Source organism: Jaculus jaculus, chromosome 3 (assembly GCF_020740685.1).
Source record: "Jaculus jaculus isolate mJacJac1 chromosome 3, mJacJac1.mat.Y.cur, whole genome shotgun sequence".
NCBI lineage: Eukaryota > Metazoa > Chordata > Mammalia > Rodentia > Dipodidae > Jaculus > Jaculus jaculus.
The window spans coordinates 132420534-132538728 of record NC_059104.1 but is presented as its reverse complement, the minus strand read 5'-3'; the positions used below and the strand labels follow the sequence as shown (position 1 = coordinate 132538728).

The 118195-nt window shown below is 40.6% G+C and overlaps 2 protein-coding genes and 1 pseudogene across 6 annotated transcripts; 1 reads left to right on the top strand and 2 right to left on the bottom strand.

Moving 5' to 3' along the window:
• The first annotated feature begins 4911 nt into the window (after window positions 1–4911).
• On the top strand, window positions 4912–45050 carry Fan1 (FANCD2 and FANCI associated nuclease 1). Of its 3 annotated transcripts, XM_004658064.2 has the most exons (13): window positions 4912–6739; window positions 12777–12917; window positions 15511–15712; window positions 17558–17791; window positions 21710–21841; window positions 25582–25690; window positions 27719–27838; window positions 34082–34246; window positions 34764–34914; window positions 40524–40627; window positions 41406–41600; window positions 42491–42619; window positions 44616–45050. In XM_004658064.2, exons 1-13 carry the CDS (start codon window positions 5500–5502, stop codon window positions 44751–44753), a joined length of 3060 nt encoding a protein of 1019 aa, XP_004658121.2. In that variant the 5' UTR covers window positions 4912–5499; the 3' UTR covers window positions 44754–45050. The 3 variants fall into 3 exon arrangements, 2 of the variants coding, with proteins under 2 accessions (XP_004658121.2, XP_045002084.1); XM_045146149.1 differs by lacking the exon at window positions 42491–42619; XR_006636295.1 differs by lacking the exons at window positions 27719–27838; window positions 34082–34246; window positions 34764–34914; ... (2 more) ...; window positions 42491–42619; window positions 44616–45050 and having other exon boundaries at window positions 21710–21949; window positions 25582–25657.
• Window positions 45051–50504: 5454 nt separating this feature from the next.
• On the bottom strand, window positions 50505–117416 carry Mtmr10 (myotubularin related protein 10). 3 transcript variants are annotated; one of them, XM_004658134.2, is made up of 16 exons: window positions 117274–117416; window positions 116643–116703; window positions 106427–106563; window positions 104807–104879; window positions 103350–103492; window positions 95744–95834; window positions 88437–88620; window positions 83883–83970; window positions 83712–83800; window positions 82113–82243; window positions 80100–80169; window positions 79420–79490; window positions 69398–69567; window positions 57182–57352; window positions 55041–55223; window positions 50505–53832 (listed from the first exon to the last, which is right to left on the bottom strand). In XM_004658134.2, exons 1-16 carry the CDS (start codon window positions 117331–117333, stop codon window positions 53236–53238), a joined length of 2319 nt encoding a protein of 772 aa, XP_004658191.2. In that variant the 5' UTR covers window positions 117334–117416; the 3' UTR covers window positions 50505–53235. The 3 variants fall into 3 exon arrangements, with proteins under 3 accessions (XP_004658191.2, XP_045001329.1, XP_045001330.1); XM_045145394.1 differs by having other exon boundaries at window positions 55041–55142; XM_045145395.1 differs by lacking the exon at window positions 116643–116703 and having other exon boundaries at window positions 117274–117383.
• Window positions 72725–74327, bottom strand: LOC105943983 (annotated as a pseudogene).
• Window positions 117417–118195: the final 779 nt, after the last annotated feature.

The following is a 118195-nucleotide window of genomic DNA, read 5'->3' as shown; positions in this document are numbered from 1 at the left end:
TTTAACAACTGAGCTATCTCCCCAGCCATTATCTCTTTCTTTTTCTCTGATGCTGGGAATTGAACATGGGGCCTTAAACATGGTAGGCAAACACTCTATAATGGGATACATCCTCAATGTACCCACATATCATTTTTAATGCTTTAAAATTTTATTTATTATTTATAATTTATTTGGATTGGTTTTTTGAGGAAGGGTCTCACTCTAGTCCAGGCTGATGTGGAATTAACTCTAGTCTCAGGGTGGCCTTGAACTCATGGTGATTCTCCTGTCTCTGCCTCCCAAGTGCTGGGATTAAAGCTTTGCACCACTGTGCCTGGCTAAATTTTATTTATTTATTTACTTACATGTGTGTGCATGGGCGTGTGTGTGTGTGTTGGTGAACTAGGCGTCTTGCCACTGCAAACAAATGCCAGGTGGTTGAGCTACTTTTTGCATCTGACTTTATATAGGTGCTGGGGAGTTGAACCTGGTCCAGCAGGCCTTGCAAACAAGCACCTTTAACAATGGAGCCATCTCCTCAAGCACTTTTTAAATTTTAAAATTATAGAAAATTGTCAATAAATGTGTCTGTATTTGCTTTAGTCTTTCTTTTTTATGAGCAAGTGGGAAATTTGGAGACATTGTGGCCCTTATTCAATGCTTAAGTATGTGATTCATAAGAATGAAAACATTCACTTACATATCATTACAATGAAATCAAAGTCAGGAAATGTAGCAAGGACATGGTGTTATTATCTAATCAACAGTCAATGTACAAATTCTGTCTACTTTCCCAATAGTTGCCTTTATAGATTTTTCCCCTCTTGCTCCAGTATCATTCCAAGATTACATATCCATCTTCTTATCTCTGTAAAAGCTCCTGAGCCTTTGTCTTTCATGATTAACATTTTTGAAATTGGCAGGCTGATTATTTTGTAGATTATACCTCAAATTTGGTACCATGTTTTCTCATGACAATACATGCAGGTAGGTTACAGCAGGAAAGCACAGTGGTGCTATATGTTCTGTGCCTTGCATAAAGAGGTTCCCTGAACCATATTGTTTCTGCTAAGCTTGTGATAATGATCAAGGAGATGACCAGGTTTTCCCACTAGAAAGCTATTATTTTTCCTTTTCCATTACTAATTAGTGAGGGAGGTATTTTGAGATCACAAATATCTGTTCCTCACATACCTTTGATCACCAATTACAGCATTCCTATTGACTTATTTCTTCCAAACTTAGTAGTTGGCATTTCACTGTAGGGAGGACCTTTACCTTCTTATTTCTTTTTCTTAGCATGGACTTACTGTTTATATTACTCAATGATTTTTAATCCTTCATTTTCTTTGATATCCAATCACCCCTGACTTGAACAGTGGGAGATCTTTGGAGTTTATTCCTGAATCTTTAAAAAAATTTTTTTTTGGTAGTTATGTATTTACATGAAAGAGAGACAGAGAAAAGAGAAATGGGGGTGGAGTGGGGAGAATGGGTATGCCAGGGTCTCCAGCTGCTGCAGGTGAACTCCAGATGCATGTGCTACCTTGTGCATCTGGCTTTACATGTGTACTGGGGAATTGAACCCATGTGGTTAGGCTTTGCACCTTAAACACTGACCCATCTCTCCAGCCCCCTGAATCCTTTTTCTATGTCCCCATTACTCTTTGAGTGTGTCCCTATTTTCTATTCCTATGACATCATTAATTCTTACCCTTTACTGTTCCTAGAACTTGTCATTTCCCTTAAGCAATGCCAGTTCCTCTTAGTAGAGAATGGTATTGAGGAAACAATTTCTAGATGCTGGGTATGCTCCTTGCTATGGCTCATAGCACAGAGGTAGAAAATTATGGTTGTGTGTATGTAGGGGTCATATGTAATTCCATCCATGAGTTCATACTAATATTTACAATTCTAACCCAACCCCACCATAAGTTATGTTATACTTTTCCCATATTTTATTTTTATTAATGCATGTGTATGTGCATATGGTATGTTTGCATGTATGTGTGTTGGGGCATACTTCTGCTTGCAAGGCAAGCACTTAACTGAGTGAACTACCTCCTCATCACTTCTTTCCATATTTGTAACAACACCCTTTTCAACAGTAAGAAACTGTTCTTTTTGTCTTCAATGTATTTATTGATTTACATATGCATATATAGGAAGTAATTTCAGAATTATTAGACCTGCAAAAGAATTAACCTGCACCACTGGGAAAAGGAAGGAATGTGAATTTTACTGTTGTTAAGTATAGCATTTTATATTTCAGTTTGCCCAAAGCTTTAATAGTTTTACTAGGATAGTCTATATAGTCTATATATATATTGATTTGATAGCTTCTTATACACCGTTTCAGTTAGGGACAAAAGTCCAAATGAGAGAACCAGAAGGTGCCACTTTGCCCTGGTAGGAATGAAACTCTTGGCAGAAATTGAACTCCTGCCTGATCTAGATTCATCTACAACAGCTACAGTGGCCCCTGCTGCTCACAGGCTAGCATGCTACCTAGACAGGTGGCCTTCACTACCCAGGTGGGCTGGCTCTGGAGTCTGTCCTTCAAATCTATAAACCGGTCCGGTCTTCCCCTTTACATACCTGAATCTGATGAAAGAATACACTATAAAGGCTCTTTCTAGCCCTCTTTGCCCCTCTCTCTGCCTCTCCTCATTCCTCATTCCCAGTGGACATTCATGAGTCTGGCTTCCTCCACCCAACCAGAATACTGTTTTTTGGCCTGGGTAGTTTTTCTACTTGCCTCTGTTTTGTGTTTTGGGGTAACTTCTTTCTTTAATTACATGTATGATTTTCCTCTGGTCTTTGAATCTACCATATGCACAATTCTCTTACACTCTAGATCTACCATATGGGTGCTTTCTCTAAACTTTAGGCTTGCTACCTATGTAATTTATCTAAACTTGGGTAACCATGGGTATTGACTCTCTTTACTACTCATTTCTCATCTGAATTTCTTGGTCTGTGCTTTGATATTTGGCCCCTACTACTCTTCCTTAAGCCAGCACCATTTGCCCTCTTAACTGTTTTCCATGGAGAAGTTCAGGGTGGGTGCTGTGTGTATCTCTTCTAAATCTTCCTACATAAGCACCTAGCTTCTTTCTTTCATGTGTCTATGGCTCTGCTCCAGCCATTTCTCTTAAGTTAATCTCATGGGCTGTGCTGTTTTTCCACAGGACTGTGTGTTTCCTACTTTCCATGTGCTTATGGTTCTGCTCTAGCCTTCTTTCTAGATCACACTTTCCCTTAAATAAACCCCACAATTTGTGAGTTCCCCTTAAATAAACTCAATAGTTCATAATTTATCCTTCTTGAGTCCATTTTTATCAATTATTTGTTAAAAATAGGACAGGACCTAACATCAGGACTCATAAACTTGGAGGAATCTCTCCAGAATCCCCAAGTCATGCAACACACACACACACACACACACACACACACACGCACGCACGCACGCACGCAATACAGGGCTAGAGATATGGATTAGTTGGTAAAGCATGAGGACCTGATTGTGCCCCATGTAAATGCCAGGTATGGTGGAACATTATGTGCCTGTAATCCCAGCATTGCTGAACCAGAGACAGGAAGAGCTCTCTGGTCACCCATTCTAGCGTAATTGGTGATTTTAGGCCAATGAAAAATGGCCTCAAAAACAAAGTCCCTGAGGATGATGCTTAAGGTTGTCCACTGGCCTCCACACACATGTGCACAGAGACACATTTAAATATGTCAATCTTGCCAGGTGTGGTGGCTTAGGCCTTTAATCCCAGCACTCGGGAGGCAGAGATTGGAGGATCGCTGAGGGTTCAAGGCCAACCTGTGTCTACATAGTTAATTCCAGGTCAGCCTGAGCTAGAGCGAGACCCTACCCTAAAAAACAAACAGACAAACAAAAAGTTAATCTTGGGCAGAAGAGATGCTCATTGGTTAAAAGCACTTGCTTGCAAAGCCTGCTGGCTTGGGTCAGTTCCCACGTAAAGCCAGATGACAAAGTGGTGCGTGAGTTGGGGAGTTTGAAGTTCATTTGCGGTGGCCAGAGGCTCTGGCACACCCATTCTCTAAAGTCTCTCCTTCTCTTAAATAAATAAATAAAAATTTAAAATCTTGATTAAAATATGTTTATTTGTTCATGTAAAAAGAGAGAGACAGAGAGATAGAGAGAGAGAGAAAGAAAGAGGGAGAGGCAATGGGCATGCCTGGACCTCTAGTAGCTGCAGACTAATTCATATGCAATTGTCACTTTGTGCATCTGGCTTTACTTAGGTCCTGGGGAATTGAACCTGGATTGTTAGGCTTTGCAGGCAAGCGTCTTAGCCACTGAGCCATGTCTGTAGCACAAATCTTGATTTTTTAATTCTACATTCATTTATTAGCTTTGTCTTACTTTTTCAGTTGCTTTAGGAATTTAGATACACGTTCCTATTGCTATTTAGTGTTGTACCACGATATAAAACGTGAGATTCTTGCAGGAGTGCAGTTAAATTGCTGCTCTTAACCTTCTTGATATTGTTGATGTTGATACATATACCACATACATATACAAACTTATTTATGAATAAAATATAAATATGCCATATATGTTTTATTTATATGTAACTTTGTATTTCATCTACCTAGCAGCAGAGATGACCTGCAAGAAGCAGTCTGCCTCCTTCGGTTGTGAAAGGAAAGACTAACCATGGTTAGTTTTGCAGGTTCAATCAGCCTTAGCCAGTAGCCTGGGAAGGAATCATGAAGGTAGGACACAGTGGGATCGATCAACTCTAGCCTCCACTTGCCGCGCCTGTGGAATCGAGCCGCCAGGATCGGCTGGGAATGCCTGGAGCGCCGGCGCGGCGCGCGGGCGGGCGGGAGGCGTGTGTGCGCGCCGCTCGCCCGGAGGTCGCGCCGCGGGTTCTGGCCTCGTGGCCTCCCCGCGTCCCGTCCAGGTACGCTCGTCTGGGCCCTGCGCTTTCGACCAAAGCCGAGGCGGCGGCAGCCAGGTGCGATCACTGATGCCCGCGACGTGGGCGCCCGTCTGTGCCAGCGTGTGGCAGGAGCCGCCCAGGTAGCGCTTGGCTGGACCCCGTGTCACCCCGAAAAAGTTATTGATGCAAGGACTTCAGGAGAATCGCGGATAGTAAAAATTTCCTCCTTTCAGACGGGCAATTTTAGATCTTCAAAAGGTCTTGGAAATAAGCTCAGCTCCATCATTTTTGATGAGGGTCACATGGTTTGCAGAGCGGGAGACCTCGATTTTTTTCTCGAGTTCAGGGTTGCCCCTTCATTCCAGAAAATCCTTTCACTCCATAGTTTAGAGTTGTCCCTCGCCCCTGATTTTACATAATTTTTTTTAAACCTACGTGTGTTACATGTTTGTAGGAAGAAGAAATTGGCTGAACAAAACCTGAGATCAAATAGCATGCACCCTTTTTTTAAGTCAAGAGAGTAAAAGTAAACCATTGCTATCTTTCACTTGACAGTTTGCATTTTACTATTTGGGTCCCACTTTCTCTAATAGCCATGATGTCAGAAGGCAAATCACCTGACAACAAAAGACCTCGTAGAAACTTAGCTACCACCAAAACTACAACAAAAGTGTCTCATTCTATTATTTCATATTTTAACAATGCACCACCTGCTAAACTTGCCTGCCCAATTTGTAGTAAAATGGTGCCCAGATATGACTTAAACCGTCACCTTGATGAAGTGTGTGCTACCAAAGGTGATATTCAGCATGATCCTGTGCAGGTTGACTTAGTGAATCCTAGTGCACCAGCATCAGATTTGACCAATATTGCTTTAAACAATGTAATGCCTCAGAAGTCACCACCGAGGACAAGTTTAGCCCCTGACCAAAGTGGTTCAACAAAAACAGGCACAAAACAGAAGACTAGTCCCTATTTTAAAGATGCCTCGGGATGCAAAAATGAAGATGAGCTGAGAAATCATAGAGTGAAAATCATTTCTTTGGGAAGCCTATCATCTAAATTGTCCAGAAAATGCACAAAAGCAAAAAAGTCACTGGATAAGAATGAGGAATTTGCCAGCCATGGCCCACAGACTTCCATACCCACAGCTGAGAGGAGCCTGGTAGGTAACTGTTCAGAAATGGAGGACAAGGATCAAAGTTTGGAGAACAGTTCTCAAAAGGAAAATATTTTTATATGTGATTCTCTAAAGGAAGAAAATACTCCAGAACATGAGGTAAAAAACAGTAAAATAATGGAAGATGAAAACCGAAAAGCTTCCCAGGAATGTGGGAAGTCAGCCCTCGCCCTTGGGTTCTCAGATAATGCTTCTGAATCATGTTCACATGATGTAACTTTTGGGAAGAATGAAAAGTCTACTTCAGAATTCAGTCTTGTAAAACAAGAGAGTGCCAAAGTAGCCCATGGCAATACTGAAAAACATGAGGCATGTGGTTGTGAAGAAGAAATGACGGTTGACTCAGAGGTTAATATGCAGATTTTAGGTTCAGAGGTTCAACTTCACAGTCCTTCTAATGATGTTTCTACATGGAGTAACATCCAGGAGCTTCTTCTGCAAGGTGACAGTCGTCTAGATAGTGAAATCGGTTGTAGCCCTCTGGAGCAGGGATCACGTTGTGATGTTCCTGGTACAACTCAAACACTGCTGGGTCATCCTTACTACCTCAGGAGCTTTCTCATGGTGCTGCAAGCTGTGCTTGAGAATGAAGATGATAGAATGCTCTTTGATGAACAGGAGAAGGGAATTATAGCCAAGTTTTACCAGTTATCAGGTATCTGCATCCCACTTGCTTTCAATTTTTTTTGTTGTCTTGATTTGAGTGTGATGTGAGGGCCAGTAGTCTGAGGCCTACATGGAGTCACTGTGATATTGTAAGTACTCTGGGGGTGTTCCTACAGCTTTCTATAAGTTTTTATCAAGAGCAACGTGCATGTAGAGACAAGTTCTTATGCCTGGTAATGTGAAAGCAGTACTTTAAGTGGAAATAGGCATTTTAAAAGTTTATTTTGGGGCTGGAGAGATGGCTAAGTGGTTAAGGTGGTTGCCTGTGAAGCCTAAGGACCCATACTCAACTCTCTGGCTCCCATGTAGGCCAGATGAGCAAGGTCCCACATGCACACAAGTTGGCACATGTGTCTGGAGTTTGATTACAGTGGCTGGAGGTCCTAGTGTGCCAATTCTGTCTTTAAAAAAAAAAGAAAAAAAAAGGGCATTCTGTTGGGCTTGCTTCAAAAAAAGTTTGTTTTGATGGTAAGGCAACATTGTATTAAAAAAAACACCCACATGGAAGTGTATAACTTGTATTTTGAGTATGTAATCAAGTTTTGTGCTTAGGGTATTTTATCACTTTCACATTCTGTTTTCTCAAGAAGGAACAAAAAATACAGGGGAAAAAAAGAAAAAGAAAAACCAACCAATCTGAGGCATATCTTCTTCCACCCAACAAAATTTTGATTCATGGACTCTACCTTTTAAAGTCAGAGTGTGGAGGAAATGGAAACTTGAAAGCTTAATATGGTATACTTAAAAATAGTAGTCTAGGGCTGGAGAGATGGCTTAGTGATTAAGGCATTTGCCTGCAAAGCCAAAGGATCCTTGTTTGATTCTCCAGAACCCACGTAAGCCAGATGCACAGGGGGAACATGTGTCTGGAGTTCACTTGCAGTGGCTGGAGGCCCTGGTGTGCCCATTCTCTCCCTTTTTCTCAAGGTCAAATAAATAAATAAATAAAAATATTTGTGCTGGAGGAATGGCTTGGTGGTTAAGGCATGTGCCTGCAAAACCAAAGGACCCAGGTTTGATTCCCCAGGACCCATGTAAGCCAGATGCATATAGTGGTACATGGGTCTGGAGTTCATTTGTAGTGGCTGTAAGTCCTAGAGCAACCATTCTTTCTAATCTGTCTGTCTGTCTGTCTATCTATCTATCGATCTACCTACCTACCTACCTACCTACTTCTCTCTGTCTCAAATAAATAAAAATATATCAAAAAATAAAAAAAATTATGGAAGTTGTCATTAAAAATTTTTTTTAAATATTTTAAAAATATAAGTCTACCCTGGACATGGTGGTGCCTGCCTTTAATCCCAGCACTTGGAAAGCAGAGGTAGGAGGATCGCCATGAGTTTGAGGCCACCCTGAAACTATATATAGACTATATAAGTTAGCCTGGGCTAGAGTGAGGCCCTACCTTGGAAGACCAAAATAAATAAATAAACAAAAAAATAAAAATATTAGTCTATTGCTCAGATCCTTGGCAGCCAGTGGTGGCTCTTAGAGCAAAAGCCACTCTTGTGGGACTGCCACTCTTACTTTAAGGGAGCTCATTCCCTTCAAGATAAGAGCTTCTGTGGTGGCCACACTGCCTTCTAATAAAATGTGGCTAAGTCAGCACATTAAAATCAAAAGAGAAAAGTCATGACAATTATTTTTAATTATGTTTCTAGTTTTTCACATGCAAACAGTACCCTGAGCACAGTTTAATATTGGCATACTTTAGTCTCTGCTGTGCTTTTCTTACCAGAAGGCAGATACAAAGACATAGTGGTATACACTGACCCTTTTATCTATAATGGTCACAGTTCCTTGGTTGGGTGTTGACTGCATGACTACTTGAGTACTTGGTTGTGTCTGTAAAATTGAGAACTGTGAACAGTTTCCTTAAGTTCAAGCTCAACATCTTGTCTATCACTCTCTGTGGAGAATCATACAATGGCTTTTTCTGTTTTTGCTTGATTTTGTTTTTGTGGCAGTCTTCTATAGTTCAGACTAGCCTGGAACTCTCCTCCTGACTCCGTATCTGATGTAGTCAGATTACAGGTGTGTGCCTTCATGCATGGACATATATGGTATGTTTTATATGAAAATAAATTGATTTGCTTCATTTTATTTTATTTTATTGTTTTAGATAGGGTCTTGCTCTAGCTCAAGCTAACCTGGAATTCACTATGTAGTCTAAGGGTGGCCTTGAACTCATGGCAATCCTCCTACCTTTGTCTCTTGAGTGCTCATATTAAAAGGCCTGTGTCACCACGCCCAGCTAAATTTCATTTTTAATTTATTTTATTCAAGAGAGAGAGAGAGAGAATGGGCATACCAGAGCCTCTAGCCACTGCACATAAACTCCAGATGCATGCACTACCTTGTGCATATTGCTTACGTGGGTTCTGGGGAATTGAACCTGTGTCCTTTGACTTTGCAGGCAAATGCCTTAGCCACTAAGCCATCTCTCCATCCCTGATTTACTTCTTTAGAGGAAAATAAATGTTGAAAATTTAAGAAATAGAATGATGCCATTTTATAGTTAGCAGACCCTAAAAGATAACTTGGACTGGAGAGATGGCTTAGTGGTTAAGGTATTTGCCTGTGAAGCCTAAGGACCCATATTCTACTCTCTAGATCCCACACTAGCCAGATGCACAAAGGTGAGACAAGCACAAGGTCACACATGCCCACTAGGTGGCAGAAGCATCTGGAGTTTGATTGCAGTGGCTGAGGCCCTGTTGCGCCAATTCTCTCTCTCTCTCTCTCTCTCTCTCTCCCTCTCTCTCTCTCTCTCTCTCTCTCTCTCTTTCTTGCTCTCGCTCTCTTTCTCTCTCATAAAAAAAAAATATAACTCAGGTGATAGGAAACAGACCAAACAAGGTAATTAAGTGGGTTTGCATAGATCACTGAGTCAGGGAAATTACCCTACCAAAACTAGACATTTTGAGGGCAAATTTTTTTAGATTACTTTAAAAAATATTTGTATTTATTTGTTTGAAGCAGAGAGGGAGAGAAAGAGACATAAAAAATGAGCATGTCAGCGATCGCTGCTGCTTGGAGGCTGTCCACATCCCTTCGTAATGGAGAGACAGCAAGTTACAGAATTTCCTTAACAGCTGTTCTTACTCTTCCCAAAGCAGGAAGGCGATGGTACCGTACTCACCTGGAGTTGGTAGTGTAGCAGGTAGCCTTGGTTAATGTTTACCTACACTAAGTAAACAATGAAAATAAGTTTGACCTTTTAAAGTATTTAGCAGTAGCCATTTACGTGTAGAAAAGGAACAGCTACTCTACATAGGATTGCTTGTAGACAAACCTTACCAGTTGTAGTATGCATATAAAAGTATTTAGCTGCATTTAATTAAAAGTACCTAATCGGTACCTAAGTGATCATGCAAAAGTCGACATTTAATCATGTCAGTTATTACTTATGTAGTCTAATATGATGGGCTTTTAAGTTGTGCTGGGCCAGTGTGTCATTTTTTTAGCCAGCGTGACGGATAGTAGTGCATAGTTCTCATTCCTTCTGCATAGAAAAGAACTTAACCCTCAGCGTCTTCTACATTAAGCTTTCAGCCATATATAATAATGAATTTAATAATGTGCAATTTTATCTTTGCATCATAGTTGTGATCATTTTCTATTTGCAATGCCATTTGTAGTCAGAAAGTACGTGCTTTAAGTCCTCCATTCTAGATCCAAAACTTGGGGAACTTTATCGCTCAGTCAGTTGATTGTGATGGCCTTGTGTTCTTTTACATTGGACAATGAGGAGATTTCCTTTGTCTAAACAAGGCCTGTTGTATGGGTGTAGGGCTTCTGGGGCGGGGGAGGGGAACCTTAATCACACGTACTGATACACAGGAGGTCAAAGCCATAAGAATCAAGGTTCCTAGAAATAAAATCAGTGAAAAGGCATATTTTCTTAAAATATTTATCTTTAAAATGTGTGTTTCCCACTAAAGTATAACAGCAATTCCTAACCTGTTTCTTAGTTATTGCATCATAGGAAAGTACTATCACGTTGATGTCTAGTTTGTGACATCACTGGTCTTTATAGTTTAGAATAGATCGAAAGGAGAATCTCCAGTATCATCATGTGCAAATGCCTCCATTCTCTTTGTGTTTTTGGTGCATATCTGCTAAGAAATAAATTTTTTAAAATTCACTAACAAATGTTACCAATTTTCACAAGGTAATCATCATTTGGGTGCTGCTAAACTTTTACCTAGTATGTCAGGCTTATTAATTGGTGTAAGAGAATGCATTCAGTCAAGTATCTATTAAAACCTAGAAATATAAGTAATACAATGTAGTAGTTTAATGAAGATTGTTTACATAACTGCTATACCAGAAAGCCATGGTGGAAACCCATCTGCATCCACAGGAACATACTTTGTTCTTCTGGCTGTAAATAAGTTGGATCAAACTGTCTTATTCACAGTTCCAGCTAGGGGAAGGAACTAGTATTGAAAGGCATAATGGCCAATTCTGTCTATAACTGATGTTTAGGAAAAAGCACTTTTCACTGTTTTAAATGGTCAAACACTGATTTGTGAGAGACAATATTAACCTAAGCAGTCACTTTACAAGTCATGTTGAGACTTGGGTTGAGGTGTTATATTCTGAGCACATGTTATATTCATGAAAAACAAAAATATGGGCGAGCCTTATGAAAGAACCAGTATTTTAACTGTATAGTGTTGGGGACTTCAAAGTAGCAACAAAGGATGCTGAATATGTGTTACTTTTACTTTGGTCAATATTTTTATGATACAATTTCTTAAAATTTTGTATTTTCAGTCTTGGAATTAGGAATATCTGTATGGATATATACATAATTACAAGTGTAATCCTGAAATATTCAATAACTAAATTTGTTTTCTGGAAAACATCTAGTTTATTATATCCAATTTACATATTACATTAATCTGGAAAATGTCCTAAAAACAGTGTTTAAGCTATTTTAGCTTCTTTCCCTCTCCCTCAGGACATAAAAAAAGTGATCTTATATTAACCATATATAACCTCCTGTGAATTTTGCCTTATTAAACATTGTGCCTTATTTTATTAAATTGTTATATTGGAATCCAATTCTGTATTTTGAAAGTAGCATTTTATTTCTAAGCAAGCATTTTTTTTTTTTAAAAAGTCTAAAATCTTTACAATGCCTGTAATTGTTATATCATTGTTTATCTGTTGAATTTATATAATATACAAATCTATAAATTAAAAAAAAAAGAATGAGCATGTCAGGACCTTTGCCACTGCAAAGAGAACTTCAGGTGCCTGCATCACTTTCTGCATCTAGCTTTATGTGGGTACTGGGGAGTTGAACCCTAGCTGGCAGGCTTTGCAAGGCATTATCTTTAACAGCTGAACCATCTTCTCAGCCCTCAGATTATTATTATTATTCTTTTTTAACCAAAAATAGAATAATGCATAGTAAACTAAAATCAGAAAACAGAATAACTTGAATAGGTAGAGCTTCTCTGAGGGAGTAGAAATGTTGCCTTAAAAACAGGGGAACTTGGGCTGGAAAGATGGCTTAGCGATTTAGGTGTTTGCCTGCAGATTCTAACTCATGCTTGAATCCCCATCTAAGCCAGAGGCAGTGATGCAAGCACTCCATGTCACACATACACACAAGGGGGCACACACGTTTGGAGTTTATTTGCAGCGGCCGAAGCCTCTGGCATGTCCAGTCTCAATCACTACCTCTTTCTTGCTCTCAAAAGTGAGGGTGGGGGGGAGAGAACTTGATTTTAGAAGTTTTAATATGACCACTATTAAATGCCAAGTGGGAATTTTTACTGGGACAATATCATCATACATAAGGTAAAATATGTATATTGTGGGGTTTGACCCATCCTCTCTTCTCATGGGCAGAAACTCTTAATACTATCTCTTCTTTCTTTCTCTTAAGCTAGTAAAGTCTCTCTAAACTTTATCTAACAATATATATTCATGTTCACAAGTAAATGGTGTCTGTATGTTTTTGAGGGAAAGCACATTTTTCACCATTTTTCTTAACTTTGTTTCAGCTAGTGGTCAGAAGTTGTATGTAAGGCTCTTTCAACGTAAATTTAACTGGATTAAGTCGAGTAAATTGGAATATGAAGAAATTGCCCAAGACTTAACGCCTGTGATTGAAGAATTAAAGCAATCAGGTTTTCTGCAGACAGGTATGATTAATAGAAGGAATTGTAAATCAAAGTGTGACCTGAAGTTTGTTTTCTTTGGAAAGATATAATGTTAGTTTGGCGCCATCTCCTGCTAATGTCTGGTAAATAATCATTGCTTTAACATAATTTTTTTTTTCTGATAACTTCATACATGTATGTAATGTATTTTGAACATATTTACTCCCCATTACTTTCTCTTATCCCACTTCTGCGCCTGCTGAATTCCTTCTTCCAAGCTAATCCTCCCACTTTAAACAATATTTTTATTTATTTATTTGAGAGAGAGATAAAGAGAGAGTATGGGCATGTCAGGATCTCTTGTTGCTGCAAACTCCACATGTATGTATCATGTTGTACATCTGCCTTTGTATGGGTACTGGGGAATTAAACCCAGGCTGTCAAGCTTTGCAAGGAAGGCCCTTTAACTGATGTTAATTGGATAATATCATCATACGTCATATGTCATATTCCCAGCCTCTCTTCCCACTTTAAAAAAAAAAAATCAAACGAGCTGGGCGTGGTGGAACATGCCTTTAATCTTAGGACTTGGGAGGCAGAGGTAGGAGAATTGTCATGAGTTCAAGGCTACCCTGAGACTACAGAGTGAATTCCAGGTCAGCCTGGACTAGTGCAAGACCCTACTTCACACAGCCACACACACACACAAACACAAATCTAGTGGTTTATTTTGGGAGGGGGGGAAGTGAGGTAGGATCTCACTCTAACCCAGGCTGACCTGGAACTCATTCTGTAGCCCCAGGCTGGTCTCCAACTCAAAGAATCGTGCTACCTTAATCTCCTCAGTGCTGGGATTAAAGATGTGAGCCACCATACCCATCTTATAAATGAAATTTTTACTCATAGGGCAATAGATTATTTGTATAATGCTAAAGACACTGTTTTTTTGGGGGGGGGGCTAAGACCACTAGGTTGATGTGCTATTAATTTTCTGACCTGCAAATTTAGGGACTATAACATTACTAGAGATAAATTGTACCACAGATGCAAAACATTCCTTTTCTATTCTTGCTTTCCAACAAGAACTTAGCTTGCCTTACTCAGATGCCTCACCCCTATAAAGCATAAAGCTGGCTTGTTTGAAATTAGTGTTCCTCTAAAAAGACCCATTGCCACATGTTTACACGTACTAGAATTGTTTCATTAGTCCAAAGCTCTTTGAACACTAAAAGAGAATCTGTCTTCTCTAGGGGTACTCTGGGTTGTCTTCTCAGTAGTTTTCTCAAGGACCTCTCTGCATAATGGGGTGTGGAGATAGGCATAGGGAGAATACAGTTTGTGTACCTTTAACTGATGTTAATAAGATAATATCATCATGCAAGTGAAATAAGCAGGTCTGGCCAGATGGCTTCTTTGAGGCAGGGCTTGTAGTGAGGGCAGTAGGTGGAGATGAAATTGAGGTGACTCTGAGAGTGAAGCTGGATAGGGTAGAGATGGGGGTGAGTGGGTGAAAGCATGGAGAGTCAGTAAAGCAGCTTGGGTATGAGTGACTAGGCTGGGTATGCCCTCTACAAAGCAGTGTTTTCCACATGTTAGTGCCCTTATGGTCACTTGAAGCTGGATTTCTAGTCTCTACCCAACTTGGAAGTTCTGACGTACATACTGTTCATTAACATGCTTGACAGGCCTATGGTTGCTGTGGGGGACTTACCTTTAACTTTACCCAGCAATACCAGAACCCTGATGGCTCACTGGTGCACAAGCCCATGCCTTGCCCATGATGCACACTTCATGGCTGTTTCTTGGACTGCATCTTCCAGGCTGTCCCTCATGCTCCTGCTGCAGCCACACGGCTCTCCACTGTGGTCGTTATGCTGAGCACTCTTGTTTCAGAGCCTTGGGCTTCATGTTCTGCCAGCCACCCCCCCGACCATGTACACATAAGTCAGTTTCTACCCCATGTCCTCATCTGCCGACCTACTTGACAGGCCTGTTGGAGTCACCCAACTTTGTTTTATCTACAACCTGGCATGTAGAATAATTTACTCTGCTGGGAGGGTAGCTTGTGAAGGATCTGGTCCACTGCAGTATGCTCAGTGTCATAGAATATGACCAGACATGCACTGAACACCCAGGAAATACTTGCTGCCTGGAGAAAGAAGACATTGGCCTGAACTGAAAACCCTGATGACAGAGATAGCTGAGTCTCATTCATCCAATGACTGGGGCCTGGTATGGTATCTAGGGAGCATAGTAGTAGGGTGTTGGAGGAGTGAGGCTATGAAAAGGCTGCTAGCCTGAGTGCATGGGCAAGGAGAGGGCTAAGGGGAGGAGAGAACTAATGTTCACCTTACCCTTATCTGGTTTGGACAAGTCCTGTAGAGGGTTTATGATAAGAAAGACATCCTTATGTCCCTGTAATATTTTTCTGTAGCCTAATTTCCATAGTCTTTAATGGAAAGAGTTTGGGAAACACTTGGCAAACTAGTTTTTGTTTTGACAAGCTAATTATAACTTCTATAAGATTTAACTTTATTTACATCTAGCTAAGTTTTCTTCCTCCCCAAGTAAATAAAGTTACATAATAGTAAAAATTTTCAATCTGTTTTAAACTTTTCTTTGGTAACCATTTCAGAATCTGAGTTGGAAGAACTCTCTGATGTACTTGAGCTCCTTTCTGCCCCAGAACTGAAAGCCCTGGCCAAGACTTTCCACCTGGTGAACCCCAGTGGGCAGAAGCAGCAGCTGGTCGATGCCTTTCTCAAACTGGCTAAGCAGCGCTCAGTGTTCACTTGGGGTCAGAGTCAGCCTGGAATCAGATCAGTGATTTTAAAGAGGTTTGTTGGCTGTTGTATCAGTGAAAATATTTACAATGTTGATAACACCCAATGCTTTATAGATCATGCATGTTTTCGAATTGCTACTGCTCATTCAGTTGACTGCGATTGAAAAGGCTGGAAAGCCTTGATTATACTGGCTAGAGTTCTTTCTTGGCTGCTTTCCCAAAATTCTTCCTGAAAGACCAGACTGATTTCTAGAACCAAGAAAAATCCATAGGCAGTAAAGCACATTCTACTATTTTATCATCTAAGAGAATAGTTGTAGTTGGTGTTCTTTGAGATTTAGGGTAAGCTATTCAGTTACATTTTTATTCTAGTAAACATTATGTATCACATCTGTTTTGATTTACAAATAAGAGACATTTCTTTTGTCTTTAGGAAGCCCTGGACCAATTTAAAATATTTCATTTATTTATTTATTTGAGACAGAGAGAAAGAGGCAGATGGGGGTGGGAAGAGAATGGGCACACCAGGGCCTCCATCCTCTGCAAATGAACTCCAGACACATGTGCCACCTTGTGCATCTGGCTTATGTGGGTTCTGGAGAATTGAACCTGGGTCCTTTGACTTTGCATGCAAATACCTTAACTGCTAAGCCATCTCTCCAACTCTTTTTGGGGGGTTTTCAAAGTAGGATTTTCTTGCTCTAGCCCAGGCTGACTTGGAATTCACTCTGTAGTCTCAGCATGGCCTCAAACTCATCACAGTCCTCCTACCTCTGCCTCATGAGTGCTGGGATTAAAGGCATGCACCACCATGGCCGGCTCTCTAGCACTTAAAAAAAATATTTTTATTTATTTATTTATTTGAGAGAGAGAGGGAAGGAGAGAGTAATGGACACACCAAGGCCTCCAGCTACTGCAAACGAACTCCAGATGCATGTGTCCCCTTGGTATCTGGCTTATATGGGTCTTGGGGAATTGAACCAGGGTCCTTAGGCTTTGCAGGCAGACACCTTAACCACTAAGCCATTTCCCCAGCCCCCTATTTGTATTTTTAAATGAATGTTAACCTTATATGTAGCATCTTATAGATAAACATTAAATTAGCAATTTTCTCTCAGTATAAGCACTTAGCATATGAACAGATATAGTAAAACAAATAAGATGACCACTTCTTAAATTTAACTTTGACAGCTTGTAGGTAGAAGCAAAGGATGCTGTGGAACATCCTGAAATGCCCTGGACAGCAACAAGAAATTATCCAGCCTAGCTCCAACAGTTCTGAGGCTGAGGAACCCTGTCTCACATGGAGTTAATGCAGACAGAGCTTCAAACTCACCCTGCAGACATCTATACCTGAGCGGAATTTACTCTGAGATGGCCTTGGAAGGGAAATGTTTCTGGAGTATTATATAAACTGGAGAGCAGCACCAAACTTTGGTGGCATTTGTACTATTTTCTTTCCCAAAAGATGTGACCTTACCAAGAGCTGTTGCTAATCCCATGTTCACCTAGACTGACCTGAAATTCACTCTGTATGCCCAGGCTGGCCTCAAACTCATGAGCAAACCTCCTACCTCAGCCTCCCAAGAGCTGGGGTTAAAGGCATAATGCCACCCTGTCTGGTTCCTTGCTATTTTAAATGTTCATGAACTTACATAGTCTGAGGCTAGGGAGGAAAACACTTTTACTAAGCAAAACCAGGTGAGAAATCTTGTTTTTCCTTGCCTTTGAGTGGAGTTCCAGAGACTTTAGGTAACACTGCATTTTCACACCATTGCTAGTGCTAAATTTGCTGTGAGTTAGAAGAATTAATGCCATTTATCCTTATCTTAGCAGAGAATCACTTGTAAAATCTCTTTCAAATGTAGGAAGGCAATTTCTGTCTGTACTCTTTTAGAGCTAAAGACCTGGCTGGACAGTCTGTGCGAGTCTGTAAAGCCCCCAGGGCTGTGTTCTCCCGGATCCTGCTGCTGTTCTCCTTGACTGATTCCGTGGAAGATGAAGAATCTGCTTGTGGGGGTCAAGGTCAGCTTTCTACTGTGTTGTTGGTCAACCTGGGCCGAATGGAATTTCCTAGTTACACCATTAATCGGAAAACCCCAATCTTCCAAGACAGAGAAGATCTTATCAGGTAGGAGCATGCTAGTTTACTCTAATATCTGTATGTATTATAATAAGAAATTTTATTGCTTTTTCTTTTCTTTTTTTTTTTGTTATTTTAAAGTAGAGTTTTACTCTAGTCCTATTACTTTTTGCTTGCCAACCAAAGTAGAAGCATTATCTGTAGCCATTTTTTGAAGTTTTAGGTTTTTATTATCTTTTACTTGTCTGAATTTCTGTATCTATAGAGATAATATAGAAATGTGAGTAGATTAAGATACCAAAACTTGCTGGGTGTTGTGGCACACACCTTTAATCCCAGCACTTGGGAGGCAGCGGTAGGAGGATTGCCATGAGTTCAAGGCCACCCTGAGACTACATAGTAAATTACAGGTCAGCCTGAGCTAGAGTAAGTCTCTGTCAGGAACTGCCAGGTACAGGCTGGAGCCTTCAGTAGACAGGCCTGAGCTGCCAGGCATTGCTAAGGACCACCCCCCACCACCACTACAGGAGGCCACTCCTTCTCCAAGCCTGGCACACCTGAATGTAGGCTTTGCCCAGTGACCTCTGGCCAGTTGCCTAGGAAACTCCTTTTATGGTATAGTATCAGCCAGCAACCTTTACACAGACCATCCCCCTGTACCATATTGCTTCCCTTTACCATTGCCTATGTGCTGGAATGTAAGTCTCCATATGCTAATTAGGCATCAGCAAGCATCCTTGTACATCCAATCCCCTTAGGACCCTCAACTACTTATAAACCCATTTCTCTATTGATTAAATTGAGCTGTTCACAGAGACTGTCTCCCGAAAGCGATCCATTCATGTGCTCACCACCAAGGTTGCTTGTGCACCTTCAGGGGAACCACAGCTGGCCCAGAGGACCCAGGGGCCCACAAGACCCTTGAAAAATAAAACAAATAAACAAAAGATGCCATACCAATAAGTTTAGAGTTAAGGCAGTTTTCACTGGTTTATGTTCCCGAGTAGCTTTGGCAGGGAGTACTTTTGTCATGAAGACATTTTAACAAACATTTCTGTGAACATGTTGGCAGGAACAAGGCAGAAGAAAATGTTTTCGTAGTGATAAAGCTGATAATGGTTTGGGATGTGGGAGGGCTGGCAACGCCAGGGGAAGAGTGTGAGGTGCCACTAGCCATTCAGTTGAAGCGGCCTTGTGTGTCATTGGATATGATTTTGAGCCAGGTCCAGCCTGGAGAGACTTTGGGAGCACGTGGATGGTGCTAGAAGCTGTGGAGCTGCATGAGGTCCTTGAGGGAGAAGATTTTAGGTGGCAGCTGTTGAGATATATGTGGAGAGGCAGCCAGGGAAACAGTGCAGGTTGGAGTGGTGTGGCCTGGAAGTCTGAGAAAAAGTGTCTCTAGTGGGGCCCTTGGGAAGATGGCGAGGCTAGGATGCACAGAACTGGCAGGAGGGCTGGATGGGGAAGCTGAGTGCTGCATACGTCTACCTCCTCAGGAGGAGTGCCATGGGAAGGCTTCCAGGTGATATGTTGCTAAGAAAATGGGGGGAAGGGACGTTGTCCTGTAGGGCAGGCAGGCCAGTCTCCAGGAGGTCTTGAGGTTAGCCCCACCCCAGTATTTTCTTAGTAGCATTTAAGGCCCTGGCGTGGACTAAGAAGAGGTGGCCAGTGTGCACACTAGGACTGGGTGGCCCTGGTGGACAAGGGGTGATAAGAGCTGGACTACTGGGCTATATCCAGTTGAATGTTTGGGCCACAAGGATAGGTAGGTGGTACTGTGGTCAGCATGTCATGGTGCTCAGTGGGCAGCTGGGGTATTGGTGAGCTGGTGGAATCGTTGCTGGTGGTAAATTTGCTGGAAGGCTTGTGGTGGCAGTCAGTGGAAGAAATGCTTGAAATTAAGGTTTTGAGAGCAATATAGTTCACTGGAGATAGATAACTGAGTGGCCATGAGCACATAGGTAGGTGAAGAGAGGTGGCAAAAGGGGGTTTTGGGTAATGAGATCCAGAGCCAAGATTTTCTTCTTCATCCTCACTGTTAGTGAAGTCACTGAGTCCTTGTCTTAAGAAACGCAGATAAACCAGGGCAGTGAGATGGCTGTTTCAGAAGATGATCCTGGCCAGAGATAGCCAAGGGGCAGGAGGAGTTTCATTCAGCAGTAGACAGCAGGGGACAAGGTAGAAGCACGTGGGGGGAAGAGCCACGGGATAGGAAAGAGGCTGCTGTGTGAGATCAGCACTTCCAGATGGCATTGGAAATAGGCTTGGGAAGCAGGAGCTGTGGCACTGCCCACATGAGCTCAGATGGTGACAAGGACTAGCCTAGTGGCAATGAAAGGAGATGGGCTAAGGTGTGAGGCTTGGTTCTGGTGGGACTTGCATCAGCTGGCTGTGAGGGGGATACTCTGGCCTGGTGATGGGTGTGAGTGGGGGATGTGTGCTATCAGCCAATCCTAGCCTCCAGTCAGCTTTTCTACCTGCCCTCCCTCCCTTCCTTCTTTCCATGTGTAGAGTTGTGTGGTGTGTTATGTGATGTACATGTGGCATATACACATGTGTGTGCAGATGCATATATGTGCATGCCAAAATCAGAGGACAGTGTTGGGGGTCCTCCTGTAAGCTTTTTGGAGATGGAGTCTGTCATTCAACTCAGAGCTACCCCTCCCTCAGTGATTCTTCAAATCTCCAACGCCTGCAGACTTGGGTTACAAATGTGTGTGGTCTCACACAGTATTTAAGCTGGGTGCTGAGAAATCTAACTCTGGCAGTTTCAGGTTCCCATGCTTGTGTGGCAAGCCCTCTTACCTGCTGAGCCATCTTCCCAACCCTCTTTTTTTTGAAAGAGAGAGGGTCTCATGTAGGCTGGACTCAAACTCACTGTGTAGCTGAGGATGACCTTGAATTTCTGATGCTCCTGCTTCCATCTCCCAAGTGCTAGTTTACGGGATTGTTGCTATGTGCCACCACTGTGTGCAGTACAGGGATTGAGCCCAGGGCTTTGCACATGGCAGGCAAGCACTCTACTTAGCTGAACTCCGTCCATATTCATGTTTTTCTGTTTTGTCCTTAGAATTGTCTAGTAGAATGCAATAAAATAGATATAAGAATTTGTGAGTAGACTGTTACATTTGGAGGCAATTTCTTTTCCTCTTAGTGGATAGTCTTTAACTTACTGACAGTGCTTGCCTTTCATTTAGATTTGAGGCCAAAATACAATGAACATGTGCTCAAAATATTACAGAATCTGTTGGTCATATGTATTTCATTTTGGTGTCTAAAGGAGCAATGAAAAGTCATCTTTCTTCAGCAAAATGGTCTATAAAATTTTAGCATTTCCATCTCCCAAGAAGTGTCTCCAGTGTTATTTTGGAAACATCGCATATAATTCTTTAGCTAGGGACTGCTCCTTTTTTTTTTTCTAGGTAGGGTCTTGCTCTAGCCCAGGATAACCTGGAACTCACTATGTAGTCTCAGGCTGGCCTCGAACTCACAATGATCCTCCTACTTCTGCCTCCTGCGTGCTGGGATTAAAGGCATGTGCCACCACACCCGGTTAGGGACTGCACTCCACTTCAGATGTTGCGTTATCAAATGATGTCTTGCTATAATTCTGAAGTCAGTGACAGATTTATTTGATGGTTGCCAAATTGGTGAATAAATGAATGAGACCCCCAAAAAGTAGGATCTGACGATGTCATATGTATATCTGAAATGATCTGATGCATATCATATTTGTACAATGGGCATGTTATGTAATCTTACAGTATAAGTGTTTCTATCTCTCTAGTAGGGCAGCCTGTATCACTTCTTCTGGGCCAAGCAGTATTGCAAGAATAAACTTTAAATATGTCTTAGATTTTTATAAATATGCTTTACTCTTTAGAGATAGGTCTATTGGCTAAGATGCCATAGTTTTTATGGAAATACTCCTTAACAATTAAAATTTGGATGCATTTTGTCCCCCAGATATGCAGAAGCTGCGCACATGCTGAGTGACATTTCTGCAGCAGTGGCCAGTGGGGACTGGGAAGAAGCTAAAGAGCGCTCTCAAAGTGCGAAAAGGGATTGGCTCAAACTGAAAGGCCACCCTTCCCTGAGGTGAGGCCTCCCTCCTGAGCCCAGGCTGGAGGGAGCTCTGGGCCTTGCACATCCCAGGCAAGGCCTCCACCACCACTGAACCACATCCCCAAGAAGAATGTCTTTTAGGTACCTGCTATATTAGCTACTTTTCTCATTGCTGTGGCAAAATTCCTGACAATAACAATTTAAGGAAGAAAGGGCTGATTTTGGATCACACGTTTAAAGGAACAGACCATCACAATGGGTTGGGCATGGTGCAGGAGCTTGAGGCAGCTCTCCTCATTGCATCTGCAGTCAGGAAGCAGAGAAGGGTGCTTGCTCAGCCACTTTCTCCTTTATTTAGTCCAGGGCCGCAGCCCACGGAATGATGCTGCGTGCGGTTGGGGTGGGTCTTCTCAGCACAGTTATCCCAGTCTAGTAAGTCCCTCATAGACATGTGCTGAGGTTTACCTCCTGAGTGATTCTGGATCTTTCCAAGTATATAATGTTAACCATCATATCTGCTAAAATTTATTTGTTAAGATGTCTCAATCACTTAAGTTAATTTTACTTGTGAATACTACGATTTTTGGTCACACAGTGGTAGGATTGAAATTTTCTTTTCATTTTGCATCAGGACAAAGTGTGTCTGAAATTGAAGGAAATGCCTGAAAGTTTTATGGTGAATTTTATATAATTGAGGTCCCTCCACAGAGACATTAAAATGAGCACATACTCAGCTTTTAGCTTGCCATCTCTCTCTGTGTTAGCTTCCCTGAGGGCTGAGAGCTAAATTTCAGTATGAGGGACACCCAACAGTATACTGGGCCAAGGTGTGGATACATAGAGATGTATAGAGATAGAAACTCAAGCATGTGTTATTCTGGGAAAGAGAGCATAAGTGAATATCCCTTTAAAAGTTCCAAGTGTAGGGCTGGAAAGATGCCTGAGTGGTTAAGTTGCCTACAAAGCCAAAGGACCCAGGTTCAATTTCCCCAGGACCCAGTAAGCCAGATGCACAAGGTTGTATGCATCTGGAGTTTGTCTGCAGCGGCTGAAGGTCCTGGCATGCCCATTCTCTCTCTCTCACTCTCTCAAATTAAAAAAAGTTCTAAGTGCAGAGCATATGAGCTTTTATTATTTTTTTAATAAGCATTGAACATTGTTGCAGTCCGGTTCACATTGCTGGTAGAAATCACCTAACCAAGAGCAGCTTCTGGGAAAAAGAGTTTTATTTTGGCTTACAGGCTTGAGGGGAAGCTCCATGATGGCAGGGGAAAATGATGGCATGAGCAGAGGGTGGACATCACCCCCTGGCCAACAGAAGGTGGACCACAGCAACAGGAGGGTGTGCCAAACACTGGCATGGGGAAACTGGCTATAAAGCCTATAAGCCCGCCCCCAACAATACACTCCCTCCAGGAGGCCTTAATTCCCAAATATCCATCAGCTGGGAACCTAGCATACAGAACACCTAAGTTTATGGGGGACACCTGAATCAAACCACCACAAACATGTTCAGTATTTGCTAAGAATTTTTCTTTTGTTGCTATATAGTATTGTGAAAAATAACAGGTATTACCCAATGCCTCTTTCAGAAAAATAAAAAAAAAGTAGCCTACATTGTATAACAAAACAGTATTGACTTAAGACCAAAGTCAGGAAGTTAGATTACTATGGAGCAGAGCTAGACGATCAGACAGGTGATGCTTACGGTCTTTGGCTCTGTGGGCTCTGTGGCAGTGACTTTGCTGTGCTCTTGTGGTACAGAAGCAGCCAAGGCAGAATGCACATGAGGAGCACCGCTGGGTTTGGAAATGTGTTTTTCAAAGCTGAAATTTGAGTTCTATGCAGTTTTCATATGCCATATGCCATAGGGTGTTTTTCTCCATTTAATGCGCTCTAATTATTTAAAATTGTTAAAACTTGGGGGTGGGGTGGGAAAAGGTTGGTCCCTGGCTGCCAAGTTGCAGTCATAGTAGAGTAGCAGGACCGGGTGCGTTACTGTACAGTACAGCGACCACAGATAGCAGTGAGCAGTAGTGTTCTCATGAAGCTAGAGGAAGGGATTTTAAATTGTTTTACATAAAGGAGTGACAACTGGGGCTAGGGATCTAACTTGGTTGGTAGAGTAATTGTCTAGCACATACTAAGCCCCAGAGTCATATAAAACTGAGCATGGGGATGTATTTCAGTAATCCTAGCACTTGGGAGGTGGAGGCAGGAGGATTAGAAGTTCAGAGTTAGTCAGCTACCTAGTGAGTTTGAGGCATATTTTGCCTAAATGAGACTCTGTCTACAACAGACAAATAAACAAAATAACAACAAAAATCGAAGTGATGTTTCAGGAGATAGACATATTAAACATGAGTATTGTATGCATGTATTTGAACATCATGTTGTACCCCACTAGTATGTATAGATTTTGTGTATCAGTTACAAAATAAATAAAGATAAATTTATGTCAGTATATCTAAAGTAAATAACATGTACTTAGAAATAATTTTTTATTTTATTTTTGTTTATTTATTTGGAAGTGGAAAAGAGACAGAGAAAGAGAGAGGGAGAGAGAGAGAGAAAATAGGTACCCCAGGGCTTCCAGTTACTGCAAACAAACTCCAGATGCATGTGCTGCCTTGTGCATCTGGCTTATGTGGGTACTGGGGAATCGAACCAAGGTCCTTTGGCTTTGCAGGCAAGTGCCTTAACCACTAAGCCATCTCTCCAGCCCCAGAAATAATTTTTTAAAACCAGGTAAAATCCACTGTTTATTTTCAGATCTTAGAGAATTTGAGGATGGCCCTTGATTTGGCCTGTGGGCAGGTTTTTAATGTAAAGCTTAGTTTAAGATACTGTTGGGGGCTGGAGATGGCTTAGCAGGTAAGGCACTTGCCTGTGAAGTCTGAGCACCTGTGATTAACTCTCCAGGTTCCATGTAAGTCAGATAGATGCACAAGGTGACACAAGCCCTCAGGGTTGCACATGTGCACAAGGTGCTGCACATGTCTGGGGTTTGATTACAGTTTCTAGATGCCCTGGCATGCCAATGTACCAGTTCTCTCTCTCCCTCTCATAAAGGGGGCGGGTAGTTTGTTGGGCTTGCCTCAAAAAAAAATATTGGTTATTTTCATCACAATCCACCATCTCAGTGACCTAGAGCAAGGGCTTGGCTGTGACAGTGTAGGTTTGTGGTGTAGAAAATAGTACACATCTTAAAGTATAATTTTTTTAAATAAATATTTATTTATTTATGAGAGAGAAAGAGACAGATACAGAGAAAGTGAGAATGGGTACACCAGGGCATCTAGTTACTATATACAAACTCCAGACACTTGCCCCTTTTTGCATCTGTCTTATGTGGGTCCTGGGGAATTGAACCTGGGTCCTTAGGCTTTGCAGGCCAATGCCATAACCATTAAGCCATTTCCCCAGTCCCTAGAGTATTCTTTAAAAAATTTTTATTTATGTATTTATTTGAGAGAGAGAAAGAGGCAGACACAGAGAGAAAATGGGTGCACCAGGGCCTCCAGCCACTGAAAATAAACTCCAGATGTGTGCACCACCTTGTGCATCTGGCTTATGTGGGTCCTGAGGAGTCAGACTGAGATTCTTTGGCTTTGCAGGCAAACACCTTAACCATTAAGCCATCCCTCTAGCCCTCAAAGTATTTTTTTTTTAAACTTAGGGCCTTAATCTGCTTTGTTAATTTTATAATTTTCTTATAGCACATAAAACAAGTTATTAAACTACTGGCATACTTATTTTTTTCTGTATTTTAGATACCATGAGGATTTGCCACTCTTTCTGCGGTGTTTTACTGTTGGGTGGATTTATACAAGGATTTTGTCTCGGACTGTTGAAATACTGGAGAGACTTCACATGTATGAGGTTAGAGTCTAGTCCTCATCTCCTGTTCACTGAGATGACCATGATAAACATCTGAATGAAAATGTCATGGCCTGTCAGCATTTCCCACCTATTAGATTAACATACAATAATAGGATGAAAGTGTTTAATAGGCAGTGTCCTGTCTCCTGGGTTGGTAGAGAGAATACAGCTGAAAACCAGTTTTGTTTGCTTATGACTTGATACTGGAATGGTGTGGGGGTCATGGATAGAGTTCCATAGGACATAGGAGCTCAGACCTATGTCTACAGCCTCACCTGGGTCTCTTTTAGAGTTTGGTACACGATTTGGAGACCCTCCTCCACCCTGTCCCCACCTCCCCCGCTGAATATTAGAAAGAAGCTCACATCTTCCCTTTCCCTGTCAGTTGTCTAAGGATGTGGCCAAATTTTTAATTATTTTTTAATCTCCATGACAACTGACAGGGAACCGGAAGATGTGTCTGATATTTTGGTATTGACAAAGGGTATTTGAGAAAGGACATGCTAAGCTGGGTCCTCGGTGTCGGGTCTTGGGCTCTCAGGAGATCCATTTCCACCTGTCATCCCAGCACTTTGAGGTTGAGGTGTAAGTATCATGCGTTCAAGGCCAGTTGTAGCTGCACAGTGAGACCCTGTTTCAAAACAAACAATGGATGCAGGAACTTGGAGGAATCTTAGAATCCCAAATTGCATATGTACAAGGCTTATGCAATTTTTTGGCTATCAACTTACATGTTCCGAAGAGTGCATTAACCACGGAAGGTTAGCATAAGCAGTGACTGACTGGGCAGTCTTTACATAGATCTAGACCAGAGGGTGTTCCTTTGAAGTAGTATGTTTGGGCGAGGACCCCGTCATCACTGTGTTGCTGTCACCGCTGGCAGGGAGATGCCGCCCTGCACTGCCACCAGTAGATCGGGGAGTTCCCTCACATCAGGCCCTTTACTTAGCTGGATCCTTGACTAGGCCAAAAAGAACTGTAGGACAAGTCAGAAGCAAAGGTAGCAAGTTATGAAGTAGAAACAGTATACACTTGAGACTTAAGCATGGACACTGCAAGAGAAAGATACCCTTTGGTGTCTTCCCAGTGACTATGACTGCTCTCAAAAGATGTAACTTATGACAAGATTTATGGTATTTTCACAGTGACTACGTAGGTATATTTTTGAGACCTCTTAGGTACATTGTTCTCAAGGGATGTAATTTACAAGAACATTTATGATATCTTCTCAGTAACTGTGTATATGATTCTGAGGCCTTTTAGGTACACTGCTCTCAAAAGATGTAATTCACAAGATTTAAAGATTAAGCAGTATTTCAAAGTTAAGTAAAAAGATAAGCTTTTTTTCTAATCTTAAAACTCCTTTTGTAAATGAAATTGTAAGGTGGTTTATGGGGTTCACTTTTTAGACTTATTGCTAATACATTTAAGTTTGAAGTCACAAATAGTCTGGCTCTAATCATAGTTGTTTTTAATATTCTTCTTTGTGATGTCTTTTGGAAGACCGGTATGAACTGTATCTGTAGGCATGTTTTCCCTTATCATCAGTTGTGTTCAAGACATAGGCAGATTCCAGAATGAGGGGCTTCTTTCCCTTTCTGTGGCCCCTTAATTTTCCCTGTCTGTCTTGCCTCATTCTCTGCCCCTAATCCCTCTTGCAGTGGGTCTGGAAGCTGCTGTGTTTCCAGAGGTGTGCCGGTTTGCTAGCCCCACCAGTGCTTAGCTGTCTGCTCACAGCAAGGATCCTGGGCAGTGCTCAGATGGCTGATGACTTGCAGAAGCCCTGTGCACTACTCACAGACCTCGGAGAGCTCAGCGCCAGTGGGAAGGGTAAAGTACCTACACTCAGGCAGCTCAGGCAGCTCAGGTCTTGCAGGAAGGCATCTCTAAATCTGTCTCATGCCAGCCCTAGTACTTGGCCTTTGAAAGATACTCATTATGAACATGCAAGTCCTGTTGACGTCTATATGTAATTATAGTTGATTTTTTTGACTGTCTCATGAGATTTCTTTGTTGTTATTGCAATAGGAAGCTGTCAAGGAACTTGAAAACCTTTTGTCTCAGAAAGTTTATTGTCCTGACAGCAGAGGCCGATGGTGGGATCGACTGGCTCTTAATCTACACCAGCACCTGAAGCGTCTGGAACCGGTATTCAGAACTTTTGACCTTTTAAGTAAATTTTTAAAATTTAATTTTTATTAATATTTTCCATGATTATAAAAAAAAATCCCATGGTAATACCCTCCTCCCCCACTTGCCCCTTTGACATTCCATTCTCCATCATATTACCTCTCCATCTCAATCGTTGTACTTACATATATATAATACCAACCTATTAAGTACCCTCCTGCCTCCCTTTCTCTTCCCTTTATATCTCCTTTTTAACTTACTGGCCTCTGCTACTAAGTATTTTCCTTCTCACGCAGAAGCCCAATCATCTGTAGCTAGGATCCACATATGAGAGAGAACATGTGGTGCTTCGCTTTCTGGGCCTGGGTTACCTCACTTAGTATAATCCTTTCTAGATCCATCCATTTTTCTGCAAATTTCGTAACTTCATTTTTCTTTACCGCTGAGTAGAACTCCATTGTATAAATGTGCCACATCTTCATTATCCATCAGTTGAGGGCCATCTAGGCTGGTTCCATTTCCCAGCTATTATAAATTGAGCAGCAATAAACATGGTTGAGCACATACTTCTAAGGAAATGAGATGAGTCCTTAGGATATATGCCTAGGAGTGCTATAGCTGGGTCATATGATAGATCAATCTTTAGCTGTTTTAGGAACCTCCACACTGATTTCCACAATGGCTGGACCAGATTGCATTCCCACCAGCAGTGTAGAAGGGTTCCTCTTTTTCTACATCCCCGCCAACATTTATGATCATTTGTTTTCATGATGGTGGCCAATCTGACAGGAGTGAGATGGAATCTCAATGTAGTTTTAATCTGCATTTCCCTGATGACTAGTGATGTAGAACATTTTTTTTAGATGCTTATATGCCATTCGTATTTCTTCCTTTGACAATGCTCTATTTAGCTCCAAAGCCCATTTTTTGATTGGCTTGTTTGATTCCTTATTCTTTAACTTTTTGAATTTTTTGTATATCCTCGATATTAATCCTCTATCAGATATATAGCTGGCGAAGATATTTTCCCATTCTGTAGGTTGCCTCTTTGCTTTATTCACTGTGTACTTTGCAGTGAAATATCTTTGTAATTTCATGAGGTCCCAGTGATTAATCTGTGGTTTTATTGACTGAGCAATTGGGGTTGTATTCAGAAAGTGTTTGCCAAGACCAATATGTTGAAGGGTTTCCCCTACTTTTTCCTCTAGCCGTTTCAGAGTTTCAGGTCTGATGTTAAGGTCTTTAATCCATTTGGACTTAATTCTTGTGCATGGTGAGAGAGAAGAATCTATTTTCATCCTTCTGCAGATATACATCCAGTTTTCCCAACACCATTTGCTGAAGAGGCTGTCTTTTCTCCAATGAATATTTTTGGCATTTTTATCAAATATCAGGTGGCTATAGTTACCTGGGCTTACATCTGGGTCCTCTATTCTGTTCCACTGATCCTACATGTCTGTTTTTGTGCCAGTACCACACTGTTTTTGTTACTATGGCTCTGTAGTATAGGTTAAAATCTGGTATGGTGATACCACCAGCCTTATTTTTGTTACTCAGCATTATTTTAGATATTTGAGGCTTTTTGTGATTCCAAATAAATTTTTAGATTGTTTTTTCTATTTCCATGAAGAATGCCTTTGGAATTTTGATAGGGATTGCATTAAATGTGTAGATTGCTTTTGGTAAGATTGCCATTTTCACAATATTGGTTCTTCCAATCCAGGAACAAGGAATGTATCCCCACTTTCTAGTGTCTTCTGCAATTTCTCGCTTGAGTGTTTTAAACTTCTCATTGTAGAGATCCTTTACTTCCTTGGTTAGGTTTATTCCAAGGTACTTTATTTTTTTGGATGCAATTGTGAACAGGAGTGATTCTCTGATTTCATCCTCTGTGTGTTGTTAGCATATATGAAGGCTACTCATTTCTGTGTAATTATTTTGTATCCTGCTGCATGGCTATATGTTTTGAGCAGCTCTAACAGTTTGCTAGTAGAGTCTTTAGGGTCCTTTATCTATAGAATCATGTCATCTGCAAATAATGATAACTTGATCTCTTCCTTTCCAATTTGTATCCCTTTTATGTGTGTCTCTTGCCTTATTGCTATGGCTAAGACTTCCAAAACTATGTTACATAAAAGTGGGGATAGTGGACACCCTTGTCTTGTTTCTGATTTTAGTGGAAAAAGCTTCCAGTTTTTCCCCATTTAGTAATATGTTGGCAGTAGGCTTATCCTAAATAGCTTTTATTATATTGAGATACGTTCCTTCTATTCCCAGTCTCTGTAGGACTTTTATCTTGAAGGGATGTTGGATTTTGTCAAATGCTTTCTCTGCATCTAATGAGATGATCATGTGATTTTTGTCCTTCAACCTATTTATATAATGTATTACATTTGTAGATTTGCATATATTGAACCATCCCTGCATCTCTGGGATAAAGCCTACTTGGTCAGGGTGAATGATCTTTCTGATGTACTCTTGTATTCTGTTTGCCAATATTTTGTTGAGAATTTTTGTATCTATGTTCATGAGGGAGATTGGTCTGTAATTTTCTTTTTTTGTTCTATCTTTGCCTGGTTTTGGTATCAGTGTGATGCTGGCCTCATAGAAGGAGTTTGGTAGAATTCCTTCTTTTTCTATTTCCTGGAAAAGCTTAAGAAACAATGGTGTTAGTTCTTCCTTAAAGGTCTGGTAAAATTCAGCAGTGAATCCATCTGGGCCTGGGCTTTTTTAGTTGGGAGATTATTGATAACTGTTCGGATCTCCATGTTTGTTATAGGTCTATTTAAGTGATTAATCTCATTTTGATTTAATTTAGGTAGGTCATATAAATCAAGGAAATCATCCATTTCTTTCAGATTTCCATACTTTGTGGAGTATATGCTTTTATAGTATGTCCCTATGATTTTTTGAATTTCTCTGGAATCTGTTGTGATGTTACCTTTTTCATCTCTGATTTTATTATAAGTAAATTTTTTAAAATGGCAAATTTTAAGTACTTTATTTATTTTGGTTTTGGGGATGGAACCCTGAACCTCACACATTACATACTGAGACAAACACTCTACTTGTTAGCTATGCCCCTCCATTTATTAAATGCTTTAAAATTCTAAATATAATTGGAATAGGTTTTTCTTTTGCTAGTATACTTGAACTAATTTTTTCCAACCCCAAAGAAATACTGGGATATTAGCACAGGCATTATCTGTCTTCTCTTCATTAACTGGGGAGTGGTCTGAGTTTGGCAGTGATCTCTGTTGGGATCCAGGAGTTAGAATCATGGGAGAGGGAGGGTCCAATATCTTAGATCTCAGTTGGCACCTTTAAGGTGGTGTGTATGTTTTCTATTTCAGTCTCTGCATTTCTGTCTGTCTCCCCCCTCTACCATGGCAGAGCCTGTGTATGTGAGGCAAATGCTTTACAACTGAGCTGATCCCACAAGCCTCAGGAAGGTGTCTTGTGTTTGGGGAAGTAGTGACTATTCACATGTTGCTCAAACTTCTAGATAGCAAGACTGTGGAAAAAACATGCTCTTCTTTGTCTTAATGCAGGTGCTTTTCTGGAAGAATTCTGTACTTCTCTGATGCATTTGACCCTGCCATTGGGACTGGCCACTTTCTCTGGCAGGCACCTGTGCTCCTGTGCTGGGGATCTTGGGGATTTAGAAGTTGAGGGATCCTGTTACTGCTGTGGGCAGCACCGGGCCTCTGCGCTGCTGCCTCGGAGCCGCCAGGCAGCCACAGTGGCTCTTTGTCTGACTGCATGATCCCCCTCCCTGCCCTGTCTCCATTCTAGCCTGGCATTTGAGCTGAATGGAGGGGCCTGTGTCCCCGGGAGGTTTTGTTTTTTTCCAGTGGCACATTAAGTGAATCAGAGTGATGTAGAGGTGGAAAAAATTGACCATGGAATGTGGAACTATGACATAGTGTTTTTACTGCTTTCCACTGTAAAAGTGCTTTGTTACCCATGGTAAGCTGCCCATAAGAAGGCTGGGGAAGCTGCTTTCTGTAGTGGAGAGGGACATGATGCCTCCTTTCCTGTCATTGTGCACTGAGGCTGAAAGAGTCAGGCAGGGCGTCTGTTGGCCCAAAACCAATTATGAAGCGAGAGAGCTTGTGTTTATGCTGCTGCTTTCTTTCTCCGCAGTGAAGGTTCAGAGACGTCACAGATCCCCCTTGTTCATAGGTCTGCTTGTGGGGACATTCACCTGTAGTCACAGGGGGCAGACAGGCTACTGATTCTAAGAAAATTCTAGCCTTTTAACCTTTCCCCAGCAATCTCACTGGTATATTCATAGACCTCATTGTGTACTTTTTCTTACATACATTCCATCAATCTTGGGACTCAAGCTACAAGCCGCATGCTTGTTCGTGGTGTAACTGGCTGTGCTAGATAAGCTCTGCCAGGCTGCAGACTTCCCTAATCTCACTTCTTGACTTCTTTTCATCCATCAACTCCTCATGGTCTCAACCTTCATTTATTTTTCAGTTTCTTTTTTTAATTTTATTTTCTATTTTACTGTTGTAATAAAGTATATATGTAGCATACACAAAAAAGTTACCATTTTGACAGTTTATATATATACAATTCAGCCACATTAATTATATTCACAGTGTAGCGCTACCACCCAATTATTACTCCAAACAGAAAGCCTGCAACTGTTTTCTGCTTTCTCCACTCTGTACCATAACTTCTACCTACTTTCTTTCTCTGTGGACATGTACTCTAGGTAGTGCATGTAAGTCATCCTTTAGTTTTTTGCACTTATTTTTGGTTGATGCTAAGAAAACTCTGGTTCCTTTTAACCTTTTCCACATCTCGCTGGCTATACTCACAGCCCAGGTTCCTCGTTTATTTCACTTGGCATTGTGTTTCTAAGCGTCACCATCTTGTAGCATGCCAGAACTTCATTTGTTGTTTACAGCTGAATAATCTGCTCATGTGTACATGATACTTTGTCTGTCCAGTCATCCACAGATGGATACTCAGACTGCCTCAAATCCTTGGCTCTTGTGAATATTGCTGCCATGAATATGGATGTAAATGTATCTATTGAGGCCCTGACTTCAATTCTGTTGAGATGCACCTAGGAGAGGAACTGCTGGCTCATGTTGTAATTTTGTGTTTGGCTTTGTGAAGAGTAGCCAGACTGTTGTTGTTCACAGTGTCTCAACCTGTATATGTTCCTGCCAGCATGAGGGTTTTAGTTTTTCCATGTCTGCAGCAACACTGGTTATTTTTCCACTTTTCTGGTTGTATTAATTCATCCTAGTAGGTTTTTGGCATTTCTGTTTACTTGTCCAACCTTAGAAAATACCTACCCTCCTCCAAACGTAGGCTGATGCCTCTGTAAATAAGGAATCTGGCTCATGTCTGTGGCTCTGCTCTCTCTTGACTTACCAGGAAGCTCTGCCTTGTACATATGCATAGGCCCCACTCTTTATATATTCATTCTTAGGGATTTTCCACAACTTCCTAGGTGTCCCCAAGAGTCATGGTCTCTCAGAGGAGGTGGTTTCTTGGGTCCTTTTGTTACCAGGGATGGTAGGATCAGATTTGGGCCTTGGCAGCCCTCACCAAGCTACACTTGGCCACTTGTCCTCAATAGAGCAATTGAGCAGACAGGTAATGGTGAAGACAGACAAAGATTTATTCAGCGTGGCCACACTGGGGACTCCCCAAGCCCATCTTTTGGATCCTGATCTGGGATTTAGGTTTAAATAGAGGACAAGAAGGATGCACAACTGAGCAGTCCTGGCCAACATGTATTCCTACCCATCATTGTCTGGGCTCCAAGAGGCTCTAGTCTATCTGTAAATTGGTCTGGCAACTTTTCAGGATTGTGAAATTTTCTGGGGACAAATTTTCCTTGTGGCTGGAACCAAGGCCTTAACCTTTTCTTCTCTCAGTATGAGATTCCTGGGGAAATTCGAATTTCTTTGGGTACATCATCTAATAGTCTGATAGCTGAAGGGAGGGCCATGCACATGTCTTCTTAGAATGTCTTTGCTGCTGCCAGAACACATGTCCACATGAGTGACAGGTGTGTTATGCTGCAGCACACCTTGCAGTGAGGATTTTAGTGTTATGAAGACATCAGAATGAGACCTAAGGAAGCAGCTTGCATTTTTAAAAGTGCTGTTTGCTCATTTGCGAATTAGTGAAACTGAATGATTAGCAGGAAGAAGCCTATCAAACTAAATTAGTGGATGCTACCATAGGATCTCTTAGGAACCTGATGTGTGACATGTTACTTCTTAGGCTATTCAGTGCATCAATGAAGGACTGGCAGATCCAGAAGTAAGGACAGGACACCGGCTTTCACTGTATCAGAGAGCTGTGCGCCTGCGAGAGTCTCCAAGCTGTAAAAAGTACAAGCACCTCCTTTGCCAGCTGCCAGAAATGACTGTAGGAGATGTTAAACATGTAAGTGCCCTCTAGATGGTTGGCTGTTTTTGGTACGGGGCTTGAACCCATGGCTCTATACATGTAAGTACACGCACAGCTCTCATTTAAGTCCTTTAGATATAAACACATTTACTTGGTTTCTTCTCACTGGAAGCCATTGGAGAATAGTTTTAGTGTGCATTTCCTCTTGGACTTAGAATGGTTACTCCATTGCTCCCGTTTCATTCTAACGCTCTCCTCTCTGCTGTCTCTGGGTCAGCTGCTCTGGTCATACTTCGGTTGGGGAACAGAACTGCTGAATAAGAACTCCCAGCACCTACCAGTTCCACCTACTTCTTAGGGGGCCAGATGCTCTCCAAAGGCTGCCCCATGAACTGTCACATGTTCATGGGTGTGCCGGGGTGGCTCACACACCATACCTTTTGCTAAGTGTAGGGCTTTCTGGGGCAGGAAAGCTTATTCTGAGGATGTTACAGGCAGCATTTGAGGTTTCTACTGAAGAAGGCTAACACATGTGTTTGTGCTACTACCTCAGGTGACCATCACAGGCAGGCTGTGCCCACAGCGTGGGATGGGCAAGTCTGTGTTTGTCGTGGAGGCTGGAGATACCACCACCCCAACCACAATCCTGTGCTCTGTGGAAGAGCTGGCACTGGACTATTATAGACGGAGTGGCTTTGACCAGGGTAAACCAAGCAATGTTTCCTACCTAGCCTATGGGTGAATAGCTTTGCTTGATGGTCTATTGGTATTGGGTTGCTGTTGTCTCTGTGTTCTGCCCATAGTAAAAATGACTGCTGACCAATGGTATGCAAAAAAGAATTATTCTATTACTATTCCTTCAGGGAGATTCCTCCTCTGGTTCTGCCATCTAGTGGCTGTGAGGACCAATACTTGGAAGTGGATTATAGGCACAAGGGAGACCATCTTCATTGTCAGAGGGCAGGTCATGGTAAGAGGGTAAGAAAGAGCAGAAGATTATCAGGGAGGCTGCCTGGTGACAAGCCCGTCAACTGAGGGCCAGTGCTTCTGAGGGTATCAGCAGGCTCAGAGTGACATCTTAGTTGTTAGACACTTGATGTTCTTGCTCCTTATAGGCAATAGCACCAGTAGAACCAGAGAAGCTGCTAGAAAGAGCAGTGATTTGAATTCCTTTTGAAATAAAGTATTCATGTTCTATCTGAGGGGAACAGATGTTAGTAAGATACAGAGCTTTTTCTATCATCCTTTCCAGAGACCCATGTCTCCCCGCTTCCCTGTGCACTCTATCTTTGTAGGTATGTCTCTTACCAGGCAGTGAGTGAACTGGTGGCACCATCAGTCTTGGTGAAGACAGTAAGGAGCACCCACACTGGCTCCCACTGACCCCATCTTGTTTGCCATTCAAATTCTATAGGTTCTTTTTAACTGGTGGGAGAGGATAGCACGTGTACAGGCACTTGTCTGCGGTGTGCGCACCTGCACGTGCAGTGTAGGCAGGCAGTCTGATGCCTCCTGCGCATCATTGTAGCTTTGTGTCATGAGCTGCTATTAAGATACTGTTGTCTCTAAACTGGGAGTGCAAAAAATTTGTTTTATTAAGAACTTTATTATATAAACATATTGCAAATTGGTTATTCTATTAGGTTACCTATTCCCTGCCCCAGTTCCTCTAAGGGCCATATTGGTAATCACTGTGGGGACATGAATAGACCTGTCAGTCTCTGTGGAGGGGCAATGCTTCAGAGTACACCTTTCCACCTGGTGGCTCTTAGATTCCACAGTGTTCCCTGAGACCTGTGCTGAGCTTTCAGTACCCTCTGCTTTTCTGTTTTTATTAGTTTTAAGTCTCCTCAGTGTCTACCGCCACCTGCCTGGAGGAGGTTCTCAGGCTGGCACTGAGAGCAGCACTCATATGTAAGCTGCCTCTTCCTCCATAATGTTTCCTGGGTCCTGGCAGATCGGATAAGACTCTTCTGCTAGGCAGTAGGCTTTCTTTTCTTGTCATATTGATGAGTCTTAGGCCTCCTTGCTATTCTCTGCCATCTATAAAAAGTAGATTCTCTAGCAGAGACTGAGAGCAGCATGGATCAAAGGGGACAAACATAGATGGGCATAACCTTTCCTTTTAGCCAAAGAACAGAGGGAACTTCCATCTAGGGTTTATAACCTTCTAAGCTATAGGCTTCAGACTTGCTTACTATTATCTTGTATGAACTCCCTTCCACTTATGTTCAATCATAGAGCAGTTGATTACCCTCATAATCTGTGTGCCACCATTGCACCAGTGTGTACATCTTGTCTGGCTGGTGGATTTTGTAACTTGCAGGATCTACTGTTTGTTCCCAGTGTTGATGATCTTTATCCCCCAGCAGCTTACAGAACACTTTCCAGCCCTGTGAGAGCTAGCCAGTGGGGAGCTGGCTTCCATCTCAGTACATGCATGATCTCTGCATACCCTGCAACTGCAGCCTGTGTTGTCTTTAGCATAGGGTCTAGCCATTTAGATCTGGAGGGGAAGCAAGTATTTTAGCAATGGCCTGCATTGTTTTGGGGGCCTCCCTGAGGAACAACCCACTCTGGGAGGTAACCCTGTTCTGGCTCTGGGATTTACAAGTAACAGCCTATAGTTTTAGGTTAAAACTTGCTCCATCCCTGCAGGATGCTTCTGCCCAAATTATCCTCCTCATCTCTCTCTTTTTAAAAGAGAGTGATATCTTTTAATTAGCCAACCAGGAGGAAGGTTTCTATGGCACTGACCATGCCGTCATTAACTTCGTGTACCTCCTCTTTCTCCTCACTCCCTTTCCCCAGTCTCCTCCAAACCCCCTGTATTCTGTCCTTCCACTTTCCTGTTAAGTATCCCCTCCGTGCACCCCTCCCTGCTTCTCCTCACTCCAAGCCCTATTCTAGCTTCCTCATCAATACTTCTGATGCTCACTATGACTTACAAACAAATCAGATTATTCCAGGTTAGGGTCTGCATATGAGAGAGACATGAGGGAGGCATTTGTCTTTCTAAGTCTGTAAAACCTTACTCAACATGATTTTTTTCTAGGCTCGTCCATCTTCCTGCAGATTTCAGAATTTCATTTTTCCTTGCTGCTGAGTAGAAATTCATTGTGTATATGTACCACATCTTCATTATCCATTCACCAGCTAATGGACATCTGGGCTGATTCTGTTTCCTAGGTATTGTGAATAGAATAAAAATGAACATGGCTGAGCAGGCTTCCCCATAGTAAAGAGTAAAATCTTGGAGTGCTACAGCTGGCATAAATGGTAGATCTGTTTTTAGGATTTTAGAGGTTTTTTTTTTTTTTTTTTGAGCCTGGGTCTCACTCTAGCCCAGGCTGACATGGAACTCACTCTAGTCTCAGGGTGATCTTGAACTCATAGCAATCCTCCTACCTCTACCTTCCAAGTGCTGGGATTAAAGGTGTGCGCCACCATACCCAGCTCTAGATCTATTTTTAGATTTTTGATGAGTGTCCATACTGATTTCTATAGTGTCTGTACAAGTTTGCACTCCCACCAGCAGTAGATAAGGGTTCCTCTTTTCCCACACCCTGGACAGAATTTGTTGTCATTTGATTATTTGTTTATTTGTTTTTGTTTTGAGGTAGGGTGTCACTCTAGCCTAGGCTGACCTGGAATTCATTATGTAGTTTCAGGCTGGGCTGGCCTTGAACTCACCATGATCCTTTCACCTTTGCCTCCCAAGAGCTGGGATTACAGGTGTGTGCCACCATACCCAGATGTCAGTTTCTTTTTTTTTTTTTTTCTTTTTTTGAGGCAAGCCCAACAGACTGACCTTTTCCTTAATGTGTATGTGAAAGAGAAAGAGGGAGGGAGGGAGAGAAAGAAAGAGGGAGAGAGAGAGAACTGGTGCCACCAGGGCCTCCGGCCACTGGAATCAATCTCTAGACACATACACTACCTGTGTGCATGTGCGACCTTGCATGCTTGTATCACCTTGTGTGTCTGGCTTACATGGGACCTGCAGTCGAATGTGGGTCCTTAGGCTTTCCAGGCAGGTGCCTTAACTACTAAGCCATCTCTCCAGCCCTCATTTGATTTTTTTGATGATAGCCTTTCTGACTGGAATGAGTTGGAATTTTTTTTCTTTTTTTTCCAGGTAGGTTCTCACTTCAGCCTAGGCTGACCTAGAGTTCACTTTGTAGCTCCAGCCTTGCCTTGAACTCCCAGTGATTCCTACTTCAGCCTCCTGAGTACTGGGATCAAAGGTGTTGTGCTACCACACCCAGCTGGAACCTTAGTTTTAATTTGCATTTCCCTGATGTCTAAAGATATTGAGCATCTTTTGAGGTGTTTATTGGCAATTTGTTATTTCTTCCTTTTTGAGCTCTCTGTTCAGTTCCCTGTCCTTTCTTTTTCTTTTCTTTTCCTTTTCCTTTTTTTTTTTTTTGTCTTTTTGGTTTTTCAAGGTAGGGTCTCACTTTAGCCCAGGCTGACCTGGAATTCACTATGTAGTCTCAGGTAGACCTTGAACTCATGGCGATCCTTCTACTTCTGCCTCCCAAGTGCTGGGATTAAAGGCATGCGCCACCTTGCCTGGCCCCTGTCCCATTTTTTGAGTGTGTGTTGATTGTTTTTTAATTATTGCTTAGCTTTTTGAGGTTTATTTTGTGTATTCTAGATATTAAGCCTCCCATTCCGTGGATTGTTTATTAACTCTGTTGATAGTTTACCTAGCTTTTTGGTTTCATAAAATCCTGGTAGTCTAATGTTTGCCTAATTCCTTAGACTACTGGGGTCTTATTTTTTTATGCCTGTATCTTGGAGTGTTCTCCCTACTTTTTCTTCTATGTCATGATAGAGTTTTGGGTCTTCCAGTGAGGTCCTTGATCCTCTTTGAGTTGATTTTGTGCAAGGTGAGAGGAGAGGTTCAAATTTAATCTTCTACACTCGGCTATGCAGTTTCTTCAGCACCATTTACTGAAGATGCTGTCTTTGCTCCAGTGAGTGCTTTTGGCTTTTTTGTTAGTGATCAGGTAGCTGTAGTTAATCGAAGTCATACCTAGAACTTCAGTTGTATTCCATTGATCTGTGTGCCTGTTTTTATGGCAGTACCATCTACTACTATGGCTTTATACTATATCTTGAAATCAGGTATGCTGATACCAATATTTTTGGCTATCCAAAGCCTTTTGTGCTCCCATATGAATTTTGAGACTATTTATTCTAATTCTGCGAAGAAATTTTTTAGAATTTTGACTGGAATTGCATTGAATCTATATATTGCTTTTGGTGGGATATTCATTCTTTTTTTTTAATTTGTTTTTATTTTTGGTTTTGCGAGGTAGGGTCTCACTCTGGCCCAGGCTGACCTGGAATTCACTATGCATTCTCAGGGTGGCCTCGAACTCACGGTGATCCTCCTACCTCTGCTTCCCAAGTGCTGGGATTAAAGGCGTGCACCACCACACCTGGCTAATTCTTTTAATCCATGAGCATGGGAGGTTTTTCCACCTTCTCATATCTTCCTCGATTTCTTTATTCAGTGTTCTTATGTTTTTCTTGTATAGGTCTTTCAATTCCTTGGTTAGGGATATTCCAAGATATTTAATTAATTAATTTTATTTGCAAGGAGTGGGGGGAGAGAAAGAATGAGAATGGGCATTCCAGGCTCTTTAGCTACATTTCCTTAGTGGTGTGCAGGAGACCCCACATCTGATCCCACTTTGGGATTTTGTACCCAGCCTTGTCTGCCTCAGTCAGAGCCCCCAGGGTCTGCAGAGGAATCCACTTTGTTAAAGAAAACATGTTCCTCAGGTTATTCACTACAGTTTAAGAACAACTGCTTTGTGGCTTTATAATGCTCATTTGAATTTTTCCCTGATTTCTAATATTTTTGCCTTTAAAGAGTCTATATACAAAAAAATATAGTATAAAATTTGAGGGCTGGAGAGATGGCTTAACAGTTAAGGCATTTGCCTGCAAAGCCAAAGGATCCTGGATCAATTCTCCAGGACCCACATAAGCCAGATGTACAAGAGGGTACATGTGTCTGGAGTTTGTTTGCACTGTCTGGAGGCCCTGGCATGCCCATTCTTTCTCTCTGCCTCTTTCTCTCAAATAAATAAATAAAATATATTTTTAAAAAATTGAGTTAGGAAGAGCATGAAAATAGCATTTCCTTCAGAATCAGGAGCTGAAATAGCTCAGCTGGGAGAGCATTAGACTGAAGAATCAACAGTGTTTCTATTACTTCCTTGAAATAAAGTTTGCATAGGTGTTTTTGAAAAAATAAACAGATGAAACTGGTCTTTTTTCCATATGTGGCATTGTTTAGGGATTCATGGGGAAGGATCCACCTTCAGTACACTGTATGGCCTCCTCCTATGGGATATCATCTTTATGGAAGGGATAACAGATGTCTTCAGAAATGCCTACCAGGTAACCTATCAGCACTATTTCCTAAGGGATTTTCCTGCACAGGCATATGATTCACATTTACTGTGTGCCAAATGTTGGAACCAGCAGCAACATGGCTTCTTATCTCTTGGATCACCCACCCATCATAGTGCTAGTACCATTGTTTTTAAATGCTTTTAAAATGGGATTAGTAGAATTTAAAATGTCAGTATCGAGCTGGAGAGCAGTTAAGGCACTTCCCACCCATGTTCAACTTTTCAGATCCCATTTAAGCCAGACGCACAAAGGTGAGGCAAGTGCAAGGTCACTTATGTCCACTAGGTGGTACAAGTGTCTGGCGTTCGATTGCAGTGGCTGAGGCCCTGATGGGTCAGTTACCTCTCACTCTATCTCTCTCTCTCTCTCTAAAATAAAAATATATGAAATGTCAGTATCTTAAATTTTAAACTTTAAAAGTTTACCTTAAGCAGTATACTTTTAACTTTTAGTATCAAGTACCTTTAACTGCAGTCTAAAAGCAAGTGCCTGTCATAGCCCCTGCATCCCATCAAGGGCTCTCATACACATTGCCATATGTGCCAGTTCTAGCACTTTAACCTGAAATCAAATTATTACAAAAAGCTGGAATAAGGATTTTCTTTAATAATAGATTACATGTATCTGATCATTTTTACATATCTTCTGTGAAAAAAAAACTGTCAACCAATTGGCCACTTTCCAGATTTTATAGGTCTTGAGCCTTCCTCTGGTAATGCTTCCTCCTAGGCATGCTCTGAAAATTTGCTTTCCTTGCAAACAGGCATCGCCACTGGATTTATACACAGACAGCTTCTTTACAAGCAGAGCGCAGGCCCTGGAGGCCAGGTTGCAGCTAATCCACAGCGCCCCTGCAGAGGACCTGCAGGCCTGGGTGGCAAAGACTTGGCAGGCCCAAGAAGGGAGAGTGACTTCCCTGGTCAACTGGGATCGCTTCACTTCTCTCCAGCAAGCTCAGGTAACATGGTGCAGTCTGGTCAGTTATGCCTTCTCTGTGGGTCTATTTTTGGCAGCTGTATAAAAATACAAAGGTATATGTATGTATGTGTGATATTAGTCCCTCCCCAGCTTGAGTGCCACTGTCAGTGATAGAAGCACATTAACATATTCAAAAAGCTCCAGTTGAGGTTGGAGAGATGGCTTAGTGGTTAAGGCACTTACCTGCAAAGCCAAAGGACCCAGGTTCAACTCCCCAGGACCCACATAAGCTGGACGCACAAGGTGGCACATGTGTCTGGAGTTTATGTGATGCAGTTGGAGGCCCTGACATGCTCATTTTCTCTCTATTTGCCTCATTCTCTCTCTTTCTCTCCTTCTCTAAATATGTAAAAACAAAATATTTTAATTTAAAAAAGCTTCAGTTGTATATATTTTCCATCTCCTTAAAAATTTTATTTACTTAAAGACGCATGTGCTACCTTGTGCATCTGGCTTAAGTGGGTACTGGGGAATCACACCTGGGTCTTTAGGCTTCACAGGCAAGCACTTTAACTGCTAAGCCATCTCTCCAGCCCTCCATCTCCTTCTGCTTGGCCTGTGTCTGCAGCCAAACAGGTTCCCTTGTCTGCTGCTAGCCCCTGTGAGTCATCAGTCCTGAGTACAAATCTAAACTCCCTCTTTATCAGATGTTCCCACAGGATGTCCAGGCCAGCTGGAGACCAAGGGCTTGCCTGTGGGGATTTTTACCAGTGGCTCTGGAGCCCTGTCTAAGAGGCAGAGGTGCCCCTGGGGTACCTTGAATCCATGTCTGTTGAATTGTATAACAGTGGTCCTTTGATGATCTCTGGAACCTAGTTCAGGGTTTGTGTTTTAGGGAGGTGGGTAACTCTCCATTTGTTTTGTGTTTAGGATCTAGTGACCTGCCTGGGGGGCCCTGTCCTCAGTGGTGTGTGCAGGCGCCTGGCTACTGACTTTCGGCACTGTCGAGGGGGCCTCCCTGACCTGGTGGTATGGAATTCTCAGAGCCATCACTGTAAGGTCAGTAGAAAGCCCAGTTTTCAATTTTCTTAGCCAGTGTATCAGGCTTTTCTAGGCATTTTCTTCAGGGCTTTTAACAAGACTGAATTCCTTGACAGCCACTAGGCCGAGGGTCAGGGCTCCCTGGGCTGCTCCACTCAGTGGCTCTTTACCAGGCAGCTTGTTTCGTCAGAGCAGGTAAGTGAGAAGAGCCAGGGTACAAGAAAGAAAGAGACATGGTCTTATGTGACCTCATGGTGGAGATGTAGTCCATTACGCTCACTGCATTCTGACATTAGAACAGTCACACCAAAAGGGAGAGTGTCACATAGCAAGTGGGCAGCAGAAGCTCTCTGAGTGAGCTTCTCCTCAGCTGTGACTCACCTCACCCTGCGCCCAGTCCTGTTGTGTTCTTTAGTGGATTACACTTTCAGTGTCAGATAGCACAAGTACTTGAATAGTCTGAAGTCACAAAGAGTTTCCTATATTTGTTCTAGAAGTTATATGGTTTTAGAGCTTTTGTTTGTTTTTGCATGTGTGTGTGGTGGTCTATATGCATATTTATGGACAGGGGGTTTAGACAGAAGCCATGCCACACTATCTCTTGAAATTTCTTCTACCAAACACATTAGTCTATTATCTTTAAATTCAGCCTTACCCAAGTTCTCAGGACACTGGCAGAATGCAGCCATTTTGTTTTCCAGAATAAAACATGAGCTGCCTATAGCCCAGTTTTTAGGAGAGTCCTTGTTCCCCTCTGAAACATTGTGAGCCAAACCTCTACTATCTATGTTTCTCTCTGCATTCTGGCTTTCCATCCTCCACCGGAATGGCTCCCTAAGCTCAGTTTACCATGTTGTAAGGTTTCTATAGCTCAAAGTTTCAAACTTCCATATTCCTCTTACAAACTGGTCCTAGTGGCTTCAGAACCACAAGGTCAGGTTAACCACAGCAACTTCTCAGCACCAGTTACCTTTCTCATTGCTGTGAACAAACCTCTGACTACAGGCAACTTGAGAGGAAAGGTTCTGTTTGGCTTACTATACTGGCTACTTTCTCATCACTGGGGCAAAATACTTGACCAGAAACAGCTTATGGAAGAAAGTTTATATTCAGCTTATAATTTCAAGAGAAAGATTTTATTATGACACAAAGTATAACAGGACTAGACAGCCAAGCATCAAACCCTGCTACATCATTAGGGAAGAGGAAACAGAAATATCCTAAGCAGAAGAAATAGCATGTCAGGTCCTGGGGATGAGGTTGGTCTTTGGGATGATTGACAAGGGATGGACTCTAGTTAGTGGGTTTAAAATTTTAATTTTTTGCATGTATGTGTATGTGTGTATGCCACAGTTTACTTTCTGCTGAAAGTAAACACCTGTCCAATTTTACATGGGTGCTGGGGAATTGAATCTGGGCCTTTAGGCTTTGCAAGCAAGCAACCTTAACCAGTGAGCCATATCCCCAGCCTCTGGATCCTAGTTTTGTAGCTTATGGTGAGACATTTCATCAACTTCAAATACATATAACAGAGTACTTGGAGGGCTCATTGTTGGAAATAACAGCTCAATATATGCTTTAAAACTATTTTTCAGTTGCTATTGAAGAACTTCATAGTTTCAGAGCAATTTTGGAAATTCTTTGAAAATATTTTTATTTATTTATTTGCAAGCAGAGATTGAGAGAGAGAGAGAGAGAGAGAGAGAGAGAGAGAGAGAGAGAGAGAGGAGAGAGGAGAAGATAGACAAATTGAGAATGGGAATACCAGGGCCTCCAGCCACTACTTACCTGGGTACTAGGGAATCAAACCTGGGTCCTTAGGCTTTGCAGGCAAGCACATTAACCACTAAGCCATCTCTCCAGCCCAAGTTTTGGAGTTTCTCACACACTTTTGTTGTAAATCTATAAATACAGTGGTATAATAGTCATTTAAGGTAGAAATGACCTTAGCTTATTTGGGTAACTTTCATTTAATAAGACACTAATCATTTTTTTTTTTTTAATTCTCTTCTAGATGGTGGAAGTTAAAGGCCCTAATGATCGTCTTTCACATAAGCAAGTGATCTGGTTGGATGAACTGCAAAAGTTGGGGGCTGATGTAGAAGTTTGCCATGTTCTTGCAGTTGGTTCTAAGGCCAAAGATCACAGCTAAAAGTTATGAAATTAGGAACACCTGATCATTTATTGATGCAATATTTTCAAAGAATAAAGCTATATTATATTGTATTTAATTTTCACCTATCAGTTATAAACCTTATAGTTTGATGACTCACCATTACACAGTGTCTTGTATATCACAGAACTGGGTATCTGAATACACTAATTGATTCCACACTGTGGGTGATGAATTTTTTAAATGTCAAAATCTTGGCAGTCATCTTAGGAGCTGGATGCATCTGTTATTAGATTACTTTTTAAAAAGCTGGAATAAAAACAAACATGATTCATAGCATTAGTTATTTCATGAGTTGTATAAACAGCATTTCTATTAAGTGTTTTGGCAATGAAAATTCTTGAGTTTGGGATGGAGAGATGGCTTAATGGTTAAGGTACTTGTCTGCTAAACCAAAAGACCCAGGTTTGAATCTCCAGTACCCACATAAAGTCAGATGCACAAAGTGGCGCATGCATCTGGAGTTGGTCTGCAGTGGCTTGAGGCCCTGTTGCTGCCGATTTTTTCACTCTCTCTGCCTCTTTCTGTCTCTGTCTTTCTCAAATAAATAAATAATATTCTTAAAAAAAGATTTTTGAGGGCTGGAGCGATGGCTTAGTGGTTAAGCGCTTGCCTGTGAAGGCTAAGGACCCCAGTTTGAGGCTTGATTCGCCAGGACCCACGTTAGCTAGATGCACAAGGGGGCACATGCGTCTGGGGTTTGTTTGCAGTAGCTGGAGGCCCTAGCACGCCCATTCTCTCTCTGTCTGTCTCTTTCCCTTCTCTGTCGCTCTCAAATAAATCAATAAAAATAATTTTTTTTAAAAAAAAAAGATTCTTGAGTTTGATTTTGTTTTGTGATTATTCAAGAAGGGCAGAACAAAAAAAAAAAATTAGGGTTGGAGAGATAGCTTAGCCGTTAAGCGCTTGCCTGTGAAGCCTGAGGACTCCAGTTCAAGGCTTGATTCCCCAGGACCACGTTAGACAGATGCAGAAGGGGGCGCACGTATCTGGAGTTTGTTTGCAGTGGTTGGGGGCCCTGGCACGCCCATTCTCTCTCTCTATATATATATATCTGCCTTTTTCTTTCTCTGTCACTCTCAAATAAATAAATGAACAAAAAAAGAAGAAGGGCAGAAACAGTAGAAATTCAGATTTCTTTAGGAATTAGAAAAATTATTTCAGGGGAGGAAATAATCATAACACTTTCTGTCTTATTACAGTAGACATGTCATGCCATTTATCAAATTTTTTATGTGTCCTAAAAGTTTGTGTCTAGATGTTGGGAAAAATATTCTTGCCTGTTCCAGTTTTTCTTATTTTGTCAAGTTATTGGACTAGTACTTCATTGGGCACCCACAACTGACACACAGCTCACATTGTCAATGTGCTGGACGTGTTCCACTTTTGAAAGTGAAGTTTTCAGTCTGCTGTGGTTCACTTCTCCTGAGCCAGTCTCACTTGGGGTCCTGATGCCCCACCGGGGTCCTGGCACTGATAGCAGGATGAGATTTGCAGCTTTGTTGTATGCTGCTGGAAAGCTCCTTACCAGGTCACTTCATTTAGTCCCGAGTTGACCTGCCTTGCGCAGGCATAGTACTTGAGAGATAAAGATATAGATACAGGCTCCTGGCTCTTAAGGAGAAGTATTGGGGAAGAAACTATAGAAACAATTCCAATATAATGCAACATATGGTCATGGAGTAAATTGCTAGAGGGGGAAGAAGGCTTTATCTAGACAATGCTATTACTATCTGTTAAAAACACATTATGAAGCCACGTCTGGTGGCTCACCCCTGTAATTTTTATCACTTGGGAGGCTGAGGCAGGAGGAACCTCAAGCTTGAGGCCAGCCTGGGCTCATAATGAGAGTATCTCCAAAAACGGACAAAAAGAAATCCCACATTATGAATGCTCTGTTCACTACATACCACTTTAGCTTTTGTGGAAGAATCAAATATTCTAAGTATAAAAATGGGATTTGCTTAGATTAGTATGTGATCTCATTCAAGATTTATCAGTATAATTCTGTTGACAGGTATAATGGGACTAGCCAGCACTTTGATCCTAGATGGTTCTCAATTCCTAGTTTGATTCCTTTCATTTAAAAAAAAAAAAAAAGCCAGGTGTGGTGATGCACTCCTTTAATCTCAGCATTTGGTTGGCAGAGGTAGGAGAATGGCTGTAAATTGGAGGCCAATTTGCAACTACATAGTGATTTCAGGTCAGCCTGAGCCGGAGTGAGACCCTACCTTGAAAAACAAACAAAAAGCTCAGCCACCTATTAAGTTTTGTCCTTTATGTAGAAAAGGTGTCTCTTGTCATCCATGAAAACTGACTTCAGAGTCTTGCTGAAAGAGATTGGCAGCCTAAGGAGTATGTGCGTGAGAAAGCAAGAAACATCTGAGTCCAGCGGAGTGCAGAAAGAGGAATGCCACACAACACTGACAGATGCAGAGTAAGTGTGTAATTCTTGGAGGTGCAAGAATACTGGAGCTAGTGATTCGCTTGCTCCTTGTTTTTTGAGACAAGGTCACATGTGGCCCAGGCTGATGTTAAACTGATCATTCTGCCTCCACCTCCTGAGTGCTGTGATTATAGATATGTGCTACCAGGTCCAACTGTGGCATTTTCTCTGATATAATTTGGGTGATAGAGAAGCTCTATATTTGTGCCTTGTTTCATCCAACGTGTAGCAAGTATGGGGAATGTAGGACCAGGATATGCTCCTTCACTGACAAGGGGCACTTCGAGTGTGGACATCCCCATGTCGTGTATGTTCTAAATAGGGCATGCAGAAGGTGTAGCAGAAGCCTGGATTGAAATCAAGGATAGCCCAGCATTTACCCTGAATGGGGGTCAGTCATCCAAAAGAAAGGAGCTAAACAGGGATAGACAAATTCAATCAGCACAATTAAAACACCCACAGGGGCTGCAGAGTGCTTGCCTGTGAAGTTTAAGGACCCCAGTTCGAGGCTCGATTCCCCAGGACCCACATTAGCCAGATGCACAAGGGGGCGCACACATCTGGAGTTCGTTTGCAGTAGGCCTAGAGGCCCTAGTATGCCCATTCTCTCTCTCTCTGCCTCTTTTTCTGTTGCTTTCAAACAAACAAACACTCACCGTCTGCCTAACAAACAGCAAGCTTAGAGGGGAAAACGGAATCATCAAAAGGTTCTATCCAAACATTTGGAAAGCCTACAGGGAATATAGGAGTAGCAATCAGCATTCACAGGGCTTCTGGCCCTTGAAAGCTGTTCCCTGGGGAACTGAGTGTATTAGAGCCAGATACTTCCTGTACCTCCGACTTGGATTTTTCCAGCTAGGCCTTGAAGATAGCAATACATGACACTTGGCCTTTCACAGTGAAAAAGGCACACTGAGAACTAAGATATAAGATGCTGGGGTGTTGATATAGAAGAAAACTGGTCTGCAAAATGAAAAGTAGTTACATCTTGCCAACACAGTCTCAAAATGAGGGTCACTCAGTTCCTCAGGGAATAGCTTTCAAGGGCCAGATGCCCTGTGACTAGAACTTGATTCTTAACCTAGTGAGTTTCCAACTGCTCCCAGGTCATTTCTCATTTAAAGAGACCCAGATAGAACAATGAGGAAATGTTAATTCTTGGTGGACAATCTGAACTGATTATGGTGGAAAAGCTTCTCAATATTGACCCTAGTAGATTGTGTTGTCAATAAAGGTCCTATTTTGAAGGTTTTATATTTATTTATTTTTACAGATGGAGGGAGGAAGGGAGAGAAAATGGGTGCACCAGGGCCTCTAGTCACTGCAAACAAACTCCAGATGCATGTGCCAACATGTACATTTGGTGCACATGGGACCTGGAGAATCAAACCTAGGTCCTTAGATTTCACAGGCAAGTGCTTTGACCACTAAGCCATCTCTCCAGCCCAAAGGTTACTTATTTTTTGAAGTTGGGGGCCACCGTTCTAGCCCAGGCTGATCTGGATGGAATTCACTATGTAGTCTCAGGGTGGTGAACTTGCAGTGATCCTCCTACCTCTGCCTCCTGAGTGCTGGGATTAAAGGCATGTGCCACCATGCCCAGCTCCAAAGGGTATTTTTTAATTAGCCCCAAGCTTGACACAACTACCTCTCCTGATCTGGTTCTTTGTGAAATGGCCACTAGATTTGTAGTTCCCAATTATGAGGTAAGAAGAAAATAAATCTTTAAATAAGCCTGTTAGATACTGTGGCAGAGTGGAGGCAAAGTCTACACTGGGAGACTGTAGTCAGGGCAAACAGTACAGTAATAGACACCCAAGTAGATGTGGAACCCTGAGATGGGCAACATTAAGCTGGCTTACCTGACAGGCAGCATCTAATAAAGCTGACATGTGCCGTGAAGTTCTAAAAGGGTGAAGAATGCAACTTCCCAACCACATTCCAATGGCACACTCGCTCATGCCAGCTCCTGAGATATGGAGCATGTTTTCCTAACTCAGTGATGACACTATGGTCATCTGAAACCAACCATGATGAAGTATTTATACCACAGACATAGGAATGCATTTTTTTTTCCCATAAGTGGGTCTTAGGCATTCACCCACATGCTATTGTCTTGGAAACCCTTAATAAAACAGCAAAAACCCAAAAACTAGCTACAGGTGTAAATAAATGCTTGTTCTTAGCAGTTGGGATTAGATCACTAAAGACAAGGGCAGTGTTTGTCAAGAAACTTGTCCCTTCTGCTCACTTCAGAATACCCCTAACTAGACTGGATCATTTTTTATTTTTATTTTTTAAGGAAGGGTCTCACTCTAGCCCAGTCTGACCTAGAATTTATTATGTAGTCTCAGGGTGGCCTTGAACTCACGGTGATCCTCTTACCTCCCAAGTGCTGGGTTTAAAGGTGTGCGCCATCACCCCCTGCCAGATTTGGGTCACTTTCTACACTGGCAGTGTAATTTAGTTACATCAGGGCTACTCATAACCACTGCTGGAAGGGTGTCAGATTGGGGAAGGGGCATGGAAAGGTGGCTTAGCTTAACACCAGGCTTAGGACTCAGGGTGTGAGGCCCCAGTCTCCCATAGACTCTTGAGTTTCCTAGAGGAAATGGAACTCCCCAGTGCTTGTATTTACTCATTAGGAGACTAGTTAGGGCAGGGCCCATTGATGGCCCAACTACAACCAAGTCTAGTGTGAAAATTGTTACTGGTTATGGCCTCATCTTAGAGGGCATACAAAAAGATGCATGAAAACACAAGTACAGGTGGAGGAGACACCTTCCATCCTCAGTCACTGCTCTTGTTGGTAGTTTCATATTGATAACTACTACAAACAGTTGCTGTGCAAATTTTATTTAGCAGTCAAAGTTCCCTCCCATTCACATTATTGAACAATCGCTGGTATTCCTGTTCATCCTTCTGCAGCTCATCAGTTTCAGGCACAAAGGTTTTCAGCACAAATGTTTTGGTTTTCTCTCCAAGTTGAGTTTTAAGTCCTTGAGGTTACTGCTATAGCAAAGATTTTGCTGAGAAATGTGTTGAACAGTTTTCAACCTGTTAGTATAAATGAACACTCTAAATAAAGTTAGACACATTTGTTTTGGAGTTCCTTTCATGCTGTGGAAAGTGGAGCATAAAGAATAAGATTGGGGAACTGGAGAGATGGCTTAGTGGTTAAGGTGCTTGCCTGCAAAGCCTAAGGACTCAAGTTTGACTCTCCAAGTCCTGGTTAAGCCAGACACACAATGTGACATAAGTGCACAAGGTTGCACATGCGCATAAGATGGCATACATGCCTGGAGTTCAACTACAGTGGCTGGAGGCCCTGGAGTGCCAATTCTTTCTCTCTTCAGCTCTCTGATTAAAAAAAAAGAAAAATTCTTTTTAAAGAATAAGATTGGGAAGTTTGCTTTGGAGCAATGTCTTCCAGACATTAAGTGGCTGTTGCATTCATGACCTCCCAGTGACTGTTGTTTACTGCACTCAAAATGGGCCAATCAACATTCTGTCAAGGATGGAGGAGGAAGGGAAAAAAAAGTCACTGTAAAGGAGGGATTAATGGAAAGAAGGGGTTCTGTGGAAGGGGGAATGGGTGGGAGACACCAAACAAGAGAAGGGATTATAATCAAAATATATCATATACATGTATAAAAAATGTCAATAAAATATTTGAAACAAACAAAGGTTGGTTCCCATCATAAAACAACAGTGAGACACTGCATCTTTAGGGTAACGTGAGCAAGCCCAATGCCACCAGGCCTCTGAGAAGAGTCTACTAGCATGGGCTCTGCTCACACAGGGCCTTGGGAACAGTGGCGCTAAGCACTATGGCACACCGCTAACAGCCGTGCTTAGCACTTCTGTCACCACAGTGCCATTTTTGCTAGCAGAGGCAGCAAGCCGCTTTACAGTGTCCCAGATTGAAGGCTCTTGTAGTTGTTTTTCAAATTATGTACAAGAAGCTGTAGCACAATAATCATGATAGAACAACTACCCAGCTAAAGTATAAAGACATTTTACTATATTTGATTATCATACAAAAATATGCAACTTTCTATGTTAAAACAATGTTAATAGTACCTAATTTTCTGAAAGTTAACAAAAAACAAATTATTAACAGAATTGAAGTAAACGTGTGAGAAAAAAACTGAAAAGTAATGAAATTCTCAAGCCAAAATCTCTAGAACAATTTGTAATAATAAAAAGCAGCTTAATGAAAAGGGAAGATTCAGTGACAGGACATGCTGGATTGTGATAGGAAATCAGGGCTGGTTTCCAATCAAGGACTATAACTTCTTTCGTGACAACAATGTTATTTGTATAAACAATATAGCCCTTAATTTTATAGGCAACTTGTAGATGAGGTGTATACGCAAGATATAAACTTCCTAAGCCATTTTATAAGAACCCATGCCATTAAATCCAGAGATATGATCAAATAATTTTAGAAGGCAGACAATTAAAAGTAGAATACTTTTTTTAAAATACTCTTTTTAAAAACTTTTTTTAGAAAATGAAATTAACAAGACCCTAGCATAAAAAATTTTCAAAATCTCAAGATGATAGAAAACATGACACCAATTTGAAATTGTCCACTTTAAAATCAGGGAATGGAAAGGACTGCATGGTAGGGACTGGCACTAAACTTCATTACAAGGAGCTGGTTTAACTGGACACTGCAAAGCTGGCCAGGGTCTAGCCCCAGTATGAAAAGAAAGGAGCCTCGGACAAGGAGCATACCTTTGTGAGCTTCTCTGTTTACACTTAACATTGATGTCAAAAGTCAGGAAATGGGCCAGGTATGGTGGTACCCGCCTTTAATCCCAGCACTCGGGTGGCAGAGGTAGGAGGATCACTGTGAGTTCAAGGCCTGCCTGAGACTACAGAATGAATTCTAGGTCAGCCTGAGCTAGAGTGGGACCCTACCTCGAAAAACAAAATGAAAGTCAGGAAATGGGGAGGGTCTCTTCTCACTAGCTTTAAAAATGACAACATTCTCGGAGAAGTGCATTTATAGTTCTTAATCTCTATTCTAAGCAGTGAGAACTTGAAAAGGATTTGTGTTCAAGTGTCCCACTCCCCAGTTACCTCACGGAAGTGCTGGCCAACAGCAGTGCATCAGCTGGGATGCCCCACAGCCTGTGATCTGAGTGTGGCATGCTCCTGTCCACGAGAGCAGCTGCCTGGGTAGCCCGAAGAGCCCCTCAGGATCAGCATTCAGAGAACAAGAATGTGGTCTGGAGTCCCCTGGCCATTTCCTTATGTATTAGGATTTTAATGCCCTAAATTAAAAGTAACATATTTCCCATTGTTTTATCTTTTTTGTTATTCATACCTAATGTCAAAGGCACTTCTAGGTTTAACTAGCTACAGTGAATGCTTTAAAGTTACAGTGCATACCATTTTCATTTTAAAATTAGTTCTCTGAAATTCAAAAGCAAACTCATGATTTCAAACAGTGATTGAAAAGTCCTAAACAAGGTGAACTAAAATAAATTCTAGCTTTAGAACACGGAAACTTCATCAGGTAAATTCAACTAGAGATAACTGAAAATGACCAGAAAAAAGACATGAATACACCTACCAAAGCCTGCTGGGGGTTTTAGCAGATGTTCCTGAAAATATATTAAATATTAATTTGTCACCTCCATGTCACTTTCTTCAGGTTGCTAATCTGCCACATTATCAGATAACCTTCAGTAAGTAGTAGGAAAGATGAATGAGGAAAAAAAGTAGCAGAGCAAACCTGATTATTGAGATCAGTTATAACAATGTGGGAATGTATGCTGCAAATCACCCAAAATAAGCCAGACCTATAATTATAGAAAGGACATAAAAAATAAAAATTACAGTTTTTTTTTAAAGTAACTGAAGGGAGGGAGAATGATTCAATATGCTTTAAAGATTAGTGCAAATTTCTTACATATAAAATAATCAGTTTTAATGCCTTGGTTAGCAATTTCAGTTCAGAGGGAAAATTCAGCTTCCCTCAAAATGTTCAGAAAATATATTTTAGTCTTCATTTGCTAGTGTCTCAGTAGATAACCATATTTTGGCCCCACTTAAAAATTTGCTTAATGGTGTTCCTAAAATGCTTCGTCTGCACAGGTTCCCTACAGGAGAAAATGGAAATGAAGAAGAGAGAAATTCTGGTGTCCCCAAGGTGTCGTGGGGGCCACTGGCTCTGAAGTACATTCTACTCTGGTCCAGCTCTGTGTAGCAGGCTTCCAAGGGGCCACTCCGCTGTTGACGCAGCATCCTGCTGAGCACATCCACCTCATCAGCTAGGAGGGAGAGCTTGTGGAAGGCCATGATGGAGCCCCCGAGGTTGATCTGTGCCTCAGGGACCCAACGGAAGTAGCACAATTTCCACAGCTTTATGTGTGTTCCAGAGAGACGTGGCAGGACAATGGCATGTAGGTCAGCTGGTTTGGAAAACCATTCTCTAAAATACTGCTCCATATCACTGTTCTGGCTGGTGGTGTGCTCAGGTGGGTCTGGCTTTAGCTTCAGTATCAGCGAGTTTCTCCTCGGAAGGAGTTCTTGGTCACTGATGATTCCATTCTTGAAGGAAGATGGCATTCCTCTCAGTGTTGAGCTGTAGCTTTTCTACACAGAAGACATCAGCATTACTCTACTGGAGAACCACTTTCCAAAAAGATTCAAGATGGCTGGTAAAAAAGCCAGGCGTGGTGGCACATGCTTTTAATCACAGCACTCTGGAGGCAGAGGTAGGAGGATCGGCGTAAGTTCAAGGCCACCCTGAGACTACACAGAGAATTCCAGGTCAGCCTGAGCTACAGTGAGACCCTACCTCGGGAAAAAAAAAAAAAAAAAAAGATGTCTGGTAAACATAAAGTCAGTATTTAAGGGGCACAGCTTTAGAGGATGATAGCCTTCGTCTTTCCTTCTCATGTAGTGCTTATTCTATTCCTTCCTTTTTTTTCCTTTTCTCTTAGAGAGAGGGAGGAAGAAGGAATTGGTGTGCCAGGGCCTCAACCATTGCACTTAAACTCCAGATGTTTGAGCTACCTAGTGGGCATGTGTGACCTCACATTTGCCTCACCTTTGTGTGTCTGGCTTACATGGGATCTGGAGCAAGTTTGAACATGAGTCTTTAGGCTTCACAGATAAGTGCCTTAATTGCTAAGCCATCTCTCCAGGCCCCCTCTAATCCTTTTTTGACCAATAGTGTTTTGGGTAGACTCTCCAAAGCTACTACCATGCCAGAATAAATGGTAGGAGGAAAGTACAGCCTGTCTGTTCATTTGCTTAAGATCATGCTCATGAGACTTGGGTTAAGAGAAAAACAAAATAAGCTGGTGATTCTAGAGATAATAGATAGACTGGACAGGATCTCATATGCTCAACAGGCCTCAAGGGCCTCAGCCATCAAGAAGGAAATTATAATACCTGTTAAAATGGAACAAGCCCTCAAAATGTGTATGCACTATTATCATGGGAAGTGTCCCCCCACCCCCACAGGGTCTCAATGCTGCCCAGGCTGATTTGGAACTCACTCTGTAGCCCCAGGCTAGCTTTGAACTCACAGCAATTCTCCTACCTCAGCCTCCACCAGGCCTGGCTTGACTTTCTTGTTTGTTTTTTGAGGTAGGGTTTCGCTCTAGTCTAGGCTGATCTGTAGTTTCAGGCTGGCCTTGAACTCATGGTGATACTCCTACCTCTGTCTCCCAAGTACTGGAATCAAAGGTATGTGCCACCACAACAGGCTGTTTTTAATACTGTATTCTGAAGGTGTGCCTGGTTGTGTATAAGCCAACATGAGGGTTTTTTTGCTAGTGTGTGAGGTAGCTTACCTTTGTGCGCTTGAAAGACTTCCTGGATCCATTCTGTAGACAAGGTGTGCTCTTCCCGATGTAGAAGGGGTTGTGGAAAAGGGTGCATTCCTTTGCTGTAAACTGAAGAGACCAGTCCCAAACAGAAGGGAATTTTAAGCCCTTTTCATCACCCAGTTGAATATTTTTGCTTATAGCAAATTCCTGCATAAGTAAAGACATTTGAACACATGTGAGAAGATGCACACTTATATCTTTTGCCAGGCCTCTGTCTTCACACAAGCAGCATTTATGCTGAGTTGGGGTGCAGCACTCAGATTCAGAGGGGCATGTGATGCCTTTGAGTGAGTGTAACACCTGTTTGGCATACTCCATGCTTTGGGACCAAGGAGTTTGTCTGTACCCTCAAGACAGTAAGAATGCTAGTAAGAGAAGAAATTTCACTAACACGTTACCTCAGAGCCCCAAACCATATTGATGTCCCTATTGTAGGCTGACACAACCTGAGGACTTGGGTTCCCACCTCAGCAAATGGAACCCAAAGTCCAGAGTGACCACCATGCCCACCCCAAGGAAGAGGGCAGACCTGGAATGTATCAGGAAGAGGTTCCTGGGCCTAATCCCAAACAAAGCCAATCACCTTTAACAATGTGGAAACAGGGCCCACTTCTGAGCTAAGTGACAGAAGTAGCCCATATCAAATTTACACAGGACAGTTTCCTGGAGGAAGTATTCCCAAAGACAGAGTCTTTAGATGGTTAAAAAAAAAAGACTGATTCTCTTATTTTGGTATGGGGAGGGGTTTCAAAGTAGGGTCTTGCTCTAGCCCAGGCTGAGCTGGAATTCACTATGTAGTCTCAGGCTGACCTTGAACTCACAGTGATACACCTACCTTTGCCTCCCAAATGCTGGGATTAAAGGCATGCACCACCATGACAGAAGACAGAGAAAGGAATTTCATAAAAATTTCCTTTCTAAGCTAATCAATCTAGGAAGCTCTCTTAACAGGACTGAGTTTCTCTGAGACCTGGACTTCTCAAAAGCAACAATGCTGAGCAATCTTATCTTCCTGCATGTTCCAGTGGCTCTCATGTTCTGAGGTGACACCTTCCTCATGACTCCTATTCTCTGCTTTACAACCAAACCCTATTGTGCTAGCTTGAATACCACATTTTGTTCTTCACATTTGTAATCTAGAATTACCCCTATTTCTCCAGGATATGTGTATAATGCTTCACAGTTAAAAATTTTACCTTGCACATTGAGATGAAAGGCACAATTGTTAGATGGATGGATGTAATTTTCAGATGAGAACCCAGGACTTGCAGCATTATTTCTGAGAGGACCACAGGCCTAGCATTTTCCAGACCTCATGCAGGTTGGTACTTTACCAACTAAGGTATCTCTATAGCCCAATAACTTATATTCCTACATTTGTTTATTATGAACTGGCAGAAAAAAATGCATTCACTATTCATTAAAAATAAACAGATTTTTGTTTTTAAAATAATCTATTCAGAACCTAGTCTGAAAAGGAAATATTTTTATTTTTATTTATTTATTTGAGAGCGACAGACAGAGAGAGAAAGAGGCAGAAAGAAAGAGAGAGAGAGAGAGAGAGAGAGAGAGAGAGAGAGAGAGAGAAGGAGGGAGAGAGGGAGAGAGAGGGAATGAATATGGGCGCACCAGGGCTTCCAGCCACTGCAAACGAACTACAGATGCGTGCGCCCCCTTGTGCATCTGGCTAACGTGTGTCCTGGGGAATTAAGCCTTGAACCGGGGTCCTTAGGATTCATAGGCAAGTGCTTAAGCCATATCTCTAGCCCAGAAAAGGAAATATTTTTAAGTATTTATGTTTATTTATTTGCAAGGAGAGAGACAGAGAGGAGAGAGATTGACAGAGAGAATGGGAGTGTCAGGGCCTCCAGCCACTGCAAACGAACTCCAGACCCTGCACCAACTTGTGCATCTGACTTATATGGGTACTGGAGAACTGAACCAGGGTCTTTAGGCTTCACAGGCAAATGCCCTAACAGCTCAGCCATTTCTCCCACCCCCAAAAGATGGTATTTTAATTATATATTTTAAGTATGCAGTTAATTATTCTTCAAATTCATTTCAAAGTTATAAAACAAAAAAGTTGTAGCTAGCATATTACTTACTGTGCTCTGCTTCACTCGCTGATGAGGAGAGTTGAACAGGAAGGTGCCAAACAGTGAGATCCAGGTACTGTCGCATAGCACTGCTAAATATGTCTCAGAGAACTCAAAGGCGGCTGGGTATTGTTCTAACAGCTGCCACGTGGTATCCAAGAATAGCAAAAATAAGGGAGACTGGCAAATACAGAGATAATGGGATTATTTAATATTATCCTCCAGTTGTCTATATTTATTCCAAAATTTACTGCTGATATTAAGGAAGAGGCTAATAAAAAAAAACACCTAATGACTACCAGGGAGAACCAAACTCATCAAACAGCTAAGAAGTGACAGTAGAAAAGATGACAGTAGCACTAAGTAAGACACCTCTATCACACTCTCCAAGGACTGTGGAAGAGGTGGCAAAAGGAAGGGGAAGGTGCTCTAAGATACCATATTCTAGACACTAAGTGGCCGCTGCACTCTTGACCTCAAAGTGGCTGACACTACCTGCATAACATGAGGGGGGAAAAGATCCAAATAGAAGAGGGGGACTGGAGAAATGTCTTAGAGGTTAAGGCAATTGCCTGCAAAGCTTAAAGACCCAATTTGATTCTTCAGTATCCATGTAAAGCCAGATGCACAAAGTGGCAAATGCATCTGGATTATTATTATTGTAAGTATTATTTTGGTAAGGCTAGATGCTTTGGTGAGCCCATTCATTCTCTCTGCATGCAAACAAATAAATAAAAATAAAAAAAATAGAAGAGGGCTAAATGTGGTGGCACACGCCTTTAATCCCAGCACTCAGAAGGCAGTGGCAGAAGGATCACCATGAGTTTGAGGCCACCCTAAGACAACAAAGTGAATTCCAGGTCAGTCTGGGCTAGAGTGAGACCCTACCTAAAAAAAAAAAAAAAAAAAAAAGAAAGGAGAAGAAAATGTTCAGTGGAGAGGAAGTGGGGGGGGGTGACAACAAAACTATGATCAGGGTACATTGAGTATATATACACAGGTTGTCAATAAAAAGAAATAAACCTAAGACATTTGGCTTCTAAACTAAGCTAGACCATGTAAACCAATTAAACCTATCAATGTCAATAATGTTCAATCACAACAAATGTAACTCATTTTTTGCCCAGTATATATGGGGAGGAACAAACTCTGCATACATGTTCTGGAAATGTTTTTTTAGAACATAAAACAAAACAAAATGCTCACCAACCCTCTAACTTTTGGTTGACCTACATGGTTGCTATCCAAAAAAGTTCCTCAGATTTCAGAAAGCAGATGACCCCACCTCCAAGCCATGTGGTGTTTCCCACTAGGATTGTAGCAGCTGACAGTCCTTCCACATGCGCTACCACAGGTCACACAGTGCTCTCTGAAACACTGCTAAAGAACCGAGCTGGCTGCCTGTCTATAAGGTATTAGATGCAGGATCTATAGGGCAACCTAATATGGATACAAGGAAGTCACCAGCCCTCACAGGTGTTACAAAGCTGTCTTGCAAAATTTCTGTTCTTCTTATGCCCTATTACAAGAAAATATGATATTTCCAAAGTGATTTTATCTATAGTTATGATAATCTTTTTGGCATTAAGTGCACACAGATGTGTATGCCCCATGTGCACACATGCAGATGCCAGAGGACAACCCAAAACATGAGGTACTCTCCATCCGTCTACTTCCTTGAGACAAAATCTCTCAACCCAAAGATGCCATTCCAGTCAGTGAGCCCCAGACATTCTCCAGTCTCTGCCCCACAGGACTGGGATTCTAGACATGTGTGGCCACACTCTACTTGTTATGTCAGTGCTGGCAGTCTCAGGCCCTCTCAGGCTCTCATGCTTAAGCAGTAAGCATTTTAAACTGCTGAACCATCTCCCTAGCCCCACGATAATCTTTTCAAACGTAAATTAATTGTACAAAATAGGTAGTTTCACAATGACATTTTCGTATATGAATACAAGGTACTTTGCTTCTGTCTACGACTTGCCCTCCCATACTTACCTTACTTCTATAAGTCACCTTCCTCTTCTCTAAAAGTCCCTCGTCTACTTTTATTTTCCCCCACATATAAGAAAACCTTCTGAATCTCTGCTTTTGCTTAACATCACCATCTCCAATTCCATAACCTTTTTTTACAGTAGAGTATATCTCATGTAAATATGCACCATATACCATGTATATATGTCAATTTTCTTTATTCATTCAATCCATTCATCTGCTAATGGGCATCTAGGCTAATTCCGCACCACAGCTAATACGAACAGTGTTGTAATAATTATGAGAATGGAGCTCTCTCTCTTGTATGTTGTCTTTAATTTCTTTGGGTATTCATCCAGGAATGGTCTGGTAGGAGTAAAAAAAAAACCGAATTCTACTTTATGTATTACCTTTCCAGGAATCTTTATAGTGATTTCCATGCAGAATGCACATTTTACATTCCAACCAGCAGCATGTATGTGTTTCTTTTCCTTTATCCTCACCAGCACTTGTCGTTTGTCTGTCTCTGTATTTTTTTTTTTTTGAGGCAAGCTCAAGACTGGATTTTTTATTTTTTAAATGCGAGAGAGAATTGACACACCAGGATCTCTAGCCACTGAAATCGAACTCCAGATGCCTGTGCAACCTTGTGTGCATGTGTCCATTCTTGCATCACTTTGTGCATCTGGCTTATGTGGGACCTGGAGAGTCAAAATGGGTCCTTAGGCTTCACAGGCAAGCACCTTAATAGGTAAGCCATCTCTCCAGTCCAAGCTTCTGACTTTTACATATAAGGTTTCCATAGCATCCCTTATTTAAAAGACTATCTTTTCTCCAATCAATATTTTTAATTCCTTTGTTGAAAACTGGATGGCAGTAGTTGTATAAGCTTATTTCTGGGCCCACATTTCTGGTCCATTAGTTTGCAAGACTTTTCTTTTTTTCCTTTGGTTTTTCTGAGGTAGGGTCTCGCTCTAGCTCAAGCTGACCTGGATCTCATTTTGTAGTCTCAGGGTGTCCTCTAACTCATGGCAATCCTCCTATTGCTGTCTCCTGAGTACTGGGATTAAAGGTGTGTGCCACTACGCATGGCTTGTGTGTCTTTTTGTGCCAGTGCAATGTTGGTTTTATTACTTTTTCTCTACAGTATAATTTAAGGTTACATACTGTGATACCTCTAGCTTTTTTGGGGGGGTTGGAGGGGGAGAAGGTGACAAGATCTCATGTAATCCAAGATGGCCTTGAACTTGCTATGTGGCCAAGGATGATCCTGATCTTTTTGCTTTACCACCTGAGTGCTGTGATTGCAAGCTTGTACTACCATGCCTGATCACTACGAACAACTTTATGTCCTAAAATAGATTCTATTTTGGAGCTATTTTTAAGCTGCTAAGAAAAATGTATGTTCTGCAGCTGTTGGGTAGAATATCCCATACATATCCACTGAATACATTTGACTGTACTTTAATTCTGATGTTAGTATTTTGGATGACAAATTTATTATTATTTTGTCTTTTTTGAGATAGGGTCTCACTCTAGCCCAGGCTAACCTGGAATTCACTATGTAGTCACAGGGTGGCCTTGAACTCATGAAGATTCTCCTACCTCTGCCTCCCATGTGCTGAGATTAAAGGTGTGTGTCACCACGCCTAGCTGTGGATAACAAATTTAGTCATGAGAAAGGGTTAGTTACTTTTCTCATCATTGTGACCAAATACCTGACAAGAAACAATTTAAAGGAGAAGTTTATTTTGGCTCAAGTATGAAGGGTCCAGCTTATCCATGATGTTGGGCAAGGCATCATGGTGGAGAGCTTTGCAATAGCACCTGCCTGCTTAACATCTCCACAGATCAGGAAACAAGGAATACACAGAAAGTGGGACCAAACTATAAGCTTCAAGGTTTACCCCAGGTAAGCTATTCCTGAACTGAGGTCCCACCTCCTAAATGTTCTACAACCTCCCAAAACAACACTAGTTGGGGGCCAAATGTTTTACACATTTGAGCCTCTGAGGGATAGTTCACATTCAAACCGCAACAATCTATACCTATAGTTTCCACAAGCTCATGGCCAGCTCATAATGTAAAATGCATTCAGTCCAATTATGAAAGTCCCATAGTCTTACAGTTCCAATATTTTAAAAGTCTAAAGTCCAAAGTGTCTTTTGAGACTCAAAGTAAACTTTTAATGGTGAGCTCCTATAAAATGAAAAAGTAAGTTATTTTCAACATACAATGACAAAAGCATTCCTCCTCCAAAGGGAGGATTGGGGCATAGCAAGAAAATATTGGAGCAAAACAAGACTGAAACCCAGCAAACAACATATCCTGCAGCTCCATGTCTGGCATTTGGGGCTCGTGCTCCAATGGGTAGCACCACTCCTCCTACTCTGCTGCTTGTGGCACATGTAGCCTCCCTTTTGGACTAGCTGTACCCAGTGCCTGCAACTTTCCTCAGCAAACATTCCTAATTTCTAGAATCTCCAATTTCTTGGGTTCTCTGCTGCACTTTAGATTCCACCTTCACAATTCCACACACAACACACACAGGAACTCCATGCAGAAAATTGGACCATGCTTTACATGGTTGAGTTGAGCACTGGTACAAGCCTTCATGTGACCTCGTCCACACCCTTGCATCGTGCCACGTCGAAGATGGTACTTTCCACTGACAGCTTTAAGCAGCTTCAACCCCTTCTGCCACAGCTGAAGTGGCTTCTGAGTGTCTTCACAATTGAACTAGGAAAATGCTTTTCCTGGCTGTCATTTTCAGGCAGGTTAACCTGAAGAATCATCTTCAGATCCTCTCACAGGAATTTGCCTGGAGCTCTCAAAAGGTAGAGTCTTGTGTTCAAGGCATCTCTCCTGTTGTCCCAGTATTTCTTCTTAATTCCTAGGGCTTCTCCTTAATGGTGTGGCTAATCACCTTAAGAACCGTAATCCCTTGGTCTTTACCTGCCCTGTTCTCAACTTTAATCAGCTTCAAGCTCTTTTTCCTCACTAAACTGCGAATTTCTGCCCACAACTTTAACCACATTCATATCCCTTTTGTTGCAGATTGCCTTCCATTTCTCATATCTTCATGCTCCACTTTCTTCTGTCTTCTGGGCTTTCTTCTCTCTATCACTATAAATCTGGGTAACTGTAGTGAACAATAATGATGCCACAGCCTGAATACCATGTTATTTTGAAATTTACTTTGGCAAAAAAATCTGACCATTACTTTTGAATTTTCCCTCATTTAAAGTTAGGAAAACACAGCTAGACTCTTTGCTAGAATACACTATAAATGATCTTTAGTCAAATTTCCAGTATGAGTTCTGTTCTCTTCTGAATTTTGTGAATCTAGTCTTTACTTTCCTCATTTCTATTCCCCTCCTCCACAAACCAGTTTCAAAGGCCTACAAATCTGGTCAGACTTATCCCAGCAACAACCTAAATTCTTAATTTTCTGTTTTGGCTACTCTTCTTATTGGTATAAACAGACTTGACAAGACTCACCCTAAGGGAGGAAAGTTTGGCTGTTGGTCTCAGGGCATCTAGTCCCTCACTGAGTGGAAGAAATGGTAATGTGTGGCTCCATGGCAGTGGGAGCTTGTAGCAGCTGCTTGATCACTTTGTCATGGGCCAGGAAGCAGAGGACAGGAAGTGAAGCCAGATTATAAACTTTAAGACCTGTCCCAATGACCTACTTTCTTCAGTGAAGCTCCACCTCTTACAGACTCTATAACCTCCCCAAAACAGCACCACCACTTAGGGGGCCACATGTTCAAACACATGAGCCTATGGCAGACATTTTACATTCAAACTACAACAAAAGTGGTAGTGATACCACCTACAGTTGTATTGGGGTCTATCAAAGCCTTTATTAAGCAGTGTTTCATGAAACTGGGTACCTCTATATTTGGTGCATATGTACATACAACTGCTATATGCTTTGGAAAAATTGTTCTTTTTGTAAATAATGAAGTGATTGTCTCTTCTGAGTAATTTTTCAGTCTGCTTGTTGGATATGAATATAACTACTCCTGCTTACTATCAGGCTGTTTTCTTTGTTAGTTAGGTATGTTTTTCCAGGGCTACAAACACTTAGATGATCTTATTATAATTGGTTTTTAGCTCATGCTGACCTGGAATTTACTACGGAGTCTCAGGGTGGCCTCAAACTCTCAGCGTTCATCCTACCTCTGCCCCTGAGTGCTGGGATTAAAGGCGTGTGCCACCACGTCCAGCCTGGATCTTTTTTTGTTTGTTTGTTTGTTTTTGGTTTTTCGAGGTAGGGTTTCACTCTAGCTCAGGCTGACCTGGAATTCACTATAGAGTCTCAGGGTGGCCTCGAACTCACGGCAATCCTCCTACCTCTGCCTCCCGAGTGCTGGGATTAAAGGAGTGTGCCACCACGCCCGGCACTGGATCTTATTTTTAAATCTAGCAACCTGATGGCCTGTGTCTTTCAAATGGAGTATTGAGATCATTAACATTTGGAGGTATTGTTAAAAGGTATGAACTAACTCCTGTCATCCTGTTGCTTCTGTAATATTTGATTCATTCCTAATCTTCTTCTGCTTATCTAGTATTTTAGTGACGTTTGTTCTTTCCTGTATTCTTGTGTTTCCAAGTTGTGTTCCCCTTCTCTGTGAAGGGTTCCTTTCAGTACTCTATAATGGTCATGAATTACTTTATCATGGATGGCCTTTGTTTTCTCATTGATTATGATGCATTAATTTTGCTAATTAAAATAATCTAGGTTGGTAGAGGTTTTATTTCCAGTGGTTACAATACATCATTCCATGCCCTGCTGGATTTTAGAGTTTCTGCTAAGAAATATGTTATTATGATGTATTTGCCTTCATGTGTCTTGGTGCTTCTCTCTTTAGCTTTAATATTCTTTCACTGTTCGACACACAGTGTTTATAAGGACACTATGATATGCAAAGGCTCTCTTCTAGTCATTTCTATTTGGGGGTTCGAAAATGCCTTCTACTATTTTACTCAGTATGCTTTGTGCCTTTAGCTTATACCTCACCTTGTTCTTCTATACCCATCATTAAATTTGGACTTTTTGTTGTTCTTATTGTTTGGTTTTTGTTCAGGTAAGGTCTTGCTCTAGCCCACGTTGACCTGGAATTCACTATGTAGTTTTAGGCTGGCCTTGAACTCATAGTTGTCCTCCTACCTCAGCCTCCCGAGTTCTGGGATTAAGAGCATGTGCCACCACTCCTGGCTTTCTGCATTCTTTATCAACACATGAGCCGAGTAAGTTTGGGTATTTTAATTATATTTATTTATCAATGAGAGAGAAAGAATGGGTGCACCAGGGCCTCTAGCCATTGCAAACAAACTCCAGATGTATGCACTACAATGTACATCTCGCTTATGTGGGTTCTGGGGAATTGAACCTAGGTCCTTAGGCCTTCACAGGCGAGTGCCTTACCTACTAAGCCATGGCTCCAGCCCAAGTCTGGACTTTTAATGGTCTTCCAGAAGTATCATATGCTCTATTTGTACTTTAAAAACACATTGTTTTCTTCCCACTGCAAATGAACTCCAGATGCATGTACCACCTTGTGCATCTGTCTTACATGGATACTGGAGAAATAAACCTGGGTCCTTTGGCTTTGCCCAGCTAAGTGCCTTAATTGCCAAGCCATTTCTCCAGCCCCAGTATTTTCTTTTATTTGTTTATTTAATTATTTATGAGAGAGTGAAAAAAATGGTTACACCAGGGCCTCTTGCCACTGCAAATGAACTCCAGATGCATCTGGATTTATGTGGATACTAAGAAATTGAACCCAAGCTGTAATACTTTGCAAGCAAGCACCCTTAACCACTGACCCAACTCTCCAGCCCCCTGTATTTGTACTTTAAAAGAAAAGTTACTGTCTGAATGTTCTAAGTTATATATCTTGTTTTCAAGTCCTGACATTATATCTTCTCCTTGATAAAAATTTATTGGTAAATTTCCAACTCAATTTACTTAATGTATTGAGCATTTTATTTCCTAAATTTCAATTTTAGTTTTTATTTTGAGATTCTATCTCCTTATTGAATCCTTCCTTTGTATCATAAATTATCACCTTTACTTGATTCAACTGTTTATATTCTTTTTTACTGTGGACTTAACTTTTGGAGGAGTCATGATCCCTGATGCTTCTCCCCCCACCCTGCCACCTTTTCTCTACATTAGGATTTAGGAATCCTAATTAGGCCAAGTCCTTGACTAGAGGCATTAATTTTCTCCATTCTTTTATATATGTACACACACACACACACACACACACACACACACACATAAGTGTGTGTATAGTTTTGTTTCGTTTTTTGAGGTAGGGTTTCATTCTTGTCCAGGCTGACCTGGAATTTACTCTGTATTCTCAAAGTGGCCTCAAACTCACATTGATGCTGCCACCTCTGCCTCCTAAGAGCTGGGGTTAAAGGCATGCACCACCACACCTGGCTTCAAACTATATTTTATTTATTTATTTAAAGGGGAGAGAGATGGTCATGTCAGGGCCTCTAGTCACTGCAAACGAAATTCAGATGCATGCACCACCTTGTGCATCTGGCTTTACGTGGGTACTGAGGGATCGAACTTGGGTTCTTAGACCTCACAGGCCAGCGCCTTAAACAATAAGCCATCTGTCCAGCCCAATTTTCTGAATTCTTTAGGTTGAAGTACTTACTATGGTTCATGTGAATGAGACTGTGGCACAGTTGAGGTGCAGTTTGTCACAACTAGCCTGAGAATTTAACTCAGTAGCTCAACACGCACCAAGGCGTTCAAGGGCCCAAACCTAATCCCACCACTACTTATAGATTAGAAAACAAACTGTGGTAGTCTGAATGTATGTCTCCCAATAGACTCAGGTGTTAACCTGGATTTCTAGCTGCCTGGCTGGAGGAGGTGTCACTGGGAGAAGATCTGATTTCTAGCCCAAAGATATGGAGAGAGGTTTGGGCCTGGGGTTCCCACTGTTTTGTTGCTGCTTTTGTATTTGTTTGTGGAGCTGGCTGTTTGGTGGTGTCTTTCTCTTTGGACTTATGAATGGGAGTCAGCTTCTTCCACCATTGATGGAACTTCCCCTGATCTGTAAGCCAGAAATAAATCCCATTCCTCCCATAAATTGTGTCTGTTTGGAAGTTCATCCAAGCATTGTGGAGCTGACTACAACACAAACCAACCTGTCACTGGGCTGTCACAGGGGTCACTGTTCTATTGTTGTTCAGGCTTTCACTAAAGATGTTAGAGGTTATTGCAAGCCATCAGTCTGTCAGTCTGCCATCTTTATCTCTATGATAATCTTTTATATCAATTTGGATTCCAATCCATTAGCCTTTTATTAAAGGAAGTAAAGATGTACTAAATGCAATAATAAAAGAAAATATCACTTCCAGGTAAGATGGGGGCATAGTAGCCATGCCAAACCAGCCTAGGGAGGATTTAAACAAAACCACAGCAATACACTCTTCTCTGGAAAAATGAAGGAGTATAGGTTATTCTTAGACACAGCAGAGTAGACAGACAGACCAAGATCCACTAGAAAAGAGGAAAATGGCCAGAATCCCACTGAGGTGCTTGTAGCCCACCAATCCGTGCACCCACCCAGCACCACCCTGCCAGATGCGCCAAGCAGCAGCAGCAGCAGAGACCAAACAAGGGGATTTGCAAAGTATTACAGCTTGGGTTCAATTTCTTAGTATCCACATAAATCCAGATGCATCTGGAGTTCATATGCAGTGGCAAGAGGCCCTGGTGTAACCATTTTTTTCACTCTCTCAGCCTTCTCACAAAGTCAAGAAATCTGAGGAAAGACAGCTGAGATAAAGGAGCTACTGAAAGGGATATAGGTGGGACTATATGAGCAACTCCAGGCTTTTTGCACTTTTTGGAACAAATGGACCTAACAGATATCTACAGAACATTCCATCCAAATGCTGCAGAATATTTCTCAGCAGCACTTGGAACATTTTCTAAAATAGACCATATGTTAGGACACAAAGCAAATCTGAAACCTAAAATATACAGGAAAACTGAAATAATCCCGTGTACTCTAACTGACCACAATGGGATTAAACTGCAAATCAGTGACAAGAAAAACTACAAAGCATACAGAAATTCATGGAGACTAACCAGTATGCTATTGTATGATGAATGGGTCATTGAAGAAATCAAAAAGGAAATCAATAAATTCATACACTCAAATGATGATGAGAATACACATACCAAAACCTTTGACACACAATGAAGGCAGTCCTAAAAGGGTAATTTATAGCTCTAAGTGCTATATTAAGAAATTAAGAGAGTTCACAAGTAAACAATCTAATGCTTCACCTTAAGACCTTGGAAAAAGAAGAACAAAACAAATCAAATATCAGTAGACAGGAAGAAATAATAAAGATTAGGGCAGAAATTAATGAAATAGAAACAAAAAAAAAAATCCAAAGAATCAATGAAACAAAGGGTTGGTTCTTTGAAAGGATAAACAAGATTGATAAACTCGTAGCAAAGCTGACCAGAAAAGAGAAGAGACAAAAATTATAAAGCTACATTTGAAAAAGGTACCATTACAACAGATACCAAAGAAATTCAGAAAATCATAAGGACATACTTTAAGAACATATATGCCCCAGATTTTCAACATTGAAAATCTGGAAGAAACAGATAATTTCCTTGATTCATATGATGTATCAAACTTAAATCAAAACAAGATAACCCACGTAAATAGGCCTATAACAAGTACAGAGATTGAAGCAGTTATTAAAAAAAAAGATCTCCCAACTAAAAAAGCATCCAGGCTCAGATGGATTCACTGGTGAATTTTAACAGACCTTCATGGAAGAATTAACACCACTGCTTCTCAAACTTTTCCATAAAATAGAAAAGGAAAGAATTCTACTGAACATCTTCTTTGAAGCCAGCATCACCTTGATACCAAAACCAAAGACAGAACAAAAAAAAAAAAAAAAAAAAGAAAGAAAGAAAAGAAAATTGAAGACCAATCTCCCCTCATGAACATAGGTGTAAAAATTCTCAACAAAATATTGGCAAGACGAATACAAGAATATATCAGTAACATTACTCACCCCAACCAAGTTGGCTTTATCCCAGGGATCAGGGATGGTTCAACATACACAAACTGATAAATGTAATAAATCATATAAATGGTCTGAAGGACCCCCCCCAAAAAATCACATGATCAGGGTGTGGTGGCACATGCCTTTAATTCCAGCACTTAGGAGGCAGAGGTAGGAGGATCACCATGAGTTCGAGGCCAGCCAGGTCAGCCTGTGCTAGAGTGAGAACCTACCTCAAAAAACCAAAACAACAACAACAACAAAATCACATAATCATCTCAATAGATGAAAAAAAGGCATTCAACAAAATCTAACATCCCTTCATGGTAAAAGTATTACAGAAATTGGGAATATAAGGAACATATATCCACATAATAAGAGCTATTTATGATAAACCTACAGCCAACACAATACTAAGTGGGAAAAACTTGAAGCCTTTTCACTAAATTCAGGAACAAGACAAGGGTGTCCACTGTCCCCATTTTTATTTAACATAGTACTAGAAGTCTTAGCTATAGCAATAAAGCAAGAAATACTCATAAAAGGGATACAAATTGGAAAGAGTAAATTTATCATTGTTTGCAGATGATATGATTTTATAAATAAATGACCCTAAAGACTACCAGCAATCTGTTAGCGCTGATAAACACTTTTAGCAACATAGCACGACATAAATTAAACACACAGAAATCAGTAGCTTTCCTGTATACTAACAACAAACATGTGGAGGATGATATCAGGGAATCTCACCCATTCACAATTGCCTAAAAATAATAATAATGATAAATGTGTGTGTGTGTGTACACACACACACACACACACACACACACACATATGAGGAAAAGATCTCTTTCATAATGACAAAAACTTATCTCATGGGCTGGGAGGATTGCTTAGTGGTTACAGCACTTGTCTACAAACCAAAGGACCCAGATTCATTCCCAAGACCCACATAACCCAAATGCAGAAGGTGCAGCATGTGTCTGGAGTTTGTTTGCAGTGACTGGAGGCCCTGGCACATCCATTCTTTCTCTCTATCTGTCATTCTTTTGCCCACTCTCTTGCTCTCTTTCTCTTCCCTTTCAAATAAATAAATAAATAAATAGAACAAATATTAAAAAATAACTTATCTCATGTACAAAAGAAAAGCACTAATAAGGCATTAAGACTTGTTACCTCTTTATCTGATCTCTTTAAGTGGTTGCATCTGTCTAGGAATGGATATCCTGCCATCACCCACTCCTTCTGGACCAGACTTTGAAATCCAGTAATTGTCCGGAAATGTGGATCCATCATCACTTGAACAAGAGAAGCTACAAGACAGCTCAAGTCTCTTCCTTCCTCCTCTGTCAATAAAATAAAAAGAAAATGATTATGACAAAGAGAAATCTCGAAGGAAGTTAATTCAATATCCCGTACATAAACTGCCTTCAAAATAGTCATCATAATAAAATTTACTTGAGTCTATCAGTTCTAAAATATTATAAACTTTTAAACTAGTGTTTAGTAGATAATGAGCTTTTTATAAAAATATTTGCCAGATAATAGCAGCTTACTGCTTGTACTTCTTACATTTCAATGTCTTGCATAAGAAAACCTCTATAGAATACATTCTAGGACTGGAGAGATGGCTTAGCAGTTAAGGCACTTGCCTGCCAAAGGACTCAAGTTCAATGCCTCAGCACCCATGTAAGTGAGATGCACAAAGTGGTGTGGCATTCGTTTGCAGTGGCTGGAGGTCCTGGTATGCTCATTCTCTATCTGCCTCTTTCTCTCAAGTAAGTAAATAAATAAATAAATAAATAAATAAAATATTTAGAATGCATTCTGCTACTAATTTGTCAAGGATATTAAGTATAATGTAATCTTCATACTGACAACTTCATGTGGCAATGACTCAGAGATGAATGAGAATGAACTGTCCATACCATCTGAATAGAGGGCAAGCATTTCTTTCTTACCCTTTTTTTTTCTTTTGTTTTCTTGAGGTAGAGTTTCATTATAGCCCAGGATGTCCTGGAATTCACTATGTAGTCTCATGGTGGCCTCGAACTTAGGGCAATCCTCCAACCTCTGCCTCCCAAGTGCTGGGATTAAAGATATGTGCCACCAGGCCTGACCTTTTAATTTATTATTCTTTAATATAGCCCAGGCCAGCCTCAAACTTGCTGTACAACCGAGAATGACCTTGAATTCCTTATCCTCTTGTCCCTACCTCCTAAGTACTAGAATTAGAGGCATGCACCACCATACCCAGCTGTTGTCCTTTTTAATGAGGCCAGAATTACCTTGCTAAATGAGAAAACTATCCACCAAGATTCTTTATGATAATAGATATAAAAGGCCTTCAGTAAGGTAAAAAGGAGACATAAAGGGTAGAGAAAGGAAGGGAGGAGGATACTTAATAGGTTGATATTGTATATATGTAATTACAATGATTGTAATGGGGAGGTAATATGATGGAGAATGGAATTTCAAATGGGAAAGTGTGGGGGTGGGGAGGGAGGGAATTACCATGGGATATATTTTATAATCATGGAAAATGTTAATAAAAATTAAAAAAAAATTCTAACAGGAAAAAAAAGCCTTTATAAAATATTAATAAAATAGCCAGGCATGGCGGTGCACCCCTTTAATCCCAGCACTCAGGAGGCATAGGTAGGAGGATCACCAAGAGTTTGAGGCCACCTTGAGACTACATAGTGAATTCCAGGTCAGTATGAGCTAGTGTGAAACCAGACCTTGGAACAAAAATAATAATAAAACAAATTAATTCAGAAAGCCAAGGATGTGCCCTGAAAGTGCCAGGTTGGTTAAGCATCTCACAAAGTAATACATCATATTAATGAAATAAAGGCCAACAACACAATCAATTCTATAGCCAGAAAAAGCATCTGACATAGTTCTACATTTGCTCTAATAATAACTCTTAGGAAACTAGGACTAGAAGGGCACATCATTAATGCTTCAATCCTATCAGAGGCATCTACAAAATTTCTACAACTAATATTCTCAATGGTAAAAGACTTAATTTTTTTCCCTAAGATTAGAAATAAGCAAATTACATCTGCTCTCAATCTTCTATAGTAAAATATACTTGGAGGCACCAGCCAAAGTAATTAGGCAAGAAAAAGAAATAAAAGATTACAGGATCATACAGAAGATTAAAAACTATATTTGCGGGCTGGAGAGATAGCTTAGAAGCTAAGGCATTTGCCTGCAAAGCCTAATGGCCTGGGTTTGATTCCCTAGTACCCACGTGCAGCCAGATTAACAAAGTGACATCGGCATCTGGAGTTTGTCTGCAGTAGCTGGCCGCCCTGGCATGCCAATCCTCTACTTACACACACACACACACACACACACACACACATACTCACTCACTCTCTCTCTCTCTCTCTTTCTCTATCTGCTTGCAAATTTATAAACGATTTAAAAAAATTTTTTTTGTTCATTTATTTATTTATTTATTTGAGAGTGATAGAGAGAGAAAGAGGCAGATAGAGAGAGAGAGAGAGAGAGAGAATGGGTGCACCAGGGCCTCCAGCCACTGCAAACGAACTCCAGATGCGTGCGCCCCCTTGTGCATCTGGCTGATGTGGGTCCTGGAGAATCGAGCCTCGAACCAGGGTCCTTAGGCTTCATAGGCAAGCACTTAACCGCTAAGCCATCTCTCCAGCCCTAAAAACTATTTTTGTCAACAATATAATCCTGTATGTTAAACATCCTAAGGAAGCCACAAAATAACTAACAGAATAAGTAAGACCACAGCAATCTAACAATTGGAATTTAAACCTGGAAATAAAGTTCAGAAAACATCTGTAATTGCAATAACATAAAATGTACTTAAGAGATTTAATGAAATAAATATAAGACCTGTTCAATAGAAATTTTAACCACTGCTGACAAAATGAAGATCTAAATAAATGGAGAGACATTCATTCTATGAATTAGCAGATCTGATATAGGTAGCATTCTCCTCAAATTGATCTATTCTTTCAACATATTTCTTTTTTTATGGGAAACCAGCTCACATTTAATTGTGATATTTTAAAATTGTACAAGTTTTTGACATCAGACCTCCCTTCTATTTAGTCTTTTAAAATGACAGGGAAACATCATCAATCACAGGTTAATGGGTTTAATAAGTTTACCCCTCTTCAGTTCCTATTTGCAGTACCCAATATTCCTTTGAAATACCAATCAGACCCAGCAGTGGCCAACAGTAAATTTTCATCTTCCAGAGTTGAAAAGTTCAGATTCTCCAAGCATTCTGTATTCCAGTGGCACTTGTCCAGAATTGGTATCTCCCCTAGCTGGGGAATTTTAAATGTGCCAGTGAAAAAAAGCTTTTTCCCCTTCAAGGGGAAGAAAGAAAATTATTCCTCAGCAGCCAGCCAATCTGGCTGTGAGGTCTGTCCTGTCCCATCTCTTCAGGCTCGCTCGCGCGCGCGCGCTCGCTCTCTCTCTCTCTCTCTCTCTCTCTCTCTCCCTCCCTCTTTCTCTTTTTTTTCTTTTTGCAATAGCGCAAGAGACCAAAACCTAACCTGAGTTACAAGAAACAAGACAGTGATGGCTAGTAAGGGAGTCAGCAGGAGTAACTGAGATACTCCTTCACCTCCCACATCCAATGTATGTGCTTCACAGAAAAACAATAACAACAAATTCACAAAATACAACAGTTAGGATTACAAAACCCATTCATCTGAGGGTGCCGGAAGGCAGCAAAGAGAGGTGGAAGGGTAATGGCACAGGAAGAAAAACCAAGTATTCAAATCTGTCCAGGCACAGGGGCTGGTAAATGTAGAAAAAAGCTGGAAAACCTGTGGTCTTTTCAGACTCACGGTGGTGGTAAAACTCCACATACTGGTGTCAGGACAATCCTGCCTTATGTGCACCAGAGACAAAGATTCCACTTCCTCAAAGAGAAGGGGATATGCAGAGGCCCTTGGCAGTGGGTCCCACGTTCCCTGGTAGGGAAGAACAGGAAAAAGAGCTGCCACAGCCTCCATCCAATCCCACCATCTCCTTTGGACAGCAGGAAACTCAGCAGCCTGCAGCAGCCTTCAGTTTGGCAGGAGATGGATGCGGTGAGGGGAGCTTCTCTGTGGAGGTTGAGCTGCTTAGGGCTGACTGCAGGTAGACTGTCTTGTGGGATAGTCTGTTGCTTAAGAAGACCACCAAGGAAAAGAGGCGCAGCTGGAAAAGGTATGCTTTCCCAGGAGTCTGCTTCATTGGCGCTGATGATGAATAAAGGAAACAGGACAGAGAAGAGGCAGCCACTGATGGTGTAGGAGGACTGCATTGCTGTGAGGAACGCCAAGGGCAAGCCAAATCCAAAGTAATAAGGCCAATTCCTTTCTATGTTTGATAATCGCTGGTGCATTTCAATTCCTTTATTGAACCAACGATACTCAAAGCAGTACAGTGAGTAAAGAAGTGACATATACAGCAGACTAACCAGCTGGCCAATGAGATGGATGGGGAAGAGACTCACAAACATCCCCTGGATAAGGAAAAGAGCCTGTAGCAGAAGGTTGAAGAGCATGTCAGCAATTATTTTGCTGACACTTGGGAATGGATGAGGCTTCCTCCCTGATACCTCAAATGCCAGGTCAGCTATATCCTGAAACCAAATGGCATTCACAACTTTGCTAAGCACAAACAGGGGGAGCACCCAAAGAGCACTGAAAATGGAGGTGAGAAAGAATTCCAGCCATGACCAGACATTTCCATGGAGTGATGGGTCACCAATGATCCAGGCTGTTACTGACTGAAGCGCAGGAATAAACAGTTGGTAAAACAAGAGGAGACTGAACCAGAATACTCCACCATACCAAGCACAACACTGGAAAATTTGACTAACAATGCATGGCTCACTCTCTTGTTTTCGCTCTATGCTCTGGGCTCTTCTCTGTGCCAGGACACTACTTGCCCTTCTTCGACACTGCTCTTCTCTCTTTTGCTGGATTCGGGCATCTAGCTTTGATTTGGTGTAAATGCCCCAGATGGAGTCTTTGATTCTCCTGCCAAGGTCCTGGAGAAAGGTTTTAACACTGTCCGCCATCTCCTCACCACCCACACTATCAATTACTCAGAGAGGGAAGTACCCCCGAAGTTCTCATCATGAAAGACCCCGCAACCCCGCCGGGCCGCTGCTTGACCCCCACGGCCCCGCTTGGCAGCTCCGCACAGGCCGCCCCACACCGGCCGCCCGCACTGGGCATGCCCAGGCCACCTCAACATATTTCTATAAACATTATAGTAACAACTCTCCCACCCCAAATCTAAAGTTATACAGAAATACAAATGATCCAGAATAGCCTAGACAATTCCAAACACAAAGCTAAAATAGTTACATTTATCAATATCAAAGCTTACCAAACTGGCATAAGGAATGACATTAGAGCAATGGAAGAAAATAGAGATCCAAATCAAGCCCTCACCATTTACAGTCAGTGATTTTTTTTATTTTTTAAATATGTTATTTATTTAAGAGAGAGAGAAAGAGGCAGATACAGAGAGAATGGGCATACCACGGTCTCTAGCCACTGCAAATGAACTCCAGATGCATGTGCTGCCGTGTGCATCTGGCTTTATATGGTACTGGGGAATTGAACCCTGGTCCTTAGGATTTTCAGGAAAGCACCTTAACCATGGAGCCATCTCTCCAGCCCCATAGTCAGTGAGTTTTGATAAAAGTGCCAAGGCAAATTAATAGAGAAATGATATACTTTCAACAAATGTTGCTGGGACCATACTCACATCGAAGTGAGATAATTTAAACTCCTGCCTTACAATACACACACAAAAAAATTCATTTGAAATGACTTAAAGGGGCTGGAGAGATGGCTTAGTGTTTAAGGCACTTGCCTGCAAAGCTAAAGGACCCAGGTTCGATTCCCCAGTACCCACATAATCCAGATGCACAGAGGGTGCATGTGTCTGGAGTTCATTTACAGTGGCTAGTGGTTTTGTCTCCTCTCTCTCTGCTTGCAAATAAATTAATTAAAAAATTATTCAAAGACCTAGATATAAGAGCTCAAACTAAAAAATTCTATAGAATAAACACAGGAAAAAAGTTTTTATAATTTTAAGCTAGGCAAGTAGCTATTTGATAAAATACAAAAAATCTTTACAAAAAGAAAATAGAAATTATATTTCAAAATTAGGAAATTAGTTTTGGGACAGCTTAGTGAGTAAATTCTTGACTTGCAAGTATGAGGACCTGAGTTCAATCTCCATCATCCAAGTAAATGCTAGGTGTAATGCTGCATACTTGTAATACTAGTGCTGGAGAGGTGGAGACAGGTGGAGCCCTGGAGCTTGCTGGTCAGTTGGTTTAGCCTAATTGGTGAGCAACAGGCCAGTGAGAGACTGTGTCTCACAAAGAAGTGAATGGTGTTCTTGAGGATAACACCTATGGTTGTCCAATAGTCTCCACATGCATGCACATCCCCTACATGTTGACACACACAAAAATGTATACATGCACGCATACCACATGTACACAAACACACAAATGTAAAATTAGTGTTTCTAAAGACTAAGAAATAAGCAGAAAGGCATAACCTGAGAGAAAGTACTAACAAATCATGCAAAATGGACTTGTACCGAGAATATATAACACCTTAGAACTCAACAGTAAGACAAAACATACTAGAGAAATGTAATGGAAAACTACAATGAGGACTACCATTTCACCTGTGCTAGAATTATTTTAAGACAGACAGTAGTGGTGGTGAAAGTACAGCAATCAGAATCCTCATTCATTGACAAGGACAAGGAAAATGTGGCTCAGCCACTTTAGAAAAGTTTGGTAATTTATAAACAAGACAGATATAAATATGGCATGTAACTCAGCAATTCCAGTTCTATGTATCTACCCAAGACAAAAAAAAAAAGCTATGACTTCCAGGGCTGGAGAGATGGCTCAGTGGTTAAGGAACCTGCCTAAAAAGCCTAACAACCCAGACTTGACTAACCAGTACCCACATAAAGCCATATGCACAAAGTAGTGCATGCATCTGGATTTTATTTGCACTGGCTAGAGGTCCTGCCATTCCTATTCTCTCTCCCTCTCTCTTTCCTTGGTGCAAATAAATAAATATTAAAAAAAAACAACTATTATTTCCAAATACTTTCTTGGTTTTTTTTCAAGGCAGGGTCTCACACTAACCCAGGTTGTCCTGGAACTTACTCTGTAACTCCAGACTGGTGTTAAACTCAAGGATCCTCCACTACCCTAGCCCTCTGAGTACCTGTATTAAAGGCATGTGCCACCATGCTCAGCCCCCAAAATTTTTATGTGATTATGCATAATAGCATATTTTATAATAATCATGGAAACAACCCAAATATCCATCAAGAAGTAAATGGATAATCAAATATATTTAAAAATAATAGGATAAAGCCAGGTGTAATGGTACATGCCTTTAATCCCAGCACTTGGGAGGCAGAGGTAGGAGGACTGCCTTGAGTTTGAGGCTACACAGTGAATTCCAGGTCAGTGTGGGCTAGTGAAACCCTACCTGGAAAAAATAAAGATAACAGGATACAACTCAGAAACTAAAAAAGAATCAAATTACTGATGCCATGTTTATGAAGTTCAAAAACATGTATGTTAAGCTGAGCATGGTGGGATAGACCTTTAGTCCCAGCACTTGGAAGCCTGAGGTAGGAGGATAACTGAGTTTGAGGTAAGGCTGAGGCTACAGTGAGCTCCACAGAGCCTGGGATAGAATGAGACCCTATCTTGAAAGAACAAACAAACAAGAAATGAAACATGCATGTTAAATTTTAAAAAGCCACATTGGTGTAGATGTCTGTGTATATGTGCACATACACAGATACGTATGTGTGATGTCAGAAGTTGATGCCAGATATATCTTCCTTGATCACTTTACACTTGTTTACTGATGCAGTCTCTCACTGGAATCGAGAGATCACTATTTTGGCAAGTTTAGCTAGCCAGCTTGCCCTAGAGAGCCCTTGTCTTTGCCTTCCAAGTACTGGTACTACAAACAGGCCTCTGTGTCCATTCACATTTATATGGGTATTGGGGATCCCAACTCGGTTTTCATACTTGTACTGCAAGTAGTTTATCAATGAACCATCTACCTTAGCCCTGGTTTTTGGAGATAATGTTTCACTGTACCCCAGACTGGCTTCAAACTCACAACCCTTCTGCCCCTAATTCCCAAGAACCAGAATTACAGGTGTACACCACCATTCTCAGCTTCGATCTTTTTCCTTAATCCTGAGTTTTTAAAAAGTCTGTCTCACTGAAGTAAGTTAAATTTGACAACTGATCTCAGTGGTACAGCCCTTGCCTAATATGCACAAGGCCTTAAATTCTCAGTACTAAGAAAACAAACAAACAAACAAAGAATACAATTGGTAAAAACATTTCCAGAACCGTAAGTAGCATCCTATATTCATACACTATGTGATGTAACTATATAATAAAACAGTAGCTCATGCTCTATAAATTTTATCTGTGCACTCAGAAAATCTTTCTGCACTGTTATTTAACATATAACTATCCTTTGCTTACCTGATAAGATTTTTTTAGGTTGCAGTTTAGTTCTAACAATCATCAAACAAAATTCTAATTCAAATTATTGAACTCAAGCTATTTTATTTAAACTATGTGATGGTTTGGATGAGATGCCCCCCTTGAGATTGGGCCAGCTGACCTGCACTGGAGCAACAGGAGAATGTAGACTCTTTTGAAGGGGTCTGACTGCTCAAGGAGTATCCTGTTCTTCAAAATCTGCTTTATTTCCTCCTGGATAAACAAACTGGCACCTTATCTGGTATTGTGGAGTATAAGAAATGGAGGAAAGAGAGGGTCATTGAGTTTGCAACACAGTCTTGTGTTTTGGAAATGGCCATGGGCAGGGTGAAGCAGGTTTGTTGGACACCTGCATGGAGACCTGACAGAGCTGTAAAGATGAACCGTGGATTGCAGCAGAGACCCAGTGGAGATGCTGGAACCATAAGCTGGCTGCTAAGAAAAGCCATAGGCTCTGGATGAAGTTTTCCAGGACTGTGAGTAGCCTAGCTGGAGGGGCAGAACTGGCACTCCAGAGACTTGTTGCTGGATAGAATTACTGGACTTGGAGACTTGTCACTGGTTAGAGTTGCTGGACTTAGAGCTACATAGTTTGGTGTTTGCCCTGTTTAAATCATGTATTGCTTGAGTATTTCTGTGCTATGCCTAGTGCCATCTTTTGCAGTGTGAATGTTTATTCTGTATCTTTATGGTTTTTTTTGAGGTTATTTTTTGGTATTATGGCTCAGTTAAAAGATCTTGGACTATGGTGATATAAGAACATCATTGGGGGCTGAAGAGATGGCTTAGCGGTTAAGTGCTTGCCTGTGAAGCCTAAGGACCCCGGTTCGAGGCTTGATTCCCCAGGACCCACGTTAGCCAGATGCACAAGGGGGCGCATGCATCTGGAGTTCGTCTGCAGTGGTTGGAAGCCCTGGCGCGCCCATTCTCTCCCTCTCTCTCTCTCTCTCTCTCTCTGCCTAGTTCTCTGTGTTGCTCTCAAATAAATAAATAAAAACCAAAAAAAAAAAAATTAAAAAAAAAAGAACATCATTGGAATTGATAAAAACTATGGGGATTTTTAAGGTTGGATGAATGTATTGCATTTTATGTCATGTGTGGTTATCAGTTTATGGGGGCCAGGATGGAATGTGGTGATTTGATTCAGGTGTTCCCCATAAACTTAGGTGCTCTGAATGCTAGGTTCCCAGTTGATAGAGATTTGAGAATTAACACCTCCTGGAGGCAGTGTATTGTTGGGGTTGAGCTTATGGGTGTTATAGCCAGCTACCTCCTTGCCAGTGTTTGGCACACTCTCCTGTTCCTGTTGTCCACCTGATGTTGGCTGGGGGATGAAGTCCACCCTCTGCTCATGCCATCACTTTTCCCTCCATCATGGAGTTTCCCCTTGAGTCTGTAAGCCACAAGCTGCTCTTGGTTGGGTGATTTCTACCAGCAATACAAATCTGACTGCAACACTGTTTTACTCAGATGATGTGTAACATCTGTAGTGGCAACACTATAGCACTGTAAATTAAGTGAGACAGCTAAGGTGGATATAATTTACATTGATGTGGACAGTTAGTCTCCCAGATGGGCTTGCTGGTATGGGTCATGGTATTTTCAGGAATCATTTAATTACCTTGTAGGATTACAGAGACATGTTTGCATTCTAGCATGTACACAAGTTCTGCTGAATGTTTAAGGAAGGCCCTGAAAAGAAAGAGGAAAAACAGTTAAATATCAAATTTCTACCAAAATAACCCATTATTCACTAAATGCATTTAGAGCACCAGCCTTTATCAATGTCTTTTGTACTTACGAAAATGATTTTTTTTTTCTCATTTTCTTTTACAAGTGATTCTTTAATGTATTGTAACATCAGGGAAGGAAGAGGCTGACCTATGTAACATTCGGGCAATGGTAAAACTGTGGAGGTAAAGATGATAGAGTAGTTGCCAGAGGATAGGGAGTGGGAGCGGAGGGGACTCACCTATAATAGAGGTTTCACAAAAGACCTAGCAGAGGGAGGAGCTATGTACCTTGACTGAGATCCTTCACTGGTCTTGCATCTTTACACATGTGATAAAACTGTACAGAAGTACATGCACATGTACACACATGAGAGCATGTACAAATTGATGAAGTCTGTAAATTATACCAATGGCAACTTTTGGTTTTGATGCTATACTCCAGTTATGTAAGAGACTGTCATTAGGAAATGCTAGGTGAGGAGTGCATGGCTCTCTGTACTATTTTTGCACTTCTTGTGAGCCTATCATTATTTCAAAGTAAAAAATTAAATAAAAAAAGTTGACAAACCTGACATATTCTAACCACCGAGTACTTTCCAGTGAAGATAACCATTTTTCTTCAGTTTCTTCAAAAGGCTCTGCAAAAAAAATGCATACATATATGCATGTGTGTTTGTGTGTATTTGTCAGCATACAAACACAAACACAAGTTTTTAGGCTTTTTAAGTTTTTTTGTTTGTTTGTTTTTCATTTTTTTTTTTAAACAGGAAGGTAGGGTCTTGCTATAGCCCAGGCTGACTATGTAGTTTCAGGTTGGCCTTGAACTCACAGCAGTCCTCATACCTCTGCCTCCTGAATGCTGGGATTAAAGGCAGGCTCCAGCATGCCTAGCTTTAAAGCTTAACTTCACATGAACAGTATCAAAGTTAAGAGATATCACATACTAATATTTAAAAGTTAGCATTAAGGATGTGTAATGCATTTTTACTATAGTAAACAGAGGCAGTACTTAAGACGATGTATTACAATTCTTATTTTTTTGAGTCTCATTATGTAGCTCAGGCTGGCCTCAAACTAATGACTCTCCTGCTTCAGCCTCCCAAGTGCTGGGATTATAGGCATACACCACTGTGTCTGGGCAATATGTTCAAGTTTGTAACAAAGCAAAGCATTCCTTTGGGCCCCATCTTCTATCTTCTGGCTCTTTCAGGGAAATCTTATGTCCTGACAGCTGGTGATTTGTGGCTTCATGGTCAACCCATGCATAGATTCTGGCCTTCTCTACTCACACAAACAACTAGTTGGGCACACCAGTAGTTCTGTTGTTGCAAGCTCTGCCTGCCCTGCTTACTTTCCTTCCCAGTTGTTGGTTCTACCTTTCTGTGCATGTGCCCCTGTGGGTCACACTATTCTGCCCAGAATGTAGGTAATCATTTAAGGGATCACCTTTTAAATCTTTTGTGTGTGTGTGTGTGTGTGTGTGTGTGTGTGTGTGTGTGTGTGTGAGAGAGAGAGAGAGAGAGAGAGAGAGAGAGAGAGAGAGACAGAGAGAGACAGAGAGAGAAAGGGGAGGACGAAGAGAGAGGGAGAGCGCATGCATGCACAGGCATATATGACATGAGGTGCATGTGGAGGTCAGAGGGCAACTTCAGCTGCCCTTTTTCACCTTTGACCATCTTTCTTGTTCAGCACTATATATGCCAGGCTAGCTGGCCCATGAGCTTCTGGGATTCTACTGTCTCTACCCCTATCTCACCACAGGAGGGCTGGGATTACAGATGCTGGCTGCTTTGTCTAGCTTGTTATATGGGTTCTGGGAATCCAAACTCTGGTTGTCATACATGTACAGCAAGCTGTTTTACCCACTGAGCCATCCCCCTAGCCCCAGGACTTTGTTTTTTAAACATCCTGCTCCATCCTTGCCAAGCTCTCTTTCTATACCGGTATTCACTTAACATCCAAGACCTGCCATAAGACTGGCTCTCCATATGCACAGGTGACACAAAGACTCTTCCCTTAAAAAGGACACTCTATGCCCAAGATACTTTCATATGACACACACCTTAAGGCACAGTAAACTAACTTTGCTCAGAGATCAGAACTCTGAAGTCACACATATAACACTGTTGTCTGAGACCAATGTTGAATTACTTATCTCAAATTATAACCATATGCTTTGAAATCTTAATCAGCTTGTCTACTTAACTTTTTTTTTTTTCTTTTTTTTTCGGGGCAGGGTCTCATTCTAGTCCAGGAGTCTCAGGGTGGCTTCAAACTCACGGCAATCCAACTACTTCTGCCTCACAAGTGCTGGGATTAAAGTGTGTGCCACCACACTGGTTGCAAATGCTTTTTTATAAAGGTATTTTACTATACTTTTCATGATTTGGAGGAGAATGTAACAGGTTCGTTTTTTTCCTCCTCAAAACAAAAGGCAGTTTAAACTTTATTTTCTAGCTATTGAATCTTTCCTTAGATAGAATTACTGTATATTTAAGGAATACCACTTTTCCTGATAGTTCTGATACAATTCTTTACTGTTCACACACTATACACAAGCACAAAATAAAAACGTGATTACCATTTACACATAGTTGCTTAAGTTTTACAAATGCCGCCTGTATTTCTTGAATATTGGGCAAGGTCTTATCCAAATCTGATTTGTAAACATCACTTCTCTGTGGATGACTTTTAGTTATTGCATTACAAATCCTAGTGAAGACAAAACCTTTAGTTACTATTCATCCGTTTCTTCTACATGGAACATTTATTAAATGCCAAAGGACTATTCTAAAAGAGATGAACAAGAAAGGCTAGGATACTGCCCTAGTGCAGACTGTATTCTTGTGGGTAGGCTACAAATGATGAGAAAGTAAGTGCCCTGGATGATGAAATCAGGTCAGAATGAGCTCCTCTATGAAGATGATACTGAAACACAATAATCACAGGAGAATTTCTAGACAGAGACAGCTAATGCAAAGGTCCTGTAGTGGCAAACAAGCATGGCTATTAGAAAAAACAAGACAAGGCCTGCATTAGATATCATGCACAAGATAAAAAGGTATGGAGATGAGGTTGGACAATAAAAGGAACCTGAGAGCAGGACTGCTAAAACACACAAGGCGTAGCTGGGGGAAATTCAGTCATAGAGTGCTTGCCTAGTATGTGTGAGGTGCTGGGTTTGCTACACAGGTTCATAACAAACAAAAAATCCAAACAAACACAAAGGACTTCAATAGCTCTTAGGCTTAAGTCATCAAACTGTCCTCTGCTTAGCACGCTTTATAACTCTTATCCAACAGTGTTGCAACCCTCCCTCTAACAGCAAATTCCTAGCTGAGCATTTCACTGAGCACAAGTTAATGAAAGCAAAACTTGAAGTACAACAGAATAGACAGTTCTAATGTGATTAAGATGAACTAAAATACATCTAATGTAAGGTAAAACATAGGGACTTGTGTGACTTGTACTCATTTTCTTTTCTGGAAAACGGAGGAGTTAAAGGTCAATTGACAGTTATTTACTTTAGCAAAAGTGACTTTCTTTGTTATGATCTGACTATTCTACTAACTGTGATACTTCTGAACTCCTCTAGGCTGATTTTCTAAGAGCTGTTCATTTTGTCCAATGAGTATTTTAGAAATATGAGGTACTTCCTGGGCTAAATATATAATAGTGTACAAAACAAACACAGTCACCTCATGTGGCTTCATGAGAAAGATAGGCAGTAATCAAACTGTAACACACATATAAATAAAATGGGAACAAATGTGGTGAAGAAAAGCTAGAGGGCTCTAGAGAATGCCTATGAGGACTCATCTCACATGGAAGGTGGGGAAGGCTTTATCACAAGGTAACTCTGAACTGAGGGATAAGGAATGAGCTAGGGCTAAGTAGGTAGGGTGGAGAGTACTCATAGAGAAACACTAAGAAGGTAACCCAGGAGAGGGAAGTCCTGACAAATGTTAGGAGAGTGAAGACCAGAGAACTGTCCAGATGGCTACAACCTTGGAGACGGAACACAGGAGGAAATGGCGACATAGTAACACACTGATGAAGTTCAGTTGAGGTGAACTGTACATGGGCTTATAAAATTTCTGAAAGAAATCAATTAGTATGAGGACATACTGTATTTCCTCATGACACAAATACAATAAGCAAACGCCATTTTCTCAATTACCTCTGGTCAATTTTTCTCTGCTGCAGCACATCTTTGATGAGGGCCATTCGCACAAGAGCACTGCCATTGGAGTGGCTCCAGCACCAGAACTAGGAGACACGCAGAATCCTTATTTAACTGGGTAGAAATAGCAGACATTAGCATCAATGACACCCCAAAGAAACCACTTACTGGCATCCTTCTTCCAACAAAAGAATGGGAAAAAATCTTCAGGTCTTGGTCAGCTAAAGAACTTGGCACTACAAAGTATTCTGGAAGGCTAAAGAGAAAAAGAGATCACACATGAGAATTCTGTGCTCATCAATGCTTACTGTTGTGCTATTCACAATAGCTAGAAAATACTATCAGCTTAGATGCTCATCAACAGATGAGTAAACAAACAGTGGAATTTCATTTATCAATAGAGAAAAATAAAATCATGACATCTGCAGAAAAATGGGACAGAACTGGAAATCAATATGTTATATAAAATAAGCCAGACTCAGAAACACGAATATGTTTTCTTTCCATATGCAGAACCTAGATTTAAGAGAGAGAGAGAACGTGTGCACACGAGTGTGCATGTGCGTGTGTGTGTGAGTGCACACGTGCATATATGCTAAAAGTCGGAAGAGGACCATTAGACAGGAGGAAAATATTTTAAAGGAGTGGTCAGTGAAGAGTAAAGGAATACATGTGACATCAAAGCAGAAAGGGTGACTATAGGAAGCAGTAGATCAGAAAGAAAAGGGAAAAGGAACTGGGGAAGACAATAGGAATGGGGAATGAATTAGAAGAAAATACAGTAACACTGATATATGAACATGCCATGAAACCTATTTCTTTGTAATACTTAAAAAATTAACTTTAGAGCCAGACGTGGTGGCACATGCCTTTAATTCCAGCACTTGGAAGGCATTGGTAGGAGGATCACTTTCAGTTTGAGGCCACCCTAAGACAACATAGTGAATTTCAAGTCAGCTTGGACTAGAGTGAAACCCTACCTCAAAAAACCAAAATAAATAAATAAATGAACTTTAGGAGCTGGAAAAATGGCTCAGCTGTTAAAGACACTTGCTTTCCCCAGTACCCATGTAAGTACCATGCACCAAAGTGGTGCATGCATCTGGAGTTTGCTTACAACAGCAAGAGTCTCTGGTGCACTCATTCTCTCCTCTCTCTTAAATAAATATATTTTTGAAACTGTACCCTTTACATATACATAGTTTATAAAATTAACTTTCAAAAAAGCAAATGTCCTGTGCTTAAAGTAACAATAGTGTGTTCTGTATACCCAATCTAGAATTAAACACATCTATCCTTACTTAATATGCACTCTGCCTAGTAGCCATATTGGAGTGCACCAATGATCCTGCACATCTCAGTGTACAACATGCAATGTATTCTATTCTCATAAAATTAACATTCACAGCATCATAAAAATATAGAACAATTTTAAGTATTTAAATTGATAAGCTCTGGGTAAGAAGATTACAGATGGGCAAACAAAGAAAATCCCATAAATCTATCAAGGTGTTCAAGCTCTCTCCTTCTTATCTCCCTCTTCCACCCTCCCATCCCTTTAAGGCACCATCAGTCTCTAGACACATATCAGACCAGTTACTGCTGGGCAAGTACACTGCTCCTTTTAGAAACCTTCCATCTTCTTTCTTCCACACAGCTCAGACAGAAACACACTTGACCGGCCTTGTCACAGGCTTTTAAGCAAGCACCTTCAGCAACTGAGCCATCGCCCCAGTCCCTTTGTCAAATGCTTTCAGGACATTATACTGAAACATGCAGGCCATGAAAGTCAAATCCAAGGGGAAGTAGAAGATACAAACTACATGATCCAAAGCACTTTCCTTAGACATGTATGTCTAGAAGTTCCCTGTACATGATCAAATGGCAATAACATGGTAGCACTCCCTGTCCACCCTCAAAAAAAAGCTAACTCACAAATTAAAGAGGACTTCAGTGATTCTAAAAAAAATTCCAAAAAGCTCACCAGTAACAAATGATATTAAACAAACAAAAGTTTCTAGTCAGTTTTGAAGGATTTTGGGAATTAGGTCACTATTCTGAAAACTGGCAAGTAAAGGACAGAAAGGGGAAGATTTACCATATGTGTGTATGTGTGTGCATATGTGTTTGTTTTTAAATATGAACTATACAAGAGGACTGTGGTGGTTTGAATAGAATAGATGGCCCCCAATATATTCAGTTGTTTGTTTGAAGTTTGCATCTGCAGCCATCTGGCTGGAGGCAGTATCACTGGGTGGATCTTAAGGTGTCGTGGTGGGTTCCAGATTTCAATCTAAAGATATGCAAAGTGTGCCTAGCTGGAGTTCCTGAGTGTGCTGTGCTGTGTGGCTTTTCACTTTTGGCTTGTGCTTCTCTCTCTCTGCTTAGGCCTGTGAAGGCAGGCCAGCTTCTTCTGCCATTACTGCACTTCCCCTGGATCTGTAAGCTTCAATAAATCCCTTCCTCCATAACTGTGCCTGGTCTGGAAGTTCATCTCAGCAAACCCGAATCTGTCTGCTACAAGGACTAAGAGCTGGTGGGGAAAAGTTCAATAGAAAGCAGAAAGATGACAGGATTACAATATAACCAAGAGTAATCATTAATATATTAACAACTCTAGTCAATCATCCTCATCCTCACTCCCATGAAAACTATTTTTGGCAGCTAAATCATGAAATAAAAGGGTACTTTGTACTAGACACATCAGGCTTGAGGCTACTACTGCTCAGTCAGCATTCTAAAGTGTACACATGAGAGACACACAAAGATAAAGTGATCAGGAGGAGGGGAGGACACAGAGAGAAAACTAGAGATAGGATGAGATATATCAGAAGGGTCACCACTTGGTGGAACATTGCCAAGAGCACTGAACCTGGATCCAATTACATCTGGAGAGCTAAGTAAACATATCGTCAGCAAAAGAAATACCTCTGGTGGCATCACCATACCTGATCTAAAGCTATATTACAAAGCTATAGTAATAAAAACAGCATGGTACTGGCATAAAAACAGGAGCATAGACCAATGTAATAGATTTGAGGATCCGGGCTTTGGGTCAAACAACTATGGCTACTTGATATTCGACAAAGGCCTGAACAATATAGGCTGAAAAAGACAGCATCTTCAACAAATGGTGCTGGACAAACTGAATAACGACTTGCAGGAAACTGAAACTTGATCCACACATTTCACCATGCGCTACATTCAAATCCAAATGGATCAAAGACCTCAATATAAGACCAGAAACTCGAATACTACTGGAAGAAAATTTAGGAAGTACTTTCCATGATACAGGAATGGAAAAAGACTTCCTGAACAAAACCCCAGTAGCTCACTATCTTAAACAGTCACTCAACCAATGGGATCACATGAAGCTGAAGAGTTTCTTTACAGACAAGCATACAATAAGAAAAGCCAATAGAGTACCTACAGAATGGGAGAAAATATTTGCGGGTTATTCAACTGATAGAGGCCTAATCTCTAGAATCTACAAAGAACTCAAAAAGCTAAACAGTAAGAAGTCAAACACTCCACTCACAAAATGGGGCAAAGAGCTGAACAGGCAGTTCACAGAGGAAGAAACACAAATGGCAAACACACACTAAATAAAATGTTCATCATCCCTAATCATCAGAGAAATGCAAATTAAAACAACTATGAGATTCCACCTTACCCCAATAAGGATAGCCAACATCAAAAAATCAAATGAAAATAAATGCTGGTGAGGATGTGGAGGAGTAGGAACATTCATCCACCGTTGGTGGGAATGTAGGATGGTACAACCACTTTGGAAAGCAATATGGAGACTCCTGAGAAAGCTGACTATGGAGTTACCAACAGACCCAGTTATTCCCTTACTGGGCATCTACCCTAAAACCTTCAAACCACAGGCCAGAGAGATTTGCTCAATCATGTTTGTAGTGGCTCAATTCATAATTTTTTTTTTAATTTTATTTTTTGAGGTAGGGTCTCACTCTAGCCCTGGCTGACTAGAATTCACTATAGTCTAAGGGTGGCCTAGAACTCACAGAGATCCTCCTACCTCTGCCTCCAGAATGCTGGGATTAAAGATGTGTACCTGCTAACATTTTTAAGGAAACACAGGAAGCAGAAAAACATGGTAAAGGACATCATAGATATTAAATCAGTAATACAGGTTGACCTGGAATTCATTATGTCATCTTAGGGTGGCCTTGAACTCAAAGCAATCCTCCTCCTACCTTTGCCTCCCAAGTACTAGGAGTAAAGGCATGAGGCACCATGCCCAATGACCTGGTATTTTTCTGCAAATATCATGGTAAGTATAAAGAAGAAAAGATGAAAATGTAGTACATTAAAACACCTAGGAAACATATCAAGAAAACTGAATCTAAAACTTTCTTTACTGAACATACCAAATTTTAAAGATAGTTATTAAGATTAAATGCAAATAAACTGACTAGATTACTGATGATAGAAAGAAACTGCTATCAACTTCTTTCAAAGGATATTGATATTTCTTTGCTAAGAAGCCCTTATCTTTAAAACAATGTAGCAATAGCTGTTAAAACATTATTAAAAACAAATACTTTAGTACCAATAACTTGAAAGTTAAATGGCAGTAGTTGCATTATTCTTCAGAAGTCACACACACATTCTATACAGATAGTTGTCATATATAAAAAATGTGTATGCTTATATATAACTGTTATACACACATATAATTGCTAAAGTAGAGCTTACCAAGTAGATATCATGTAACCTTCGTTAATAGAACAAACTCTCCACCCAGAGGCACTTGTCCTCTTGATTTCTCTGTCCCAATCTGAATAAGTTTCAAACATCGGTGTCTTTTGGATGCTGCCACCACCATTTCCACTCCTTCTTCCTCCTCCACCTCCTGAAGGCATTCCATTAATTTTATTGGCTATAGGAAAAGCAATATTGTTAACTTTGTTGAATGAGAACCAGTCATTTTCAGCCTGCATTTGCTCTGCTCTTTTTATGCCTCCTGTCATATACATGTTCTGGCATAAGACCTCTAACTGTGTTTCATCTTTCATGTCTCACTTTGCCCTCTTTCCATCTAAAAATAACTCATCTGATCCTTATCCAGTTCTCATTCTGTAAACACTTAATTTTCCTGTTTTTCTACTGGCTTTGTCTCCTCTGCCTTCACACATAAGCAGGTCAACTTGACTTTGAAAACTTTCATTTGATCACACTGGTTGACAACAGCTTCTAAGCCACACATTTTTCTTCTTCCTTTTACTGATAATCTCTCTATATAATGAAGAATGACTACTGCTCAAATTTCCTCTCCATTTACTGTCTCCTTATTTTTCTATTGTCTTTCATCCCTACCACTTTATGGAGCTAATGACTCATTCATCTCCCTGCTCTAAATTCTGAGGTAAATCTAAGTCATTTACATGTTTTCTTTACATATTTTGCCCGGGAGGAAGGATGAATGCATCTAACAATTGTATCTGTTCTCAAGTCCTCAAAATATTTATCCAACTCCAACTTTTCATTTACATGCTTCTTAGGAAATTTTGGTTTTGTGTATCTACTCAATTTGAAAAGCCCACAGAGTTGCTTGTACTTTGTGGAAGCCAGAGTACTAACCCCATATAGTGAGTCCGGCAGGATGGGCCCAGACTTCCCTAAGAAAGGAGCACTGTAATCCTCTGGGAGCAGACCAACAGCCTGGGAGTACCTGCAAAGTGGCCGAGGTGAGGAGCTGTACCAGTCAGTGTCTTACTGCAATGTGCAACTGGGCAGTCCCTACCCAGGCTGACGTTCCTGACTAGATGCTGACTACATTAGAACCCATCAGCAGCCTTGCACACATGCCTGTGCCCTTTGAAGATATTAGCTTTTCCTTTTCTAACACAATCAAACAAATCTAAAAAGCCTTCTTCTGGCTTTAACGATCATTCACATAGGTCTAAGGAGATGGCTCAATCAGTAAACTACTTGCTATGCAAGCACAAGAACCTGAGTTTGGGTTCCTAGCAGACATGTAAAAAGCCAAGTACAGGAGGCAGTGTGTGCCTGGAACCCTAGTGCTGGGGAGACAGATATAGGCAAACCCCAGGGGCTTGCTAGCTAACTAGTCTAGCCTAATTGGTGCGTGCTTGGTTCTGTAAAAGACTGTCTCAAAATAATGAGGTGCAGAGAGACTGAGGAAGACACCAAATGGTAACCTCTGACTTTCGCATGCAGATGTACGTTTGCAGACATACGTGCACCCACACATACACAGACACACTATTTACTGTTATTCCCAATTTCCATTCTTCTTTGCAGCCACACAAAATTTTCAGTTATCTATGAACATATTGTGCTCATTTCCACTGACTATTTATTAACTACTGGTAGAAGACACGCATCTTTTGAGAACTAACAATGACATAAGACCAGAAAGATAAGGTTTTCACCTCTTATTTTGAAAATGCTAAAAGGACAGAGGGAATAAGTGCAATAGCTATAATGTTCTGAATAAATGCAAGCAAAGAAAATGCAGAAGAGATAGACCATGGTCTCACGAGAAGGACCACATCAGATCTGAACACGTATGAATACAGTCTTAAGGTACAAAGTATCACAAGTTGGCAAGTGGCTGGTGAGGACAAGGTGAAGATGCTGGGCAGGGAAGAATATTTCAAAAGCATGATAATGTTAAGACATCAGGAATTAAATACAACTACAACATCAGGGATACAAGAGGTAGTGGATGAGAAGCTGAAAACTGGATGATGCCTAAATGTGGGATCTGTGCTGCTCAAGAGTGTAACCAGAGCCAGCCACAAGTGTCCATTTAAATTTAACTGAAACTAAAATTAAATAAAAATAGAGATACGAAACAGTAATTCAGTTGTACTAACCACATTTCAAGTACTTAATAGTCACATGTGGCTAGTGGCTACCTTTGGGGACAGCAAGGAGGCAGGGTGGGAGGCATTTCCATCATTGGAGAACACTATTTCCTCTAGATCATGAGGGGTCTAATGCTCCATGTTATTAATTTTTAATTTTATGCTTTATATGGCTCTACTTTAAAAGTACCCTCTAAGTCTGACATAGCTTGTCAAAATATTAAAATTTTAGTAACCCTATACCCTCAGATCCCACTCCATCTGAGCACTTTCTCTAGGGAACAGAACAGCTAGAAAGTATGCTACTGACCTAAGTGGTCTCAGACTGCAAAACTGCAGAGGATGTTCAGGTGTCTCCAAATCTACATACAGGGCTGCAGAGTGTGATGGTTTGATTCAGGTGTACCCCATAAACTAAATGCTGATGGAGATTTAGGAACTAATGCTTCCTGGAGGCAGGCTTTGGGTATTATTATAGCCACCTTGCCAGTGTATGGCATACTCTCCTGTTGCTATTGTCCACCATCTGCTTATGCCATCGTTTTCCCCTGCCATTCATTATGGAGCTTCCCCTCAAGTCTGTAAGCCAAAATAAGCGCCACCACCACAAGCTGCTCTTGTTTGGGTGACTTCTGCCAGTAATGTGAACCTGACTGCAACACAGAGCAACCAAGCATAGAAGGCTATTCAGTATCAGAAAAAATCTAGGAAATTTGTCACATGACTAAACTCAAGGGGAAACCCCATATGAGCAGCTGAGTAAGCGCAGAAAAACATTTGGTAGAATTCAATAACTGTTTCTGATTTAAAAAAAAGAGAATCAAATTGGAATAAAATGGAATTTTAATAACTTGATAAAGCTATTTATCTAAAACACTCAGTAAGCAGTTTGCTAGTGAGACTGCTGCTGTTCAATATGTGCCATAGGTCCTGGCTACACAATGGACAACTACTATAAAAAACAAGTATAAGTAACACATTCAAAATTTTAAAAAGAGGTTATGTGAACACTTTGACAGTGCACTGCAGCTGAATTTAAAACAGAATACTTTTTTAGTGTTTTGAATTGTAGACTTTAATAAACTAGGGTAAGACTGTATTTCTCTGGTCAAATGTACTGGTATGATTTATAATACATAAGATTTTTCTGGACACAAAACTTGAACACTCACAGGGACCTGTGTTATTTGCTATTTTTCAAGTTGCTTTTGTTCAAGTCCATACATACCTCAGCAACTGTGACTAGGTTGTTCAGCTGCTCAGTATCTTCTTTGATGAAAGTTCATTATGGCATGGGTTATAGATAAATAATTTGGTTTCATAGAATAGAAATTCTAGTACTTTCCAGAAAGTTCTAACGACCCAATATTAGTAGCTTGCCAGAGATACTTTCATCACTATGAGGGATTGTATAACAAATTGACCAAAGCGAGTCATCTCAGGAGACTTGGTTCCTGACAGCTACCTGACTGAAGCTTTATGACATAGTTCTTTAGTAGATTAAGTGAACCCAGGCACTAGATGCTCCTGACCTTGACCATCTTCTGCGATACACTGAAGAAGTTGCATCCCAGACTGAGATTATCTTAAGAGTTTCCACCTAACTGACCCATTGGCATTTAGAAAAGCCTCAAGAAAGGTAAGAAGGATAATAAAAGTAGTCAACATATGAAAAGAAAACCTATCACTCTGATGATATGGATGAAATTAGAAGTCACAAAGAAGGCGAAGAAAGTACCTTCAAAAATAGTGAGCAAAGTGGTTCTTAACTGGGAGATTCTGATTTGAGGGCTGTGGTGGAGCCAACATGGCTACATTTCTAAAGGTCCCTGCAGTGATTCTATGCTTGTGTCTGGCCAGAAACTACTAATATTCAAGAGACAAGACTGATCACAATCATTCATAGCCCCACTGAGAACTTTAAAAGAACTGACAAGCAACACAATTTTAAAAAGTCCATCCTAGAGTTTCAAACAGACTATGGACTGTTTTTCAAAGAAGTATTTAGAAGAAATTCTAAAATGCCAAGATCTATGTTACTAAAAAGGAGAAAATTAACAAAGTTCATGAAAAGTGAAGGTACATGGCAGCTTGGGAAGACATCAGAACATTGTTAAGCATGATGTTGACATGATGTAGTTGGCTGTGATAACTTTATGAGGTTTTCAGTTTTGTGTTTCTTTTTTTAGTCCAGAAGCATAATCTGACATCTTATAAATTTTATAACAAAGGTGAATTTGTATTTGTATTTTTTACATTATTTGCTCAATTACAACAGACTGGTGAATGCAGTCCTTGTGGTTTCTTTGAAAACAGAGGAAAAATCAGAAGCAATGTTTGTATCTGTGCTGGTGCTGGCTGGAGTGTCTGTGTACAGCACTGTCTTTCTGAAGCCTGTGGGTGTTATACACTACCCTGAATTCAGGATGCTCACGAAAGTACATGGATGGCTGCTGCCTTTTTGGAAATGGTTCTTAATCATGTGATGCTGGACAAAAAAGCAAACCAAACCTTAGAATGTCTAAGGTTGGCTGGCCAATTCTTTTCCTATGTAATGGCAGGGGACATTCTCCAACTTCAGGTCTCATTTGTGGAAACAGCTTTGTCACCTACCTGCCTGCAAAAAGGACGACTTTAATCCAGCCAATGAATCAAGGTGCCATCCAGAAGTTCAAGAGTGGATTATTGGGCATCTTTCACTCACAAATTAATGAACTCTGACTGCAGTGTGTGGAAATTTCAGGCTTCTTTTGATCTTAAAGATGCAGTTTATGCTTCTGTAACAGCATGGAAGGATATTAAAGGATGTTACCCTATGAGGAAACTGAACAAAACTTTGGCCGGAGCTATGTTTATAAAGCAATTGCTGAAGGAGGAGGAAGAATAGGAAGGATGTAATACTAAAAAGTGTTCCTGAAATTTTTCAGTAATTATTAATCATGAAATTTTATCAACCAGTTATACAAAAAATAGAGGAATTGATTGATAAAAAAATGTAGTAGTACAAAAGCTATCAGTTGACAAACCATTTAAAGTTTTATGTATAAAAGATGTCCACAAAGAATGAACGAGGTACGATGAAGAGGTAAGTGTTAAACAGGCATCAAGTCATAAACTGGACAATGAAGTTTAACTGTATTTGATGAGCCCAAGCCATCATGTATTTATATAATGTCATGACCTAATCATGGGACCAAATTATTTCTATCAGAAAAAAACAGCATGAAGAACTTGCTGTTTTTCAAACATATCAAAGTAGTAAGCAAAGACTGACGCTTAAAACTCTTGTACCTCTTGAAATTTTCATGTTAGCTATTCTCTTGTGACTGGGTGAATATCTTATTGAAAATAACCTTGGTGATCACTGTTGTGTAGCTTGATGGTTATCCACAGGGATATTACCTGACCAACAGTATAGGATTTATAATGTTTTTGTTTTACAAAGTAAACTTACTTTATATTAAGGATCAACTTTAATTGCCATGAGTTAAAGGTTAGCCTGAGACTACGTAGTGAATTTCAGGTCAGCCTGGGCTACAGTGAGACCCTACCTCAGAAAACAACAACAACAACAACAAAAACAAAAAAAATTTAGTCAAGCCTAAGCTACAATTAAGCACATTTTGATAAAATTAAATTACAAATATTCCTGTTATCCAATTTCTATGAAGTACAAGATACAAGCTGCTCTGCCAACAGTATATATCATTGCTATAGTGGTGATTGGTACTTTCAAAGTAATGGAGATGTACTTAAACTACACATATCTGTAAATACTGATACTATATTTCAATGTATTTACAATATAATGAGATTGTAATATACCTTAATTATACAGGCTAAATTACTACTTTGTATTTTAAAATAACAAATATAAAAGCATAGTGCAACTAATAATTTGCAGGAGTAGTAGATACCATGCTACATTGAATGGAACTTTCATTATAAATATATAACATCTATTTTCCTTTCTTAAACATAATGAAACATGTACATGAGGCAGCTGATGTGTTGTCACTAACCCATCTAGAAGCTAACAGGAGACAAGCCCTCTTTGTTTTTCTCTATGGTTTTATGAATTTAAAAATATGGATTGTTGGGCTTTAAAGATGGCTTGGTGGTTAAGGTGCTTGCCTGCAAAACCTAAAGACTCATGTTCATATCTCCAGGTCCCATGGAGCCAGATGCACAGTGACACAGTGACACAGTGATGCAAGTACACAATGTTGTACATGTGCACAAGGGGACGCACACATCTGGAGCTGGTTTGGAGTAGCTGAAGGCCCTGGAGTGCCCATTCTCTCTCACTCTTAAAATAAATTTAAAAAGTTTAAATTAAAACTATGGATTGTTAAAAATTACATTGTATACAACATAATATTTAAAATAGAAATTCAAGGGGCTGGAGAGATGGCTTAGTGGTAAAGTGCTTGCCTGCAAAACTAAAGGATCTAGGTTCGATTTCCCAGGACCCATGCAATCCAGATGCACAAGGTGGTGCAGCAGCCAGAAGCGAAGCACTGGTATGCCCATTCTCTGTGCTTGCAAATAAAACAGAACTACATGATCAAACCTAGAATTTTCCTTGGTAATGTCATGGTTGATACAGGTGTAGATGAGGCTATTTTACTATCACAAAATTGCCTAGAACATACATATCATTTGGACTTATGTTAATTTTCCCTTTAGCAATCATATTCATAAATGTGACGTCGTATTTTGACTATATTAATGAGGCAATCTAAAAGTTTTTAACCATTTTCAGCTACAGCATGAAATCACATTTTATCAGGAAGTTTATACTTCTAACTATTGTTTAGGTTTCTGTCAGCTTTTTAAAAAGATTACTTAAATGCAAGCTACCAATTAAATAAAGAGTAGGGGATTTATTCATCATAAAATGCAAACAAGTGGCTAGACATAAAATATTTGACATGACTCTTATAATCTAATATTTATGGCTGTTTGTGGGGTCTTTCTGGTCAGTTTTCAAGAAAAAAATGTAGCAACTATATTGGCTCTTTTAATGTGTAGTGCTTGCTTCTTTAATATTTATTAAGTTCATAACCCCATAATCATTAAAGCTCATGTATTAAAGCTTCTGACAAACATAAGAATAAAAGTTTCACATGTCAAGTTAGTTATAATACTTAGTACTTTCATATTTACCTGAATTGTGGTATTTTTTCCCAACATATTCAAATGCAAAGAGTAGCTGGAGGTCTGTTGGCTGGGAATAATGAGCTATTGCAAGGCATACCTAGGAAAAATTCTATATTTAGAATCTGAATTTAACACAGGTAAATGAAATGTACAATAAGGCCTTGGTAACTGGGAGCATCATCCTGGGTCAAGAGTTACAGATACTATTTACATGTTTTCTGTTGTTGTTGAATGTGAAAAACTCTCTAAAGCCAGGTATCTCATTCACTGCTATGGCCCCTAAGACACTGTTTAAATCTTCAATTAGTACATGGTAAATATTTAGTATGTATTTGCTGAGTTTAATTTTAAATGGAAAATAATTTTATTCCAATAAATATAACTTGAAAGCTAAAGAAGTATTGTGCAAAAAGAGAGTGACAATATAGCCACTAAAAAAGTATACATTTTTGTGGATTATAAATAAAGGCTTAACTAACAGGGCATGAACTCTTCAAGGATTAAAAGAATCTAAATCTAAACCACAATTAGTAAGAAAAACCAAAAATATATAGACAGTCCAGAGAATTTTATTAACATACTATGTTTAAGTTAAATGGTTTGTGATGGAAAAGGTGGGCTATCAAATCAACAGATCAAGATGCCAGTCAGAGTTCATTATACCACTCACTAGAGGACTTGGGTGAAGTTACTTACTCGTAGCCTCAGTCTCCTCATCTGGAATATTAAAGCAACACCTATGCTGTTGTATTTATTAACAATCTTAACACAAGCTTAGCTTTCAGAGAACTCATATGTAGAAATATGGTTATTATTCTTAACTGCTACTGAGAAAGATGAAGAGAGTGCTTCATGCTTACAAGCCCTGAACTAGCTGTGGAAGAAAACATCCTTGAATGAGCAATGAGAGTAAAAGGAAAGGAGAAATTGAAGACATATGCAAAGTAAGAATAGCAGATGACCTTACTTATAATGATTATATGTCAGAGAGTAAAGCACTAAGTTAGAATGATATGTTTTCAATAGTCAGGAAGCAAGAAAAGTTAATTACTAGTTCATGTCCAATTAGTGGTGTCTGGAGTGAGTTGGTGCAAATTCTATTAACCAGTAAGCATTTGTCAGCTTGTTCCTTAAGCTATACTTTTGAAAAGCTTCCCACAGAATAACACTTCCTATCATACTAAATTAAAATATACAACCAAGCAGACACAATTTAGCACTGGTTTTGAATTTTAAAAAGCTTTCCTGAAACTTAACTTTTTTTTTGGTTTTTCAAGGTAGAGTCTCACTATAGCCCAGGCTGACCTGGATTTCACTATGGAGTCTCAGGGTGGCTTCGAACTCACAGCAATCCTCCTGCCTCTGCCTCCCAGTGCTGGGATTAAAGGCGTGTGCCACCACGCCCGGCTGAAACTTAACTTTTTATCTCTATTTCTAAACGACTACTAGAGAGCATCCTATGACAGTCCCATTTATAAGATTACCTATATTCCCATTCCTAATCTGTACATTAGTCTTCCTTAAAGTACTTCTAGCAGCAAAACTACTAAAGTCTGTCATGATAAGGTCTTTAGCACTTCCCATTCCTTTGGGCATTGTGTTCACTTCATACACTTGTACTTTTCACTAGAGATTTTCAAGTCTATCTCATGTTGCTATATTGCCATAGCTACATCCTTAAGCCACATTTATCATAAGGCACCTGATGGTTCCCTGTATTCTATCAATCTACAATGCTTAGAAATTCTCTTATTTCTAAATTATTTCTGTGGTTTCCAGGTACATGCATGGCTCACCTCATCAAATAATTCTTGCTTCCTAATGTTTCCTGAGTGGTCAGTGGTCACAGAAAAGCAGGCTTTCACACACTGACTGTCCTCAGCCATCTCGCTTGCTATGCCCATGACTCCTCTCAACCATTCATGCTTTCTTGTAAACTGCTGTGTCTGCTCAGCACTACTCTCTTGCCAGGTCTTCCCAGATGAAGCTAAAATTCAGTGTCAATTCCCCAAACCCTGCTGCTGTGTCCAAATAACTACATTCTAATATGAAGCTTTTTTTTTCCCTTAAGTGTGCTCCTAGGGCTGTACTTTCAAGGTACTCTCAGAATAGTTATAAGTGCAGGCAAAAGGTACCAAAAAGGTGGCTGTACTAAGTTCAATTCTTTCAGGGTAAATGTATTTCTCAACTATTTACTGGTCACCTATCACACTGTAAGTCTTAGGAATACAGAGTAGAAAACAGGTATAGCCCTGGAACCTCATTAAGCACACACTGTAGTGGGAAAAGAGATGCTAAACAAGATCAGTAACAGCAACAAACAATACAAAAGTTAGATAACTGTAAGTGCTAAAGTACATAAAAATAGGGCAGGGAAGGGAAATATGTGGTATTATAATGAGAGGAGAGGCTAGGTAGATGGCTCAGTGGATAAGAGTGCTTGTTACATAAGCATGAGGATCTGAGTTCTCTCCCCAGTACCCACATAAAAAGCTTGGTGTGGGCAGGAAAGATGGCTTAGTGGTTAACGTGCTTGCCAATGAAGCTTAAGGGACCCATGTCAGACTCCCCAGTACCCATGTAAACCAGATGCACAAGGTGGTGCATTCACCTGGAGTTTGTTTTCAGTGGCTAGAGACCCTGATGCACCCATGCTCTTCCACTCCCACTCTATCTGCCTTTTCCTCCGTCTTAAACAAATAAATTAAAAAAAAATTTAAAAAGCTGGGCATGACCTGACCTTGCTATAACCCCAGCATGGAAAGTGGAGTGCAGAGAGGGAATAGCTGGGGCTAGCTACTCTGGGTTCAGTGAGATACCTTGTGTCAAGGAACTCAGATGGAAGACTGACAGAGGAAGACACCCACCATCCTCCTCTGGTCCGTGCACATGGAGCATATGCATCTGTACACAGCTGCATATACACCATATACTATACTATTCATACTACACACACATAAAAAAAGAAAAGAAAAAGAAAAACTTAGGAGACAAATAAAGACCTATGCCCAGACTGAAACCAACTTCTACCTGTTGCATCATCAGTGACATTCCAAATATGTACTGGGTCCAACAGTGGCTACACTAATGCTAGTTGATAAAATTAGTTACTAATATATTAGTAAAATCTATAGTAGTGAAGCCGGGCATGGTGGCCCACACCTTTAATCCCAGCACTCAGGAGGCAGAGATAGAAGGATCACCATGAGTTCGAGGCCACCCTGAGGCTACACAGTGAATTCCGGGTCCGCCTGAGCTAGATTGAGACCCTACCTCAAAAAACAAAACAAACAAACAAAAAAACTAGCCATTCTACTCTTTTCTCTAGACATTTAGAAAATGGTCACAGGTTCCACTTACACAAAAGAAATTCAGATTACTGATGATGGAGCATGTCTTTCAGAAGCAAAAAAGAAACAAAACCCATGTACAAAGCAAAACTCAACATGGCCTATTTCTGAAATGCTCATTAAAAATCATGTAAGAGTATAATGATTGGGAAATAAATAGAGCATTTACAACTAAAGAAGGCTACAAAAATATCGTGAAACAACCTCAGTTTAATGATGTCCATGACTGTTGGTTTCTTAAGAACACAAGGTAAATTAAATCCCCTTCCCCTTCTTTTTTTTGGTTTCCTCTTTCCACCTTGTTTCTTTTTCTTTTTGGGGGGAAAGTATCTTACTATGTAGCCCAGGTTGGCTTTGACCTTGTTATCTTCCTGCCTCAGCCTCCTAAGTAATGAAATAAGCATGTATCACCATGCTGAGCTCTCCAACTTGCTCTTTATTTGGATGAAGTGAATTTACTTTTACAAAGTATGCTTCAGCAAATAGTCACAACTAATCAATCTGAGAATAAACTATAAAGGGTGTATACTTCACTTGCTGTCCACCCACCCACCTATCTATATATTAGCAAAAGTACTAAATTGTTAAAAATAACTTAATTTTTAAAATTAAACATAGGCTTTCAGAAGAGGCTTAGCAGAAATAAGAGAAGGATAAGAGGGGGTCAAAATACTTAATATACATGTATGAATTTGTCAAAACAAGAATTAAGCCAGGTTTATTGGTGCATGTCTTTAGTCCCAACACTTGGCAGGATCACCATGAATTCAAGGCCAGCCTGGGGCTAGAGTGAGACTCTGCCTCAGGGAAAAAAAAAATCAACAAAAATAAAAATAAGAATACTTAAAAATAGCCTCTATTTTTGCCCCTCAGTTTTGAGCAAGAGGTCTTCAAAAGGAAACAGCAACTAAGATATATAGTTCTGTACTTCAAATTCCTTCTTTCCTTGTATAGAACTTCACCAAATTATTATTTTTTTTGTAACAGCCCAAGGAAACTTGGGATAAATAGTACCATGAGATAGTTATACAACTCATCAATTTTGGTCACAAGACAATGAGGAAAAGCCAGTTAAGACATCCAGACAGTTCTAGAACAGCACTTAACAAAATGTTACTAATAAACCAATTTAGTATCCTGAGAATTCATATTTCAAACAAAAATATAAATATTTTCAGTATTTCAAAATCAATCAGTGGTTTATGCAGTACAGAACTCTAAACATGTACGTGATCTTTTAAAAACAACTTATAGAGGTGGGTATGGTGGTATAAGTCTTTAATCAAAGAACTCAGGAGGCAGAGGTAGGAGGATTACTGTAAGTTCCAAGTCAGCCTGGGCTACAGTGAGACTGTACATCAAAAAAAACCTAAAAATAGCCAGGCATGGTGGTGCACACCTTTAATCCCAGCACTCAGGAGGCAGATGTAGGAGGCCTGCCATTAATTTGAGGCTACCCTGAGACTACATAGTGAATTCCAGGTCAACCTGTGCTAGAGTGAGACCCTACAACGAGAAAACAAAAACAAACAAGAAAAAACCCTAAAAATAAAAAAATAAAAGCAACTTATAAAATTAAAGTGTTCCCAGAGAAAATTAGAGTTCAAAGATTACAGAAGGGGAAAAAGATAATAAGTCTTTACTTCCCAATTGCTACCTAATTTTATTCTACAGTTCAAGACAAGGTTTTAGCAATGTTACTCATGCCACTTTGGAAATCCTAGACTGAGCTCTAGCACTCCTCTTGTTTCAATCTCCCAAGCAACAGGGACCAAAGGAATACAGTGCTACATCTGGCTGAATAAAAAACCACACACATACATAAAAAGGGTTTTTTTTTGTTTGTTTTTCTTTTTGTTTGTTTTTCTGAGGGGACCTCTGTGGTGGTTTGATTCAGGTGCCCACCATAAACTTAGGTGTTCTGAATGCTAGGTCTCCAGCTGATGGCAATCTGGAAGTTAAAGCCTCCTGGAGGCAGTGTATTGTTGGGGGCAGGTTTATGGGTTTAATAACCACTCTCCTGCTGATGTTGTCCATCTGATGTTGGCTAGGAGGTGATATCCACCCTCTGCTCATGCCATCGTTTTCTCCTGCCATCATGAGGTTCCCCCCAAGGATGTAAGCCAAATAGAGCCCTCCCGCCAATAAGCTGCTCTTGGTTGGGTGTTTTCTGCCAGCAATGCAAACCTGACTGCAACAACCTCACATTACTCCGGCTAACCCTGAACTCAAGATTCTTCAGCCTCGGCCTCCCAAGTAGTTGGGACTAAAGGTACATGCCACAATGTCCATCTCCTACAGAATATACATTATACTATGGTAGCTACACATAATTCTGTGTTAGAAAACATGTGAATCGGAGAAAAACTGTCTAGCTATATTCCCATTGCTTCTGCTTTTTTTTTTTTTTCCTGTATTTTTCCCTCATGAATCGATAAAAGGCAAGGAATATTTCTTTTTTGCCTGAGGTAATAAGCTTTTTATATCTAAAGACAATGGGTAAAGAACTTTTTTTTTGTCAGAAACTTGGCTTTGGGAAAGAGCATATGACAGACTAGCTTGTTTTGTGTGTATAGTTCAGTGAAGCCCTCTTCATCATTCACCAGCAGTACAACAAACAAGGAATTCACAAGGCACATAGGCTTTATTCACTTAGCAACTATTCATTTGTGTAAGAACATCTTTCCTGCTGCTCCTCTACTATTCCTTAGCATTCATTTGTTGCTACTCCATCTTCTTGATTAGAATTCATTCTTTAAGGAAAGAAGCTATAACTTGTCCTTCTTTGCTATCTTGCAAAACTTGGCATATTGCTAAGGAAATTTCCAGTGTCCCATAAGAAAGATCTGAGCAAGTAAGAAATGAAGGCTTCGACACAGAACACACACCAAAATATGATCAATAAGTATTCTAGATAAGTGCAAGAATCAAATATTATGATTTCTTTTACTAATACAGTGTTATCAGAAAAAATAAAGTGAAGATTAACACTTTTTGAAAGAATATTGGGTCAACAACCAATTTCTTACAATATTGTATCAACTCAATCTGCTAAGTCCTGTGCTGGCCCTACTCTCAAGATGCTTCTTGAGAATAGTTTTCATACATAGGTTTCTGCTTCCTTAGTCAATGAAATTATTTAAGTGGGAGACAGTAAACTGGCTAAGCATTTTACAGTGTACTATCTAAGCAATTTTAAAGCATTTCCATGTAAGAATAGACATCTAGAATTGGTAAAATGCCAAAGTCACAAACAACAGACTCAAACCATTGAAATGGACCTTGAAAGTTGTTCAGGTGAATTTAAAAAAAAATGCAGCAACCTAGAACATGGTTTTGCAAGATGTATTTAAGACCATTTTAGCAGAGAAGCTCTGTGTGACAGTCCCAGAAGACCTGCACTTTTAGGTATTTTTCCCATGCTTGCTTTCTAGTGCGGAAACTGGGTTCACATTCTCAAGACAAATCTACTACCTCCTCACTACAGAAGATGAAGACAGCCATGTTAAGACAATTTTGATGGCCACAAATGATATCAACAGGAATTTTGCTGCAGCCTACTGAGCATGCAAAACAAATGCACTCTCTCACTTCTGAGAGGAAGAAAATTGCTAGTCCATTAAGACACTGTTATAGTATTTTTAAAACGTGGAAATTGGCTTTCTTCTGTTTTCTTCTGTTACTGTTTTCTGCAAATACTGCACCAGACTGGAACAGAGGGGCATTACATCTACTGTTTCATTCCTCTGGCAAAGCTATAACATAGAATCAAAGTAATGGTAATTTCTGCCCTTGACTTTTTCTCATTGCCTGAATTAAGCCAAATGAAAATTTTCTACCTTTTTAGTTGCTTCTGAAGAGAATCATTCAAATTAACTCATTAAGATTTCTTTAAACACTAATACCTATTTGGCTCCTCCTATAAGTACACAATGACTTAATACTTATGTAGCCAAACTCTAGCTTTTACTTTGTTCATAAAGTTTTCTGGTACTGAGTTATAAACCTCATTAACTGCAAACACAGTAACTTTTAAAACTTTTTAACTAAAAAGAAAACTGGCTGTAATGATCATAAATGTAAAACACATACTAACTTCCATTTAAAAAAAAGTATTTAACAAGGGCTAGAATGAGTCCCTACCTGGAAGAAAAAAAATAGTTAACATTTTAGGTGCTAATGAAATAAAAACTTCCACACACAGAACTGAAATGAGTAAAATAGTATAGAATGCAGTACTTGATAAAACTTAACAGTATTACCTTTTTGGCACTCTCAGGACCTGATTCATCAAAACGAAATCTGACAATTCTGAAATCTTTACAATAAATAATTAACTCTGTTGGATTAAATTTCAGCTTCTGGTTGGGGCCTAGGACTTTCTGCTTCCTCTTGTGGTCATTTACTAAAAAAGAAAAGAAAAGTCAAAATACTTTCTTGTTACTCATTCTCTAGTACACTTACATTTTTAGAGAAAATCAGTGGAAAATCACTTGAGCACTGCTTCTCTATGATCTTCATATTTGTAATTCCTAGAACTTTGGGGGGTTAGTTCCAACTTTGCTTGATATTTTAGAGGATTTTTTAATATAAAACTACCATTGCATGGGTACATTTAATAGAAAATTTGGGGTTGGAGAAATGGTTCAGTGGTTAAAATGCTTGCCTGCAAAGCCTAAGGACTTGGGTTTGATTTCCCAAGACCAATGTAAAGGCAGATGCACAAAGTGGCCCATGCATCTGGAGTTTGTTTACAGTGGCTGGAGGCCCTGGTGCACCTATTTTGTCTGTCTGACTCTATCTCTGCCTACAAACAAAAATAAAGTACAGCCAGGCATGGTGACATACACCTTTAATCCTAGCACATGGGAGGAAGAGATAGGGGGATCACCATGAGTTTGAGGCAACCCTGAGACTACGTAGTAAATTCCAGGTCTGCCTAGACTAGAACTAGACCCTATCTTTAAAAAAAAAAAGGTACAAGTCACACCTATAAGTCCAGTATTTGGAAGGCTGAGGCATAAGGATCCTGAGTTCAAAGCCAGCCTGAGCCACATAGTGAACCCCACTTTAGCTGGAGTTACACAGCAAGGTACTGTCTCAAAAACCCCAAGACAGGGTTGGGGAGATGGCTCAGTAGCGTGTGAGTACCATAGTTTGAATTTCAAGTCTCACACAGACACAGTGCTCTAGCACTAGCATGTGTTATCTCAGTGTGCCTACGGCAAGAACCACCTAGAACAGTGAGAGATCCTGCCTCAAAACAAGGTGGAAGGTGAAGACCAAAATCCAAAATGGTCCTTAGACCTCCACACATGCTCTCTAGCATGCATGCGTCCACATTCACCACACATAGACACATCATACACCAAAACCCCTCCAAAATAGATAAATTTTAAAAAACACTGTACTCCATTTTAATATAATTTCTTGACTTCTTTGTCTCTCATTAATGTTCCTGATATTTAAAAAGACTTCCCTTTTTAAATTAAAAGATAAAAGCCTAAATTAAGAAGTAAAATTTCAACTCTAATATTTGATAGGTGTGAGCCTTCAAGGACTAATTCTAAAGTGAAACCCACTTTTAAGAACCCCAGGCTAGCCTTGAACACTTGGGCTCATATGATCTCTCTCCTTCAGCTTCCCAAGCAGCTATGGGGCACTGTCCATCACATCCACCTTCAATTTTTTGAGATAGTACATTCAGACTATCACATACCTGTGACAATCTGCTCAATACATGTTAAAGGGACATCATGTTCTCCAAGAAGAAGGTTTCTGTAATGAAATTTCTGAAATGAAATAAAAATTATGTTCATTAAATTTAATGACCTTATAATGTTAACACAAGTATTACTTTTAAGTGTCATGAGAAACTATCTCCAAAGAGCACAAAATGCTTTTGCCTGTGTAGCAAGGACTAGTCTAAGGATATAGTATCTTGGCTATAGTATCTTACAGCACACTTTATAATAGTAAAGCAAATAGAAAAACTCATTCTCCCCCTCCACTTTTTTGTGGGGGCTGGGAGACAATGAGAAATGCTTACATTATTATGCAAATATTTCATTATATACAAGTACTGTTAAGAATAATTATCTACACCTGGGTTGGTGGTGCACGCCTTTAATCCCAGCACTCAAGAGGCAGAGGTAGGAGGATTGCTGTGAGTTCAAGGCCACCCTGACACTACATAGTGAATTCCAGGTCAGCCTGAGCTAGAGTGAGACCATTTCTCGAAAAAAAAAAACCCCCCCCCCAAAAAAAAAATTATCTAGGAGGCATGGGTTTAATGGTCTGCTAATCAAAACAAAAAAACTAAGAGAAAAGTCTATGATTTCTCAATTAATGAAACAAATATCTGAACTTTTTATAACAAAAATTACAGAAAATACTAACTTTCTTATACGAATATAAAATAGCAAAGGAGTTAGTTTTGTCTTTTGAAACAGATCCTCATGTAACGCAGCCTGGCCTCCAACTCATTATATAGCTGAAAAGGACTCTAAAGTGCTTATCCTCCTGCCTCTAACTCTTAAGTGCTGGGATTATAGGGGTATATCACACTATGCTCAATTTATGTGGTACTGGGGACCAAACTCAGGGCTTCATGCATGCTAAGCAGGCATTCTACCCACTGACTCACATCCAAGACTCACAAAACAGTTATTAAAAATATTTTTCTTCTTCTTATTATTATACACTACAAATTAGAATTTAAATTTGTGGGGGGGAACTAGTCAGCTAAAACACAAACCAAAGAAATCAGTAAAATTGATCGACATTTATAAGATTACCTGCTAAATAATTGAGTTTTTCTCTTTATGATTAGGACAAAAGAACATTTCGGCTTTTGTAAGCAAGTTAAAGGAATGGAAGGAAGGAAACAACTTCCTTATTGTAAGGGATACCATGCAATGAGAATAAACAACGTAAAGTGATTAAAATTAATCTCACTAAGCCAGAAGTGATAGTGTAATCCCAATACCTTGGAGGCAGAGGCAGGAGGATCAAGAGTTCATGCCAGGCTAACTTATAGTGAGACTCTGCCTAAAACACAAAGGGCTGGGAATATAGCTCAGTAGTAGAGAATATACAAAGATCCCAGGTTTAACTCCCAGGACAAAAAAAAAAAAAACAAATAATCCCCACAAAACAACTAACTCTATTACTTAAAGAAGTCCCAATATTCTCCTTTGCTTTATTCTGAATTTTAGTAAATTATATTCCCAATATTAATGATTTGTTAATAATTTTTCCTGTCTATGATTTATATAACAATTTTTTTTTTTTTTGCTTAGAGTCTAAGCTTTGACACAAACATTATACAAATAAATACCTGTAATGGCATTGGGTCATCTGTAATAAAGGAGATTTTGAAGTTACTGCATATCAGCTTTCCCCACAGATCATACTGGCTTGTATCTGTTGCAATGCATTTTCTCACAAAACTGACTTCATTTACAACAATTTCTCCTAGAAAAAAATTATAAAATGTCAAAAGTCACTGTGTAACCTAAAAGTGAGCAGTAACAATGAGAGTCAGAAGAAACATTCACTGGTTGCTGACATGTGCAAGGCTGTAATGCTTTGGACTCCAACAGAAGCAGGTCGCAAGGTGCTGTTCTCTATTTGTAAGGTACAGAAAGCATTCTCTGGGATTCAAGCTGAATGAACCAGAAAGGCTGAAGCAAGCCTGCACACTTTGCTTTGTTTCTTTTCTACCTCTAGTTACTTATTTCTTGAAAGACAATCTGGAGAAGAGATAAATTACATCCTCTCCTTCAAAGTAGTACTTGACGAGATATTTGTATTTTATTAAGATGTGATGATCTATCAAATCTTGTCTTTGATTCCTTTTGTAAGAAATGAGAACCAACATTCAGTTTTATTTATTTTAAAATGTATTCCACAGGGCTGAAGAAATAGCTTAGCAATTAAGGCAGTTGCCTAAGGACCCAGGTTTGATTCCCCAGGACCCATGTAAGCTAGATGGACAGGGGGCACATATGTCTGGAGTTCATTTATATTGGTTGGAGGCTCAGGTGCACCCATTCTCATTCTCTCTGTTTTTCTCACAAGTAAATAAATAAAATATTTTTGAAAATGTAGTCTATAAGGCCAAATCAAGTTTCCCAATAAATTCAAGTTATAATAACTTAGTAGACAATAAAACTTTAAAATAAAATTGAAAGGAAAGATTAGAGAAACAAACAAAAGAAGCCAATACAAGAGCTCTACTATGCTTTTCTGAAATGGAGTAATTTTCTATGACAGGAATTTAAAGTTTAACCATAATTTCAAGAGCTAAAACTCAATTTAACCAAGCAACATTTTTAAGCCATCACCTTAATTGTGATGAACAGAACCTGTTTTCTGGGGCCAGGGAGATAGTTCTGTTAGTAAGGTGCTTGTTTTCCAAGTATTGGTTTGATCTTTAGAACCCCATGTACAAAAAAGCTGGGTCTGGTAGTGAGCTCTTGTAATCATAGTGCTGGGGAGATGGGAGCTCCCAGCTATAAAGAGACCTTGATGCAAAGAAGGTGCACACTGTTTCCCTTAAAGATGACACCCAAGGCTGCTCTCTGACCTTCAAATGTACACACACATACATGAACCCACAGCCCCCTGACATGCAAACACACACACACACAATACCTATTTGCTAAAAATCGCCGAACACTTAGTAATTCATAAAGAACAAAACTCCAGTATCAAAACAATCCTGTCTCTAACAAAAATAGCTCCAAACACTTACTTGAGGACTTAATTCAAATATGCTCATGTCAAATTCCTGGATCAAACCACTTAAGAAAACTTCTATCCTATAAACAAGCTTAGTTTACATGGTCTAAGACCCTGAATGCCAAGCCTGTCTCAGCTGTCTTCCCCACCCTCTCTCTTCTACCCACAATGGCCTTCTATGAATCCCTTTTATATACCACACTGCTTCCATTTATGGGTTCTTTGAACATGTTCCCATGTCTTAGAATATTCTTTATTTTAGCCCTATTACTATCTCAGGAATGCCTTTTAAAAAAATCTTCCTGCCTAGATTAAATCTCCCTTATCATAGCACTACATATTTGCCACTTATCACAGGTACAGTTTTACATACATATATACTTGTAAATTAATATTTGCTTCACACCCGATAATATGCTCCATGGAGGTAGAAAATGGACTTTTTGTTCAATGTTGAAACTTTAGTGAATAGAATAGTACTTAGCACAAGATAAGTGCCTACTAAGTAAGCGCTGAGTAAACAGATGAAACCAAGTTAGTACCTCTGGTTTATTGAAAAGGATATAATAACCAAGATTCCAGAGGATAAACAAAACAAGATAGCTTAAAAGCATCTCACAAAGCCATTTGCAGTGGTATAATCCTAGCACTTACAGCAGAACTAGGAGGATACAGAATTCAAGGCTATCCTGAACTACATGATTACACACTGTCTCAAAAATGCAAGAACTAGCCAGGCATGGTGGCACACGCCTTTAATCCCAGCACTCGGGAGGCAGGGGTAGGAGGATTGCCGTGAGTTCGAGGCCACCCTGAGACTCTGTAGTGAATTCCAGGTCAGCCTGAGCTAGAGTGAGACCTACCTCGAAAAACCAAAAAAAAAAAAAAAAAAAACAAACAAACAAGAACTATTTCAGTGTTGAGCACTCCTCTCAGGGTCCACTGTGGAAGAGGTGGCAGAAAGAATGTAAGAGCCAAAGGAAGGGTAGGACTCCTTACATCGTGCTCCTCCAGACACAAAATGGCCTGGATATCCATGACTTCACAGTGCCTGACACTACCTACACAAGACCATCATAATAGGAGGAAAAGATCATGACATCAAAATAAGAGAGAGACTGATTGAGAGGGGGAGGGGATATGATGGAGAGTAGAATTTCAAAGGGGAAAGTGGGGGGGGGTAGGTAGAGAATTACCATGGGATATTGTTTACAATTATGGAAGTTGTCAATAAAAAAAAATAATAATAAAAAGTAAAAAAAAAAAAATGCAAGATAGGAGATCCCTGACACTTGTTGGCTAGTCTAGAGGAATCAGTGAGTCCTGAGTTCAGTAGAGGACTATATCTCAAAAAATTAAGATGGAAAAATGATTGAAGAAGACATCTGGAGTTGAAATATGCCTTCCACACACATTTACATACACAAACACATGTGCACCCATACACATATGAACATGCATACACACATGTATGCACATATTAAAAAAAGATCTAGAAATAGAATGCAGTGGTAGAGTATGTACAAAAAATCCTAGATTTGACTCTCAACACAAAAACAAGAAAACTCCCCAATTATATTCCTCCAGCAAAGCCCAACATTCTCCTTAGCTTTAGCGTTGAACTTTAATAGAAAACATTCCCACCAGATAACCACCACTCAGAAAGAAGGTGTTCTAAGCAATACAGAAATAAGTAATTCACTATGGTCAAGTGGTCAGAAGATAAGGGCTGTTTGGGTCAATTTTATGAAGTTAGAAACCATAGAACTGCCACTGTACTACACACAGAGATCAAGAGATCAGTATAATCTAACAATGGGGGGGGGGGGTTCAACATAAGTCCTGATTGATTCTTTTACCAGCACATGAGGTAAGGAAGTCAAATGTTTTCTCTACTATGGAGATGAAAGAGTTGGACCCAAAGAAGTTAAATGTTATTCTTAAGATCTTAGGAAAGTTAAGAAATAAATTTGAAAAATACAAATTTATAAAATTTAGAAGTGTAGGAAAACGTCTCCCAATGCACAGTGGCTAATTAATCTATGGAATATGCATATGTCAGAAGTAAAACTCAACATTATTGCTTTAACCATGATGACTAAGTGTAGCAGTTTTACCTAGATGCAGAACTTTCAGCACTAAAGGAAGGATAGTCTGCAGCAAGCTGCCACCAATTGGTCACCCTAGCTTTAGATACATTCAAGAATTAAAACAGTCAAAAAGGGGCTGGAGGGGCTGGAGAGATGGCTTAGCGGCTAAGCGCTTGCCTGTGAAGCCTAAGGACCCCATTTTGAGGCTTGATTCCCCAGGACCCATGTTAGCCAGATGCACGAAGGGCGCATGTGTCTGGAGTTCATTTGTGGTGGCTGGAGGCCCTGGTGCTCCCATTCTCTCTCTCTTTTGACCTGCCCCTTTCTCCCTGTCTGTCACTCTAAAAAGGGGGGGGGCTGGAAAGATGACCTAGTGGTTAAGGCGTTTGCCTGTGAGGCCTAATGGACTGGGTTCAATTCCCCAGTACCCATGTAAAGCCAGATGCACTAAGTGACATGTGTCTGCAGTTCATATGCAGTGTCGGGAAGCCCTGGTGTGCCTATACTTCCTCTCTCTGCCTCTTTCTCACTTTTTCTCTTAAATTAGTAAATAAATGAATAAACTATTAAAAATAATAAATAAAGTGGCCAAAAAAGTTATTACACAAAATTGAAGCTATGAAGAAGACAACAAAATGTCACTGATGATCTCATTCTGTGGGTCACACACAATACTATATCTATTTTTATATATATCTATACCTCTGTATCTATATATGTATCAAAATATATATGTCAACATATAATCAAGTACCACATCCAGTAAGTGCTAACCACAGTGGGGGCAGAATCGAAGCTATGGTTCAGGACTCTGGAAGAGACTAGAATGAAACCATGAACAGAGAAGATTGATGGAGAGCATAAGACAACAACAGTAACAAAGGACTAAATGAGGAATTAAGTATCTGGGAGGCAGCAAGAAAGCAACTTGATTGAAGCACGTAGCAATACTGGGAATGAGATACTAAGACAGTGCTAGCAAAGTTACAGTAAAGAATTTAGGTTTTAGAGCTGAGGAGCTGGCTCAGCAGTTAAAGGTGCTTGCTTGCAAAGTCTGCTGGCCCAGGGTTCAGTTACCCATGTAAAGCCAGATGTACAAAGTGACACATGTGTCTAAAGTTTGTTTATAATGGCAAGAGGCCTTGGCATGCCCATTCTCTCTCTCCTCCTACCTATGTTTGCAAATAAATTAATAAAAAGTATTATTTACAAATGATACTGATTATATTTGTTTAAGTAGGATTTTCTTTACAGAGGTTCACAAAGAGTTTTTAAGCAGGTGTGGAAAGACTGGAGAGTTAGGAAGTGTGCAACATACTGCTGGCTTGAGGTACTATGGCTATCTTATGGACAACTTCAAATTATTTTTAGGACCCTAAAGGTGAAGTACAAATTAATCCTAATATATTATATTGGTTACATTGTTCATGATGCCAGGGGCATGTTACCAGTCTTTTGATCTTTCAAAACAGCGTATCTATAAATTAAAATACTACAAGAACCAATCTACAATCTTCTAAGTAGCCTATCTTCAAAAGGACATTATATAAACAATCCAAGTCAGGTTTGTCTTTTGTTTTGCCTGTAAAAGACCAAGAATTCAACTGTGAAGTAAGACTTTTAATTAGGCAGAAAAACTAAGACAATATTTAAGTGGTCAAACAGTGAATATGTAAAAATAAACAAGACATCTAAACAACAATGGTTATTTTCATTTTCCAGATGGTCCATGGTTGCATATTTCTGTGATCTGATTACAAAAGATTTGACAACTGGAGCATTCATTACTGATCTACCAGTTAATAATGAAAGTGCTGTTGGCACTGCAGATGGCAAGGGGAAAGAATGAATGGAGCTGACACTGGGCTTTCACAACAGTGGCCTAGGCTTAACAGGAACTCACAACTCAGACACCAAAGACTTCCTGAGCCGTCTTTGCTGATGCTCCTTGTCACACCCCAAACCACACTCAAGAGACTATCCTGAGCTCTTACAACTTTTGCTCTCCTCTACTTAAGAACTTCTCCCAATGAAATGAAACTGTCTTAGAGCAGAATCCCCACAGTTTTTTAACCTTCTGCAAAACAACACTGGGCATGCATTCCATACCTGCTGAACAAAACAATTCATAATTCATTACTGTTAGTCATAACATTTCAGCTAATCCCCTCTCACCTCAAGGATCCTTAAAAGACCATGCCTAGGGGAGAGAAGAGAACAGAGGTCACCAATCCCCGTTCACTGAAAATCTCACATATGGATCACAAAGCCAACTGGCATCCCACCAGCCATTTATTCAGGACAGGCAGTAGCAGGAAGTCTATTAGGTCTCAAGACAATCCATTTGCTGGAGGCTGAAGCTGTTTGAAAGTTCTTCTAGCTAGGTCAAAATCTGTGAAAAAAGCAGAGCTAGGGATAGGGCTCTTTTCATGTCACTAGAGAACCCTTGCTAGGCTGATATCCGATCTCACCTCCTCAGTTCCAAGCATATATCTGTGCCCAAATATTTTCAGTGCAGCCAGGCAGGCAGACCATGTTGCCCAGTGGTCATCAGTGCAGCCAGGTGCAACCTCAATGCTGGGCACAGAAGTCTGGCTCTGCTTAGCTAGGTCTGCAACACTGGGCAGTTTACTGAGCTATGCAAACTACAGTTTCTTCACTGGTCAATAAGATAAATTTTAATACTTTACATGACAGTGCTGTTGTGAAGATTAACCTATAAACTAAATAGTTAAGGGTCTTAGTTCAAGTGTCAAAACATGTTTGGCACTAGATAAGCAAAAGGAAAAAAAAAAACCTGTGACTTTGGTATTAGCTGGATATCAAGACAAAACACCACCCCTTTACTCCCCCATCCCCCATGCCAGGCTTCTTCTCTTTGGGACAGGTTTTCTGGAATTTAAGCTAATGGAACTATCACCAAATGCTTGCCTTAGCACCAATATGGAAATACCCAGAAGCAGAGGTATGCTGGGTGGCCACAACATGACTAGGGAGAGTTGCGTTTAAACAGAAGGATAACACCTAGGCAGAGAGAGCAACTGATGTCTGCATGAATGCTCTTTAATAATCTCATCCTATGGTTTTCAGTTTAGAGTCCAAACCATGTTTATATACAAAAATAAATTAGGGGACCAATGTAGAGTTCTTTACTTTGTATTTTGCCAAACTAAAAACCTTTTTTAAAACTACATTTATGAAAAACATCATTTTAGCAAAAGAATATACCTGTAACAATGATGTTAGAAGTCACTGTCATAGGGCAAATGATAATTCTTTAAATCAACCTGCTTCAGCTTTATGAAATAAAGCTGTAGTCTCTCTAATTTTCTTTTTTACCAAGGTCTAACAAAAACATTGTTAGGTGGAGCACAGTAGCCTACACACCTAACAACCTGGGATCCTAAGGCAAGGGGATCATGGAGCACATGATCTAGCATAGGCAATATCACAAGATCTTGTCATAATCAATCAATCATTACTTTAAAAATATCCCCCCCCCCAAAAAAATCATCAAGTCTGACTGGTATGTGGGAACCATTTATCTAGGCAACAATCTTCTACCTTTTTCCACAGACAGTATGGAGTTCCCCTGGGACCATACTGTGATGCAGGTTCACTACACTTCCAGAACCTTCCTCATCTACACCAAGCCTGGCACCATTGAGGTTCTCACAGGCTCACTGAACCAGTCTACTAGGCCTGCAACTACCAAAAAGAGACACGAACATAATCTGGAGTGACATGCTCTTAATGAACATATGCTAGAATATTCACACATTTTAAATTCCTTCTCTATTTTCTAAAACTATCAGAGTGATTTGCTAGAAGAACAATATTCATGTAATGATGAAGGTATCCCACACAAACAGTAAGTACTTTGACAGAGTACTTTATTTCAATTACAGGGCCCAGATACAATGCTATTGAGATGTTTGGTATGAAATAAAGTGTTCTTCCTACTAAATCCACAAGTTGATTTGTCTATATGTGCATGGTTAAGAGAACAGTCTAAGCAGGTGGTTGGAAGGGTCCTTTCATCTGTCATTCACTGAGCATTTATCACATTTCAGGTACTATGCTAGATATATCAGCACCACAAAGATAAATTTGGTATAATCTCCATCTCAAAGAGCATCACGAACCAGGAAAATTGAAAATTACTAACATAAACCACAATCTAAATTAAATTACTAGTCATTTTCTTCAATTTTCTTTAATAAATGAAGACCATTTTAAATTTAGCATTGTTAAGTTTCAACAGAACATATGGTAACTGCACACAAACAACTGATTTTGTGTTCTAATTTTCATCTCCTTATTGAACTAAAAGTTCATACTTCGGGCAACTGAAGTAGGATAGCGTGGATTGGAGGCAATATGCCAAAGCACAGCATGCAATAGTATATCTCTGAACAATTACTTCTTGTGCTATGTGCTTTGGTAAAGCCACAGGTTAGCTGGCCAAGTTTTCTCTTGCTTTCTGACTGCAAAGAAGGCCAGGACTGTATTACTTAGTCCCTCTTAGTAAAAGAAAAGTGCTAGCTTATGTTTTTATTGTTGTTTGGGGTATGTGTGTGTTGTGGTAGAAGGGAACAAAACTCAGGGCCTTGCACATGCTATATAACATGCTCTGCCACTGGGCTACAACCCCAGCCACTCTAGTATAGGTGTGGGATCACCAATACTTTCTACTTGTCTTCCAGATGACATGTGCAGAGCAGCAGGCTGCAGGCCAAAGAAGGGACAACACAAGTTCGAGTAGTTACAGATATGACATGAGAGGAAAAGCAGGAAATAGAAATGACAATGGATGGCCAGACAGAACACATCCATCAAGAGAGTGGGAAGGACAGCAAGACAAATATAGGTAAGAACAGAAGAGGCCTAAGTTATGAGCAAATAGAAAGCTGGGTGACAGAGCTACTACCACGTACACATATACAGGGTTTAGATGTGGCATGGGAGTCCACGCAAGAAAAATGAACACAGGTTAGAGAGTGAATAGGCAACTAAACAAAAGATGTTGCTGTTTCTAGGACAAGTGAACCATTTACAGTCAGGTACTGAGGTTAAAATCTTCCTCAGAAAACTGACTTAATGAGTTTTTAGTAAGTTAAAGACTAACTCTTCAGTAAAAATATTCATCAGTCATATTCATTTTTACAAATACCTTTTATAAGCATACTTTTGAAAGCTAATTTCTTTTGCTGTTTTTTTTGGGGGGGGGGGATTTTTCTCCCCTAGGCTGATTTGGCCTGGTTCCTACACCACCATCTTAACCAGAAGCCTGAAAGCTAATTTTTTAAAAGTCAGGCACTGGCATTTATAGTTAAGACTACACTGTCTTTTAGTGTTGAAGCACAGTATTGCAAAGAATGAAAACCCAAGAACCAGGGCAATTTCAAGTAAAAGAAGGCCAAATTCAACAGACACTTACTCAAGATGCCTACTGTTTTCCTTCCCTGCCTTTTAAATGCCCAGAGTGACTAAGACTAAAAGAATACACACTAGGGAAGCAAAAATGACTTAGTACTTCTGTTGTTCACTTTGAGGAAAAGCAGAATGGATCCATTAGTACATGCTATTTGGGTGAAAGGCACTAACAAAAATCAGGGAAGCAGCACATATTCCACAACCCCATGAGCATACCTATAACCCCACTGAGGAGGGTCCCTAGCAGAATGGGGTCAGGGATGAGGGAACCAAAACATAATGTACCCACATAAAATGTTGTTAAAAAAAAAATCAGGGTAAGAATATAACTTCCATAATAAAACCTAAAAATACTTCTCTACCATAAAGAACCAAAGGCTGATGCTTTTAATGTTTTTTCCCTCTTAATAATTTTGACCATATGTCAGGTTTAAAGCAGGTTTTCCTAAATATCTGGCTATTTCCCCCAATAATCCTATGAAACAACTGATTTTTCTTAATTATTGTACAATTGTTACACAATTCAAAATACTAATCAAATCATACATTTTCTACACTCTAAATCTTTGAGTACTATGAATCCCTACCTCTATTTCTAAGACTGCTCCTCTGAGGGCAACTTGATCTAAACAGTGATTCTCAATCCGGTGATAATGATCCTAGAAGGCACATAGGCACGCACAACCACACTCAAACACAGATTTGGCAATGCCTGAACACGTGCTGGTGAGTAGGTCACAGCTGGGTAGCCAGGGATAGAGGTACTACTGGCCCTGACAAGAAAGAACTAACCAGACCAAAATGTTAATATTGCCTCTGCTGGGCAGCCCTATGATAAACTGAAACAAACAAACTTGCACACAACGGACAACCTCAAAAACCAATTGCCAAGCAATTCAGAATCCACTAAGTTTTGTCATTAAGTTTGACGGACATAATTTTCATACTATCAAACTACACTAAGGTGATTTCACTATTAATGAGGAATTCATTAGGTGGCAGAGAACTATGTAGGGTAAAAAGGACTTTCACTACCCAAGCAATTAAATACTTCTTTAAAAAAAGAACATTTCTGAAGACAAAAAAAGAAACAGGCAAGTGAGCCCCTTCACAGTTTTCTATAATGCTTTAAACTGTTGCAGACAAACACCAATGATCACCAGCCAACCCCCCCCCTCAGTTTTTGGGCTTTAACTGGATAAAGTATAAATAAATAAAAGGGCAAAGTTAAACCACATAATGCTGCACCTGAGACCAAAACTCATTACTGAGCTTTAAAGTTACCTGGCAGAAGGACTGGTTCCAGTTTTTTAATCTTCGGTTCCGAAGTGATCTTATCGTCAGTCTGGAACATATTAAGAAAATAAAGCAAAATCCACATACCAACCCTTCATAAGACACTAAGACAAATTATCTAAGTGATGACACATGCGACAGGCATATTATCCTCTGCTTAAAACTCTTTCACGTCTAAATGACAGCTTTTAAAGGATCTGTTCACTATGGACTTGGGCGCCTGACAATAAAACTACTAAAAGAGCCGCTTTCAAGGGTTCACATTTATGACAGACAGGTAAGCTCCTCTAGGAGCTGTCTACAACGCTGCAGTCAGCCTGGCGGTGGCGGTGGGGACCGTCGCCCGGCCCGAATCCAGCTCCGAACAGTCTCCAGTGCTTGACACGGGGCAAAACTGCAGACAAGATTTCGGGCGGAGAATGGCTGCAGCAGTTTTACAAGTTTCCACCGGGCCAGTGAAGGCTCGGAGGAGGCGCGTTCCCCCGCGCCCGGGCCGGCCCGCGCCAGCGCCCGCTGGGGGCAGGGAGGCCGGCGCAGCCTCCCGGGTCCCGTCCGAGGCGGCCTGGCGGTTCCCGGGGAGCGCGGCTCCGAGGGGCGCCCGCGGGGACGGGACGCTTACCTGGGCGGGCGGCAGGAGGTAGGACCTGAAGGAGGGTCTGGGCGGCTTGAGCGAGAACATGGTGTCGCCGCCTTGGCCCTGTCGCGGGTCAGCGGCAGCGCGGACGCCCTCAGACTCCTCCGGGATTAGCGTTCCCGGTGCGGCCGCCCAGGCCCGGTCTGCGGCCGGCCCCGCCGGGCGGACTGACGGGCGGGGACGCCGCGGAGCGCCCGCCCGAGAGGGGCGGAGCCAGAGCCGCTGGGGGAGCCCCGGCCCATCCCCGGAAGGGGCCTGTCGCCCCGCCTCAAGAGACGGCGCTCTAGGCTGGCAGCCCGCCCCTCTCGGCCGCTACGCCGCGCTAGTCGGAACGCTAGCGAGGAGAGAAGCCCGGCTGCGGGCGGGAGGCAGCCATGTTGAGCGCGCTCCTACGGCGGCCCGCAGGGCTCACGAGGGCCTGGGGTTCTACGGCTATTGGCCCGGCTCACAGCGGCCGCCCGGTCGCGGCTGCGCTCGGGATTTCTCCGCTGCTGCTCGAGTCTCGTTCCGCCTTGAGCGAGTGTGGTTTTCAAGCCACGGAGGAGCTCGGGCTGGGGAGTCGGTAACCCGGAGTCGGACGGTTATACTTGTCCTCACTCTCTGGGAGACCCACACGGATGCCGTAGCCCTAGGGGACAGCGTGCTGCCTGTGATTAATCCGCAAAGGCGTCTGTCACGCGTGGGCAAGGTTTTCTTACCCCTGACCCTTACCAGTTCAGTTGAGCAGCTGAGTTCCTTGGAGTGCTGAAACTTGGCTTGTGCTGCGGGGACGGACGGGACAGGTGACACTGGCGGGCAAGCCAAACTCTCACTTTTAACTCAATTACTTTTCTTCTTAAACTTTAATGTGCGGAAAGATATTAAGTAATCTGCCTTCCTTTATTGTTATTTTTTGCTTGTCCATTCT

Excerpts from the sequence above, each read along its gene's own strand:
- Fan1 (XM_004658064.2), top strand. The coding sequence starts at position 5,500 with ATGATGTCAGAAGGCAAATCACCTGACAACAAAAGACCTCGTAGAAAC. Across the intron at positions 27,839-34,081 it reads ACCTGAAGCGTCTGGAACCG|GCTATTCAGTGCATCAATGA; the intron begins GTATTCAGAACT and ends GTTACTTCTTAG. Across the intron at positions 40,628-41,405 it reads TCTTCAGAAATGCCTACCAG|GCATCGCCACTGGATTTATA; the intron begins GTAACCTATCAG and ends CCTTGCAAACAG.
- Mtmr10 (XM_004658134.2), bottom strand. The coding sequence starts at position 117,333 with ATGTTCTCGCTCAAGCCGCCCAGACCCTCCTTCAGGTCCTACCTCCTG. Across the intron at positions 106,564-116,642 it reads GGAACCAGTCCTTCTGCCAG|GAGAAATTGTTGTAAATGAA; the intron begins GTAACTTTAAAG and ends ATTTTTTTCTAG. Across the intron at positions 69,568-79,419 it reads TGTCTCTGTAATCCTACAAG|AGGAGGAAGGAAGAGACTTG; the intron begins GTAATTAAATGA and ends TTTTATTGACAG.